Source organism: Coturnix japonica, chromosome 9, assembly GCF_001577835.2.
Source record: "Coturnix japonica isolate 7356 chromosome 9, Coturnix japonica 2.1, whole genome shotgun sequence".
NCBI classification, from domain to species: domain Eukaryota; kingdom Metazoa; phylum Chordata; class Aves; order Galliformes; family Phasianidae; genus Coturnix; species Coturnix japonica.
Window position 1 is genome coordinate 9,539,926 of NC_029524.1, and position 144,179 is coordinate 9,684,104.

The window sequence follows — 144,179 nt, forward strand, 5'->3', positions numbered from 1 at the left end:
TGCTGCAGATCCATCTCTCTTCTACACTTTGTGATGAGGAGAGAGATGGCTGCACCAGGAGGAGGCTTTCTCAATACAGTTGCAGTCTTGCCTATTCTTTGTTGCACACTATAGGGATCCAAAGCTTCAGGACTACTTGTGGCCCACTAACCCTGGCTGAGGTTATCTCCTTCCCATAGCTTGGCAGGAGAAACATAGCTCTGATCTCATGCTTTAACCTATAGTGATAAAAGAACCTTGAGCTGACTATTGATTGTGCTCTGTACATTTGTGGGGGGTAAAGAGGGATGTTGGTTGTGGTATAACCAAGCATCCCTTAGTGCTGGGAGAGCAGGCAGTTGGGCTTTTCCCCAGGTCTGCTGATGGGCATGGTGAAACTTAGAAGTACTGACCATGAGGGGAATATGGATCCTGCTGGACCTTTATGCAACTCTTCAAGCTGTACCACAGAGATAAAATTGAGACATATATGTAAATATTATTTTATAACAAATCAAACATAAAGCAGGCAGTTTTTACATAAGTGTTTTAAATATAATGAGCTCATGTTGAAGAGAATGTAGCAGAGATATGCCTTTCTGTTTCATTTCAGACAGGAGTTTATCTTAGAATTGAATTTCAGCATGCTTCCACAAAAACAAATTATTTATGTAGCACTTCTGTCACTTTCATGCCACACAGGCACGCAAAGGTGGATGTATACAGAGGTGGAGATGCAACTGTGAGAGTGCCAGATTAAATCTTGGTCTACAGGAGAGGGCGATGGACACAAAGCTTTAGATTCCTAAACACAATCAGTGGCACTGGATCGGGCCAGTGAGCTCTCTGTGAGAACTGTACTACTGTCATGTGATGCTGAGTGGGCATCTTTCCAGAGGTAACCAAATAAAATAACATCAACTGTTTGGAGGAATATATAGAGTTTGGCTTTCAAAGGTCAAATCCACTATACCAACTGCGTTGTTTAATTCTGCTTGTTATTCACAGAACAAAATCAGTCATAGTTGATTGCTGTATAATGCAGCAAACTCTGTATAATTAAGTTTTATTTGAGCTAAAAAAGAAGGGTCGTAACTTAACATTTAAAAAGTAATCTACTCTGTGACTTGTCCCTTTATTGTCTGGTATATCCATGCAAAACTTGTAGGTATGTACTTCTGTTTAGAGGTCATGAAATTGTCTATTTACTGTGTGTATGTAGTGTTAAAGGCCAACAGGGAATTTAATCACCTTCCTACTGAAATACACTCTGACTTTTTCATGGAAGTCATCAAGCTCAGTTCTCTGTGAGCTATGTAATTCACCTAGAAAAAATACTTCAATGAACTGATGAGTCCATGTGATAGAAGAGGAACCTTTTCATAATGAGGCATGTTTGAAAAAATAGTATTTTGTGCTCCATTCCTGGTTATACTTTAGTAAACTCAAAGTAATACTTACTTAATAGAGTTTTTCTTTTTTACGCGATAACTCCTCCAGTCTTTGTCAGTGGTTTCCAGTCAAGCTGATGGAAAAGTGCAAACTGTCATGAGTTGTGCATGTCTATATTTACTCTTGATTTCCTGTTTTGATTCTTGTTATTAAATGCAGTTGCCTTTTTAAATTATCTTGGAGGAAATCCTGACTTTCGTGAGGCCAAGACTGTACTCCTAAATACAGGATGATGTACAAGGAGAAAATCTGTTGACCTTTTATTTCAAATGTTTAAATTCTAAAAGCTCTGGCTTTTTATTGCTCAAATATCAGTCCATCTCTGTCACTATGGATGAGGAAGTCCATACAGCGGAGCACACTAGCCAGTCAGGCTTTATCTATCCTGGGATCAGAAAAATGCTTTTCAGTTTTAATAGATTCTGAGATACCATCATCTTAGTGGTTTTGAGAAAGTAAGTGTTAAAACTGAATAGATTAATATTAGGAACTGAATGTGAAATTCTGTTTTTAGTGTCCTGGAGGATGCTGCGCATCCTCTTGATTCCTCAGTTCCTACAATGTTAGTATAGCATGCTGTGACACATGTTTCATTGAACAAAGAAAGATAGTTGTGGTGGTTTATTTTGATATATTTTTAAAGTATTTTAGAGAATTATTTTGTCCTACATGAGCATCTGTGAACAATTTATGATGGATAATAGAATTGTGAAACATTTAAAGTATAGGAAAAGATTTCAAGAAGGGTCATGTGGGTCTATTTGTATTTCCGTCGGAAGGGAAGCACTCTTACAGGCACATTTTCTGGTGCATTATCACTTCAAATTTGTCTTTGTATAGTCTGCTAAGAAAGTTTGGGGAAACTTAGTAGATCTATATTCAGTTTAAATGTGCAAGTTTCTGAGACAGTGCTGCTAGTGTCTGTTTCCTTTAACACTGTCAGATGCTGTTTCTATAACACACAAGGAAAGTGTCCTTTTCCCCTTAGAAATCTAAAGTTCAGCATCAGGAAAATCTACCAAATCTAGAAAAATGCTAAAATCCCTGAAATTAATTTATAATAACGTACCTTCTTTCATTGTAATGCTTTCCCCGGTGGAAGTGACTTTTAAAGCATTACAGATGGTATCAGCAGAAAAACAGTAATTATAAGGATATGTCTGAGACCCGGGAGATCTGGATTTTAATTCTGTTCATCATCTGTTTGCCCATAGGCAAGTTACTTCACTCCCAGTGTTGTCACCTGAGACCTCTGGTTCTGACTGTGATACAGATAGGGTGGTAATAACTTTTGTAACGATTTAATAGCAATAAAGAAATGTAGTCTGTCCTTCAGTTCTTTCATGGAGTGCACGTTTCTGCTCCTTTTACAATTGTATTCTTACATCCCAAAGTTTCTCTCCTAGTATGAAACACTGTTATACTTTTAAATCATAAGATGGTCTATACACTTAGCTCATGTTTCCTTGTTTGTTTGTATTCTACCTTCTCTTTGTACTTGATAGTGCAGCATCTGGCAAAACTACCTTACTTTTCCCCCTTCTTGTGATTTGAAGAAAGGTTATGTGTTGCTAATAGCAAAGATTCATTAAGTAAGTTAAGCAAGGTGTTCTCTACTGGTAACATTGGGATAATTCTCCAAGAATGCTCCACCAGTTGACTGGTCATGAATAGGTTATATTTTCACAGGTATTATATATTCATGGCATTCCCAAATTCATTATCCTAATAACAGGCACAGCCTTATTTGACAATCTTCAGTGTCATCTAGCATCCACTGTGGTCCATTGTGGGGGGGTCGTTTACTTCCTCCCAACACTCCTTTTGTCCCAAAGATTGCTGTGGAATGCAAGGACAATCGGAGAAGTCTCTGCACACACAGATAAGAAGACAAAGGTGAATGTCTAGATGCTGTCTGTCGTATTTTAGGTGAATTCTGCCTGGTATGTGTGGATCCTGCTTTATAAGGGCTCCACTAAACAGACACAGTTCTTTCTGTTGTTGTTTCCATTGTCTATCAAGAAGATAGAAGCAGAAGTCTTAAAACATGTCTCCCCTTCAACAATACTACTTCCCGATTATCACCCACAACATCTAAAAGTTACTGTGGTGTTGCGAGCAATCATTAACAGAATATTTTGTATATTACTTTTTCAGATCACTTGCTAGAAGAGCTCTAAAATTTCCCTGTAGGTCAATGCAATTTTTTGGGTACTCATACCCATTCAGTATGTTCCTCAGAGTGTGAGAGTTGGGATGACTGTCAAGGGAAGCAGCCGTCCTTCTATCAAAGAGAACCTCTCTTGTATACAGTAGGAAGTAAAGCTTCATTTCGTCAATAAAGAGTCCTTAATTTTAAATGTTGCATTTCATAAGATTTGAGGGAGTGTTTCTCTTCCAGTGCAGCCACTTTTCAGAGCCTGCCTCCCAATTTGCACAAATAATTGACAGCTCATTAACAGCTCGGTAGGAGCTCTGAAAGCCAACTGAGAAAAACAACTTCAGTACAACAGGGGGAACAAAGTATCTGCTCGTCAATTATGCTGAAAGTCTCCAACCAGATTTAAAATGAGGTTAGGAAAACAACCTGGGTAATAAATTATATAGGCAGAGAAAATTACGCCTGCATAGGCAACTCCTGCAAGCTTTCACCAGGCTGTGCTGGATGACTCCTCTGCAGCGTGTGGCTGTGCAGTGTGTCCTGGTTGCACTTGCTTGCAGGCTCTGCAGAGAACTGGGAGGGTCTGTGATTGTTCTGCCCGTTCTCTGGCAATGCTGACGGTAAGGGAAAGGCTGTTCCTTGCGCTAAGTATCTTCCATGCTTTCTGTTGGATTTTATTCCACGTCTTGTCAAGTTAGTTAACAATTCTGCTTCTATCAGGATACTGGAGCATCAGGATAATTTATCAATGTTGTTACTATCGAAGTGCTGCACTCGAGGAAGACCTCTTGTACATGTGGTGTCCCATATGTTAGAGATGGTATCAGTAGAGCCTGCGTCGGGCTCTGCCCCCAAACCCACTGGTTTCTCTTGGTATTTGACAGTTCTACTGTGTGAGTAATGTAATTTGATCCCTTATTCCCCTGGAAAATGGACCAGCTCTGACCCCAGCCCAGCACACGCTGCAGGTCCTGGAAATTCCAGAACCTTCTGCCACCAGGAACTTGCACTGGTTTTTCATGGGAGAAAGATAATCCTGTCTTGCTTTTGCATTCCTCTTGTGTAGTTGTATTGACGTTGTTACACGTGTATTGAAGATTTAGTCTGGATGATACTAAAAGGAGAATGCATTTTGCTCAGGAAGAAAAGGGTTTTTTGGGTAGCCTTCTGAAGAAGAAATCATGACCCTTATAACTATAGCATCAAATTCATAATTCACATGCAGTTTCATGGCAACATCCCCCCTGGTTGGTAGTCTGATGTGATGAATAGGAAGACATTTGAGATCATCAAGAAAGAAATTCAACACAGCACTTTCTAATCTTGTAAAGAGCCTAATTACTGGCAGGCCTGAGGAGCTGCAGCCCCAGTTGCTGCCTGTGTTATTTCAGGAATACAGCACGCCCACAGACCTCGAGCTTCAGGTCTGGGACATTCATTTCAGATCATCAGAGGATACTGGTGAGGAAAATACACGAGCAGAAAGTTGAATTTGGGGAATAGGTACTCTTCCTTCATTCATTTTTTGAAGTGTTCTAGCAATTAAATGCTGTTCTTGAAATAACTTATTTCCCAGGGAATCAAATGGAGATCGCAGCAGCATGTGTTTTTAGCCATGGTAAATGAAGAAAACTGTAGCTAATGATTTTATCAATATTTTATGACCTTGTTCTTTAATGTGTAATTGGTGATCCATGAGGCACTGAGTAAAACCATTCCCATAAGCAAATATTTTGATAAATTCAGAAGGCAATGGGCTATGCAGAATGAAAAGAAATATTACTTGGAAACATAACCATTGGCAGCGCTTCTCTTCCTGGAGTATTAGTATTGATTGGTTTTGTGCAGTGCTTTTAATAATACAAAGAAATTCAAAGGAAACTGAACTACTGAGTCCAGGAAAAGGCTACTGTACATGTTATGGTGGTTTTTTAAGAAGAATGTAGAAGCTCAGCTCAGAGCAGAGGAGCTGAGTGGCAACTGCGGCTCCTCACATGGAGCGGTTGGGGGCAGCGCTGAGCTCTGCTTGCCGAGGAGAAGTGATTGATGGGGTCTGTAGGAACGGCATGGAGCTATGACAGGGGAGGGGTGGAGGAGGTTCGGGAAGGGTTCTGCACAACAGGGCAGAGGAGATGGAACAGACTGGTAGGGCAGAACACACGACTGCAGGAGTTCACGGAGCGCTGGGCTGCAGCTCTACCAGGTCTGATTTTTGGGTGGAATTGAATTCCTTCAGAAGGGGGAAAAATTGCCCCCACTAACATTCTTTAATGCTTTCTGAATGTTAATGGAGCCCAAACAGTAGATGAGAGCTCAGTGAGGTTGTGGGTGATTGTGCCTTTCAGCAGTGGCAGCGCCAACAGCGAGTCACCTCTGGCGCAGGTTGTTGCAAGTGTATTTTCCACAGAAAGAAATAGGAGGCATTACTTTTGGAGTGACCTATATTATTGTTGAAAACTAGTTATGAGGCCAATTCAGCTAATTAACACATGCTTAGACTCAAATATGCTACCAAAAGTGAAATTACTGCATGCCATGCTTAACTCAAGAAAATATAGTTTCCAGACTGACTTCTTTCCTCAGCAGTGGAGATGCTGCCTCCTGACCAGAGCTCTGCAGAGGATTCTTCCTGTATTGTCTTTCACTTTTATGATAAGGGAGTAGTCAAGGAACTTGCTGTTTCTGATGCTGTCAGTGAAGTGGTTTTGAATTTCTTTATTGCAGATACACTATAAATTAAAAGTCAACAAAGCTTTACACAGTTATGTATTGCATGGAGAAGTCTGGGCCTGTTTTAGTTACTTTACTTTGTATGCTATGTTTTTGTCTCTGTTCTTCATGAGGCAAATAGTGGCTTCTTCATTATCTTTCGTTTTCGGTCTTGAATTATTCACAGACTTCTGTGTTGAATCCCAAAGCACAGGAAAAACTTCATCTTGCATTCAAATCCACGCATATTATAAAAACATCAACAGGTGATGAGCATCAATGGCAGCTTTCACAAGCTAACATTAATTACGCACATAACTAAAAAGCTCAGTGACTGAGAATCATCATTTCTAATAAAAATGCTGACTTCAAGTCATGGATCATATTATCCCTCCTTGGGGCTATAAATCACTCATGTCAGTAAGATATATGCTTCTGCGCATTTTACTTTTTTCATTATAGAAAGCTGTTGCTGGATATGTGCTGGTGTGGTGACGGGAAGAGGAGGAAACAGTCTCATTTTGGGTTGTTGTTTTTTGTGGGTGTTCATTTGAACATCTTGGTCTACAGTGAATTTCCAGGTAGGCTATATGCCTATGGGCTATCACAGTATAGTAAATGCTGAGACTGAGTGCAGTGAAACAAGACGAAGACAACATATCATAAATATTCAGCAGTTCATTTTCTTCTCTCAGATGCTGCAGTGACTTTTTCTTTCTGATCTTTTAAGGCCTTTTGCTACTTCCCAATGCTTTTGCTTTCCAATCCTATATTACTTTCCTTCATACAGTTTGAGAAAGGTACAGTAATAAAGTGCAAGGTAGAATCTGTGCAGTTTCTACACTTTGCCTTTTCAAGAGAGTTACATTTTAGTATTTAGAGCTGTGACTCACCCTTTCTCTGCTCTTATACTTGTGGGGCAGAAAGAGTCTTGCTTTTTGGTATAGAACCTTTTCTAAAGGAAGAAATTATTTTGGTGTTCTTTAAAGTTGAACAGGTGTTGGATTAATTAACTGTTCACTGAGGTCCTGTTCTTGTGAGACATTTTAGTTCAGCAGAACTTTTCCGTAGGTACTTGGGCTCATGAACTTTGTAACGTAATATTATTTCATGATGTGACCTCATTGCATTAACCAGTTGAAATTCTGGATTTCCTTCAGTATATCAGTCAAGTCCTTTCTGTGTATTTCTTATCTATTATTCATTCTCTTACTTTTCTTGGAATTTTTAGATGAGGTGTATAGACAAGTTGTTCAAATTTCAGTATGGAAAAATAAAGTAAAACATCTTTATTTTCTAAGAATCAGAGTTAACAAGTCACATTTCTTACTCCTTTTCATCTTAAACTTTTTACTGTAACAGTTTTATAAGATTTCCAAGTCCTCTTTGCAGTATTTACTGGTATGATCTATGTTTAGAGAATCTGTCTGCTTTAACTTGGCGTTTGCTAAGTGCAAAGACCTCATCTGGTCCATGGTTCTGTTCTAGATTCCAGAAAATTTACAGTTATTTTAAAACATGTATGCTTTGTATTACAGCACTATTCAAGCTGTGAGCACACCTAAGTTGATTTTGATCCAAGCAGTTGAAAGTGGAGAGCAATGACCAGTTAATTCCACAAATATTTGATATTCCATGTTACAAGCAGAGGTGATGGCTTAAGAAAATGTTTCTTGTTTAAACATCAGGCCCTTGAAACAAATTTAAGTGATTTTAATTGTTAATAAGGGGAAAAAAATTATATGAAACTTTGTAAGCCTGAGGGTGGCTTAATTAAAACTGGATGTAATTTCATATTATCATAAATTAGGACAAGAGAAAAAGAAAGAATAGGTAGGAAATTTCAGGCAATACTAAGGCAAGAAATAGCTATAAGTCTCTTGGTAATTGTAGAGTAAAACTTATCTGGTGTGTTGGCTCAGGTTATTACATGACCCAGATCTCTCTGAAGTATCAAGGTCTTAACCTAAAATTAAACATTTAATGTATGGTTGGCTCTATAATACAGTAACTTTATATTTCCATTAACAAAAATAGTTAAAGGAATGGATTGTGACTGTAGCTCTTAAAGGAGTTTTGGATTACGAACAAGTGGTTTCTGTTAGTCTGCTGTGCTGAAAGAATGCTGTTTCTTTTAAAGGTAATAGTTTGTGTTTTGCATAAGCCTTTGAAAGTTCCAGGTTGCTTAATCATCTGAAAGTGAGACTCAGCTGCTGAGCTTTTATTTTCTGCCCATAGCTGTTGCCTTACAGATTTAATTGCTGTGAACATCTTCAGTCTGATAACAATATATGTGATGAGGCATCTGGCCATCTTTGTGTCTGCATACACAGCAGCCTCAGGAACATCTACATCTTAATACAGTTATATAATTAGACAACTTTTGTATGCATATCTTGGTGCTTTCCAAGTCCTTCTTTTAGTGGACTGTCCTTGTTTTATGTTTCAACAGGGTGATAACAGAAAATTCATTTGCTTTGCATAGGGTATGTTGTATTTTACTGCATTGTGTAAACTGAGATGCATGGGAATGTCACAGTATCAAATGTGACAGCTTCCAAACTGTCTTCCTGTCCTATTAGAGGCCTGCCTGTGCAGACCAAAGAGAGGATGTCCTCACAGCAGGTATCTGTTACCTCACTGTAATTTCCAGCGGACTGAAGTAAATCAGGATTCTGTGACACATAAAATAGTTGTCTTGGAATGCCTCTTTTGCTCTTAAAAATGCAATATGCACGTATTTTGCTGCCTGGTAAGAAATTACACTGTTAACAGTGAATTAATATTTTCTTAAAGTTTCCCACTCTAATTTTTTTTATAGCTTTTCTGCCTAGATATGGCTGAATATTACTGCAAGTAGTAGTAATGACTACCTTAATGAAGTTAATGTTTTCTTTAGTGTTTAGCATGTGTGCCTTTATTCTTTGTAAAAGAAAACAAGTAGACTTTTTTCAATCTATTGCCAAATAATATAAATCACTGTTAGAGTACTTTTTTTTCATTCATTGGAGGATCAAAAATTATCTTTTTAAAGACAATTTCAAAGTATTGCTCACTTTTATATCCGTCCCTTTTTGCCACCTAAAGTCTGTCAGTTTTATGTTCCAGGAATAATTTGTCCTTTATCTTTCCTTTTTTAGCATTTGGTCCTTGTGAAGAATTAAAGTATCTTGCATAATTAAAAGCCATATGCAATATGAACTGAAGTTGATTAGCTTACAGCTCTTTCTTCTGGGTTGGGTTACTGCAGCTGCTGTAATTGTTAAAGGCAAAATTATAAAAAGGAAAGAAAACAGAACACCATAATCAGTCTTCAAGCTACCAGAATAGTAAAAAGGCTTAATTGCTTTGGTTGGCTGCATCACTAATGAGTACAGTTTCGTTAGAAGTTCCATGGGCTATTTAATTACAACTGGTAACTTGTATCTCTGTTCCTTTCAAAAGATTACATTTCCTTGGTGCACCTCCCTGGTGAAAACCATATGGCAGACCCAGGGCTGTGTTATATTTGGAAACCTCAGGAGGTTAGGGCCCATTTCTGCCACTCTGATTCAGTGAATGTATCAAGTTTGGAAAGCAATTTTAGATTAAGGGTGATAATTAATGCCTACCTTAAAAGTTGTTTTCATCCTGCCTTGTGCTTATCCTCTTTGGAATGCCTGTATTTGGCAGGTCTGTATGCATAAAACAGTTCTTGGGTTTTGTCTTGTAACCTTTTTTGGTTAAAGGGAATAACAGGTCTTTTTAAAAAAGATATATGAAAGTATATCCCCCCAAATAGTACTGAAAATAAAAGTGAATGCATTAGGACTGAGATCTGAGCATACAAGGAATAGGAGAGCAGAACCATTCAATCATTCACAAACCAGTTCAGCATTAGATAAAATGAAAGAGGCTAATTACACGAACCCTTTTTGATCCTCTCTTAAAGAATTAATTATTAATCCCCAACCCTAGTCTTCACCCTCCCTCCACTAAAAAGTAAATTCTGACTTATTTTGCTTTTATGTAAGTAAACTTTTTCATTCTCCCCCAGTGTCTAGCCAGACTTTTAAAATGGGTAGGTGACTTTTTTCCAAATGATGTTATTTACAAAGTGCCTGGCATGGCTGCAGTTACCAGAAAGACAGTGGTATCTACGTGGTCTCAACAACCTGACTGTTAACCTCTGAGCAAATGCAGCTTGTCAAACTCTGTTGGTGATTTGTTGCGGTTTTATTTGGACTTTTCCCGCCTCTAGTTGCTCATTCTCTGGTCTACAGTGTGTTGTTACTTCTTGTGTATCTCAGGGTGAATCATGTGATGGTGGTGACCATAGGCGTTGGCTCTGCCTTGCAATACCGGTATCTTTGATTAAATTAAGTGTTACTCAAGGGCTTGCAGTAGTCTCCAGGGCTGCTGCAATTGTATCCACTGTAAGAGACGGATGTGTAAGCTTTCACAGTTGATACATCACTTTCTTGTTTCATAAACAGAGCTCTAAGGAATGTTCATTATCACAGTGATAATACATTGGAAAAACAGTTAATAATTAATGACAGTGATATACTGTGCTGTGACCCCATCTGGTAAAATAACTGCTACTTTTTGAGATACATAGGATGTGTGTGTGTATATATATGTGTGCATATATATATACACATTAATTCTTTGCAATAGGTTTAAATGCAAAACTGTTGCTGTTTTGTGGTCTTAGAGTTGTCCTTCAGTCTCTGTTGTGATGTTCAGGTTTTGCCGTTTTGAAATCTTTTTTGCATGAGTCACTCCAACAGTAATGCCTCCTATTTGTTTCCATGTAAAATACAACAGATTCAAAGAACAAAATAACACTGTTTCATAAAGCAAATTCTCAGCTACAAAACACTGCTTTTCAGTATAGTCACCACCATCGCTTGTGAAGATATACAGCTAATGAACTAAAGCTGGCACGTCTCACTTGTAATTATCTGCATCAGCAGAGGTGACCCTCTGTCACCACTGCTGAAATGCATCACCTACTGCCTCACTGTGCTCACAGCCACTCTTTGGTCTCCATAAACGCTCAGCAAACATCAATGAGTATCAGTGGGGACAGTATTTTCCTCTTGGAGGAATCTGAATTCCACCTCTTTGCTGTGCATGCACTCCCATGTCAGACACTGCCCCTCTGCTGCCCTCTGTTGTACAGCAATGAAAGTGTAATGAGATTGGTAGGAAGGTTTAGCCTCTACTGCTCTACTCCTCTGACGTGGTGCCTCTGGGCCAACATGAATTCCTCATTCACAGATTCCCCAATGCTCTCAGCTGTGCTCTAGGTGCTGTACAAAATGGGGAACTCACTCCACCATTGCAGTGCTTTGGAGTGAATTTGTGAAGCCCTCTGTATTTCCTCTTCCTTCAGTGTGTCATAAGAATAACAACTGAAGTTGCAACAGTGTTTAAGCCTACTTCTGCAGCTATTTCAACATCTGAAAGCTGAATTCTTGTGTTTGTCGCCTGAGTAGCTTAAATCTGTCTTTGCTTTGGTGGTTAAGAATGGTGTCAGTGTTCAGTAGAACTAGTGCTCAGGAAGAGTTCTCTGTCACCCCCAAACAGATGTTCTTTGTAATAATTTCAATTGTCTAATTAACTCACATAGCCTTTCTTCAAAATGCAAACAGTGCTCTTAGGCTCTGAGTGTTTTGCTGAATTTGCTTTTGTTGTATGAGAGCTTTAAATTATACTCGCGAAATAATATGATTAGTATCTGCTTTCTTGGTATGATGTGGTTTGTGCTCCTTTCTGGTGAGGGAAGACGTCTAGAAGCAAAGATGCCTTGCATCTTTGATGTACTAAGATATTACCCTTTTCTCTCACTAATAAATAAATTCAAGAAGTAAATTTTCCAAGCAAAGATGCCTTTAAGTTGTTACTTTTTTTTTTTTTATGGCATATGTATTAAATTCCTCAAAATGTGTCTTTTTGTTTAAAGAATGAAACTCACATTTTCATTTTTTGAGTGTATCTTTGAATTGTTTGACATTAACAGCGACATGTTTAGTAGACACGAGGTACGTAATTGCTGACAGTTTTGTTGCAACTGAACTTTGGAAGAATTCATTTCTCGTTCCTTACATTGAACCTCTCAAGCATATGGTCTGTGTTGCTCAAGATGTTTTGCATTAAATTGCCTGACTGCATGCACTAAAACATGAGTTTTCTCAGATATAGAAGGCTGTAGCACAAAGCTACATTTATTCCCAAAGTAGTCCTGTCCCCTGGTGGTACCATGCAATAGAGTATCTGTCCCTTATCTCACAATTTAGATGCACTTACTAAAGTATTATCCTGGCAGTAAATTATCGTATTGAAAGCTATCTCTCTATGGTCTATGAAGCATTTATTTTCTGTTATCTTCTGTAAGCAGAGGACGCTGATCCTTGCGTAGTGTTGGGTTGATGATAAACTTGAAAAATCATAGTAATTTTCTTCCTCGTGACACATATTGAATTAAGTTGCAGCACTCAGTTGTGAATTGTATTTTCTTTTGAGCACAAACCTGTCTGTAATATGTTTGAGTTTTTTACTTCAGTGCACAGAGCACTGATGTTTAGGATGTGTGCTTTAACTGTACAAATTCCCAAGTTGTGTAATTTAGATTGATATTCAGATTTTAGGTTTAGTTCTCTGTATTTAGAGATCTTGAGCTTTTCTTTCTGAGTATGGTATTTCTGCTCTTTAAAAGGCTCTGTTTGAGGTCCTACCCTTCTTGCTCACAAAGATGTTATTGCTTTACTGTATCATCATCTTCATTAACATGGTAGAATGTTTCTGTGAATTTTATATTGTGAGCATGAAGAAGATGAATTTATAATTTCTAATGTGATCTGTACAGCGTGGGCTTTGTATTTGGAATTGTGCATTTCCCCATCTTTTCTGTGGATGTGTGTATGCAAATGCACACAGTTCTTCACCTCATGAGACTGTTCTGCAGTTTTTTGGGATTCCATGGTTCTGCTGCAAAAATTTACATTACTGTGACTATCTCCAACAAACGACTATTTATATTGCATTCTCCAAGGCCAAGTTGTTGAGCTCCTCATTTTTCCACATCACGCGTTCCTTGTTCCTTACTGATTGTTTCCTTTTCTCTCTCTGTTCACTGAGGCAGTTGATATGTTGATACTCTTTCTCTCATTACTTGATTATCAACTTTTGTGTGCTCTTTCAACCTGTCAACACAGGTGAGCTGAATGAAGTTTTCCCCCAGTGGCTGGGCATGTATTTTAAGTTCTTTCTGGAGTGAAGGGTGTGTGTGTGTGTGTGTGTGGGGGGGGGGGGGTGGAAGTCTCCTTGTTATTTATTTGAGTGTATTCTTCACATGTGTATTTTTCTCAGTATACATATTGTGCACTCATAAATGCTGTATACGTTACCTGTCATTCTTGCTTCTTGGCTTAAGACAGAAAGACAAAGTCTGTGCTTTTGAATAACAGTAATCTCAGTTGTGTAAATTCTCCTCTAATATCTTCCTTATGAGAGTGTGAAGGGTGTTGTTTTTTTTTTTACTTTCAGTCTAGGAGATTCCCAGCCTGTTATCAAATAACTATGCCTGTAGCTATTATGTTATGAAGCTTAATCTGATTTGATTGACATTTTTGAAATCATAGCAGAGTGATAAAAATGTACCATTTTTAGAGGAAGAAATGTTTATTTTTCCTCAAGAAAGGTCTTGTTAAAGTTTTACAGAAAACTTTGAGTACATTTTTTTTCATTTTCTTTAATGTAGGAATTCTGTATCACAAAAGCAGAGATGCAGTACAGGCACTCTGGGATGTGTTACATCACTTGTCTTGCTGGCAGTGCTTATGACTGATGTGCAGGGTTTACGGGGCTCTCCAGGCTGCTCATGTAGAATGCAGCCTGGCTAGAAAAGACCAGGGGCTGCTAGCCAACCTGAGTGTGCTCTCCAAGGAGGCAGTGTGGTATCAGTGCCCACTTGTGAGTGTGGAGAGAGAGGAAGAAGAGGTGCTGAAGAGGTTTCACTTTTACAGGAAGGATGAAATGTGCAGGCTGTGCCAGAATCCAGTGAAATAGGCATAACCATCAGTTTTTAAGTTTATGATTTTGATTTCTTTTAGGGTTAGAATCAAGATGAGGTAGCCCTCAGAATGTTTATAGTGGGAATGAGAGATGCAGATTTCAGGCAAAGATGGCAGAAGACAGCAAACTACCCAAGGATCTTGCTACCTAAGTTGCTGCGTAGGAGAAAGCAGTGAATGTGCTTCTCTAACAATAGAAGACAATACCCTCAGGTGGTATAAACTGTTTTCCCGTCAAAAAAGCTCCTGAGGATGAGTCAAGCGCTGTTTAAAGGCCATTCTGTGCAGTAGCAGATGGTTCACTGCACTCCTAAATTTTGCCTAGTACAAGTGAGAAGGCCTAAATATGTCTTAAACTGCTGTGACTATTAAGCTTTGCAGGCAATCCTGCCTACCTTCTGCAAATGCTCCTTTCCAAGTCACACTGACATCTTTCCTTCAGTGTGGATGAAGGCACTGCTGAACTGCACTGCCAGGCTGAGCGTTTTACATAACCTCAAAACGCAGCAGTTTCGTGTTTGTTTTGCTATCAAAGTGACTCAATATGACAATGTGCAAAGTACGTACAGATGGCAAGAACAGTTATGTTATCAAGTTTGTTTCCTCTGCAGATGCTTGCAGGAAAATATTTCTAGCTCCCCATCTAAAAGTATAAATAAACAACGAAAGAAAATAGCTTTTCCTTCCACCAGTAAAAGCACTTCAAAGTTTTTGTTCCCCAGAAACAAATGTGTGATTAAATGGGACAAGTTTACTTCTGAAGATCACTGTATCCTTAGTCATATGCCTTTTAAATTACATCATCTGTTTAGCCCTTGTTTTATATGAATTAAGTGTCCTGTTATATTAATTGTTGGAACATTATTCACTGAGCTTGCAATGAAGGACTTAACACAAAAGGTTGATGGAGGGAAGACTCATTTTCTTGCACATCTGTGTCTAACTGTGGCTCCTTAGGACTCTTGGTCTTGGCAGAATTTGCTAGGAAACCTCGTTTGTTTGCAATTTTCCAGGAAACATTTTGGGGTGTGCACAGCTGCAAATGCTTGGTTTGTAACAAAGGAAGCTGAAAAGCCCAAATGCAAGAACCCTCCCAAATTAATTCCAAGAAGCCCTTAATCCCTGCCCTTCAAATGGAACAGGTTCAACAAGGATCTAAGTTTTCTTTCTAATGAAAACTTTATTTTTATACCCCTTTTAAATAGGGATATCAAATAAAGAGATTGTGTTTTCATGCTACTGTAAATAGAACCATATTAGAAAGCTTTCAAAACAGAGCAAGAAAATAGGAATCTGGAATGCAGTTAAAGCTACCAAGCTACCAAGGCAAAAACTGAAAATGAGAATATAAAAATATCTGTGGATTCTTTATTCTGAATCCTTTCTTTTCAAGAAAAAAATATTACTCCTTGTGATTGAGAATGTTGCAGGAGCCAATACTGTGTGTAGGTTTTTTTCTGATGGACTTGCTTTATGTTGAAACTTTCACATTTACAGCATCATAGCTGGAAAATAAATTGTGCAAAAAATGAAGGTGCAGAATAAGAATAAAGCACTATGGAATATCTACAGGAAACCAAAGCCTTTTGCCATCTCTGTGGTGCTGCAATAAGTAATACACGCAGTATTTTTAAATTTCCTCATCTGTAAATCTTTGTTGCATTTATCTCCCTGAACATATAGAACTGTTCATTGTCTTTATATTTAAGATACTTTTTTCACAGGTAGTGAAACATCTATTATAAATTCTACCCAGACAAGCACTGAAAAATTAATGGTTAATTTTTCTTTCTTGTATTGTGTAGCACAAAAGGAAAAATACTCATTTTTGTGGTGTGATTCAAGAAGGATTCTGAAGACATCTGCAGTCTTTTTATCCCAAGTAATTCGTGAGACAAAAATACTTCATTTACTTCAAACATAATGAAAGCGAAATCCTTGTTTGATGTAGATATTTTGAAAATATTAAATGAACTGGGAGTAAAGCAGGGAATAGTTTGCACAGAAATAATATTAATGTGATTATTATTATTTTTTTTAAATAAGTCAGTTAACTGGTGAGCTTAATTCTTGACAGTAACATTCCATGCTTTTTTTTTTTAATCTTCTGGAATTTTTAACCATTACAAAATTTAAATTCTGATTTTTGCACTTGTTCTGATGGTAAAACATATCTGAAAGATGTTAGATAGTGTAAGTTGAGTGAATCTCACTGGAGAAAATCTCTCCCTGAAATATTAATCCTACAAGTTGAAAGCCAGAAGAGAGAGAATCCAAGATGATCAACGCAAAGCAGGGATTTCCTCTTCTCGTGTACTGATATGTTTCAGACACAGGTGTTTCGTACTAGTTTAAAACACCACTGGTAATAATTTGCAAAGCTGTTCATGGTAATGTGTTTCTTGGCAGTTGCACGTTGTGTTCTGTGCGTAGTCAGGCTGTGTTAATTTTAACATCTAGAGGGTGAAAATCATGGATCATACAACCATAGGGGACTATACATAGGAACATCAGTGTTTGGTCTTAAATATGAATTATATCAAGACATGTAAGTTTGGAGCAAACTGAAGTTGAGGAACAGGCTCCTGGGATTATGTTTTCAATATTACTTGCATGTTATAAATGAATTTAGCCCAAGGAGGGCCATTTTCACAAAGTACGGAAATAGGCATGTGGGGCCCATATCACTCTGCTGCAGTAAGGACCAATGTATATTTTCTATTACTTGTCATTAAACTGTAAACAAACAGCTTCCTCTTTAGGCACTTTTGATCTAGTGAATAACCCTGCACTGCATAACACTTGATTGGGATTTTAGCAGTTGCTTTGAATTTAACTACTTTAGGTTCAGCCAGTGAGAATTAGAAGAGGGATTTTTGAGAAAGCAATGCTATATCAGAGAGAACTTAAGATATTTCCAAACAAATCACCCTGTAAAGTTTGGTGTGCATTTTTTGTCATGTGGATTTTGCTTTCTGAAGGAAATGTAGCTATATGTGTAAAAACAAACAAAGAAAAAAACAAGTCAGTACTGTTTTCCTATCTTCTTTATAACCAGCACTAATGGACAGAGACAAGGAGCTTCGGGGGGAGATTTCAGAAGTGTACCTGTGCTTTTCCATTGTGATTTACTGGAATTTGGAGTCTAGATAAAAGCTAAAGCATTTTTTTTTCCTTCAGTTTTAGTAAAGGTTGTTTGTTGTGAAGGAAAACGGCATTTTTTTTCCAAAATTAACTAAAAATTCCATTATAATGTAAAACAATTCTTCTTTAAATTAGAAAATTAATCTCAATGAGGAACCAAAATTCCAAAGGGTTCTTTTTTGTAAATTGGTAAAAATAAGGAATATAGAGAAGGAATGGCTGAAGAACTGCCTGTTTTAGGAACTTGTATTTTGCATGCAATCATGTTCTATGCACTGTAATGCAGTAGGATAAGCAGACTTCTAAAATAGTCTCATTCTGTTGGTTCATCAAAGTGGTTATATTTGCCTTAGGGGAGAAAAAATAAAGCTTGGCATATGTCTGCATGGGTTTATTGTGGTGCAGGCACCAGGTGCATAGGGCAACAAGTCTCCAAGCAGAATGTAACAAGGCATTGTTCTGGAGATGTAGAATCATGCGGTAGCATCACCTACCTGTGCAGTTTCATAAATAGATGGAAACAAGGTCAGGTGAGGGCTTTGAAATGGGCACAAGTGGGATGGGGTGGGAGGCAGCCTCAGATACTGGCTAGAGTGGCTGTACCTGTTTTACAGTAACTGTTTTTAGTGTATTTCAGTTCTTAGCTCTAGTTGCTTGAAAATGTTCTGGTGTCACGTGGTGACTATTGCACTATATTTCATCACTGCTCTGCTTCGCTTTTCTCTTGAAGATGTATCTTTGTTTATAATAATTTGCAAGTTGTTACTTAGCAGGGCTGGGGTCACACTCAAGTTATGAAGGTGTTATTTATGCATAAACTATTTAATAGTGTGACATCTTGATATGATGCACATTAAAGTTAATGTTTAATGCATTTTAAATGGCTTTCATAAGTCTAAATAAAATACAGGTACTATGAAAGTCAGTTTTACTTAAAAACAAAAATCAAAGTCTCCTGTCTGAATTATGAGTATTTGAATTGCTGATTCCCTGAATGTTGTCCTGTTCACTGTTGTGTCTTCTCAGCTATAGGAGAGACGCAGGGAATGCTGTAAAGAAATGATAGTTGCTTGAGATTAAAAACTACCACTTGGGAATTTAAACAAAGACTCACTCACCAGATCAAACCCACCAGCCTTTGTTGTAGAAAACAGTGCAGTCCTCTGTCTTTGTCTCAGCTTACTTTTCTTTCAAGCAGATTAGACAATTCCTTTTCATTGCCTTTGAAGTCTAATCACACCCTTTTTCCATTTCTCTCCTTTTGTGTGCCGTTTCTGAGAAAACTGATTACAAAAGATCTGGTTTACCCCAGCCCTTGGCTCACCTTCCCTTACCCTCACAATTCTGCCTTTTTATCTCTTGGCAATGATTGTTGAAATTGATTGCCCACACAGTGCCTGAGCCTATATTCCCCAGCACCCCACTGACCTGCACTTAACTCTTCACATCTCTCCCATGGCCCGGCCTTCTCTCCCATATCATTCCTCTGAATCTCTGCACGTTTTTGCTGCCCACAGCATGATGCAGCATCTCTGCAGTAAAATTCTGTGGCCTATGTGAGTACCCAAAATCCATCTTCTACCACTGAGCTCAGCTGACATGAACGTAACCATCCTTTTCCTCCAAGGTGGATTAACCTGTACAGTATACTGCTTAGGCATTGGAGGTCTGATCTATTAGAAATAAGAATATCCCCATACATTCCTGCCTAGAACAGTCTGTTTTCTAATGAATTCAAGAAAAAGATGAATGTTACATGTGCACAAAATACATTTTCATATTTTAAAATATACCTTGTTTTTTAGACTGCTAGGATGTACTGGCTCTGTCTCTTCTGTCTTAGTTGGTACCAATTAATCAGGAATGCTTCCTCTGTGCTCTTGTACTTGGAAGATACATACTTTGTAGGAGAGGGTTGGTTGTTTTTTCAGTCTTCTCATGTGGTCACCATCTACTCCCCCCCCCCGATCTTCCTACATATTCAAGAGCTTACCTTTCATGTGTGGGTTTCTTTCTGAGTCTTGAAGTTTCAGAATGGTTTTTTTTTGTTGTTGTTGTTTTTATTGCAGTAGTATAAGTATCTACAAAATCCATACTTTAAGAGTGAAAAAGAACACTCTAGTGAAATAATAATTGAAAAAAATCCATTATTGCATGGTTCTGAAACTTGGGCAGTCAGAAAACATGATCAGCTGCTCACTGAGTCTGGAATCCCTCAGTTCTGATGCTTCATCAAAGGGATTTGTTAAGTACAGCCAGGACTGCATGCATCTAACTGTGCTGAATGCTGTGCAGAAGAGCATGGGGCCCATGTCTCTATTCTTACAGGCATATGCTTTAGGCTGTAGGAAAAAAAGAGGGAGAATAATAATGTCTGTACGTTAAGCTTAAATATAGGTCCTTCCTTTAGAAGGTTGCCGTATTTTGTACTTGGGCCAGAAATCAATGTAAAGATCAGTGTTTCCTTCTGATGCTGTAGTTATCTCACATTCTACGCAATACACTGATTTGCTGGACATCTAGGGTGTGTCACTCAGCTGACATCTCAGTGTTCCGAGATTACTCCTGGTAGCATTCTTCCTTTAGTCCATATGCATCTACTGGCACTGAGAAACTACTAGTATATGTGTATTATACAACACATAGAACATCACTGGATAGTTGTAATGATTAACATATATATATATATATATATATTGACCTCATGTAAAAATCTGCCTCTTTTTACCTTTTCCTTGAGGTATGACATTGACTCATTTTGTTAGATCAGTTTCATTTTAAATATGGTGTATATAAATAAGTGGGGGGGGAGGGGGAATGGCACTTTGCCTTCTAAAAGCAGGCAAAACCGAAAATAATGCTGCTTTTGCATAAGGGTGTGGTGTTTGGGGGCAGTTTGTCTGTACTACTTATATTTTGCTTTCTTCTGGATGAACCCTTAGTTTCCCCAGTTATACTGCATACTTCATGTATGGCTTTTTACCAGTGATTCTATCAGTAAGGGATTTTTGAGATTAATTTTTTCATAAACCTACTGGTGAAACATTCTTACCTGACCTCCAAAGCAAAGATAAAATCTCAACTAAAATATGCATACCAAACAAGCTGCCATATGCACTTGCCTGTCCATATGATAAAGCTCATGTTTTTTTCAATTTATTGCATCTCTAACAGTTTCTTCTGACTTGCTAATAGATGGAAAAGATTCCCGCAGGGTGAGATTAACACTGCCGTAGTGCAACTCATGCTTGATAGCAGTATGAGTCAGGAAGTACCATTTAAAAGACCCAGTAAAGGAAGCTATCTATTAAAATTAAGAGAACTTTCTTGTTATTATTTGTGTATCTCTACAGCTAAGATTCTAGAGCTTGCTTCTTTCAGGAAATCGTCAAATTGATGTTAGGACCACTGCTTCTGCTTCCTTTTGAGACAGAACATCCTACCTGAGATCTCGCCATTAAATGAATGAATGTCTAAAAGGAAGTGAAAACTAAACAGCTTCATTATTCAGACATTTTATTTCCAGAACCATTAAATAAATAAATAGCTAAATAAATAAAAAGACTTGACAATGGAAGAGGGCAGAGTCTGGCACTTCTCCGTCCCTGATGCTGTAGCATGGCCTGGCAGGGTTGGAGCAGCTCCAGTTTAGGTGATGACTTTATTTGGATGATTGAGTGGCAGAGGCCCTGTGGATGCCATTCTCTGCCTTCTTCCACTGCCATCAGGCTTCTCTCTGGCCCAGCAGCTGCTCCATGCACAGCCTGTGTGCTTGGGCTGCCTCACAGGCGTTTCCAGTTTAGATGTCCCTGCAGGGCAGGGGCAGCCAGGGCTCTTGTGAGGGCAACCCTTCTCTTGTAGTGTTCAAAATAATCAGTTTCAATTTTATTATTATTATCTTCATTTTCATGTTTAATTAAAGAAGCTTCTCTTTTTAATTCAAATTCTGGAATTAATAGACCATACACATGAGTACATGGCACATCAGACATCTCAATTAAAATTCACTACTTAATGCCACATTAAAGTGCATCAGCACTGTTTATAATAAAAAAGTAAACACCATCTCATATGTACCTGGCCACCATGAAAAATATAATAAATAATTTTAAAAATCTTGAAAACATAATTCCCATTGGGATTTGCTTGAATAGAAGAAAATCATTTGGCATTAATAATATTTGGGACAGGATAACAAATGTACCAGGAATTTAATTTTTATCTGTGCATGTGAACACTTTTACAATGATGTTTTCTTTAAAATCAGTATAAATGTGAACAGATGTTGTTGATTTAACTTGGATTCAGTAACTGATTTGTTTAGCCAATACACTGTTGAATGGTAGTTTAATTGGCCTGTCCTTCACTGTTGTAGGAAAGTTGTTTTGAAACCAGTTCCATAATGTGGTGGTGGATAAGAACATAAAAGGAATATTCAGAAATAAAATCACACTGTATTTTCATTTTGAAGGGACCTTTACATCAGAGAATCTGTCCAGGGATTTAGATTTGACACGTGCGCATTGGCCAGTATTTCATTCCTTGAAGAAAACCACACCAGAAACCAAAACTTCTGACCACTTGCTTTTTCAGAACCTGGTAAACCATTACTAGGATCAATTACACAGGAAGAGAAACAACCCATCAGACACACATAGCTGTGTAAGAAAGAATTAGTTGAAGGAATTGCCCTCATTTGAAAGGGCCTTTTATTCTAATTATTATTCAAAAGTAAGCACCTCTTGTTGTTTTGCCACAAATTCTGAATGAAGAAAAATTTAAATGAAGTTTCAGATATTCTTTCATTGTTATGTAGGCAAGTATAAAAGTTTCTGACTTTTAGTAACCGAAAGGCTTGTCCAGTTGGAGCATTAGTTTTCAAGCTCATATTTTTCACCTGAGCGCCAACCATTAGAGAAGGACTCGTTTACAATCTGCTCTGTCACGTGGTTAGTAAATTCAGTGGCCTTATTGAGACATGGGGAATTATTAAGAAGCAGTTTTAAACAGAAGTGATTATCTCTTGATCTCCTACAGACCTGTAAGCAGAAGGATTTCTTTGCAGCATTGATTTTTTATTTATTTATTTATTTATTTTTCCCTGTGGTGTGGTTAGTCAAACTGTCTTGGTTGCCTGGAATAAATATGCCAAAGCTTTTATCTCGCACCTGAACTGATGTGAGACTCACCAAGTTGTTCGGTCTGCTTCTTTGGCCCCTAATGGTGAAAGGAGTTAGGGATCATGGAAAATGGCACTTAATCCTGTTTGCTTTTGGTTGGATTTCATCTGGACTTTCAAGGTACCTAAACTGGAACTGATAAAAAAAAAAAAATTCCATTCTTATTAAATAGGCATTTTGTCAGGAAAATGTTAATGGAGAGCAGGATTATCAACTTCAAGACTTTTTGGTTTAATCTTAGCACAGTAACGGAGTTGTGGTCTAATTCAAGATTACCTCTTCTAAATGTGTGTTGAGAAGTGGTGTTTATGCCGTCTTCTATTATAAGACTTAAATTAACCTGCTGGCCAACAGACTTGTGACAGTTGTGCCCTCACACAGATTTTCATTCAGAGCATAAGGTGACTCTATAGCTGCTGTTTGTAGGAGACATGGGGGGACGCTGATTTGGAATGGCAAAAGTATGGCAGTACTCTTTTTCAGGTATCAGGCAGTACAGTGATTTCATTTCAGATACCATAATTTGAGTGCTATTAGCACAGAGTAGATTTTTTGTTTTCATGGGTGGAATTTGGGCATCTCTTGTTTTCATGCTTATATAAAGCAAGGATTATTGTAAATATTATCATTTTTCAACATGTGACTGTAGTTTTCTGTTCAGCATTATTTTCAACCTGTTTTAGGACTGTATGTGTTTGGGATTCTCTAATAAGTTTTTATTGCATTATGTGACCAGATTCTGGGATGTATAAAATAATGTATAAATTGCAGTGTGGTTTGATTCATCCATTTGTATGTGCATCATTTGCATGGGTGTGTGTTGTGGATGTTGACACTGACACTTTAAGACAGTGGATTAATGCTATAAAGGAGAAGTAATTTGGGCAGAAATAATATGTTGCATTGCCAAATTCTTTTTAGGATTTGTTACATTTTTGATTAAGCACAAATTGTTACACCTTCCAAGTTATGAGCTTCTCTCCAGAGACTTAATTAAACCTTTGATTGGTATACTCAATTACATAAGTGTGAGAATAAATAAGAACTGAACCAATACCTGTCTAGCACTCATCTTACCATATAGTTTTCTTCAGCAATAAACCAGCTTTAATAAAAATATACATTTCAGATACCAGTAAAACTGGGCATTAGCTGGAATTTGAAAACAATTAAAAATGTGGCTAGCAGTGGCTAGTAAACCTTTAATACATAAGTCTTAATTTCACATCTGATATCTACATCCTTGTCTTATAATGAAACTCACATTATTTGCAGCTGAATACTGAAAGCTGACAATATTAACTTGGTGTTATTAGCTAATTTGATTCTTTTGTCATAATCTTTCAAGCAAGTAAAGATATCTGAATTCACTGTATCTGAATGCACTATTCTTGCAGCGTAGAGAAACAGGTTGTCTCTCTAAAGAATACCTTCCGTCATTAACAATGAACATGTTTTATTAGCAGATGGTTCTGAATAGGAATAATGTGAATAACGTCAGAAAGCTCATTAAAAGGGTCGGATGGGCAGCAGTTTAATGGAGAATGCTTCACTGTATCTCTTGTTCTTACAGAAACTTTCCAGTGGCAGGGAAAAGCAGGCAGATTGTTTGGGTCTATGAAAACACTTTAAATGTTACCTGGCAATTCAAGCACAGTCTGAGGCAGCTGCAGGAACAGCTGAGGAAAGTAGAATGAAGCTGTGTACTTCAGCATTGTCAAGGATTCACTTAACAGCCATTCAAATTTCTCTTTAACATACCTCTTCTGCTTAATCTCTTACTGCATTTCCACTGTGTTTTAAGCACATCTGCTTGTCCAATCCTAAAAACCAGAGTGCTGGTTTTAATATCTTGGTGAAGAATTTTATTTATCAGATTTCTGTGGTTACTGCTTTTGAGTTCTGGAGTTGTTTTTGAAGACTTTCAGTTGAAATATTGCCTCAGCCTGATTGTTTATCTCATGAGACTTGTTGAAATAACACTCAAAACAGATATGTCTGGATGCCACAAGAAAATGTCAATAGTCTTTCAAGTTTTCTGTTCTGTTGCTGCAATGCTCCTAGTACATAAATGTCACTACTAGTCTTTAAAGTGAGAATAGAGCTTAGGGAACAGAGGCATGCAAATATGGGCATCCTTTCAAAGTACCTTGTTGGGGAAGTGAATTCAATCTTTGAAATTAAGCCTGTAAATTTTTCATAAATTCTACTGAAGGAAATACGTGTGTAAAGGTAGTCAATTTTACAAGGCATCTGTGCTTGTATGAACTAACCATAGAATTACATGTCATCAATGAGATTAATAGACTGAAAACTATTAGGAATGCCAAGCGTAATTAAAAGAAACAAGAAAAAGAGAAATTTTCCTATGTGATTGCATTGTTAAATCATAAAAGAAGAAATAATCTTAAAGTATTTGAATTGTCATGTCGAGCCCAGAGCTTTCAGCAAGGCCTATTGTTCACTGTCAGTGCAGGATCTGGACATCATTAAAGCTAAAATTAGTATTCTGCCTATTAGGGAAAAATAAGATACCTAATTTAAATGTGACAGATCCAGTGCTGAAATTGATATTGCTTTGTATAAAATTAACATTTAAAAGAGAATAGGAAAACAGGCTCTGAAATAAATTCTGCCAAATGAGTTACTTTGTATATTAGATAAGTGTATTTTAAGAGGTATTATTTTAGATAAACTAATAAGACAAATGTCAACGAAGCCCTTTAATTATGATATATGTATATTTATTTAATAACAACGCCAACAAAACTAATCAAAATAAAGATCAGGGAAATGACAACAGAAATCTGTAATTTGCTAGTGTGAAATCCAAACACAGCATCTACTTTTGTGCTTCACAACAGCCAAAAGTAAGGCCGTATTTTCAGCATGGCACAGAAATAATTCATATTAAGGATGCAGCACCATTCTCCCTTCTCACCTCTGTATTTTGCTAGATTAGCAGTTCAAATGGAAAAATGCTTTTAGTGGATTAAGAACCCCTGGAGGCAGTACAGGAATCCAGAATTTCTGCTACAAGCTTTTCATCCACTACATATTTTTCTCTGTATATATAATAAACCATGGAATGACCCTTTAACCTGGAAAACATCAAAACATTTTGGTCTCCGCTCTCTGCAGTTTGACTTAATTTAGTAGCTTTTCTGTCCTTTTTAAATGGTTGTATTTTCTTTCTCATCCCCTGTTAAAACTGGATTTTTTTGTATCTCTAAGAGGATTTGCAGCAGATTTTATCTGTTTCGTGGCACATTATAACAAATGGTACTTTATCCTGATTGAGAAATTATACATTCAAATACTATATTAAAAAAAAAAATTAATAGTCTCTAACATTTACATTTACCTGCATTTATTCCATTATTAAAACAATACAAAATAATTATCAGTAAAACAGGAGTGTAGTCATTGCCTTTAAATATTTCATTACACTGTCCAGGATAGTAAATTCGTTAAACTTTATTAATACGGCATATTATAAAACTAGAACTCCATTTCATAATCCTTAAAAACTTATTGGACACCATTTTAAATGCTGCATATCATCAGTTAGATCAACACAATGAAAATTTAGACTTTGAATGTTGTTAGAATCAGAATAACCAGGGCTGGAAAAGACTTCCAAGATCATCCGGTACAACAGTTCACTTACCAACAATACAACCCCACTAAACCACTTCCTGTAGTATCAAATCTGAACATCTCTTGAACATCTGCAGGGTTCTCTTCTGGTGGGCAATGGTGCAACTTCTGCCAGCTGCTCCTATTGGGCAGATAGACAATAATAGACAATAACTAGACAGGTTAGTTTTACCTTACTGATGATGTGTCGTTGCGCTAGTAACGCCTTGTCTATCTCATTATTCTCGTTTGTCTTCAGTAATGTATTACTTCAGCTGTTATATTGAAGATAAAAGGTTAGCAGGGGATTTCTGATTGCAGTTACAAAGTACTGAGGACAGTTTCAGTAGGTTTATTCACTACCTGATTACTAAGCAAATAATATTTTGTCTCTTCTTACACCTTCAGAGTGCCAGGAACCTCTTTTAATTTGGATTTCTCAAATTCATTTTGGCAGCCTGCTTTCTGTTCTGGAGCATTTATTTGAATCCTAAAGCAAGTATCTGTCATGTTCTTGATCTCTTTGCACTTGCTTTTGAGTCTTAGAGCATTTGAACTTCTTGTGCAAGAATATTATTAGAGGAAGCGTTTAAATGAAATGCTTGTGTAAGCAAATTCTGAGTTGAAAATCTGTGGTTGTGCTGAGCAGTTACACGTGCCACTTATTTGGAACAGTACAGTGTAGTTTGCACATATTAGAAAGGGCTAAGGAGTTCTTGCTAAGCAGTCAGGTAGAGACGCGTTATCTCCTGTGTGGATACAGATTGTATCTTATGAACTCGTATCTCACATCTAAGCTATCAGGCCTACTTTATAGGTAATTTTTATATGAACAATCAGGAAATAGGAGGGTAGAAAATCTGAATCCTGTCTTAAACCATTTCCTTAGTTATTACTGATCTCCTTTAAAGAGAGGAAAATATTGCCATCTGTTGTTAGGAAGGAGCTTAGAGTCTTTGAGGGCTTGTGAAAGCCTCACTTTGTAATGAGTCTGTCAGTGAGAAGCAACTGACATTCCTGGAGAGAAGTCTGTCATGATGCTGAAAATCTCATCTTTTCAAGGTGTTCTATGCTTTTATGCTGTATCTCTTTGTAATTTTACTAGTGAAATATGTTGTCTGCTGACTTCATAGTAAGAAATCAGTTGTTTTCCTTCGGAATAGAAAAAGAGCAGAAGGTAGGGGTATTCTTTATAAAAACAGCAGTAAGAACAAATTAATTCTGTTCTCATATTTTCTGATGCCACTAGAAATCAAAGAATAAACTTAATTAGATGCATGTAACTCAGTTTGCTAAGTAAATTTAGTTGCTTGAATTGTTTTTACAATGTACTGCTTTACTAAAGCATTGTGTTCTTTTCCTTCCGTTTTCTGAATGTTCCACCTGTGGTTATAGATCCTTTCTACTTCTCACCATGGTGGAGGTAGATGTCCATTATATTATTTGAAGATACTATTAGTTCTCACTAACTATTATGGTGTAAGTACTGTGGGAACAATGCAAAAAATGTTATCCTGTAAAAGATTCTCTCATGCTTGCAAATTCTATAACTGTTGTTATTGCAAACTGTTGTTGCAAAGCTGTCAGAAGAGAAGGACAGAGGAGTTGGATGACCTAGAATTAATTTCTGTTAAGGCCAGGCTGGGCCAGATGGTGGTCAGGATGCCAGCGTTGTTTGAGCAGTGCTGCACTCTATGCCTGTGAGATGTTCTTGAATTACCCTTTGGATGGGAGATGTTATTGTTGAGGTTCACAGTACAAATACATCTCTTTCATTTGGCTGTAGCAGGGTGCTAAAAAGTGAACTTATAAGAAATGAATATTAATACATGTTGTTTTTACTTGGAAGTTAATTATTCTCAGGCTAGTGTTCCTGCTTTTTTTGATAAACATTTTGATTAAATAGAGAATTAGTTTTGCATGGAATATTTTCTAGCTCCTATCAAAGTTGTTTTTCAAGCACTATCATCTGAAACTTCAGGAAAGTAATGCTTAGTTTTCCCATAGTAATTACAATGCCACATTCAAGAGCTTAGATAAAATATAGTCTTCAGATGAGATGCTTTCTGAGAGTTGTTACATTACCTTTAATTGTGTGTGGAATAGAAAGGAACATTTGAAGCCTTTCATTTTCCTCAGTATTGGCTAAAAATAATACTTTTGAGCTATAGGAGAATAAGAATAGGTTTGTGTTATAAGTGAACAAGACTGGGAGGTGGTCATAAAAAGGAACAGAATGTATTCTGTAGTCGTATTACTAACAAGCATATCCCTCCCTTCAGAATGGGACAGATTTTTTTCATGTTGTCTAATTTTTGTCTAAATCAGCAAAACTGACAATGCATAAAGTGCAATTCAGGGTAATCAAATAGATAAATAAGTAAATATATAAATGTTTCACCTGTATTGGGACAGGTTACATCCTCATATGAAACTTCACTAGCCAACATACTATGTTTTATATTTATTTGAGCACTAACAATGATTGAAAGAAATTAAGTAGGGGCGCAGATAGTTGATGATGCCTTTTACTGACTCTATGAAAATTCAATAGGTCAAAGGTCTTCAGGTTCTCTCTATTTCAGTTCTACAGTTAATCCCTGAAAATTTACTGCAAAGTAAATAATGCAGATTGAGAGACACATGGAGCTAGAGAATTGAATTCAGAGTTGTGGAGTGTGTCGCGCTGGCAAAGAATCTGAGTAAATCTGAAAGCCGCTCCTCAATATAACTAGAGATGACCACTGGCCCCAAGGGTTGAGGTATGTGCAGTTTAAAACACTATTTCATTATTGGATATGTGGTTAAATATCCTTACTGTTGTGTGTGTTCATATTTGATAAGGTGTGTAACCCTGCTCTGCTTTCTTAGCTGGGATTATGGCCTTTCACTCTCTGCTTGAGTGAGTTCCCTGTGGTAACAAAGGGGCAGCTTCTGCTTTGTGCTTCTGGATACTAAAAATGTAATACTTGTATTCAGCCACTGAGTAAAGTTGCCACTGGTGCTGTTAATAAATAGAAGAAATAGGAGTCATTTTAAAAGCAAACAGTTTACAAAAGCTGCCTGCAGTTTGGAAATCTTCCACAAAAGATCTTGACTACTAAACCAGAATGATGTAATGGTCTATTGCTTACAAGAGCTCTCACAATAGAAAAACCTAAAAAAATCAATACCTGTTTTCAGTACAGTCAAAACTTGATATATTTCATTTCAGTGAACAGTGGTAGATTTTCTTATATAAAGAAAGCAAGCAATTTCTCATGCCAAGATTAAGTATCTTTTGTTATCCTTTGTTGTAGTACAACAGATTAAAAGCCCTGAAGTAGATAGTTTAATGTAGGCGCGAGTGGCAGAAAGGGGCCACAAATCTGAGTTAATGAGTGAGTCCAGAGAAGGCTTCCCAGCTTCCAAGGGTCTGAGAAAGAGCTAGATTCATGTGAATAATAATAATGATAAAAATAGAAAAAACTGTAATAACAGAAAGCTGTGCCTTACAGAGTGGTGCAGTGCATGACAGAACATTTCTACAACTTCAGTATGTATCAGCCAGGAAAGCGTGTTGCAGCCAGGCAGATGATCAATATTTGGTTTAGCATTTATTTAACATATTAATTCATTATAGTTTTATTCCTACTTCTGATTTCATTCTTATTGAAAAGAATCTGTAAGCTTTTATACAAAGCACTTCTCTCACACTACTGAGAGGTGGGGTATGGACTAGTTAAGTGATAAAAATAGCCAAAATGCGTGTTTCTGGGTGTTGTTTTATTTTGTAGTAGTTCTCTGTAATTCTGTACAGCAGTCCTTAGATTTTGTCCAGCTAAAGTAGGAAGTCCATCACATGTTCTGTGCACAGATACTTTGTGAGAGCCTGTCCCACCTAGGTGAGGAGAATGACCACTATGGTTAAAGAGGCTGAGGAGTTCTCTGCCACTTCTGAAGTTTCTCAAAGCAATTTGTTAGGGCTGGCTACTAGGAATTTTGTTTTGGTGTCCATTGAAATAAACAGGAGTAGGATTTAATGAAACCTTTAATAAAATGGATTTCCTTCTATTTTATGAGTGAAATTTCTCCCCAGTACTAACCTACCACAGATTTGAACCTTCAGCATTTATAGTTTATTGCTCACTCTGCTCTCTAAATGCTCACTTTGTCTGTCCAAATTCTCTAAATTTGGTATGGTTGTTTAATCCCTCAGGGGTCATAAAGATGAATTAACTAACTCTACTTAAGTAGGTTGAGATATCAGCATAAAAGACATTGTAAAATCAGAGTTATATATATTACAGTAAAATTACATAGTCTGTAAGGTGAAACTTTTATTGGACAGTATATTGCTCAATGAACTGTTCATTTGAGTTGTCACTAAAGAGCTGTTTTTAGTAGGTTATTATACACCAACAAACGTCAGCTCTGAGGAAAGCATAAGAGCATTTTTGCAATTCAAATGTAGAGTGCTGTGTTTATAATTTCATTATTAATTTATTGCTGTATGACTTCTGCTATTTGTAAATGCCAAATATAGAGAAGAGTACTTTGATTTAACCCTCCCTATTATGAAATAAATGCTTTATTTCCACAGTCCCTTAGGAAGTATCTCGTGTCTCAGGGACAAATAGAATAGTCTTAGCTCAGAAAAGAGTAATCTTGATGTGAGTGCAAATGGAGAAGGATAGTGGTTTTTTGTTTTGTTTTTCTTTTAAAGCTGATTTCATACACACAAGACATACAAGCACGCAGTGTTCCTAACTGAGCTTAATCAGGAGATGCTTCAAACATGCAATGATCTTACTCTCCTTGTGTTCATTTTTTTCCTGCTCTCTTTGGGAAGTAGGCAATTCATGCAACAGGCTTTATGCAACATACTGCTCTAAAGAAAGAAAACTTATTTATGTATCTCAATGTGTTACATGCATCCTGTCAGCAGTGTACTTTTTTTGTTGTTACTTTTCATCAAAACCAATTGCAAAACCCAAGTTCTCACAATAGACCCATCATGAACGCCAGGAAAAGAAGTCTGTCTTTCAGCTGTGAGTACACCCAGCTAGAACAGGTTGCATCCATCTCTGTTGTCTAGTTTTTCCTTTTTTAAGTAACGATTTCTTCATTTTGCACCTACACTTAAACATTCTACAGGGAAGAATGGTCACGTTAAGGGTATATTTGGCCCTAGATACATTAACCAAGAGTTCAGGTGAAGGTATTTGTTAGTGGCGAAAAGAACTTCTAACTGTTCCAGCTGGTTCTGGTTATTTCTGACTATACTTGACAAAAAATGTTCCCTGAGGAGCTTTTCATGCTAGAAAAAAGTGTTGTCTATGGGAGTGTGTTAACTGGATGAGAGTGAACTGTTTTGAGGAGCGATGTTTATTTCTGTACTATTTTATTTCCCCATGAAGCAATGCTGAAACCTATTATATGACTACTTGTCATTGTTAGTTTGACCATTCCATTATATAACTGGAGGGGAAAAGAAGGATGTGCTTTCAGCTTGTCAAAATAAAAAATATCAACATCATTTTTGTGTTCTCTCAACAAATATTTCTTGGAATTGTCTTTCTTTGTTGCTACTGAAAGTTTCAACCCGCTCTTCCAAAGCAAAGTCAAAATATGGAAATTTAGCATTGAAAGGTATTATTAAGATGTTACCAGCATGTTTGCTGTGTTTATCCAAACAGGCATTTTGGCATTTCCATTACAAGATGACTAGCATCCACTTCACTGAGCAATCCTAAATTTATCACGTGTATCTCACTGCAGGTCAGGTGATCTGAGCAGCTGATAAACTCAGGCTTTTCCTGATAGAATCCTAAATGTATAGCAAGTCTAAACTTACATCTGTGAAAGAGTAAAACTATTGGTGTTTTTTCCATAGGAATTATTCACATGGTAATGAATCTGTTGAAGAAATATACTGCAGTTGTTAATGAGATCTTAAGATGACTCACCTGGACATTTTACAGTTCTCTCTTAGGAGAGAATGTCTAAAACCTTTTATCTTCTTGAACAAATGCTGTAATCAATAAAATAAAAAATGCAGAGGAAACCAGCTGTTAGAGAAGGGCTGAATTTTTTAATATTACAAGTTAATGTTTTTCTCCTAGTATACAGTGCTCATCTCCATATAATTTAAAATGCATTCAGCATTTTCTACTTTTTATGTACTTGAGTATGTTATAGGGTTGGCATGATAATTATGTTAACTCAGTTGCAAACTGCTTAGTATTCATCAGGATTGCCCTATCTGGCACCTCAGCTCCTAACTGAAAAATGAAAGCCCTGTATGATCAATTACATTTTCAAGATTTATTTTTAGTTGGGAGTTACTCTGCACAAGGAGCTGAAGGCAGAGGAGCTTATACTAACCTGACTTCAATCATCTTAAAAAGGGAGGAAACAAAATTAATTATCTTAAAGTCAGCAGTAAGTTGGAATAATAGCAGCAGTACTTTTCTTGGTACTGAAGCCCTGACATCCTTCTGATTTTAATTTTTTTTGTTGTCTGGCTAGAGCTGGCTTATCAATTTGGACAGCCAGGCTCCAGCTGGTACTAAATAATGATTGTCTCGGTCATTTTCTTTGGGCTGATCTGACAGCCCTGGAGGAAGACATTTCTGTTTCACTACAAGGCTGTTAATTGCTTGCTTTCTTAACTGGTTCTGAATGCTACATGTGAATTTCCAGCAAGCTTCTAGGATACTGACATAAACCAGCAACACATGTTGTATATAAGTCATATGAACTTCCTATGTTATGAAGTTAATTTTCTAAAACATTATGGAGCATATCTGACCCCCTTGGAACCAGAGAACTGTGAGGGGTTCAGTGGGCAAGAGGCACAGAGACAGAAGCTTTTCCCTTGTCAGGTTAAGGAGTGTCCTCACATCTCTGTACAGCTTGTGTCTAGGGAGAGAAGGAAGCCTGAGAAGAAGGGAGGGATACATAGGAATAAAGACAGCAGAGACATAGAATCATAGAATGAATCATAAAATGGCTTGGATTGGATGTGACCTCGAGGATCATGAAGTTCCAATCCTCTGCCAATGCCAGCCACTAAATCAAGCACCAGCTTGTCTGCCCAGGGCCCCATCCTCCAGGGATGGGGCAGCCGCAGTCTCTCTGGGCAGCAGTGCCAGAACCTCACCACCCTCATAATATATGGTTAACATGTTAATGTTACTTATGATTAGATAACAGAAAAACTTCTGCTACTTGTTTGTGCTGATGCTGCAGTGTCATTGTTGTTTGTTTTGCTTTGCTTATTGCTTTGCTATGTTCAGTTTTAATCATAGTTGCCCATTTCTCTAACTGTAGTAGTACACACAGGGAGGAGGAAAGAAGGAAATATGAAATTAATTCTCTGATAAACTGCTTTAAATTCATATCTGTGTTATTAGAAAAGTTGATTTGTAAGTGAAGGGGTCTATGTGAAAAACCCCATGTGCAGTCACATTTCTCTGCTGAATTTTAGAGTAAAGAAATGAAGCACAATTGGATTTTTTTAATAAAAGATCAGGTTTGTTTTTCCTGAAATGCTGGATCACTCAGTGATCATCATCATCAGTTGCATCACTCAGTGGCTGTAGTTGGTTATAGTGCATAATGGAGCAGATAACGATTAGCAGACTGTCATGTGAAAATACAGGACAAATCAGCATGTGACAGCATAGTGAATAGCTAAGTTCCCTTTCAGGTTAAATATTTATAATGATGAGATGGGAATCTCTTTTACTTAATACAAAAGAGGTAGAAATGCGTCTACTATGAATAGCAGGATTAAGGAAAGTGAAAAATTAACACTGTGTACCTACAGAATAGAGCAGCACGTAGAGCATCCTATTTGCTGCAGGTAATTAAATCTTGCAAGGAAACTTGCGCAATTCATTAACTGTAAAAACTATTTAGTGGTGAGAGAAAAATGACTTTGCTAAGATGAAGGGCCAGAGTGGGAGATAATGTAACTTTCTGTCCTGTAACATTGGATGTAACTGTTATTAGTTTATTTTTGAAACAATTTGCATAACTAATTTTCTTCAAGTGGCTTTGATATGTTAATGACAGCTCTGAAGACAGCCCTGTAGAAATCAAATAATGGAGCTGGGTATGTTTGGACAGAGCCCTGGGATTGCCTTTAGAGAAAAGGCATGCAAAGCAATTTCACTTGAGCTAATAACGTGTTTATAATGAGAAATAACTTGTGCTCCTCATATCTGATTTTCGGAATCGTTCAAACTTGTAATGTCTTAAGTAAAATTATTTATTCAATTACTTTCCCTGTCTCTAGGACAGGAAAGTAAAAACCACATAATTAAGAATAGCTACATACTTGTACAGAAGTAATCAGCAGTCTTTTTTCACCATATAGTAGTGAAGGTGTTATACTGTGAGACGAGAGGTAGAGATGCTTACTGCAGGAGCGTAGAGTTATCTGTACAAAAATGTAAAGAGCCCTTCAGTATTATATGAAAGCTGTTTCTGGGTATCAGGTCTTTAAATGTTTTTGTTGGGGGGAAGAATTTGTAGTTGGTGGAAGGGAATAGCAATACTAGTATTATCAAAATGTACTTTTTTCAGCATCTGTATTCTAGTCTGTACTCTGCTAAACAGGAATCTTGCTCCTTGAGGCTTCATTTCTGTACTAAGAATTTGTGTAGTTTTTCAGTAGCTTAGAGAACTCTAGACATAGTTGATGTCAATTCTTTTCAGGTTGTGTGTGTTTTTCTTTGAATATATTTGAGGTCATTTGCATTAAAGAATAATTTCAGAAAAGAGAAATTGTTTTTCTTATATACCTGAAAAAGTCCGGTTTTCTTTGTAATTTTTAGTATACAGTGCTTCTGTATGTTGATATTCTAAGACTAAAATTCCATTAATAACAGGCCAATACAATGGGAATGGCTTGTGGAATGGCTTTTTAATGGCATATAGAAGTTCTACATCTTTAAATCTCTGCAGCTTAAAGAAGAAATCACTGCTTATGATGTGCTATCTGAGCTGTTGAGAACAGAGCTGCTTTCTACTTGGAAGAGTCTGTAGGATAAATCTGAGAATTTTTCACAAACAATCTTTTTCTTAAAGTCTCAGTTTGTGACCATCAGATCGTTTCTGTCTTCAGGGACTTTTCCCAGAACACTGAGTTGTTATTGGTTCACACACTCACATGTTTATTTATGTTAATTGCCCCTTCTGTGAAAGAGGAATGCCATGGAAGTGAATGTAGGGCAACTTGTGCTTTCATGGTGGCTGATCTCTGGGGATCTCGTTCTAATCACGTGGTTTTTGTTTTTAACTTAGTGGGATAAGGAATCCCCTTTTAAAATGCCAAGAGTAAATGAGTGCAGAATAAAATGCATACTGGCAGGCAAGTACAGTTACAGGACAAAGGGAAAAAATATTGATGGAAACAGAAGAGGTAAAGAATTGATAGTAATCCAGAAGTGAGGGTTAGCAATGTGTAGAGCTCTCCAGGAGTCACTGGATTTAGGCAGAGGGGCATTTGCATTTTACAAAGAAACTGATATCATTCCTGAATGAATGATTTTTGTTTTTCTTCAGTTTTGGAGTTATATGGAGAAATACTTGTAAGCATCAAGCAGCTGAGAAGTGCAGCAACTCTGTGATTGTGTGGTTTTGTTTTTATTTTTCTTGAATAGAACTTCAGTTTCCGTTTAAGTAATGAGTATCTATAGATAGACGTACTGTGGCAGAATATAAGTGTGAGGGCAGCTGGTGGGAACTGTGGTCTATTAATCTTCTGATTAGTGGGAAAATACGGCATGTTCTCAGCACTGTCTTACTTACTGATTATTGTGAAGGAAGGCAACTGAAGTCTGCACCTGAGGATGCTGGAAAAAGATCTTTCTCCTTCCAACCACTGTTGAGTTCCTAATGCGTTTTGCTATAGGTCATGCAGCTTCCCATGCTGTATTTCTGTTGCAGTGAATCCTTCATTATTATCTTCAAAGTGAAATAAATGCAACAGGAAGAAAAGGGGGTGCCTAGTCATCACAGGCTGCAAACAAGCATAATTTTCATATTTCTGCAATGCTGGGTTTTAATGAGCCATGACATGAATTTGAGTTTGCCTTTTCCAAAGTTGTTGTTTGCTTACTTCTGAGAATGTGGTAAAGATAGGAAAAGGTCTTCATTTTAAGAATCTTCTTCAAAGCAAATTAGAGTAGAAAAGGCTCCTCTTGCCCATTTGTTTGATTTCTCTTAGTATGATCCATTTTGTAGTTTATTTTTCTATTGTCTGAAGAAAGCAATTATGTCACTGTATTTCTTAACAGCTTGCTGGTTATGGGCAGAGGTTTATTGATTAATCATTTGCCACCCTTTTTATTGTCGTCTTCTAAACTGAAATTAAGTTAATAACTCATGAGAATGTATATATTAAGACACATTTTATCAACTTAAACTACATATGCATCTGTCTCATTTAATATTTATATTATGTTCTAATTTATTGCACGTAGTAACACTGTTAGGTTTGTTCCTTGTTCTTGTCTCAAGATTAGCACTGGCACTTCTACTTTAGAAAGTATTTTTGAAACTGCTCTTAATAAATAACAAAAGTTCTAAAGAAGAACTCCTGTGACTTTAACATGCTGACATAGCTGTTTATCTGCATATCTGGTGGAAATGATGAGGTGTTCTTTAGATTGTCTGATAAATCAGTGAAGCATTGATTTGGAAGGTCCATTTGTCTCATGAAGCTGAAAGATAATTCAATATCTATTGGAGGGCACCTGCTGCCCTCTACCATGCCAGAATATTTCTGTCTGCTGATATGCCTTGACTATAAATGCATTCTCAAATCACAGAATCATAGGGGTTGGAAGGGACCTCCGTAGTCCAACCCTCCTGCCAAAGCAGGTTCCCTACACCAGGTTGCACAGGTCGGTGTCCAGGTAGGTCTTGAATATCTCTAGAGAAGGAGATTCCGCAACCCCCTGGGCAGCCTGTTCCAGTGCTCCATCACCCTCACCATAAAGAAGTTCTTGTGCACATTCGTGCAGAACTTCCTATGCTCCAGTTTCTGGCCATTCCCAGAGACCTGAACTGCCACATTTCTGGGTGGGACTGGAAACTATTGAGCAGTTTGTGTAAAGTAATTATTTCACCTAATATTGGCAAATTCCTAAATTCTTTCTGCTTATGCTGAAAAAGCATAATTCTTTCTTCTTTATGCTTCTGAAATATGTTTTGATCATGCTTTGGAAAACATTGCATTAATCATTCTGACTAGTAAAGCAAATGTAGTATTTCCTCTGTAGGTCTCAAGTGTTTTAAGTTTGTTATGTATTTGATATGCTATTCACATGATAACCAGTTAGTTTTGGAAAGGACACAAAAGCATCACCTCTGCCCACATAGGCTTGCATTCTGATTCCTTTTGGTGACAGCTGAATCAGTTCACTTGAAAGGCAAAAGTCAGTCAACCTTTTATTGTCGAAAGGAAAAGAAAAAAGGGACAAATGCTGTGCATGATATTTTCAATGATATTTGATGGTATTTGACAGGAGGTGAATAACCCCAAGTGGTAATTCTGAGCTCACCTGATGAGAGCACATGGATGACGAATGTCAGCGAAGAGTCTTTTCCCTGACATGTGAAAATGGCTGCATTTAACAAAGTTTTGCATTTTGCTTTTCTTTGTAAGCTTGAATAAAAGTTCAAATTATGACATTTACAAAACTGATGATGCATTTTTCAAAATAGCAGTCCCTCCACAACTTAATGAACATTTCCATTTTCTCTTTAAATAGACAAAACAAATTCTTTGTTTCTAGTTTCTAGTGCATTTGCATTTTTTTCTCTGAGGATCTTTGCAGTTTTACTTGTTCCAGAATAGCTCAATCAGAAGCTCACAGCAAATACTTAGAGATTTGCTTGACATTCATATGATGTAAATGTCTAATCAAATATTACGTTGAATAACCAGTACAGGGGTCATGAATGTTAATTTTCCACTTTCAGTTTTCTATTTTGAAAGGGTTTGAGTGAAAAAAAACTCTATCTGATTGCAAATTAGCACCAGTTTTAGATTGTCATTTTAATGTTCTGTTGGTGATCCGGTGCCCTGCTTGCACTCCCAGCTGCTAATGCAGATAAGCTGTATCACTATAAGGTGATTTGGTTTGGGTTTCTGTTGTTTTTACTAGTAGGAAAAAAGAAGCATAGCAAAACTAAAATTATTTTCTACTATGAAGAATGATAGAAACAACTAAGGGGAATCTCTGTATTTTCTTTGCACTATGACAAGTGTACAATATGTCCTCTTGACATAAGGGCTTCTTCTGTTCATCTTGCGTTCTTGCTCTCACAGTGTGATATTTCCTTGGACAGTAAAACCTGCTACTTTTTTGTTTGTACATTTGATTTTGTTGGGTTTTTTTGGTTTTTTTTTTTTTGTGGGTTTTTTTTTTGTTGTTTTTGTTTTTTGAGGGGAAAAGAAAGAGAAGCAAACCAAGCAGAACTTCAAAACCAAGTTCTGCCAAAAAAGCCCAGTAGCAATAGCTTCTCTCCTCATACGATGTGACATCTTCAGAGAAAGGAGTTGAGGTGAATAAAATCTTGCTCCATAGTAAATTTCATGCATGACATTGAGCCAAGAGGGGATTTTTATTATTATTTTTTTGATCTTCAATACATTTGGTAATGTCTGTACTTGATTTTTCACTTCCCTGTTTCTTGTTCGTGTCTTTAGTTGCATCTGCCTTGCACCAGCAGGAGGCTGATAACCTTGATAACCAACCTGCAAACTCAAACTGAGGCTTAATTTGTGATCACCAGTAAGCAACGCTATTGATGATAAATCAAGCAATCATGTGCCAGCTTTGACTGTGTTATGCTACCATAATGGCAAATTCATTGTCTTGTATAAATGGTTACTTAAAAGACAAGCAGCGTCTGGGTGCTAGCAATTTTCTCATGCATATTGTTCTACATTTTGGTGGTAACAGCATAATTTGCACTGTTTATACTTGTGTGCATTTTAAGACAGCCCATAAGATTCTTCAGAGCTGAAGAACAAGTGACCATAGAGGGGAACTTAGGGGGGGAAAAAAAAAAAGTGGTCCATGTTATACCTAACATTACACAAATGGTTATGTCATTCTTAGTTTTATACGAGATGTGGAGGAGATTCACATTTCTTTGAACTGAAGAGAAGCCCATGTGCAGTGAACAGCTCAGGCAATGTTCTGGCACGTTATAATGCAGCATCATGCTTGTTCATCTGCCCTGCTGTGTCCTGCTGATGTAGTATCACATTTTTATTTAGTCCAAGTTGCCATAGCAGCCACAGTACTCATGAGATCGTATTTTAATTTAGGAATTTCCTAGCAATCTTGATTCTTATGTACGTAGTATGCTAATAAGCCTATTAAATGCAGAAGACATTGATAAATGTGCTGCTCTCTAGGATTTCAGTTTGCTTGCAGGAAGGTAAATCTAGCCTCAATGTGTTATGGAAATCTCTTTCAATCTTGAGTACTACTGGAATATAGCAGGAAGAATAATAAACAGTATTTACCAGACAGTAGTGTAGAAAAAGAAGTATTTAGTGAGAAATATTGCTATGTCTTCACAAATTTTGGAGTCTGCATGTAGTATGATGGTAACAGTATGTGCTACATTTGACTGCAGGGCTTACCCCTCTTAATTTTATTTATTTTTTAATCAAGATTTTTTACCAATCCTAAAATGAAGCTAAACATTTTCAACAAAGAAATCTCAATATACCTATAAATCAGTTCAACATGAATGCTTATTGAGAAGAATGGATATTTAGACATCAAATGTTTAAGTAACTTTCCAGTGTGCTTATTATAACATTCACTTGAAAAGAATATTTTGGGGAAGAAGAAGCTTATGTTTGAGGACCTGATCCACTACTACTACTCATGCAATCTCAGACATGACAGAATTCAATTTCCCAACACAGCATAAACTGCAAAAGGTTAAAATGTCATTGTGAATTTCTATTTAGAAACATTTCTATTTAGAAATTTCTACCTACCTGATTACAACCTACAGTTCTGCTTTATAACCTGCTCTTGTTTTTATCCTCTGTGATCAAGAGGGGGGGTTCTGAGTTACTACTTGTAGTGATTTCTGGATAGGACATTGTGTAAGCATTTTAAGGATAATACATTTTCTTCGTGTAGTTCAGCAGTAATTTCCTGTCCTTAACTAATGTTGATGAACACAAGTCTAACCTGTTTAAACCAGTATGAGGTACTGGCTAAAGCTTTGTACTATCAAATTTCCTAGTTCAGTATAGCAGTGCTTTCTGGATAAAAATAGTGTTGAAGTGCAGCCAAATGTTTTCAGTAGGAACACTGTACCACATCTGCTTTTAAGTGCTCATGTAGGACTCATATTCTAAGAGGAAATCAAGATGTAGGATTTGTTTATAGTTCAAAACTAGGCATAAATAGAAAATTAATGGCTGGATTGCCACGGGATGATTTAGTTAATCCTCTCTCTGATGTACTGAATAGTGTTTTAATGATGGATACAAGTATTTCATACTGACCTGGTTATGGCACTTCATACTATGCAGTTCCAAAGTGTTATAATTCAATATCCTCTGCACAATCCATTAGCTGCTCAATTAATTGCACTAATGACATTGTCCAGTGTTTGACACTAAGTGATAGAAGATTAGGTTGAAGTAACATTCAGCCTAAAACCAATTCATATAAAAATTCACTAATATTATCCCAAGATACCATCTGCAATATGAGCAGCTATGAATATCTACGGCAGACTATAATGAAAGCATTCCAGTGAAAATGACAATTCTAAGAATTTTTATAGTTACATAGTTGTGTGCTTCCTTACTATCCTATTTTATACCATATTTTCCCTGTCATTTCCGCTTTAAAGGAAGAATGAGAACAATATACAAACCAGAAGGAGTTCTGAAACAGAACTTGATACTGTTGCTTTCACCGTATAAACTTCTTTTCTGCTGCTTGCATGGAACAGTCCTTTAGCATTTCTTTGTATCATACTTAGCATGGAGGGGAAAAAAAAAAAAGGTGGAACTATACACTGATCTTCGTGTTCTTTATTATTCTCTTCCTGTTGTGAAATAAGATCTTAAATACAGGCTATTCTTTTCCAGGAAAAAAAAAAAAAAAAGAAAGAAAGATTGAGAGAAGAATTTGGAAAAGTGCTAAAAGGATGTTAAGAATGTTTCCTGTTTTGATGTTAAATGATAACAAAACCTGAACAAGAATAAACAAGAAATGTAGTATGGAGCTAGTGAATGGGTTACAGATACAAGATAGTATAGAGGAGCAGGAAAGTGCATACTAAGGAGAATTATTTGGCTATTCTGCTGGTGGCTGCAGAAAGCAATGTGTAATGGTAACTTAACTAATTATGTGATGAATAACTAAGAAGGTGGTTAGGAACTGCATCAAGAATGTAGACATGTGTGCATGAATATGAGTGTCTACAGAAATAATTTCTAAATTTTAGGGAGCTTTAATCAGCATCTAGAAATGATTTTCTGATGCAAAAGAAAACTATTTTTTGTATGATGTTTTCTCTGTGACACAAAACATTGGCTTTCATGTACACTAAGTTTTCATATCTGTGCTATCTTCATGCCACTAGGATAAAAGTAGCATTATCATTAGTTATCTTCAGTAAGTAACTGAACATTAGGGAAGCTGTTATTAGCGTCTTATAGTTGTGTGTTTATGTACTGTTAAGACAGATATTTTCCCTTTATTGTAGCTGAGGGGAAACAAAAACCAAAAAAACCTTTGTGGGAGTCAGTGCTGAGAGATCTCCACATGTGCAATGCATGTGTGATTGTAAAAATTTGAACTTTTTTTGTTCTGTTGAGTGTTTGAAAATATGACTTATGTAGCTGTGTAGATAACGATAGAAGAATTTGGTGTTGAAATAATTCCTTGTGTTTTAGAGAATTCAGAGTTTCAAGGTGTGTTCCTTGGAAATGGATTTTCAGTCCCTTGAATAAGCACTCTTTCTCTCTCTCTTTTTTGTTTTCCCATCGGAGAGTTACTTTTTCGTTTTTCTTCACGTTTAATTGTATTGCTGTAGTTTATGGCCATTGCACACAGTAATAATCTGATTTATATATAAATTGTTGATTTGTTGGCATCAAAAGGTTTTCAATGTGTGTGAAGATTTTTCATGCGACAGAAATTAACATGATGAAAGATCTCCCTTATTTCCTATTGGAAAATTTTGGAAAATGTTGGAACATGTGTAACTAATTACAGCTGTAATGATTTGTTTAAACATGGAATTTCTTATGACTTTAGTGTTGTAGAAATGCCTGTAGTTGATAACTGGGATTACGGGAGCTTAATTTTGTAATTTCTGCTGTTTAATAATTAACTTTTTTATTTATCTTTCTTCCAATATTCTATTTAGGAATAGAAGAGAAAGAGATGGGATGTATTTAGCAAGACAGACTGGAAGGAAACCAATAACAGTGTGAGTAGAAATCTATTCAAGTTTGTTGTTTGATTTTGCTTTTTAATATTCATCTATGACGAGGACATGCAATAGGTATTTTAAAAAATTGGATTTTTAAAATGCTTAATATAGAATCACAGAGTCTGAGTTGGAAGGGACCTCAAAGATCACTTGTCCAACTTGCCTGCAATGAACAGGGGAAAAAGATATTTCCATTACTATTTGAAAAACATATTTTCTGTTCCATAAATCTCATTGGACTAGATTTCAGATCTGGAATGAATTCTTTATATACGTTGAAGGTATCTGAGGATTAGTTGCAAAAAGTATGGGACTGCAAATCCCTGAACTCCCAACACCCTGAGTTCTGTCTGCAATCTAAATCTGAATGTTCTAGAAGTAATGCATAAGAGATGGTTAAGGAAGTGAGGACCTTCCTATAGTAACACATAAAAAATGGTGAATGATGAGAGTTCATATGTAGCTACAGGACTTTTCTGTGCTATAAAGAGAGAAAACCTGATCTATAAGTAATGTATTTTGCTTGTTGCTCCTTTATAATTTTATTCCCAATGTATGTCTGACTGTATTTTCCTGTCAGGGTCTACAAAATATAGAAAAGAACAGTTTTACTAGAAACACAGCCATATAATTCATTGTTAACATACTGTGGTCTCACTTAAGGTATGGTACATAAATTTTCTATGATGCTGGCTTGCTGTGCAGATGGAGTTCTCAGCCTACCAGCTGTAGTAAACTAGAGACTTTCCACAACAATTATTTTTTTTTCTCTAGATTCAATGGCATAAATATATTGGGAACAAAGTTATTAAAGTTCAATACTTCTTTAAATGTTTGAAATTTTACTGCAGTGTGTGTTCAGTCTTGTTACTGTAGTAATAATGGCCTTTTAGAACAACAACAGCAAAAGTTAACCTAGTTTTTCTATTAAGCTTTGTAATATATTCTACGATAGTTCAGTTTTTCCTTGGTTCACTCACATTTATCAGTGATCAAAACTGTCTGTCCCATGATGAGGATACATTTTAAAATATCTGTGCAGTACTTTTTTGCATCTGCTGAGTGTGCCATGATGATAAAGAACACAGGTTTCAAATTCTGTTTGTTGGTTTTATTTTCCACTTGATGGATCAGTAATTCTAATATGAAATAGAAGATTCCTGTTTTGTATTTCCTATTACTTTGCTTAAGCAAATATTGCTGAGGCATACCTTCTATCTGTTCGTATTGGGAGACTGTTCCCTGGGCATCTCATGATTTTGCTTATGTACCAATATTAGTTAAGATGGTCTTTTTCTAGGTTCTTTACAGCATGAAGAAGAATTTGTACCCCTGAGTTTGTTGTAAAAGGTGAGAGGCAGCTGAGTTGGAATATTAAGGAGCTATAGATAGGTATTAGTGTGCTGATAGAATAATCATTGTAAACAGGGCCTTTGCAGTGTTGTCCTTACAGCTACACTTCTTTTTTGTATCGCTTCTAGTGATGACATAGTGAAGGAAAATTTTCCAAACCACTTTTCATATTTTTTTAAATGAGAAATTACATAAAAGAAAATGTGATATGCACTGACTTTGCCTTCAAGAGAATTCTAGAATCCAAATTGAACTTTTCAGATCTTAATAAATAAAATATGTATGGCAGGAAAAGTGTCCAAAGACAAAGATGGAGATGTGGAGGGAAGCAAAGAAATAAGTGACATGATTCCATCACTTTGCAGCATAATTTTCTAGAATTTGCTGTCATGTACCGTAAGAAGGAGCTGTAATATTACATGTATATACTGAGAATAAAGGATATTATAAGAATAAAATATGGGATCATATTGTGAGCAAATATTTCAATTGTGAGGGATTGAATTAGAATAAGAGTGATATCCACAGTGTGACTTTATGTAATTTGGATAAAGACGAGTACCCAGCATAAATCCTGCCAAGATGGAGAGAAGAGGAGGAAGTTGAGCCTTTTAGATAGCTGCAAGATAGTCACTGTAAGACAATATCCACAGTATTCGCTACCTTACAGAGGTTTTTCTCATTTCACTACAATTCATATTTGAAGGATAAAATGTATATGGTGAGTTAAAGATTGTGTAGGGAGCAGGGAGCTGTATTCTTCGTGTAGCATTAATGAATTTCCATGTACATGTGCAATGCCTTACAATATAAGATTCTTCTGAAAGGGTAGTATTATGCAGCAGCGCAGACTTTCTGCGCTCTTCTGATCATTAATTCTAATTTACTACACTTAGTTTATGACTGCATTGTTTCCCTTTTAGTACTTTACAAAGGAAATTGAAAGTGATATTGAAATACCATAAGATGCATTTTCATACTGTAAAATTACAGAGGTAATAACTTTTAAGTTGAAATTACTTACAATAAATGATGGCTTATTGTTGTTTCTTGTCAGATAGTTTAATGTATAACTTATGATACTTCTTTTTCATGTTAGTTTTACTGCACTATCTTGATTTTTCAACTGCAGTATGAAACTTGTCTTAATTCTGCTTCTGTGTTCCGTTTTCCGCATGTAACTGTAGAACTAATATACTTTAAAAACCCACATTTTTCACCAGTTTCTATCTGTGTGGTGTAATGAAGTAATTCTGGTGCTCCCACTTCCAGCCACTCCATTGAGACCAAAGGGACAATTCTTAAAGAGAACGGATGATTATAAATTACACCATCTCTCATCTAGCAATAAATGTTGTTGCAAATGATGGATTAATTGTCTGTGAGACTGTCGTGGTGACAACTTAGTTACATCATAACCAACATCTGCAGTAGTATCCAAGCTAAGCAAACTACCACTTACATCAACATGATCTATCATCTGATTGGAATGATCTTTACAGTTGTAATGCAAAGTGCCAAATCATCCTAGTTTTGTTACACTTGAATCAGAAAGGTTCTCTTTTTCCTGGTGGTGCAATGATGGTTACTTTCTAGAAGTAGAAGATAGCTTCTTTATGGCTTTTGTCCCTATGAGAACTAACTCTTTTCTCTGCTTTGTTCCATTATTGATTAACAAGTTTCTCAGAAGTCAGTTGCATCAGTTTGGCAGAGTTGTGCTGGGTTGCAGCACAGAGGCTAAACTAAGGAAACCATTAATGCAAGTCATGGTGTGGTGGGATTCCAGATTGAAAGTTACCTCAGATTTCTAATCACATGGATGCTACGTGCAGAAGGTCTGCTTCCTGGGGCAAGCAGTAACTCCAAGGACTGTGAATAACAAGAATGTGTTTGATCTGACTGAGAATTGAATTTTTGCCTTCCTAATGCAGCATGCAAAGCATATTAATACACTAAAGATGGTGATTGCAATTCCCTTATCATGTATATTTGCTGCTGCTGCTTAACACAGGGCTATGCCAGGATGACTGGTTGGAGACTACTTGCCTGGCAAGATACCTTGCCTGTGAAATGTCTTAATCTAGCAATTTTGTCCATAAAGTGAAAAGAAAATTTACTTTGAGGAGCTAAAAATAAAATCCACATCTTTTCTGTTCTTTGATTCTAATATAATCATTACACTTTGCATTCACGAGGCCTTCTTTGGAAGTTCTCAATAATTCTTTTTGTGTTTCAGACCTATCAAATTCAGAATATGATTTATGTAATCTACTAAAGTTCTTTCTGGTTGTTTTAAAATCCTCATCCTATCCCAGTTGACCTGATTAAAATATGTAATAACTCACATCTTGTGGTTAACCAGGACAGAATTATAATAATGTCAGAGTCTATTAAAGTAAAAGGCTATGCTTTTTTGTTATTTAAAGGTCACTGAAGTTTTCCCAGTGACATCTGTGTTACTGTAATGTGTTTTCAATCTGTAGATTTTCATGTGAACAGATACTGGCACACATTGAAATTTATTATGAATATTGAGGAAAGAGTATTAGAAAATAATTCAGGTTTACCATCTTTATAGTACAGTAACTCACTATCATAGCTTTCCTCAACTTGGCTGCTTTTTCCCTCAGCTGTAATTATACCGTTCTTCTTTTTAAGCCAAAATGGCGGTAACCTTAGGCAATTATGCTAAAATATCTTGTCAGATTCTCATTATTTTATTTTTAATGTCTTAACGAATTAAATGCTTGAAAAAGGCATCAGTCAAAAGAGCTGAATCCCTCTGTTTATTTGTAGGATATTTTCAGAAGAAATAGCAGCTGAGTGGAGTTCCTGTATAGCCCAGAAGCTCAGTATGGGCCTGTCTAAGCCTATGGGCTGTAATGGGGGCGCCATGCAGCCCCCTCAGGACCTACCCGTGGCTGCCTTCCTAATGGAAGTTAAACTTCTTTGTGAGAGAAGGAAGAGAGAAGAGATGAAAAGCTGCTAGGGGTGAAGCTATGGTAGCTGATAAACCCACTCTGAAGGGTTTAGAAGGAATAGTAGTTCCTTCTTGGCTTACGCTTCACCTTACCATATATTGCCAGAACAGGTGAAATGCTGGAAGCTTCAGGGTGGCTCTCCCAGTCCAGCTAAAGACACCATATCCAAGATCTTTGCAACATAGAGTGCTGTGGCTGTCCAGACAACAACTGGCCATCCAGCTTAGCATTTTGATTCCCCAAGCGAGTGTTACCCTGTGTCAAGGGCTTGATAATTTATTTGTTTTAACAGTCTCTCCACGGACATTTATTCAGTTACATGATAAAGACGTCAGTTACTTATAAAGACGTCAAACCACTATGAATATGCAATTCCAGTTAAGACATACTGGTGGGAAGAAGCCTAGGGCTTTCATCTGCATGTATGGTAGTACTCTGGAGAAGCTGTCTAATATTATAGTCTCCATTTCCCAACTGAAGGAAAATAGGCCCAGACATGTTTTCAGTGAGAAGTTCTTGTGAAGTGTGCTGCATCTCCTCCCTACTGCCGGGTGTGACTGGAAAATTTGTTTTATGACAGAAAGCAAAGGATGCCTCCACTGAGGTATACTTTTCAACCCTAAAAACATAGATGGTAATCATACCAATTCTAAGAGAGTAAATATTCTGATGCTTGAAATTCTCTTTATATAATAAGAAGCAATTGATCTGTGGTTTTAAACAAATGTATGTTCCATCCCATGCTGTCTCTTGACAGATAACCAACCATTATCCCTCCTTGTTCTCTTTCACTGTTATTAACATCTTGGACATGCTTCTTGTAATATCTCTCTATAAATAATTCTAGGCTCAGAAGTATGTTTCTTTTATAAATTAAGCTATCCAAAAGTGATAGCTCATTTCTCCATAACTAGGATCTGTCCCTTCCAGGGGCAATTTATCTTTGCAGCTGCTAACCTTTAGGGATTATTTCTTTCTGAAAGTTATATTAATCATTTTTGTCAATTTCCCTTTCAGTCTTCCCACAATCTTCTGTATTCAGAACACCCACCAAGCTTTCCAAATATTTGTTTTAAAGGAGGAAGGGTTATCTTTCAAATTGTCTTGTATTAAAGCCTGATTGTGTAGACATCAGTAGGCAATGATCACATACTGAAAACTCAAATTTGACTTTATTTGTAGAGAAGGGGATGGTTGTTTTATGAATTCAAATTATATGGAAAAAGAATAAACATACATAATTAGTTTGAACTGCACTCTGGGAGAGACAGGCACAATAAATGAAAGTGAATGCAAGATGGCAAATAGTAGACTAAATAGTAATTCCAGAAACTGCTCTCCTAAAATGACATCGTACAACTCATAGCCTGGGATTTGATATTTTAGTTATGTCATTGCTAAAACTGCGTAATACTGACAAGCTCCTTCCTTCAACCAGGAGATGTTCGATATATGAATGCTGCTCTTCAGCTCTTCAGTTTTCTTTTGTCATGCTAATTCTCCCTAGAAAGTGAAATGTAGAAAATGCCACTACATTGAAATGAATCCACTTTGAATTACTGTATTACAGCATCTGTTTAACCAGACAGAACATTATTTCTGTACTGATTTTGGAGAAAGTGAAAGCACTGATTTTGTCTGATTATGGTTTTTTTTTTCCCCACCCCTGACAGAATAGTAATTTCAGAAGAGATATTGGCATCCTTTAGCCAGGTTATAGATCCAGACATGACCTCCTGTCTTGAGTCTTTGAATGGTTAATGACAAAGTGTTTTTAATTCTTGTATTAGTTTATGTTTACTTATCTGCCTCTTAGATCTGTATGTATTTTGACACTTGAATTACTTGTTCACTCTAGACTTGCAAGTTTTCTGTATAGAGGCTTTAAACTAAATAATGCTTATACTGAAACTTGGTTAGCTGGTATATTTTTGTAGTACATATATTCTGAATTTATGTTTTATGCATCACATATATCATTTTGCTTATGATGCAAAACACACGGATGTGTTTCCAGGGTTTCATGTACCGTAAATGAATGTAAAACAAGCTCCACACAAAGGTGATACAAAGTAATCAGCTCCAGGAAGGCTAAGAAGCTAAATGATACTTGGAAGACTGTAATTAATATTAATTGTTTGCTTGCTAGAACAAGTGATTAAGCAACTCCACCTCTTTTGCTTGATATGCAAATCCAGCTGAATGGCAACACTGTTTGATAAACACACAGTTATAAAATCCACTGGCTGAATTTTAAGTGTTCTGTGTAGCAGGAGAGGCAGGGCTTGACAGAAGATGCAAGTTAAAGAATTTCAGGAGCTTTTTTAAAACCTACTGGTTGTCTGTTTCTAATGATAGTAAAAAAGAAGATATTGTTTTGTGTTGATGTTACTTTGTTTGTTTGTGAACTGGCTCAGAAAAGTGGAAAAGAATCCTTTCCTATTCTCTTAGCCAACAGGTTTTCCCCTCAAACTTGGAAAATTGATTCACAAAGCTCCTGGCAAATACAACTTTTAAACTGGGAACTGTATGTCACTTTCTATGAAGGTCAAAGTAGTTATCTTCTCTAAAATACTATTCCTTAATTTTTTATACTAAAATCTGATTCCCTCAAGTGACTGTAGTTGAGTTTTCTCCTTTCTATGTTCTCACAAACTTTATAACAAACACCAGAGACACAAGAAAAAGATTTTTGCTTTTTTTTTTTTTTTTCCCACTAAGAAGTTCCTTTGAATTTTTCTGAATATTTTCTATTTAAAAATATTTTTTCTTATTTGGGGGTTCTCATGAATGAAAGCTTGATGCAAATCAGCAGTGTGTTCTTGCAGCCCAGAAGGCCAGCTGCATCCTGGGCTGTATCAACAGGGTGGTGGCAGCGGGGTGAGGAATGGGAATGTCCTCTGCTACTCTCCCCTCTTGAGGCCCTCACTGGAGTACTGCATCCAAGCCTGGGACCCCCAGCACATGCATGGAACTGTTGATTTTTAAGGTACCTTCCAACCCAAACCATTCTATGGTTCTATAATTTGCAGTCTAACATTGATATCTTCAGGCATCTTTGTACTAGACACAAGGAGTAAACAACTGAAATCTGCCTCAAACTGTCTCATTAAAGAATCCATCATAAGTCACCTTACATATTGAATTGTACAACCATTCAAGTTATTCCAGGCAAGTGCACTGTCTGATCGTAAATTTCTATTTCTGGGTTATAGGCTTGTATTTTTTTTAAAAATACATATGAAGTGTGAGTATATGAAAATGAACAACAGTTTGTATATCAACTTAAAGGCACGTGAAATATTTCTTGTGTGGTGTTTGGACACCTTAGTTGAGCTTGTGCCAAGAGTTTTTGTTTTGAGGGTTGTGGAAAGGGCTGAACATTGTGGTATGGCCATGCTAGAGGAATAACTAATTTTCCTGCTTCAGTACAAAATAAAATCAATAGAAATGAAACAAGCAGAGGGATTCTGACTGTTGAGATTAAAGCGAGAGCTGTGATGCCAGCTTTGTCCTTTGAACAATGTTTTCAGGCCAACCTATGAGAAAAGAAAAAATTGATTTCTAACATTGAAGCCTCAAGCTGTCCTAGTGATATGATGACCCTTTCCACTTTGAAATAGGAAAAAAAAAAAAGCTTATAATAACCTGACAATCACTGTTGAGTTGTTTCCTGGTTTTTATTTCATTCCTACCAGTTGTGTATCACAGGGCTGATCAGTGTGTACTTCTGTGTAGTTTCTGGAGAACAGAAATACACATCTGTATGTGCTTATCCCTTCACCTTTTTCATATTTTCAATTCATTTTTCTATATACTAATTCCAAAAATAGGTGTGAACCTCAGCTCAGCTGCCTGTGAAAGCACTGAGTTGAATTTGTTTGCCTTCATAATTAGTCTTTATTTAAACTTTTCATCTTGGCTGAAAGTGTTGGAACAGCTGTGCCACATGCTGTTGTTCCTAAAAAGAGATGTCCAGACTGTCTGCAGTGAGGTGGGAAGATTTGCTAGCACTTGCTTAGTTTTTCTAGTCACAGTAATAAAAATGAAAAGAAGTAGCTTTTTTGCTTAACATGGTATATTTTTAGATACATTTTAATAGCCTGCTCTGTTTGTAATATCAGAGTCCAATGTGGTTCCCAAACATAGGAGGTTTTTCAAAGGCAGTTACATGTTTCATCCTCTACTGAAAAGATGGTTGGTAGCGAATATGGGCACTGAATAGTCTGGCGACATCACCAGGGAATACAAAGAGTATTCAAGTTTTGCATGCATTTTATAATCTCAGTAATTTCAATTTTTATATTTCCTTCATATAACATATAACTTTGTCCCTTAATTTGTTCCTTCTTTACTTATTCCATTTGTGTCGGTATTCATACTTTTGTATTGTTTTTAATTATGGCTATTGAAAGTATTGAAACTGTAGTTTTGTCATCTTATTATTGGCTTTGAACGTGAGCATTGGAGATATGTATTGCTGGTAGAAGTGTTAAGAACGTCAGAGAGACAGGAGAATGACCATTGCAGTACAGAATTTGAAAGGATAGAAAGATCCCGATCTTTCTACTCGGAAAGCATGTAATCAGTTTTTATGAGCTTTAATGAGCTTTGGTTAATGAATAAAATGTATCTGTTGGATATAGTTTAACTTCAGGAATGGATGGAGTAGAAGAAAAAATACTGGACTCAGTTTTTGTATTCTTTTATTATTATTTTTTTGTTGCTATATATGCATTTGTAACCCCTACAATTACGGGCCTAACTATGGGTGGACAACCCTCCTTAAAAAAAATAAAATTTTATATATATGTATGTGTGTGTGTGTGTGTATATATATATATCTATATATCTATATATATATATATATCCTTATTGTTGGCCTATAAAAGAAGGAATTACTTATAAGAACAAAGACATCTGCATTGTATGGTACACCTCCACTGGTAAGAAGAGTTTTTATTCTGTTGACACTGAATAAGAGAAACAAAAGACCAATAGAATTGTTACTTCTTCCAAGGAGAGGCTGATGAAAACCTTCTACAAAGTAGCTTTTTGCATGCTTACCTAATTCTCTGCAAGTGCAAAGTAAAGACAAGAGATAAGAACAGTTTGGAAGGTAATGCACTTATTACAGAGTATTTCCAATATTTCTTTTTATTTCTATATCATTTGAATATTTTTAGCTACATTTACCCAAATTCAGTTCGTTTATAAAATAACTGCTTAGATTTGAGTTGTCACAAATATTGCATGTCTGATTAATCATAGGTCCTTTTGCTCTCAAAATTTGTTGGGAATGAAAGTGAATCTAGTTTTATAGCTTGTCAGTAAATTTTTAGAGAACACTTAAACTTTAAGAGGACCCCTTTTAAAGAATATCAGTCTTTTCAATATTGTTATCAATTTTACTTGACAACTGCTGGAGCAACATGAGCAGATAATTCTGGCTCAAAGACCATTCTTCATTGGGGATTTTTATTTGTTCAATATACTTACTGCTTTTGGACGAAAATAACATGAATAGAGTTTAATTTATCTATCCAGACTAAGACAGACTGGATTTGAAGTGTTCATTTATTTTATTATTTATAATGCTTTCTTTTGTTTTCTTGCCAAGGCCTAAGATTAACTGTCCATCTGTCTATTTTACTATAAAGCAGTATCTGCTTCTCATTATTGGCAGTTAATTTTGTGGCATAAATACAGAGAATATGTTCTCTTGTTCCAATGTATTCAGTGACATTCACAGAAATCTAACAAATCCAATCAGAGCATTAAAGAATACCTAGCAGAAGAAAAGCATCATGAAAAAAAAATTTCAACTATTAAAAAATTCTCAGTTGTGTCCTTTTATGTCATACACCTTAGCCATATTTATTCTGAGTAGCTCAAAATATATTAGATAATTCCAGCAAAAGATGTAGAATCACTGGGTGCAAGACTAGACTGTATATGTCTGTGAGTGATTTTGTGTCTGTGCAGTACACTAATAATATGAAAAGAGTCTACTCCCATGTGTTAAACACTGTAGACTCACATCCATTTTATATTAAGTCATAAATATGCCATGAAATGTCAAAAATGTGTGCTCAGAAGCAAAAGGATAACTGGAGAGATAATCAACTTTTCTCTATTTAATTTCACCAAACTGACAAGTTATTCAAATTCTTTTTCTCAGCAAGGTTTTGGAGTTATTTATCAGAGGGAAAACGCATCCATTCTAATAGAACACCCCCTTTGCATTTTTCTGCTGTTGTATGTTGTTACATTTTTTTATTTTTTTATTTTTTCTTACATCTTCCTTCTGATGTTTCTAGTTTCAGGTTTGTTGGCTGCACCTGTCAATTTTTTGTACAAATTCTTATTCTATTGAAATTATGATTAATAATGTTCTTCACAAAGCTACTACCAATAACTGATCTTTGATCCTTCTTTTACCCTTTGTATGTTGGCACTCCCACTTCCTAGTCACCAGTTTGGCATTTACAATGAACTCAGAGTTGGTGTATAATGACTCCTTTTCATCTTACCTGACACTGCAATCTGCAGTTCTCCTTCAGGGACAGGTAAGTGTTGCCTCTCCGGTTCCTTTGTGTTAAGATCACCACTTAACCAGATTTTGAACTATAGTGATTGATCGATGGCACTTATTTTTATTATGCAGCATCTTCAGAGCATCTGAAAATATGCTGTGCTGCAGATGAGGGTGTACCTTTAAAAACATCTGAGCTAACTTTAAATGTAGTAACACAAGACTAGAACGAATGTAGCTCCACTTAATGTAATTTTCCCTGGAGAAGATGCTTACTTTCTGAACAAGATAGGATGATTTCTGCTTTGAATTGAGTTGTTCATTCTGCTAATGTACAGGGGTATTCTTTCAGGTTGCTTGTGTTTGGTGTATGGTAGCATGCTTCTCTAGGGTGTAAACCAGTTAGTACTAATACCCAAAGCTCTCATGGTTAGAGTAATTTCTGCAAACTCATACTAGACCATACAGAGCTTGGATGGATGCTTTGAATTTACAGAGCAGCAGATGGATCATAATATAGCAAGTCTGGAGAAAAGTTTTCTCCTTGAGACAGCAGGGTAAGTACTGTGCATTGATGGAGAGTCATTATGTGATATACTTGTGCTTTCCTTATTTTCATATTAGGATTTTATTGTTTTCCTGTGGGTAAATGAGAAACACTTAGAGTACCTTTTTCTACGCAGTTTGAACAATTCCCTGAGCCTTTCTAAACATAGTGCAGAAAAATGCCATATGAGATATACAAAACCATTCAAAAGTAGTTGTGCTACTTTTGGATTTTGGATGCATCTCTATGTATGCAGTATAGGCATAAGGACTTTGTTCAAGGTTTTCTGCTGTGTTTCTCTGTTGTGCTGTACGTGCAGACCAGTGTCTTGATTGAGGATTATTCTTTCCTATTGTACACAAAAGCTCAGTTTATACATCTGATTGACATCATAAAAGATAGGTTGCTAAATTAAAGTTGAGTCCTGGCTTGATTATTTAATTAAGAGTACAAATAAGAAATCAAAGCATATAATCAGAAAAGCAAATATAGTCCAGAAATTAAATAAAAAGATTTATAAGCCCCGACAGAAAAACAGCTGCTCTGCTTCTATTTAGGAAGCTGCTTTAAATGTAAGATAAGATAATTTTATTATCAGGAAATATTACCGTAGACAGGAAATGATGTTTTAATATATATCCTAGTTCAGATTTTCTTTTCCTCAGCTGCCATCTTGCCTCACTGAAAGAGAATAATGTTGTATGTCTACAGAACAATAATTATCTTGTTTTATATCCTTTTCCTGTTAAAAAATTGTAGAACTATATTGTGAAGGAGAGAGAGGGAGAGAGGATGTGAAGGAAGAGATGTTGGAAAGTCATAAATTAGTGAACAAGTTTATTTTTGCTTTTGCCAAGTTTTTAATCCAAAATATACAGTATCAACTTTATACTGATCAATAGATATTTAAATCTGGAGATATTTATTTCCAAAGTGTGTGAATATATAAATAAGTCTGTAATCAAAATAAACTTTCTAGTGATAATCATAATAAAAAAGGATCTAGGTGTGAAAACTTCTAGTTTTGTTCCAGTAGAAGGATAAACTCCTCTCTGCTCTCTGAAGTAAACATTTGTCTTTTTAATATCCCGGCTGACATCTTTATATTGATATATATTACTCTGTACAAAAGAATATTTCTACAAGAAAATTGTACCCAAATGTAAATGCTGAAAAGTAGAGTTGGCAGAAAATATACCTTGAAAGCATTTTGTGTGATAGACAGTTTATTGGTTATCTTGTTGAAGACTGACTTTAATTTGGATTCAAATTATTTTGAGTGGAAATTTGCAATGTTTACATTTTAGACTTAAACTTTTATATATATTCATTGTAGCATATGGTCGTGTTGCCCCTCTCCCTTCACTGTAAGGTTGAGCTTTCCACAGGTACTTCAAAAGAAGTAGGGGATTTTTTTTCTTTTTTCATTGCCTTTATAATAAGATTTTCTGGTATCCTTAGACTCTAAGCTTCCAGCAGTTCACATGTGCTATGCACTGCAAACAGTACCTTGAAAGTTAATTGAGTTTCACGAATTTACTCTAGCTAACAGTGAAACCCTGTTTACTGTATTTTAAATTCATTATGAACATGTTAAAATATAAAACTGCATTTTAACTCCTAGTAGTTCTGTTATGTATGTTGTAGGCTTCCCTAATTAAGACACATCCAATTATATGTATTTAAAGATAAAAATCACCCTCAAAGGCACTGGGTGTGGAAACAGATTAAAAACTAATTAAATGAAGGTCTCTGGAGATCTAAATTGCTTTCCTCTCCCCCTTAAATTAGATGTATGTCTAAATAAGAAGGAGATGTGAAGGTTAGTGATAACCTGAGAGGAGTTGCTTTTATTTACTCTCAAATTACCCAGCATTCCCTAGCCTTTTTCATCTTAAAAAATGTTAACTTCTTTTTGGCCTTTTGGTGACTGAAATATGGCTACACGTACTCCCTACACTTTTATTCTTGTTTATGTTAAACAGCATACATACCTAACAACTATTACAACTTCATGTGTTCCCAACATTTCATTGTTCCTAAAGTTAAATGACATTCACTTCTAACAACTCTTTCTAGAGAAACTGTAAGCCAAATCATGGTGTAGCCACTGTAAGACCATCAGTGAGCAAAAGGTAAACAGCAGAACTGTCAGAAAAACTAATTTCATTTTCCCAGATGCAGTTATGAATATCTGCTTGGTAGAGAGTAGAATCTGAGTTGATTGAATGACTTTGCAGAGCAGCCTTCATTAGTGGAGCAACTAGTTTACAATTAAATTGGACTAAAATTAAATTTATAATATGTAATGGGCCTGGTCGCATGAAATTTTAAGTCAGCAGGAACTGGGTGCTCAGTATTACCAAGAGCCTGAACTCAGTCTGTGTAGCTATCTAAGTGGAAGATGGCATTCATTTACTAAGGATCACCATTGTTGTCTATAATCCAAGGATATTAATCTGTATAGATAGAATTTAAAAGACTGAAATATTTTAAAGTGATGTTAAAAAGTGAATCTCTTGCAGTGAAGCATGGTGAATGGCATCAAAGAAAGACCTTGTTCAGCTCAAAGTTGCCAAAGCTAGTATGATTGAGATACTGTGTTCCCATGTTTTGGATACAGGCTGCAAGAGAGGTTGGAGAGGGATGCAGGCAGAGGGGATTCTCCCAAACTAAGCAGGAAGTAGCTTGGTCAAAGCTTGCATTGAGTTCAGAGTCATTTGGCTGCTGTCATGTCTGTGTCCATGAAAAACAAGTAGTGATTCAAGGAATCACAATCAGTATGTGTACAGAGAGTGCAAGTTGTTATTTTCAGAGTCAGTATATTTATTAGTTTAAAATAATGTTTGTGCACCTGAATTCTACTTGGAAACATTTTTGTTTTTGTTTTTAAAGATGGTATAAGCAGTTTCCTTCCATTATAGACAGTATCTGAAGCTTGACTTGGATCCTCCTATGTCTGATCAAATTTTACTTACTTGTACCATAAGAATGTCAGTACTTCCATAACCCTGTAGTTCAGTCCCTAATTTTAAAGGCACAGACTGAAAATTACAGGAAATCCTTGAAGGAGCAGTGTCTTCAGAAAGGTTGGCATTTGACTGAAATTCTAGAGGGATAAAAATTGTTGAAGGATATATTTATCCCCAAATTACTATCACCTTTCGTGATAGCGATGGGGTCCTGCTTGGCAATGGATTTCCAGATTCCTGATAGCCATTTAAATTTATCTTGGGTTTAACATATAGGTAGGACATCTTAATCTCATTTCTGTACAAGATCTCTCATAAACCATTAATTGTTTTGTTACCGTGTGTATTCCTATGTCAGTACCTTCATTTAAATTCTTTGTAGCTCAAACACTTCTTACTGTTCAGCTGCTACTGAGACACTTGAAGTTATCCTGCTTACAGTTTGCAAGCATCCTGGAATGCAGGGAACATTGATAGATCCGCACCCTGATACTGATGGTGAGGAAAGTGGTGGATATCCAAACTAATGTAGCTTTGGAGATGGAAACATAGCAGGGGATCTGCTTTGGAAGGAATAGACTGGTGAGAAGTGTCTGACACATTACAGTACGCAGCAAGGTAATGGCAGACTGGCAGTGTCTGCCTGAGAGGGTTGGAATAGAGAAGTACAGACATTTCCATGGAGATAGCCTGAATGTTGCAGAGGTCAGTTCTTGTTGTCTTCTCCTTTCAATTACTACAGAAGCTTTGCAAGTTCTAGTAGCATGCATGATCTATGAATACCAAAAGCAGAGGAAATTAAATGAATACGAAAGTCTTCTTCCCCCATACATAGTGGGGAGTCCTGTATGAAGATTTCATGAATAATCCTAAAGTGCAAATCCCTGTTCTTCATGTGATTAGTTATGATTCCTATTGTTTCTATAAGTGTAGTTTTCAATCTTTCATATAATATTTTAACAGGAACTTTAATACCCTAAACTTAGAATAAAAGCCTCAGGAGTAAATACTAAATGATGATTAGTAATGGATTTTATAATAAATATATTGAGCTCTTTATGTGTGCCTTTACTCTCTTTCAGTGCTAATGTTATAATTAATTTAAGGCATTCAAAGCCAGGCTGGATGTAGCTCTGGGCAGCCTGGTTTGGTGTTTGGTGACCCTGCACATAGCAGGGGGGTTGAAACTAGATGATGGCTATGGTCCTTTTCAACCCAGGCCATTCTATGATTCATTCTGTGATTAGGACTCAGAAATTCTTCCTCATGATGCATTAGCTAGCCGACTGCTTACATAGATTCTGAGTAAGTTAATCTAATACTTGTTGAAGACAGTAGAAAGATTTTGTGGATATATGATTTTTTTTTTTGTATAAGGAGCATGAGATGAGGTATTTCAAATGTTTTTTTAAAAGTTTGTATCCCAGATAGTAATATATTCCATAGGAGAGGAGGAGAGTGGTGTAATACAAAGCCTAAGCAATGCTATTGAAAGCAAAAAGTCAGAAGTCTCTGACTCACTTTCTTTTCTGATTTCCTTGTGGTTGAATAAAATGTATTTCTGACTCCATAAGATAAGCATGTGTACCTACAGAAATGATTGAGCACGTGGGTGTTCAAGCTTTCACTCTGTAAAGGGTTCTGGAATACCTTTGTGCACAATGTTCTTTATGAATCTGAGGGATATCAGGAAGAACTCATTAAGAAGTCTGACAGTTGTTGAGAATGAAAATATCTACAGCTTTTCTTCATAATGTACAACCATCACTTAGGATCAGGAAAAAGAAAAAAGATACCACTTGAAGATAATATTTCATTTTAAAGACCATGCCCAGAAAGTCTAGTAAGAGAGAGTTCGCCATTGCAAGTCCAGTCAGTGGATTATTTATAATTGAACTGGTTTAAAACTCGGTAATGCAGTAATGGGAACTCATCTGCATCAGATAACGTAGCAGGCCTTCCTTATGAAATTTCTATGATGTGTTACAGACTGCTTTGGTTTGGATGGCTTTGAGACTTCTCTGTAGTGACAAATTTGACAGTATATTCTTCTGGCATCAAATAAGACTTCTCTAAAGTAGCATTTTATATTAACTTTTAATTTCTCCTGCCTTAATTTATTTGTACTGTCTTTTCCTGTATTGATTTGTTTCTGCGGAAACTTAAGTATAAGCCTGTTAGATTATTTTTTTTAGTGCCTGTGACAAGGAATATGAGGTGCAACAAGACTTATGCTCGAATTTTATTTACCTTTTAATGGAAGTGTCCTTGTACTATCCTTTAGAGAGAGGATATTCTCTACAATCGGTGCCAAATGCTCATCTAAAGTAGCTGTGATTTCTCTGTCTATTTTATGTCTAAATCATCCACTTCACTGGTCTAGTGTCTTAACAGAGGTGAGTTTCTTAACCAGTAAATATCCATTCTGTAAAGAAATTTTCATTTTCCGGAATGAACTACATCAATTGTGATATAAATATGCAAACATTTATTAAATATTATTTGTATTTCATAGTATCATAGTCTATCATAGTCTCGTGTGGGTTAGAAGGGACCTTAGAGATCATCGAGTCCAACCCCCCGGGATTCGAGCCTCCTGTGTAGCAGAGCGGCACTTCTACCACTTGCGCCACAGGGGGGATTCGAAAATAGGGCCTCCGGTGTTGCAGCGCGGCATTCCTACCACTTCCACCACCGGGGCACACAATTTGCTTCCTGAAGCAAGTTTTTGTCTGTCCAGAACAGAGAGAGAAAAGGTGCACCTCTTAAATGTATTTATCACAGTAATCCTCTTTCATGAGTGAGCTATATAGCCCTTAAGTGCTGTTTCTGACTCCTTTTTTCTTGTTGTGGCTATCACCAGATTTATAGACTGAAAGGAAGGTTGTTGCTCCATCCTGCCCATCATCCCTGACACTTCACATTTGTTTTCTGAAAAATAGTTTCTACTGTTGCATTTTGTTTAGCACTAAAAGGTCTCTAATGGGCTGATCTATTTCTTCCTCTGCTTGTTGCCTCAAGTAATGTGAGTAACAACCTCCTTAGACCTCAAAATCTCTCTCCTAAATTCATGGCAGTGCTTGTGGCACCTTCAAACAGATTTTTCAGCTTTAATGTAGTAAATTAGAGTGCTTTTTGTTAGTAATGGAAACAAATAGTAAAGAAAGTAAATTAAAACTTAAAGCACAGTTATTATTGCCCAGAGGAAAAGCTAGGATGGGTAGCAGATGCCACTCCTTCTTTCTGATTGTTTTATCAATTTCTGTAAATGTCACTGCTTGAAAACTGAGATACAGCCATAGCCATGAGCAAGGACCATTTAGCAGGGTTGTGCAGATATTTGAATATGAATTATTTTCAGCGTCGTTGTTCAGAGTAAGAGGAGTCAGAGACAGTTTAATATAAAATGTAAGTGACTTGGCTAAGTGACAGAGCTCTAGATTTTGCTAACTCAGGTTCAGCTGCCAGTGTGCAGAGAACCATGCTCTCCCTTTCCCCACACAAACAAATCTGGAGTATCTTTCTATTTAGCTGTTACAGTGTGAAGATTTAAGAATGCCTCAATTGAAAATATAACTTACATCTGTGTGTCCTGTTGCCAGCCAGGATGCCGGATCCAACCTTGAGAGCCTTCCAGCTGGACTGTTGCCTTTTCCTTAAAAAAGAGAGGCAAGGGCCAATTGGCTGTGAATGGTGAGAGTTGTAGGTTCACCTCCTTAGGGATGGATGAGGTTCAGCTGGAGGCTCATCATGCCTATTCATGCACATGGTTTGGTTTTTAAGGTCACTGATCCATAAGTGAAGTCTGTAAAGGAGACTCAGCCCATGTAGTTGAAGATGTGCATTACCCTGTAATAGTCGGTAGGACAATCTGCTGTTGGGGGAGAATGGAAAACTGGAACCTTGGTAGAAAGAGTGATGATTCAGGAGTGCAGGGGCAAAGTGTAAGCAACCGAATGTATGAATCTTCCCGAGTTTAACTGCAACTATGAAACATTGTTGAAAATGCATTTTCCTTTTCTCCTTCTAGAGCAAGATTAATTGAAAAACTTAAAGTGTTTCTAAATCACGTTGCTTGCCTTGGGAATCTGAAATAGTAGTGGTGTGTCTTTTCATAGTTATTTCAAATTGCTCGTGCATGTGGTAGCTGACATTGGCATAAGTAAATTGTTTCTCCGTGGTGTTTCATCTTCTTGTTTGTTTGGTATTCAGCTTAATTCTCAATATGTCTGCTTTATGCAGGCATCTATGTCAGCATGAAGCTATTCACAAACACTTTCCTCCCTCTGTGTGACACACTTCCATATTTGGATTCACATTGAACTAATATACTCGAATAATTTCTTGTACCCTGTAGCTGTATTGACTATACTATTGATCTGGTGCTGTCATTTAGAGTTAGGGTTTTTATCTGTTCTTATATCCTTCTGTCAGAGATAATACAATATGATAAGGATGCGCTGTCTGATTTAGCAGAGAGATTTAACAGAGCAAAGCTGTTAAGATATTTGCATGACCTGATTATTTTACTACTATTTCTAATTCTTTTTTTCTGCTAACCATTCCATCTTGTTTTTATCTTTTCTAGCTGCTTTAATAAAGCATTCATTATTATATTGCCACTGAACTTCATATTCACATATGAAGTTCTCTCTAACAGAAGGAAAGATACTCTCTTCCTCTTTCACCAGTGCTGAGACCTTTTGTGGAAGCAGCAACTTCTTTTTTTGCATACACCTACAGTGGATATGAGTAAATGAAACTGTATTATTGATTTTGGAGTATGTCTTTAACTGTGTTATATTTTCTTGGGATTGGAGTCAGGTTGTGGATGTAAACACAGGTCCATTTATCCAAAGGGCTTAACGCTATCTGATTTCTTAATTTGCTTTTTTTCCATAGGCATTACTGTCAACATTTATTTCCAGAACAGTTGTTTCTCCATCTTCCTTATTTATTTTCATGTTTCTCTTGAACTACTGACAGTTCCATAACACGCCAAATCTCATTTTCAATTTCATACTGCTTCTTTATTCTGTGTTAGATCTTGGTTTTCTGTTTCAGATATGAGATGAATCTTCACAGTTAGTATATCATCCACATGCTGGATTAACAGTGAAAATCAACTAGAACAAAATGTTGACTGCAGAGTAGTATGTAGTGACAACAACTCAGAACTGTCATAGCAAGATTTGAAGCTTTAAAGTATGGTGGAAGGATAGAGAGGGTCAATAACTGGAAAAGCTTTAGTGATGTATGTCAGAAACAGAAAATTCAAAAGTCTACTCTGAGGCAAGTCATAGGCTGGCGTAGTAGTTTAACCTGACAAGCAGCTGAACACTGTGCAGCCTTTCTCTCACTCTCCCTTCACCTTCAGTGAGACAGGGGAGAGAAACAGAAAAAGAAGCAGAACTCATAGATTGAGATGAAAACTATTCACTAAAGCAGAACAAGAGGAGGTCACTACCTGCTGACCGATGCCCAGCCAGTCTCTGAGTGGTGGCAGCCTGCCCGGCTAAGCTCCCTTCACTTTTACAGTTTCTTCACTTTATTTCATATGGTATGAAATCACCTTTGGCTTTTTTAGGTCAGTCGTTCTGTCCCCTTCTAATTCCTTGTGCCCCCTTTGCTGGCAGGACACCACAAGAATCTGAGAAACTAAAACCACTTTGGCTCTATACATCTCTGCTCAACAACAACTGAAACATTGGTATGTTATTAATGTTGTTTATCTCCTAAAGCCAAAACATAACATCATACCATACACTGTGAATGGCCATTTTTGTTGTTTAACCAAACATCAAGAGACAGCTTACAGTATCTGGGGAAGACACTGAGAGGTTACTCAGCAAAAAAGCAAATCGGCGGCAGATATTGAAACAAGGTTTGAGATTAAGGAGAATCTGGGTATGTTCCAAACATTACGTGAATACTTGAGTAGGTTTCTGATAAGGAGGTTAATCATGTATTTTAAGGCTCAGAGAAGGAACCACCAAGGAATGCTAATAAAAATTTTGCTATCCAAAGTAGGATCAAAATTTAAATTATATTCTGTACTGGAATCAGGAGGCTTGGAATAATTTCTGATTCAAAATAATAGCAGACAAAATCATAAATCTACAACACATCATTTTTAATCAATCTTAATATAAGGTCCTTTTAGGTGGTGCTGCACAACTCTACTTCTACTTCAGAGTTTTTCATCCATTCCTTACTTGTCCATCTGAAAGAGCGGCAGGGCTCCGTCATGTAATGAAATCGAATGATTTTGACATTGTAATGCTCAGAATCAACACAAAATGGGTTTTATCACAATGTTTAGATATCTCAGTATACATTAACAAACATTTTGTAGCTTTGATTTAACAAGAAATATACTAAATACATCTTTTTCATACAAAACTACTCATTAAATCTCTTGTTTATTTTCATTATCATATTAATAGATAGGAAGCTATTGTACAGCCATAAATATTTTGAACTAAATATATATAATTATGTAATTTCTGCAGCTGCTGATAGCAAAGAAAAGCTGCCTGCATTTTTCCCCTTTATTATTACCTATGAATAGACTTTTTTTTTTATATGTTAGGTTGCCTGATAACTAATGACAATATTGAAGGATGGTCATCTGATAACAAGAAGTCATTTGCATAACCATAAGCTGCCTGCTGGAATTAAAGAGCCTCTTTCCTTGAAAATCCATTATGAATGGATATAAACTAAAAGATTGGGTTTAGCTTTTCAAAGCGACCTGAGGGATTCCTGGCTTTGAAAATCTCAGCCAAAATGTGTACTGCTGTAAATGAGAACAAAACAATTTACTGTGTATCAGCTTGGGGAGAGAAAAAAATAGTGTGTAAATAATTTAGAAGTGAGGCTGTTCTTTGGAGGACTAGCTATATTAGCTTCATGATAATAGCTATTCTCTTGAACGCTGTTGGAAATGCCACATTGTAATAACAGTTCATCTGGACCCAAGAAATGCTCATATACTCTGATGTGCAGCCATGTCCTTTCTTAACAAGAGAACCAGGGAATTGGAAAGATGCGGTGCCTGTTGTGAGATAAATGTTTGTGTCTTTATTTCAGACCCTACAGTGAGAATGTGGGATCAGAAATGATAAATAGGAATCTTTTGCCAGAGTGGTGGTTTGCAGTATACCCAGAAATAGCAGTTCTTACTGAAGGTCTTAAAAACTTTTTTGTATGCCTTTGTACCATTCTTACATAAATACAAATGGGATTTTAGTCACATGCTTAAACATATTTTGTCTTTAATACAGCAGAAAAACTGTCAGAGCTGTGCAACAGTGAAAGAAATCTGTGCATCTTTGCTGTGCAATGCAGTGACCAGAATGCTGCAAAACTAATTGCCTTGAGTCAACCAGTTTCTGTATTTTAGCGTATGGCAGTATTTGCCTTCTTCCTCCTGTCTTCCAAGAGTAATGCATGAAGTGCAAGTAGTATACAAATACTCATATGCCCGCAGTTAGAATTGACTGATGTATCCTCAGCAAATTCTCACTTAATTTAATCTGCTGCAATTCATTCACTCCTTTTAAAAATTCTCATAAACTAAGCTGTTGCAACCCAGTCTCTCAGAAAATCTGTTTATTAGAAAGCTGCTAATTAATCTTTTCCCACTTTTTAATCTATTACTTTTATTTCATAAAGAGTTGTTATGGCTTTTAGTTCTAAATGAAATTTTTCAGGATGACTGTCTTACATTATTTAGTATGCATTAGCAAACAGGGTACCAGTTCACAGCCCAGCTTAGATTGTTGGGAATGCTAAGATCATTATTTTTTATTGCTTCCTAAATGGTGCTTGCAGCTGCTTACATATAAGATGAAATCTATTTGTATCTGTTCATAACTACTACTGTGTTACAGATGAAAGTGTAACTTGAAGAAAGCTGCTTGCTTTCACTTTTTTATGTTTCACATTTTGTCGTTCTTTTTCTTGACTTTTTTTCAAGTTATAGGTGGAAGCAAAGTGGGACAAAATGTCAGCTAGTGCGGGAAAAATATGTAGAAGCATGATATGGTGTTGCCTTCATGTCCATTATTCCCTGGACCTGTCAAATATGATGCAAAACAGATGGCAGAGGCAACACAGTGCCATGGGAGAGCTTTTGATGTTTGGTGCCAATTTTCATGGCAAAACTGTCCAATCACCTTGTGAGCAGGCACAATGCTATAGCAACAGATGAGGAGGAGTGTAAGTAGCAATATATCATATCTGTTTGTCGAGCTGAGAACGTCCAAAAGGCTTTAGGTTCATATAAACAGCTTGCCTGCACTTGGTACAGCAAAGGGAGAAGAGAAGGTGATTCAGAGCCATGTGTGTCCTCCTCAGTTCTTTTGTTACATGTTGTCTTTGGAAAACTGCTCTTTGATATTACCTAGAGTAGTATAAAAATAAATCTCCTTTGAGCAAGTGGTTTGCTTCCCAAAAGATAGATATGTTCTACTATCTTTTCTCATTACCTCTGATTTTAGCTTTGATGGCAAATTAAACTGTAAGTGGGATGCTTAGGAAACCACAGTGTGAACATTCAGTTAGAAAGCTGATGTTTGTCAAGCTTTTGGATTAGCCTGTCAAGTCTTATTATTCTTTCTACACCAGCCGGCAAAATAAGGTTTGATTTAATAATCCAGATTCTTTACATCTATTTCAGTGCATCTTAGCCAGTAAGACACAGTGGTATTCAAGATTTGTTGGATAACTTACTTTTATACATATGTTTTGTATTTCTGGCTTTGTTGATAAGCAGTGATGTTCATCTTTGGATAGTCATATCCAAACAAGATTGGAAATAAAGATGTCTGCCTTACATGCCATTTAAATTTGGCTAATCAGACTTTATTTTGGATGAAAATGGAAAATTTAGTAAGCGTCTTTCTAACTGGAGGCCTTTCAATCTCACATTAATTGTTGCAACATAATATTAAATACTTAATGTTGTTCAGGAGCAAGGAACAACTAAATCCACACTATCTCACTGTTTCACTGAAGTATCTTATAGCATCCTGTTGTAATATTTTTGTCAAGTTTGTTGTTCTAAGTGTAACGTTGTTGAAGAAGCTTAAAAATTTTAGAGATTAAGTCTGCTGTTTTTCAGCAGAAATGTAATTTGCCTCAACAGAAATTGCTATGAATTCAGAGAATTAAGCAGAACGTGGAAGTTTTGCAGTTGGCTTTCAAAGCATTTTGTGCAAGGATGTAATTTTTCATAAAATTATGAAAATTTTCAAGAAGGATAAATCAGGAATCAAAAGTAATCACATAAAAATCTTATTCATCCAAGCAACTATATTTGCTCAATTCAAAACTTCTTTCACCTTAGTACATCTAAACTGGTTCAGAGCTGCAGTTTTACTATTGAGTTTTGCTATTTTAATATGGAATTTAGCATCATCTTAACATCGTAATTACCATCTTGTAGAAGCATCTAATTATTGTCATTGCTTCAGTTTTTGTTGAAAAGGAATTGCTTTCATCTTTCATAGAAAAAAGTGATGCTAAAACATAAAAGAAAAAAGCAGACAAAGAAAGCAAAAGCTCAAATTTAGTGTTTATAAACTTTGGATGTCATGAAGTACATTACATGAGCAGCAGGACTGGTAAATATAGTATCCACAAAAATTGGTATTGGAACTTAACTAGAGAAAATTCTTTCCTGTTTTCCATTAAAAGAATAAAGAAGTTTACAAAGTCACCTGAGAATCCCTGCATCCAATGACACAGGAATGTAGATCAGTACAAATTTTTGCTTACGCTTTTGTACAGAGAGAAAATCTGCTTATTCTGCAATTAATACTTAAATTATCCACCTTTTTCTGCACTACTTTGGGGAAGGATGTAAATTGCAGACAGTGATTCAGCATCCTGTTCTGAGGTTACTTTCTCCAGTCAGGTCACTTACTGCTGTTCCTTTTGCAGACACAGACAGGAAGATGTTTTATGAGAAAGTTTAATGCTGTGAAAGCAATAAGCATAGTTTTTGTATTTCTCTTCCTGTCCTCTTTTTCAGTGCTTACATTTCTACCTAGCTCTAATTTCTCTATAAAGTTAAGTTTCTTAAAGTAATCTGGGCAAGTTAGGAATAGTTCTCCAACAAGTATGCTAAGTATTGATTTAAAGAAAAACAAAGCCCAGGATGTTGGCAGTGAAGGTTTGGATGAAAAATGTTTTATTTTCTCAAAGGAGAGTTCTCCAACATAAAGCTTTCTTTTTGCTCCTAAATTGGTGGGAATGCTTAGCAGTATTAACTCCCTCCCACTGCTTCCAGAATGTTTTCTAAGCTCGCTCCAAAAATCTTCAATATCATTGTAGATGTTTACGTGCTTTGTTTTTCTTCTCTATTTATTAATCATAAGAAGTTGAAGAATTTATCCCTTTTGCTGGCAGTAGCCTTCTCTGGTTTTAATACTGTATTTTTATTTTGTATGTATGCAATTTCCCTAGATGTTACAAACAAATGAAACCGAAACAAATAAAACATGATGAAGTGTTTTTCTGTTTTATTTTCAGAAGTTGGAAACCAGTGCTTATTATGAACTATTCATGGTCAGCAAAGCAATATACTCAGTGCCTGGTGTCCTGCTGCTGTATGAATGATTTCTAGAATCTGTGGCCAGGTTTCATTCAGCTACTAAGAAGAAACTGGAACTGAAAATGGAAATGGAAAAGGGAAAAATAAATCATTCAGTAACTAGCTGAACAGTTATTCTTTTTATTCACTTTATTTTCCTTTCTGTTCTGTTGTTGCAAGGCATGAAAAGTTGTGCCAGGCATTTTTTCAACCCTAGCTAGCCGCATAAGGGCAGGTAAAATCCAGAGTTTTCAACCTTCTCTATAGCTGCCCGTCAAGCCCATTCTCTTATCTGGCTAATCTGAACCACAGAGGAGGTTTGTCTGCCTCTTCATTTTCAGAAGCAAATTGAGAATTCTGATATTTTTTTTGCTTGCTTATCATTCTTCTCTTTCTTGGGAAACCACAGTTGCCAGGAAGAAGTTTGTCTGCTGCTGCTCTGATCCTGTTGTCTTAGCAGAAAAAATCAGTGTTAAAAGAAGGTCTTCCAGCCTCCTCTTTAGACTTCTCATTCGTGTTTCAGCTGTTGCTCAACAGCCTGCAGACCTCTGGTTGTGACTGTAAGCACTTAACTTATCAGACTTTTTAACAGAGCATTTTATTGATGACATTGTCCTACAAATGATTATTCTGAATTTAATTTTGATGTATACTGAAAAGATTCTGGCTGTTGCATGTGGTCCCTTAGAATAAAAGAGGGAAAAAAAAGTAGCTTATGTACCCTCCTAAAGATTCTGGTGCATGCACCAGCTACAAAGATTCATTTCTAAGGTGTAATGCTATAGATTTGGGATGAGGGAACTTTGTGTCAACACTTGATGGCTCATTTTCAGGTTCAGTACCAGCACATGTGCATTTCTGTCATGGTTGTTGTGGTTTCACCCAAAACAGTATTGATGGCACACTGATGTTTGGTCATTGCTGGGTGATGGGAGCACACGGGGGGGCTGAAGGGTGCTGAGTTAGGTAAAGGAATAAAAGTCTGACAGGCAAACTGTAGAAAAATAGAGTAATACCTGATAAGGTACTGTAACTCAAGATTTTAAGTAATTCACAGCAAGTGAGAGCTGTAAACCTCAATTTAAAAGGGAGCAGCAATCTGAAACCTCTCTGAGTTGTGGTTGTGTTAAAGTGTTGTTTTTGTAAGAGATTATGAAGTAATAGAAAATAAAAAATGGAAAATATGTTGATATTATTTGCCATGTTAGTACATACTCTATGTATAATCTAAACACACTTTCTAATGTAAGCATTAGGTGGTGTTTATCATGAATGTGCAGATGCAATGTTTCCAGTAGGTGTCCTGCCAAAAATCTATGCAGCACGGTCTGTATTAGTGGTATGTAATATTTTCCAGGTACATCAGTGCTGCAGATGTTGATGCTTTCTTCCCATCCTTCTACAGACCTGCTTTCCTGGGCTTTCCCTTTCCTTTGTCACTTCTGCTTTCATTTTACCTTTCCCTTGGTCAGGGCTCTAACCCTTGGAACAGCAAAATTAAATTGTTCAGAAAACTTAAATCATCTTAGATTGTATCAAAATGGCCAAACCTAACTCTCTATAGAGGAAGGCTGACCTATCTATGCTTATAGTATTTCTATATATTAAAGTTATTTGTCTTCTGCAGATGTTGAAAGTTACTGGTTAAAGCTGAATGATTCTCAAGCCAATCTTGGGACTGTCTAATCTTATTTTTGCTCTTAGACATATTTCAAATCTCCGTCATTTTGTCTAGCCATATTGAAAATGTGAAATCTCTTCTTAGGTTTCTAGGTTTTATTTCTTGCTCAGAAAAATTTCATTGTTCCTTCATCATTTTCAGAATGTATTGCTGATTAAGAAGCATTTCTTTTCACAATTTTTCTGTGTAAATCTGTTTTCTCTTTTGATGCATTAACTTATAGTGTATGTACAGCAATATTAATATTATTTGAAATATATATACATCAGACCGGCTGTCCAGATAAAAGTAAAATAGTATGCTTTGATTTTGTTTGTCACTTTTCATAAATATGTGTAGTGACTGAGGGAAGAACTTTTTTGAAGCAAATGAAAATGTCATATACATATTAGTGATTTCTGAACGTGTTAAGGTATGCAAAACAGAAACCTTATTTAAAAGCTATATTCTATTTTTCAGTGAAAAAAGGGTGTCATTCGTTAGTTGTAAATAATATATGATGGATCAACATTTTTATAACAGCTTTGAACTTCATGAACTATGAATGCTGTTCAGCTCTAGCACTTGTGACAGAGAAATATGCTGATATAATGCTAAATAATTTAGTACAGTTTGAAAAATAAGGGTATTGTCATGCATGACTTGTGAGTCGAACAAGAAGCTGCATTCAATGAATGACTTGCTAGAAATTATTTCAGTTATTTTTAGTGCTGGTCCATGTTTAATTTGCTCATATATGTGACTTAATGGAATAGCTCAGGTGCTTAATCTTAAGTGCTTCACTGGGTCAAGACCCTGTTTGATAATGCCTTGCCCTCAGGCTATACTAATTCATTTTCCAGCTGATTACAGTGGTGTATAAGAAGTGTGAAATTGCTTTCCATTGGAATTTTCTCTCTGTGATAGTGATGTGTGCATCTTTTGAAGGTTATCTGCTTGGGATTCATCATCTGTGCTGCAGTGAAATTCTCCTCCCCATATTACTTTCGTGAACCATGATTTATACAATTTGACTCTGTTCAGAGCTGAATAGAAGTGATAGTTTTCTATCTCATTTTCTTGAGTTCTTGAAATCACTTTTCAAGCTGGGACATGTTATGGGGGATTTCTGCCAAATCAATTCTTCATAGAGGTTGTGTGAATTCTGTTCCTAGTGGCATAGTTAGAATGGCTTTATCTTTGAAACCTGTTAGCTGAGGGGATGTAATGAGTTAATTTCCTTATCTTGCTGGATCCCAGAAAATAAATGATTGTCAAAACCAATGTCTTGGACCCAGGCTGAGCCAGGATGTTTAACAGACTGAGGAGAGGAAGGGTGAAGTCTTTTGCTGTTGAATAAAAGGCAGACATGGGTACTGTTTGGTTCAGCCATTTCCTGGTCTTTTCGGATAATCTGCATAGCATCAGTTGGCCTTGCAATGTGAGAGCTGGGACCCAGAGACTTGTTGGTCCACACTTTGCATCTGTAGATAAGGATGTTTGTCCCCAGGTGTCTTGAAGAAATTACGATCTGGTCAGATGAGGAATTATTTTGAGCTTTGTTTCTAAATGAAATGAAAGGAGCTACATTTCCAAATATCTTTGCAGGAATTTCATCTGTCTGTGGCAGCTTTTATGTTCTGTGAATGATGATTGATAGAGTCCTTGTTCAACATTAACCTCTAGCCATATTACCAGGCCAAAGTAAAGAAGCCTGTGAGGAAAGATGAATAGTCAATCCAGCTGCTTGCTGTTGAATACTGTAATGACTGTCAGTTGATGGCCTGTCTCTGTAATTAGGAAAAATTGGGTGCATGCTATTCAACAGTATTCTTATGGTTTAACTTGTTTATTTTTGCTTAGAGAGGGGAATTCTCTCACAAGGAGAATAAGTAGTCTGTGGAGGAATGAGAATGCAGCTGGAGAGGTTGGTTGGTTTTTGTTTTGTTTTCTTCCAGCTGGTCTGTTGTGTGGAGAACAGGAATGAGACTGTCTAACCTGACCAGGTCTTTGAAATAAGCAGTTTGGTATGTGAGTTCGGTACATGCTGCAGGGAACCTGCTGGATGCTTGAAAACCTTTATTTCCTGGAGATTGTATTGAATAGTTGAACTCTAGTTTCTGAGAATGTAGCTGAATCCTAAATGGCACCACATTTCAGATCCACAGTGTCAAATGATCTAAATCTTTTGCAATTACTACCTTTCCAGCATTTGTATTGAAATGCAAACTGTTGTGTATTGTCAAGAAAGTGACCTTGTTTCTTGGCAGGAAAAAATTGTACATGCTTGGATTTCCATCCTATCTACTAGACATTCCTTGATTTCAAATAATACACTTTTGAACAGATTATTCTTAAGTCTCCCTTCTTGTGTAGCTTTGAAATCTTCAGTGTTTTCTTATAAGAGAACATGCATCTTTACTTTTGAATACTTATTTTGCCTTTTATCTGTTTCATTTTCTGCTCACAAAATCAGTGAAGTATGCTAGACAGCACCTGCTGTCCTTTAGGAATCCAAAACTTTTTCACAATGCTCAGCAGGAAATCAGCTGCTGACCAAGAATAACAGGAAATACATAATTTAAGTGCTGCATTCCTTTTGAGCTGGCATCTCTAGAATTCTAGGAGGTGGAAACTATTGATTTTTCTATACCTCTGTGTAAATGGTAACACACTGTTATTAAACTTTCTGTAACTCCTGAAAAAAAAAGGGATCATCCCTTTCTTTTCCTCCTTTCTCTGTCTTGTTCTCTTCCCTTCAGCCATTTCTTCCCTTTCCTATTCACTCATCCAAATAGTTTATTTATGCTACTGGATACATTTAGCTATGACTAAATGTATGTGTCTAAATCCACTACTCATGGTCATGAGATAAGAAGCACAGTGCAGACATTTTGTTTAGAGACTCATGTACAGAACCATTCTGACTTATATATGTCCACATATGCTATAAAAGCAGGAAACCTCCATGCAGTAATGATTTCACTAGTTCAGTTCAACCTAAATTGCTTGGTCTTTTAAAATAAACAGACCACACAATTCCCTGAAAGGCCAGTGGAGAGCCTGTATACAACTTCAGGCATATTCAAGCCTTCTTTTGCTTTTATAAATAGTAATAAAACAGAGTTTCTAGTTGTTGAATATTCAGAATTAATAGACTGCCCCGTAAACTTGTAATTATTTCTCCTCTAAACTGCTGGATAAGGTGATTTGTTCAAATGTTGGCAAGGGCTCAATTATTTTGTGAGAGATGAGTTGAAAAAATCTGATTTAACTCCAATATGATATATGAAATATATTTTGAGTTGAACGTTTTCTGTCAACCATTGGAGCAATTTTTCAGATTTTAGTTAGCATTCAAGGGCCTATTATGCAGTTTAACTTTGCCTCTCACAGATGACAAGTCTGTAAAACTTGCCAATGCTTTTTCAGTGCTGTGCAAGAAGAGAAGCAGCTTTATCTGTCACACACACAGTAGGCTGCATCTTGCACTCTTCAAAAAGTTCTTTTTAAAGTTTGGCAAAGAGTAGAGATGATACACAGGTCACATCTCCAGCCACTCTGTTTTTGAGTTATGTTCTCTGAGTTTTAGAATGTCCTTAGAATGATGATGAGACTAACCCAACCTTCTAAATGTGAAAGCATATTTCTAGTTCTCTGGTCTGCAAAGGTAGTCCTCAAAATATAAATTTTATTTGGTGTTTTTTCTCTTTTTTCCATTTCTACTTTGCTCTTCTTCAAGGTTCACGTTCTCCTTGTCTATCTCCTTTCCATCTACTGCATTACAGCTCTCTCTCTGGCTTTCAAGCATTGCAGAAATGTTAAGACTTCTTTGGTAATATTCTGTTGAAAGCAAAATCCATGTTTACCGGTCTTAGAATTTGTGTAGCGTTGAGTACTGATACTATGTTGTATGCTATATTTTAATAATAGTCTTAAGTGAAGTAAAATGGCTAAAAGCTTCTTCCTTCCCATTGCATCAATGGTATTTTCTACCTTAAGTACGTTATCATATGCCTTTTATTTATGTATTATATCAGCTTAGTTCACTATAGCAGTAAGGAAAGGGACTTTTTTCTTTCATTTAATAATAAACACATGTAGACATCAAGGATGACTTTGTTCAGTTCCTAGGATGAGACATGAGTCTAAAAAGTAGCACAGCAATGTAATGAACTAAACTGGACTGTTTCGAGCATTTCCCTTTTGTCCTTAAATGAAGCGAGTCTCTACTGAAAAGTGACAGAGAAAATTTGGATAAAAGACTAAGTACGTCACCTTTTTCAATAAGGAAAATTTCCAGTGAATCTTACAAAGGAAAAAGTGATAAATAAATAGACACTATAGCAATAGGATGTGTACACGTACATTTGTTGAGGGAATCTTCCAGTGGCAGATCACTGGGCTGTTCACAGCTGCAAACATTGGTTTATGGAAACGTATTTCATCGGTTACAGACTCTTAGATAAACAAGTTGAGCAAACAAGCTGGAGCCATGTAAACCCATAATTACTCTCTCTAAATCTCTGCACTGTCATTCTTCTTGGTGCTGCTGAAGTTATTTACAGTCCAACAGTACATGAGGTATCATCAAGGACTCTCATCTAATGCCTGTCTTGCTCAATTTCCCAGTGAAGTACTAAATAATCCTGCACAAGAATCCTTGGTTCCTAAACTATTCTCACTCACCTCAGTGTAGAATAAAACTACAAATCACACTCAGAAATAACAATGTAAGCCTTGCAGACAGTATTTATTTGTACGTATCTAATTGTTTTTATCACATTTCGCTTGGGACACATGAGAGAGGACCAAGAAGTATATAGTGTGGAAGGCAGAGGGGATATTACACTTGTTCAGCAGGCAACTAAAGTAAACATTTGCACCCTGCTTCAAAGTCTTCTGCAGTAACCTTAGTAAGCTGTAGCACTATAGTATGCTTCATTTACTGGCAGGCATCCAAGCTACATATTTAGGTATTCTGCAAAAATAGAGCTTAAAATGTCCTGAAGTACAACCTAGCACAACAAAATAATAACAATTGAAAGACTGAAATGAAAATAGTCCTCAGCCATATGAAATTTAAACTATTAAATACTTTAGTGGTAATTTCACATGATTCTGTCATGTGCATCAAGCATTCTGATAGACAGTATTAGTGGAAATATGTTTGTCATCAAAACCACATTCAGCATTGCAGTAACAAGAAAAGAAAGCTTTGTATGACATTGACTTAGCAGCTGCAGATTTAGGAATGGAAAGCAGAATGACCAAATAAAAATAGTTGATCTGCCTGAAACAAAAAAGGTCTTCAGATTATTGTGAGTTTAGATAATAATTGCCTTGGATTTGGTGCTAAAATGAGACATAAGGGCTTACGGACAGAACTTATCCCAGTCACCATGATCTGTAAAGAATATGTAGGCTGAATAAAAGCGCAGCAAGGGAGAGAAGCATTCACTTCATTTGCTTTCAAAAACCTCCTATGCCAAGTTAATTGAAGTGATTAAAGCTAGTTTTAAATCCAGGAATTTCATTGTTTCAGCATATTAAGTAAGCTAACTTCAGCATTACATCTTCTTTACGGTCCCTATTTCACATTTCCGTTATGGTTTCTCTGCCTGTTCTTGGTGCAAGAAACCTAAAGGCACCACCATACACCAATGGAACACAGAGAAATAGAGAAATAATTATCAACAGTAAGGAGTTTTTCCCATGATGGTGGGTGAAAAAAAATCTGAGCATCTCTGATGCATTATTGGTACGTTTGGGACTCTTAGTGTTTTCATAGCGCCTGACAAAAAGTGTCGGATAGGACTCTCAGTGGGACGCAGTGTTACAGCGTATGCTGTGAATGTGATTGTTTCTTGCTTTGGAAAATAGAAATGTTAGAAAATATTGAAGAGACTTTAAATACAGTTCCGATAATAGAAGAGAGTGATGTCAGTCTGTGTTGGAGTTTTCTCTTTCCTGACAGAGAAGTCATTATTTTCTGGGTATGTTTCACACTTCCAAACCCACTATGGGGATGGCTTGGATCAGGGTGAAGTTACTTACTTTTTTTTTTTTTTTTTTAAAGAGGTCTTATGGTGTATTACAGTTTGTTGTGACAGAATCATTTTATGGAAGTGAAAGCAAATGTAGATACAGGATTAGTCTGTCATTGTGAAGTATATAAATTAATTTGCTCATATTGACATATACTATTTACATCCTAAATATGTTACATCTATTTATTTCCAAATCTAGCACTACTGCATTACGTACAATGTCTTGTAAATCGAGTGATAATCTACACGGTAGGCCATATTTTAGTGTTATTTAAATGATTCATCCAAGGTATTCTATAGAAAAGGCAAAATATTCCCCTGTCCCGGCAGTTGCCTTCATACTTGAAAGAGCAGATGTTCACTTTATCTGCTGAACTGAGAAATGTCGCTGATTGCATTCACAGAGAAGTAATCTTGAAAAAAAGGAATCTAAATGTGATGATATATATTAGGTGGTGTTTCAATTTTTCATTTACCTGCTCTTGATTTTTATTGTAAATTTTGTAATGCATGATAAGCAGTGCCAGGATAACAGGCAATCATGCCATGGGAATGGATTATTGTGTTATTGGGAGCTGTGATTCATTTCCCTTCATTTGATGTGCTTTCTCAAAATAAAAATGACTAAATAAAAGAGAAAGGAAAAGAGATAAGAAACTTCTGTGTCTAGCATGAATGATAAAATGGTGTAGTTCTTGCACGTTTTGCTGTGTCTTTAGACAGAGCACTGAGCAAGCAGAGGGCTTGCCCCAGCAGTGCTTCCAGCATCCTGTGTTACTCTGTTGAGTTACCCAAGGAGGCCTAATTCCAATTCTATGCTTGGATGAGAGACAGAGAATTTCTAACAGTAGAAGATGAAGCTGAGTAATGGTTTCTGTTAGTTATCTGCTCTCCCTCCCATTTGCTCCTAGGACTGATGAGTGTTTTCTTCTCAAAAGCCAAGAGTCAAGGTTGGGATGTTTTTTGAATTGATTCCAAAACCTCTATGGCCTGGGTTTCTCTTTTTGTAATGAGACATTGAATTTTAATGGACAATTTTAATTTTATCAGGCAGTTTTAACTATGATAATAGTTTGTGCTGTATGAGGCACTTCAATTTGAACTTTTTCTGCCTTGTTTACATGGAGAAATTGAAATCCAATGTTACGTGATTACAAATGGTTAGATAACTAAATTAAAAGACAGGTTCCTGATGGAAATTGAATTAGGGTGATGAATTCATGTAAAAATCTCCATCATATTAATTCTCATTAAATCCCCATGGTTTAAGCCTAGAGCAATATAGGGAAATCTGCTTCAAGCTACATTTTGGGATGCAAAATTGAATTGAGGTCTTTAGAGAGAAGCAGGAACCGGAAGCCAGGAGTGTATTTTGACGCACTTTAAGGGGTGATCTCTAGTTGGCTGATTTTTTTGTGGAGAAAGTTGGCAAAATTTCAAATTTAGAAACCATTACTTGTCTGGCTTATTGAAATTCATCTTCTTAGCAATTTTTAATGGCAATAAAAGGAGGAGATATCGAATAAATTAACAGAAGTAAGAAATAAGAAAATCTTGTGGGGGTATTTGGTGACAGATCCAAGCAAAGAAGGTGGTGAATAGTACCTCACTGTGTTATTTTCTATGCAGTGACAGGAGGGCTTTAGTACAATTTGACCTTTTTTCTGTCTTTATATTATTAATCTTGTAATCTCCACCTTTAGAAAAGTTATGAGGCAAGTAAGAATCCACTGTAGTCTGCCTGGGATTGTTTCAGATTTACATTTTTAATTTTATCAAGCCTATTGCTTCCAGAAGCAAAATACACCAAGATTATAAAAAATTTCATTGTTCCTGCTGAAACCAGCAAATTCAAATTCTGACATTTTAAAAGCATTTCCAAACTTGCTTGATTCTCACCCTTTTCTGTAAATGATCTCTATATTTTCTTAGGTTATTTTCTTCTGCAAAATGGGATCTGAGTCCTCTTGGTGTTTAAATCTCTAGTGAGCAGTGTGACGTATCTGCAGATTTTCTTTTTTTTTTTTTTCTTCTGCTTATGGAGATGCTCTTTTGTTGAGTAAAACTTGAAAACACACACTTCTATGCACTACCTTCAGCATTCAGATTCTTGTCATTCTGAACGCAGTAATAGCTCAAAAATACGTCTGCCAAATGCAAAACAAGATTAAAAGAAATAGAATAATAAAAGTAATCTTTCATTTCATTGCTGCTTTCACATGAACTATTTCAATCTCCATATATGTGCTTCATCAGATAATTTCCAGATTGTTAAGCAGAATGTCTTTCTTGTATCTGCTCTTTAGGGCAGCTTGTTCTTTTGAATATTTTCTCTTAATTACATTATTCTTTCACCATGAAGTCCCTGCTTCTGGTTTTCTTTGTATGTACACATTTCATCCTGTAGCTATACCTTGGCAGTGTACTGTGCTTCATTTTCTGTGAATGGTTTTTAACTGGCTTTCATTTTAGTTCCTCTTCACCATCCAGTTTTTCTGTATCTGTTGTCCTGACATATCTCCATTTCTGCCCCCATGTGCAACCCTCTACTTGCATTGTTTCATCCTGTTTAGAGTATAACTGCTTCAGTCAATGACCTACCTGTGCTGTATCAGGCACTGTGATAATGGTGAAGAAGTAACCATTGTGTTCTGTGTGATATCAAGTGGTTAGGATTTATTGGTACTATGGTGGTGAAGGGTAGCCATTTCTTTATTTTTTGGCATTACGGCAGCTGTCAATATATGCAAGGAGTCATTTCATGAGTTTCAGCATAGACCTATAATCCGTAACTACATTGATAGCTGAGAAAATGTGAAAACTCAGTAGTGATGCATCTTCAATTGAAGCAATCCTAAATCAAACAAAAGTTGTCAGACTTCATCTAGGTAAGATGATTTATTTTAAGTTGTATCATCTTGATCCGGTTCTTCACTGAAGAGAGATGGGGCAAAAACCATAAGGGAGAATCATAAAAACCAACAGCAGGAACAATTTTTATGATGAAACTTTTAATATGCTTCCTACTATTAATTTACTTTGTAATTAAAATTTAGGAATGCTAGTGTGGTAATCACTTTACTGTGATATGAGAACAGGGAACACATTGCTATTTACAAAAAAAAAAAAACCTGTAGAATACGAGTACTGTTCTGCTTCATGTTACAGAATGCCCTTGACAGTGGACTTTGCTCCAATGGCCGGAAAAGAGCAATTGTGTAATTTCGTTATTTCACGTATAAATAAGTGTGACGTTCTCATTGCTGCAGGATCATTCACACCTGTTTTTCCTAGGATGAGATGTATTTTCTTTAGAAATTACATCACTATGCCTTTCAGATTCTGAAGCTGAAGCCAGTGCAAAATACTTCCATATGTTCATTATTATCTACAGTGAGAAATATTAGACCGGTGCTGTTTGACCTTCATTGTTGTTTAATAGGTTTCTGGATGGAAGAAGGTATTGATTGTAACATAATTTGCTTTGTTTTGGAGTCAGCATACTGCATGTATTTCCTTTCTGATTGCTGCATATTAACCACAGCTGAACTTTGCAAAAGGAAGTATTTGGAACTTCCATGCTGTAAGTGAAAGAAAGAACCTGTTTCTGCATGATATTTCTCAGGGAGAATAAGGGGTTTGGAACTTGTCTTTCAACCCTGGGTCCAAGTGAAGTAATTAAAAAGAATAACAGGGAACAGTAATGCGATTTAGCGATTTTTTGGCCTTCTTTGAAGCAGGGCCACCCTGTTTCTTTTGCTAATACTGCTGTCTATGGCATGTGCTAAGGTTATGTTAGGCTGTGACTTAAACATACAGGCAGAATTGCAAAAAACATTATCTGTATTCGTATCCTCCTAATTTTTACTGTCCTTTCTCTCTGCAAAAATGTGTTAGCAATTAATTGCATACTAGTTTCAATAAACTTGTAGATGGTATTAGCAGTGTTCCATTCATATACTGTCTTTTCATTAATCTAGTAATATTTCTGCTATATCTCTGTTCAGATACACTTATTTGGTGCTTTGCATTTATATTTGTTCTAAAGCATCTTTTAAAGCAGTTACCTTTTTATAATCAGAGAATGTAGCAGTTAAAACATCTGGTATACGTATTTAGTGCTTATTAATTTTAAAGGCTTTTTGTTGTGTATTTGCAATACTGCTATTCTTATAAGCCATTAATATACTACAACTGGGAATATTGATTTGTATATAGGTTAGGAGGCAAATATACTGGGATATGGGTCTCTGGGGATTCTATTCTTCATTCATGCACACACTGCACTATATTGGTTAAGCCAAGAATGTACCTCCATGGAACAATGACACCTTTGGTCAAATTCTGGTGATTTAGCTGAATAACTGTATCCATAGTAATTCTATCTCTAATATTATTTGAAGTAGTATCATAAGTAAAGAGCTGTCTCCGTTCTGATGAAATTAAACAGAGGTCAAATTTTCCCATCTGGTATTTGAATTTCTTTTATTAGTTCCTTCTCTTTGAAATATATGTTCATACGGTTCAGTGTGATATAATGATATTACTAGAGAGCTAATTTATCCAGCAAGCTACCAGTTAGTCTACATGTAGTTCTTTCTATTTGGAAAATATCCTGAAGTATTTTTTAAATTTCAGGTTAATGTTCTTCTATTCTTCTTGGAATTACGTAATATCCTTTACAGCCCCAAACGTATCATTTTAATTGTCTGGAAAGAAAGAGGTGCTTTTCTAGTAGGTGAATGGATATCAAGTGTGTTTTCCATCTTTTTTCTTTAGTTTAGTTGTAATGATTTGTTTTTCAGAAAGATTGCACATAATTATTTTTTTCTAATGTTCTGTGGATATTATGGTATACTTATACAAAATTGGAAACACTAAGGATAATACATTGGCCAGAGGAAAATAAGGTACTAAAGTAAATGAGGATTTGGTAATGAACTGGAAAATTAAGAATTCAGATGATAAATCATTCCTTTTGCAATGACCCTGAACATATACACCTTTTGGGAAATCATAAAGGCTGAAACAAGAGCCAAAAAATAAATCTGCATCACATCTATTCAAAATAAATTTTTTTTAAAATGTTACTTTATTTTATTGAACTTCTCCCCAGGTATACTAGAAATATATCATGATTTTAATATTAAGTTAGATTATATTAATATATTTCTTAGATTAAGGCCTGACTTTTTCCTGTAGTTAATCATACCTGTGGGTAGTTATTTCCTTCACCAGTATTCATTAATGCTTTAAATAGCTGCAGCTGTCTTAGAGGTAGGAATTGACAGTTTAACATAGTTTTCTTACAGGGCGCATATTTTCTCCTTTGGGGATGTATTTTGTATTTCTTGCTTACCTCCAGATCCTACTGGTGTTTTCTGAAAGTTTGGGAAACCTTATGGATTTCCTTATGCTGAGAGCCAGAATTTAGGTTGCAATTACAGAGCTGTCATTTGTGCAATAGTATTGGAAGTGTACTATGCAGCCAGTGTTGTTCACATTAAGTTCTGTTCAATAATTCAAAGCCATAGCATTTAAAAGTAATTCATTTCTCTCAGTATTTACTCACTAATGGTATAGTCTCTTCCAAGACTGTCCTCACAGTTTTTGTGTTTCAAAAGTAGATTTGCTAACAGATAATTGGATTTACAAAAGTGATCAATACAGCTAAGACTGAAGTACATGAACATCATATAATTTGCTCCACTTTTCTAGTGGTTCTCTTTCAGGTGAGTCTATATATGGAATAAGTACACTAAAACATCCAGCCAGAAGAAGAAAATGTGAATGTTTTGGGTACAAGATGGTGCTTGAAAAGAATTGTCCATGATGGCATTTCAGTGTCATTAAGTTCTAGAATGGTTAATACTTTGTAGATATTCCTTTAGAGGTGATCTTTCTTTTTAGAGTACAAAGGCATTGTTCAGAAAATGGGGAGTTACATTGTATTTCTGGGTGTGTTATATGTAAGAGAAGTGAGAACTTTGAGAGCTTGAGAGTTCAAATACATATTTTTTTTCCTGACTAGTTCAATGTGAATCTTGCATTCTCTTCCTCCCAGCTCGGTGCCAGATGACCAGTCTGTTACTCTCACATATCATATTTGAATATCCACGTCTGAATATTTTTTCTTTCTGTCCAAATAATGAAATATTTGCTATGATAACAGGAGTGTCATCTTCCCCAGATAACTACCTGTGAAATCAGGAAGCCTTGTTTTGGAAATAATGGAGTTTTACTTCGTATGTCTTGGGCTCTTATAACAGTAAAAATAGGTATTTAATACTTTCTATACTTGGGAAAAAATGCAGTTCATTCTACCATCATGAAGTTAAAAATAAACAATAACTCCTTTAGGAAGGTATTACCTGAAGACAGGAAGCGAGATGCTATTTTTAGGGAAAGTATCATTATTTGTTTCTGGTGACAATGTCTGCCTTAAATACCAAAAAAATGAAAATTCAAGTGATGGATAAACTGCTCTATGTGGTGTACCAGGAATGAAGGACAGCATTTACAAGCAGCTTGGTAAAGAGGCTAATTGCAATTGAGCAGTGTACGCAGGTTATCAGATTTTGCTTTAATGTAAGTGGGCTCAGCTTCATCCCTCCAGGCTTGTTCCTTTTTTTGAACCAGGACTGGGCAGCTGAGCATTGCACATTGCTCTTTGTGTGTTGCAGCATAATGTGTGTAGGAGCAGGGTAGCATACATATATAGTGTGCTATATATGTTCTGTAGCATGAAGCATATGCCATTGTGATGCTACAGCGTATAGTTTCATTGGCTCGTGAATTTGTGTTGACCATGTCAATTTTAGGGATGTCAGAGCAGTTGACAAATACCATTTAACTGAACCTCATGAGCTACTCTGAAATAAGCATTATTTTCTCTATTTTCTCCAAAATGACAAGTTTGTCTGTGGCTTCGCACTTGGTGGCACAGAACTGATCAGGCTGAAAGATTTTTATTTTTCTTGTTGCTTTACAAGAGACCAGTTCTCTATTTTAACTCAGCACAGTAAGTGCTCTGGCAGCTGTGTCAGCATTGCAGCAGGTGGTGGCAAAGGAATGCAGATGCCTCCCGTAGCTGGGGGGCAGCAGGGTGCTTAAGCACCAAAGAAATTGTGTGAAACAGCTTTTGACATATGATAGGGTTACTGGTTTGCTCAAAATCACATAGAAATTGGTAGCAGGAAATGGTAGGAGAGCTTAGATGTCCAGACTCTTTGCATTAGTGACAAGATGAATCTGCAATGAGATGCAATGTTGCATATGGTGTGAAGGAACATCTTGCCTAGAATTTCTATTTCCTCCTTTGTTTCCATCTGTTTATGAAATAGCAAGTGTTTGATTTATGGTTTTTTTGTTCTTTTTTCTTTATATTTTTTTTCTTGCTAAATAGTGTTTCTTTTGAGAAAATCAGCAGGGGTATCTTTGCAGCTCACCCATTAATTATCCCAATTATTTCTGAAAGGCAAAGAGACAAAAGAAATTTAGGAATAGGGGAGTAAATTAAAAAAGAACAACATGCAAAAGCAGTTGTTATTGCTTTCTAATGCTCAGGCTTGGAAAGGAAGCCCTAGTAAGGCAGTAGGGTGAGATTGAGAGTGATTGAGAGTGAGATTGAATAGAAGTAGTATTTATCAGTGTGTTTGTTCATTGCTGTATTGTTTTTCATTTTTGCGTGAGCAAAGCATGTCTGTTTCTTCTTTAGGAAAGGAAAAAATTAACATTAAATCATTGAAGGATAATTCTGTGTCTGAGGAGATCAAATGTAGATTGGAAAAAAAAAAAAGAAAAAAAAAAAAGAAAAAAAAAAGCAAAAACAAAAAACCAGTAAAAAACCCAACCAACAAAATAAAACCCCTTTTTTGCAGCTGGATGAAGAAACAGAATTCTAGTCCTGTAGTTGTCACTCAGTGAGGTACACAGCTGTGGGGCAGGGAAGGGCTGCCACAGAAGAGGAACCAGCTCTGCCTGCAGCTCTGGCAGAAGATCTGGTGAAGAACTGGATCACGAACAGTCTGTATGAGGTCCTTCTGGAAACTGCACTGTGGATAGCAAAAATGAAGCTAGGGCTGAGAGAAGATCACACTACATATGAAATCTCCCGTTGCTTATTTTTTAAGGGAAGTCTGGAAGAAAACGGAAAGAAGGGTTGGGAAAATGTGGTCTGTTTGAGTAATTGGGAGACAGAAAGCTTTGTGGGTTGTTTTTTTTTTTTTGTCTGTGATGTTTACACCAAAAGGAGTGCATTTGAAGTGTGGCAAGGAAAGGTATTAGCATAAACTTTCTAAAGTTTAAGCGGTAGCCTAGGTTTCATATGGAGCTTTTGAAATCCGCAGTGTTTGAGGTCTTTCAGAGTAGGTCTGAGCAGGAATTTGTAAAATATGGTTGGTATTGCCCTGATGGTGTATGACTGCATCCTGAGAGATGCTGGTCCAAGCTGCTGGAGGATTCCTCCAGGCAAGGAGGGATAGGAGCTGTATGGAGATGTGTCCTTTTGCATGGAGGTAGGTGATGGGTTGCATATCTGCCTGTGAGTACATCTAAAAAACCGAGAAAGCAGCAAGCCAGGATCATGGAATCATTATGGTTGGAAAAGATTATCAAATCCAGCTGCGATAGGTAGCTGGGCTAGAGAGATAACCATCACAAACAATTACTATTGCTGATCTTTCCCTGTGATAAAGAGATAGATTAGATCAACTGCTGAGGTGCCTTTTAGTTCTGCTTTCATCAGAATTCTGAGAGTATTATTTGTAAACATAATAAAATAACTACTGATCTAGTGTACTCATCTAGTACAGAACAGTGCTGAACTAGTGTGGTCCCTTGGGCACTAAGGTGATAACTGTCCAACAATTTAAAAAAAAAAAAAAGCCCAACAAACAGAATAGGAAATGAACAGAAGGAAATGGACATAGTATGGTTCCAGATAAGATTATTACTGTGACTTTTTGTTTAGAAAGACTTCCATCTCCAGCTAAATTGCCCCATGGCAATGTTTGTACTCACATTATCACTTGTACAAACAGTTCTGCATTATTCTTTTGCAAAGTTATTGCAGCAGTGCAGATAGCTTTTGTGTGGGAGAAGTCTCACTCACAGAATTGAGTCTAATTATTTACTTACCTTTCAGTCAGAAAGATTCTCCAAGAGTTCGTGTTTGTTTGCCAAAATAGCAATTTCAGTTGTCACCTTGCTTCTTACACGCTAGGTTATATCGCATATTTAGATTCATATTCCATGTGTGAGTTCCAACCAGAAATAACTCTGTCAGTACAAATATTCTTTAGCCTTAGACATCTTACTGTGGAAAACAGAACGTCACAGACCTCTTAAGACCTGAAAATCTCCGGAAGGTTCAGATTTCTTTTCTTACCTTTTTCTAGGACACATTAATCTTGCTGGAGAGAAATACCAATACAAGTCCACACCTTAGCGGGCAATACTGTCACATGAAGAGGGCAGGGAAGTATAGCAGAAGGTAATCCCCCTTGCATTCCAGAGGGGCTGGATGTGGCTGAGCTGAGATTCTGAGTGATCCCAATTCAGTGTTGTAAGTCTGGTTGCATGAGCACTTATAATTACAGAGTCACAAATAGCGTGCTGTCACACGCACGCAGTCACAACTCTCACATATAGGTGGGCTATGTGTGGCAGCTTGACTATGTGTTTCAGGCTGCAGCACTGACTGGGAACTTTTGGTATGAAAAGCTAACTCCAGTTTATTGGAAATAAATGTGAGTTACTGATATGATGTACACAGGAATGCAGATCTGTTGTTTGCTTCAAACCCAAAAGTGCTCAGGAATGACTGACATGTTTAGGGCAGACTTGCTTTGGTATAGCTTTTATGTAAATGAAGGAGAATAGAGGAGTGACTTCTACCTTTGTAGCCACTAACTGAAAATTGGATAATGAAATACCATATCCTAATGCTTTTCCATTTTATCTCTTACTGGCATTCATTGTTTTAGAAAAATCTGGACTAAAAGCTTTTCAAGAAATTTGTTCTGAAGCGTATTTACTGATGTCTCCAATTACACTGCATTCTCAGCTTTGACTGGGAAGGAAGGGGGGGTAAGGGAAAGGGTGGGTGGCAAGTAACTAAATGAAATGTGCATTCTAATTACATAATGCCAGGGATGAAAATGATTTGTTATGTTGTGACTTTAAGTCTTCATTTCAGTTCCAATAAGCCTTGCATAAAAATCTCATTATTCTGAAAGAGATTTGTTATAGCAGTGTAGCAGAACAGTTTATTTTAAATGAATAAGGTACAAAAATCTATCAGGAGTCTGAGAGTGCAGGACACGATTCAACAAATTCCTAATTTCTTAAAGGAATCTTTCTGTGTTGAGAACAAGCTCATAAGGATTCACAACTATTCAAACAGTAGTTGCTTCTCCCTCACCCATGTAGGAGTGCAGACTTTTTGTCTTCAGTGCTTGTGGCTTTGAGAACTTTCTCTGTAACATCTCTGTCCTTTATGGCCTTTTGATCTTGGTGTGTGAGGAGACTGTCATCATGGTTCTGCAGAGCACCCTTTTTGCATTTAAAACAAGCTGGTCTTCAGGGATGGATTCCAGGTGTCCAAAAAGAATTACTCTGGAAGTTCTCTGTACTCTGAAAACCTAACTTTACTGAGGGAAAATAATGTTTGTAGAAATTTGATGTCCTGAGGAGTTTACACTCCACAGAACATAGTAACTGGGGAGTCTTAGTGGGCTTAAGCCTTATAATGGAACTGAGGATAATATGAGCAGAAGAGAGAAGCTGTTATATATTAAGCATGCTTAGTAGTCTCCTGGTTCTCAATCCATATATATATACATATATATGGATTATATATTTTTTTTTCCATTAATTTCTAAACCTTTTGAAACATAAAAAGATGCATTAATCCCATCTGCTCTACTTTCTTCTGCTACAGATGAGTCTTATACCTGAAACTTTACAGTCTCTTATCACTGAGGACCCTACTGACGTTTTCCAAGCTGCACACTCTTATTCGATGCAAGGAACTGTAGGGAAAATCTAAGGAAACTTAAGAGCTGATTCTTTAACCTTTACTGGCTTTAACAAGTAATAGCCAATTTCCAGTATATCACTAAAATGTCTCCCACTGACTCTTGGTCTGTTCCAGTTTCTCTGCTACATTTCAAGTCACTTAATGAGAATTTTCTGCTGGGGAATACCCTTCTGCAAGACTTGGGGCATCTCACAGCACTTAAAAGACTAGGCATTATCTTGCTTGAATAAAAGATAAAATCTGATTCTAAGACTAGTATCAGATCTGTTGCTTTTTCATCCATGTAACTGCAGGGCAAGCAGAACACAGCACTGACTTGTGCAATGTATATGTGTTTACGTATGTGGTGCCCAAAGACATGATTGAGCGGTGGGTTGTTTGAGCTACAGTAGTATGGTTAGTTTGTGGTTGGACTTGATGATCTTGAAGGTCTTTTCCAGTCTAAGCAATTCTGTGGTTCTATGAAGTGTCACTTCAAGAGTGTGCCGTGCCTTCTGGAAAAGGGTCTGGAGTTTGGGCTTGGGTTGTGCTCTGAAATGTGGATGTTTTTGAATGATGAGTCCAGAATGTTTATCATCATGTAAATTAATAATAACAGGGCGTTTTGCTTCGAAGAACCTGTTTGGATCCATACTATCAAAGTAAATAAATAAACAAGAAAGAAAAAAACAGCAACAGTGACAACCAAAAGAATACCACCAAAACAACCTTTAAAACAAAACAAAACCAATGGAACAAAAGAAGGAAAATGATGGAGGTCAGGATCTGAAAGGAAGGAATGTGCAAAGTCAGAATTTTTATTTTGTTTCTATCATTCTAGATTGTGGATTCCCTACTGCTTATTTGCAAGCAGTGTATGTTTTGCATTGTCATTTTTCACTGTAATAGGAAGAACCATCTTAAGCAACTTCTTATTAGCCTTACTGAATTTGGCTGCTCTTTTAGTGGATAACATCTGAAACATTTCAATTATTCTTTTTTTTTTTAAAAATTAGACACTGAAAAAAGAGTGTTTTTATTTTTTGGATACTGATCTACATGAAAGGAAATTAATATTTGGTAGCATTGAAAAAGTTTGCCTTAGGGGCAGTATTCTTCTAAAATTGTGCTTTTCTCAGTAACTAAACACCACTCCTAACATCTCTTCAACTTTCTTCTGGAAAACTTTCTATCACCCGGATTTGTAGTGCTAAATGATACGTGAATCTCACTCAGAGAGCAATATTTAAAACAGCAAGAAAAAACATTTTTTACAAGTAGCTTGTTTTTGCCTTTCTGTACAACTCTCACTGGTAGTTCTGATGCAAAAATGACCAACACCCCCCCCCCCCAAAGAAAAAAACAACTAAAAAGAACCAGTTATACTGATAGCCATCACATTTTTACCATGGGCAATTTGCACAAAAGCAGTGGAGTTTTAATCCACTGTTTCAGGAGCTAAATTTTCAATGCTGTGTGAATGATTTTGTAGCTTAGTAAGGAAGATCTTTTGAATATGAGCTTTATTCTGTATGTGCTATAGTTTGAACAACTGTCAGTGTTTAAAAATGAATCAATTTCAATGAGTTCCTTCCTTTTCCTCATTAAAAGCTTTAAGACTTGCTTCAAAACCACACAGATATCTTGAGAGGTTTTTAAAAAAGTCAGTGCATGATAGAATATTTTTATTCTTGTTAAAACTGTCTTGCTAAGTAAATATTGATCAGATGCTGCAAAACCCTGTGGTGGAATTCATTGCATTTGAGAAGGAAGGAAGGAAAAAGCTGCCTCAGGCTACTGTAATGTATAGAAATGTGATGAACAAAACAGCCACACACACTGCTTCCAGCTGGGTTGCTGTTACAATAGGAGTACTTTTGAGCAAAGTCCTTTGAACCCATTAAATTCTCTCTTCCTCCTTTAGGATTATTGATTGCAGTTGGCAGGGGCAGCCGGTCTGTGTGTGACGTTACAGCCCTGCAGCGCTACCAGCCCCACTGAGTGCTGTCGTGGTGTTTCTGCTGGGAGAGCTAGGCTAAGTCTGAGTGCTTTGCCTTGTCTTTTTGGCTCTAATCTTCGGCTTCTTGTAAGTATTGAACATCTTATGAAATCTTTTGCCATGTCACATGGAGATGTGTTACATCATATGGATGGTTTCCAATACAAGCCTTGAGCAACATCTCTTTGAAGTTACTTTTCAGGGGCTTATGGAAACGGGGAGTTAAATGATCGTTCTCCCCAGAACGGGGCTGGGCTTTGCCTGTTTCCACAAGGCCCAGTGAAGGGTATTGCACCGTGTGACATCCCTATGAGAGAGGATAGGTAGCTACCTATCCCATCTTGTGATCCCCAGCTCAGGGAGATCCATGCCCTGCAGTGAGTTTAGCTGGGTGTGGGCACACCAAGGTCTGAGCTGATCAGAACTATGCAGCTGGAGGGTGTGCACCTAACATTTCATATGTGATTTATTGTGTTGCCATATCAGGCAGGAGAAGCATGATAATTAGTCTCTAAAATAATTGTTTACAGGCTCAGTTATTCACTCCCAAATCATCCTTCTAAGCACTTTAATCACTGTCCTCTGCATGCCATGAAATTTAGCCCAAAATACTCGATTGTTTCTGTGCCCATTTAATTCTCTGCTTTCATGCCACTTTTCCATGCTTCATGTTTAGTTTTTGATCCTTACATCTTTTGTAAAGAACAAAATATTCAGTCATTGAGGATAGTAATGACTGTTAAGGTAGCCTCTTTAAGATTTTTCCACTGGAGTCTGAGCGTAGATTCTCTGTTATTGATTGCTAAATATTTTGGAAATTCTTCAGGTTCACCAGCAAAGCCTGCGGTTCATATTTGTAAGACAGGCATATATGGGCATTCACGTGGGGTTTGGAGAAATTTGGAACCATTGAGTTCTAGAAGGAAAAATTTCTTCATCTTTTCTGAATAGATGTAGCTATGTTCAGAACTTAATTGTATAAATTGTAGTGAAAAAGTAATTAGAGTTTAATATTGAATTATGGACCAGCAGATCATCTTTTCTAAAATGGAACAGCATGAATTTCTAACATCTTTAATGTCTACCACGTTCACATTTTCCTTTTTTTTTTTTCTAGTCTGTATTTTTCTATTCTTCTAGCTTTTATCATCATTGAATAAGTATGTAACACTCAGAATCTTATTTTCTTTCCCCCCCCCTGTATTTTCATTGAACGCGCCAAGGAAATAATGCAAAGAATTCCTACTGGGCTTAAAGGCTGGATTTCTTTCTGGTTTCTTTATCTGTTTGTTGTTTTTTCATTTGTTGATGTTCACTGAGCTGATGTATCATTTGCTATTTAGCTGTTTTTCTTTAATACAAATTATATTAAAAATAGTTCAAGATTTCATTAGTAAGATCCTGCTTGTTTTCTTGCTGCAAAAGAAGATTTTGCAACAATCCAAATGGTAATAGAAAAGCACTTTGTACAGTTCTATATCACAACACTCTTATGACATCTAATGCGTTAATGTGTTTATACTGACATCTAGGCAGTTAGTTGAAAACTGTTCTTTATTGTCTGTGGCTGTCCCTGTGTGAACGTAGGTATATTTTAACTTTAACTTATCATTTTCCTGAAATGTTTTTTGACTTCAGGTTTCTCCTGAAACTGGCAGGTCTTATGGTAGTTGGGAATAAGACAGAGCTCTCTGGATTTTTTGAAGTGCTATGTTGCTGTTTGAGTTTTTAAGGTTTTAAAATTCCAATCTTATCCTGTGATTAATCATTGTATATTTGTAATGATTTCCTAATTTCTAATAATGTATAGTCCTGTAATTTAGAATCGTTGGGATTGGAAAGGACCCTTAAAGTTCACGTGGTCCAACTCCCCAATGAACAGGACACCTTCAGCTCATCAGGTGCACAGAGCCCTGTCCAGCCTCACCTTGAATGTCTCCAGGGACAGGGCTTCCACCACCTCTCTGGGCAACCTGTACCAGTACCTCACCACCTTTATCATGAAGAACTTTTTCCTGTTATTGAATCTGAATCTCCTCTCTTCTAGAATGAAACCATTTCCCCCTTCTAAAAAAACTGTCCCTTTCCTTTCTTATAGCCTCCCTTGAGGAGGCTATAAGATAGGCCACTATCAGGTCACCCCAGAGCCTTCTCGAGGTGGAAGAGCTCCAGAACTCTGTCCTTGTAGGAGAGGTGTTCCATCCCTTGGATCATTTTGTGGGCTTGTTGGAGAACATCTAGAGGGCCATGTCTCTCCTCTACTGAGGACTCCACATCTGGACTCAGTACTCCAGGTAAGATTTCACTAGTGCAGAATAGAAAGGCAGGACAACTTTGATTGACCTGCTGGCCATGCTTCTTTTGTTGTGGAAGATGTCTATTGAAGAAATTTGGTTGGGGACCTTGTTCAGGAAAGCAGCATATTAGATGGTGACAGTGATGTGAGGCTACTATTTCCTTATTCATAATTGTCAGATAGGAATATATCCTTAAATACAAAATCTGTGCTTTCCTGAGAGGAGTTGAGAAAAAAGGTATTTTTAGCTACTCTGTTCTGTTTTTGTATGGTCGCTGGCTGAACTCCTGGAAGTGAGCATTTTTTATCTCATTAACTTGCTTCTCTTGGGGGAGCATTCTGTGGGTGCCCTTGAACTAAGTCACTAGCATCACTCTTACTGACTGCAAGGCACTAGTATATCTTCTTATGTTCTCTATTTTAATTACCATTTATACAGCACAAAATACAACTCATTTTCAGTTATTATCTGATATGGAGCATATACCCTAATCCCCAAGGCTGAGATCCTTGTACATTTTTTATCACTTCAAGACACAGCATGTCAGTATTTTCTGATTGCCTTATTTTTAAGCTAAATTCAGCAAGAAATGTTCCCTGAAGATCCAAATTGTTCAGAAAGATATTGCTTTGTTATGACAGCCAGGCATCCCTTCTCACCCACATGGTCCTGTCTCATTTCATATTATTGCTTTTTTTTTGCCTATGCTTCTTATTTCTGAAATATACGATAAAGCTTAATCTCTGGTATAAAAAGATCTTTATTTCTCTACTCTTCTTTCTTTCATCAAATGCTTTGCACGTGCCAGCACTTTCCTCTCATCCACAACAAAATAAAAGGTTGTCTCAGAAATGTAAAAAATATCGACTCCTGTAGAATAGCTGGGCTCAGTAACTGAGTCAAAGCGTGACTTTCCTGGGAATGTCACTTAGAGCCATCTGTCCACAGAAGATGCTTTTGCTGGCCCAAAGCCCAGAGCTGTGCACAGTCACTGGGTCTGCTGACTCCAGTGGACGTTGGGCTGGATTAGCTGGAGCACAGGCACATTCCCCAGAATGTTGCTTGCTCGCCTTCGTGATCTGAGTCTCAATTTACTTCTGTCTAAACAGTGAGGAAATGTTTTGTGGTTATGCCTGCCCTTTCCATCCATCATTTGGGTTTTTCATAAAATTAGAAGGAATCTAGTTGTTTCGGGCATGTTACCTAGAAAATGGGTTAGTAAATGGGTTAGTAGCCCCAGGATTCAGTGTTAGTTCTAAGCTTCAGGGAAGTTTAACGCGTGTTAATCATACCTGTGCTGACTTTCAAAGCAACCATAGGTGTTCAGGAGATGGACGGTGCAATGCCATTGTTGCAGATCTGCAGAGGTTCACAGATTTAAATCACCATAACTGAAAGAGAAATCTAGGGATTAATATTTTCCTTTCTTTAGAAAAGGATCTCCTTAAGGCTATGCAGTGAACAGAATAAACTTATTGTTACTATGTACTAAGCCATGATATAGCAAGAATATCCTTAAGCTTTGAGAAATAGTTCTAGAAATGCATCACCAGATATTATATTAGAAATCACACATTATAATATTCATTACAGTAGTAGAATGTGAACTGCATGTTATTGTAAAAGAAAATCCAATTTGCTGCCTACTGCCTTCAATTTGGTTTTGACAAGCACTCAATCTTTTGCTGTATTTTGCTTTCTACGTTTATCTTCTTGGGCATGTTCTGTAATGTCTGCTTAGGGCAAAAACAATAATCTGTTCATTTAATTTACTGAAAAAGCTCATGTACTCTCTGTGCTTACTAGGTACAACAATATGAAAACAAATCCCAGTTGCTAAAGATCCATTTGACAGTATGAAATAGATTCTGACTTTTTAATTTAGGAAAAAAAATGGAGAGGGTATAGAAGAGATGCAAATGTACTGAGTTGTGCCATTTATTTATGAATGGTTGCAAGGGAGTGATCTGCAAAAGCCTATATTATTTTAACAGTGATGGATGAACCTAACTGGGTATAAAAAGAAGTGGTGTTTGACCCTTGCAGAAATGCTCAGGGAACCATCAAGATGTTTTGACATGATTTAAAATCTGAGAACCTGAGTTCATCACAATTTCTGCAGACAGTTTTTCCTCAAAGTGGAACATGTTTTTAATCAAATTACAGTTTGCTACTTGGTAATTTTTCTTGCTGCTAATCATGGGGGAGGGGGTGGGAAGGAGAGTGGCAATAGGAACTCAACAAAATCTTAACACTTCTTTTCACTTGTGCTTGAAGCGATACTGTGTGATGAAAAAGAAACTCATCTTGCCAAAATTTGAGTTGTTTTAGCTCCGAGGTGTGATTTGCTTTATATTCTTTCTAAATAATCACCTAAATTTCATTAATAGTCTTTGGAAATCTCAAAAGACAATGGTCTGTCTTACTCTTGGTAATTTGAAGGGTGGTAAAAACGCATCTCTAATTTTCATTCTAGTTTTACCATAGATACAAGTGTGATATTTTGAATAAGATTTTCAAATTCTCTAATTCATGAGCACCTGCCATGGCCTGCTCCTCAGGACGTATATCAGATTTCAGAACATGAAGAGGTTTTTGTTATGAAGCCTACAGGATCAGGTAGTCTGGACTCTCTGACCTAGAAAACCTTTTCTTACACTGATATACTCCCTGTTCCCTCAATTTTGACAGGGAATAGCTGAGGGGTCCCTAAGTTTGGTTCATTATCTTCTTATGGTATAAGCACACTAACAGCTATGCCATGGCCTTATCAGCTTGTCAAGCTGTTTTTGTAGAATCAAATACTGCCAGAGCCTATTTGATACTTCTTAGACACCTTAAATTAACATTCTTGGTAGGAAAAGTAAGTCTGCTTGAAGACATATTTTTTTGAAGAGTTTTGTTCCATAGCCAGAAATGTTTTTATCCTTAAGAAACAAATACTACAATCCCTGTCGCAGGAAAATTCCCTTTGACTTCAAATATAATTTGCTTGAGCTGGCCTGCAGGATTTGGCCATCTGCAAGCTAGTCTCTAAGATATCAGTGTTTTGATTTACTTGATATAAATGTCCAATCTGTTTTAAGCTCTTGGAAGCATTTTAATTTTTCTCACTATGGCATTCATTCATTATGGAGATAGGTGTGATTTTACAAATTGCGGTGTCACATTCTGCAGCTCTGCTCTCAATCAGTACATTTGCAACCAATTGCATCTATTTTTACATGACCTGAGTGTGTTCCTATGGCTGACATATAGCTGGCAAGCCCACCACTGTGATTCTGATCCCCACATCTGCCTGCTGCATTATCCCACTTTCCCAGGATGTTTTTTTAGCATAAAAGTTTCTTCCGAGTTTCCACTTTTCATTTATTGGTGTGTTCAAAGCTGCTTCTGTTATGAAAGAGCTTAACATCTTGTGTCTGAAACCTGATTTGGATTATCCAAAAGAAAACTATCTAACTTTTCTGTCACATTTGCAGAATTAGGTACTGTAACATCACTAAAAGTAATGACTGATGTTATCAATCATTAATCTGGGAACAAAAACCCCCAGGCGCTTGGTGCCATGTCTGCAACATCTTCCCTTTATACATGTCCTTACAGGAAAGCTGCTTTGGATGTGCTGTGTGAAAAGATGTCAGGGACAAGGGTGCCAGACCGAAGGAATGCACACCAGTGCCTCTGCAGTAGTGAAGGATGGGGTAGGCATTTTTTTAATCCACTGGTCCAAGAGCATTAAACTTTAGACACTGACATCTTCTGAAATTGCTTTAATATTAACGGACTCTAAAAGAACATGATTTCTCCTGCTGCTTGATTTTTATTTTTATTTTTATTTTTCCCAAGAATGTCTCTCTGCTTTGAAGTCTAAGTTATTTCCATTTCCTGGAAATTATTCTATCTATTCCTTTCATGAATGACGTTCTTAATCCTCAACCAATATAGAAATGCATAAGAACTTCAAAACACAATCATTGGTGCTTTAGTCTTGTGTGTCTTCATTCTCTATGAGCAATTTAATGGTTCTTATTTCATCTGTTGATTTCCATCTCTGTTTGCTGTAAGCTTTTTGCCACAGAGAGCCTCTCAGTGTAATCAATGTTTCATATACAGTAGTTGTGCAGGATAATTAAATAAAAACTCTATTTTAAACCATTTTAAATCAGTCAGACGTTCAGAAATGACAGTCGTTGCATTGTAAAACCAGTGAACAAACCCTTTCAAATACTTAAATCAATTTCAACTTCATTTCATCTTAATCTTCAGAAAGCAATTCCTGCAAATGTCAATACTGCCCTAATAGATTAGGTGACAATATCTTCGGATGTGTTAGCTTCAGAGATACACTGGTATTAGGCCAATTAAATGAATATAATTGTAACTTTTCTATGCATCATAGAAACATATTTCTGTCATGGTGCTTGAGATAAGTCAGGTGTTTGGCATGTGTTTTCTGCTGTAGTTAATGATTAGTACTAGCATAACTGGATTGCTCCTATTTATTATGTATTAGAGATGCATTGTAGCTACTACAGTTTTTTTATCAGCTAACAGCCAGTGATGTCATATGGCCATACAGCATAAATATTTGTATGATTGGGGATATGATTTTTTGTTCATCTGCTTGGGCTTCTTTTGTTACTATTTGGCTTGCTGTTTTGGATATTTTTTTTACTTGTTGCTATTGGTTTTTGTTCTTCAATTGGAGCCTAGTTTGGACCTGTGTTGTCCAAATGCATGGGCAGATGTAATCTTTTTACTACAATAAAAGAGAGATTAAAAGGAAATGATGTAACAAGAAGTTAGAGATGGACCAAATCACCAGCATGACAAAAACCATGCTGCTGAATCTCATTTAGAAGTCATATGCAATTTGCAAAATTGTTTATTTTTCTTGCTTGAGTCTGCTGTTACCAGTCTATGAACATCAAATACATATTTCAGCACACATATTCCCAAAGAGGCTTGCAATAAAGCAACTGCTAATGTATGTTCCCAAATGATATTTGCTTAGATGCCGCTAGTCATCTACAATCCTGAGTATAGAAGTAAATATCAGTCTTGGTGGTTGTCTGGTAATATCAGTCGTCTTATTCACGTATATAAGTTTTCTGTTGGTAACAAATGCCACCATAAATAAAGATCAATGGTTGCCATTGCTGTAAGCAGGTAGCTACTTACTTGTCTAGGTCTGAGAACTCTCATGATTTGAAATCATTGAAAAATCAAAATCTGAATCACTAAAATCAGGCAAAAATAAATAGTATTTGTATCTTGTTTAAAAAAAAAAAAAAAAAAAAACTGCAGCTGACAGAGATGGTTAATTGACTTGTAGGTTGTTCCACAAAATACTAGTGATGCCTTCCACTGAAACACGGCTGAAGCTGTAATGTGCTTTTAATAAGACTCAGAGTTCTTACATCTAAAATTTCATATCCAGATCATATGTTATAATTTGCCTTTCTCAGGTAAAATTACAGCTGTGGTAGGGGATGGAACATCTGTTTCAGGGCCTATTCAGAATGTCTGGTAGGGTGAGCAGCTCTTAGCTCAGATTGCTGCCTCTGCATCTGCAGACAGTGTTGCGGAAAGACAATATTAGAAATAACTGAGAAACCAAGATTCACTTATGGCACAAAATTGTCCATATAAACAGATCTGAGAATGACTAACCCAGCTGGTAACTGGTACAAAGGCCAACTGTCTGTATATAAGCAGATGAGAGCAAGAAGGTAATGGTAATTTAACTGTGTCTTGGTATCTTTAAAACAAAAGGGAACACACAAAAATAGGGAAAAAGACAGATACCTCTCAGTTTGTATCAATTAAATCAGTGCTGAGTGCATTGAAATTTAGTAAGGGTAAAGAAAAAGAGTTTCCATAAATACATTTGATGAAAAAAAGAACAGGCTCTCAATTAATGGGAGAGAGAAAATAGGAAGAAGCCAGAGAGGAAGCATTCAGTGTCTTCTTTCTGTTTATAAAAAAGGTTAGTAGTGACCAGATACTTACGAGTCTAATGAGGTTTTAAGAAAGATCCAAAACAGATATATCAAGAAGTAATACTATCAAACTGATTTGATTTTCTTCTTTGACAGAAAGCTTGCTAGCTCTGCGAGTATACTGCACTGGAAATTTAGATAAAGCTTACTGTCCTGTCCATTGATGTGTTCATAAGCAGTAAGGTGGAGAGAGTGCCTCTAAGGTATAGTGATACAGTCAATTTGGAAACTGTTATTGAACAGCAATAATGGACAGTATGTCTTTCCAGTTTCTGGAAGGGTCTTGTGGCATTTTCCATTTTGAGATATTTTCCCTTTTCCTTTCTTCCCTTTATCTTTTACCAGCAGTAAAAATAAATAAATACTTGTGGTTTAGAAGTACACTTTTTTAAATCTAATTTGCTCGCTAGTGAGTTAAATTCCCCTTGGGTTGGAGACACACAGTACAGTGCTTGAGATGTACAGAAAAATGTTCAAGGTTTTCTTCCATTAACTTGCGCAGTTAGTGGAGGAAAAAAAAGTCTATATATTAAACTCGTGCTTAATAAATATAGCATGAATAGCTTTGTTTTTCTTTATGTAGTTCAAGTAAGCAGATTAGAGGAGGCCAGATCAGTAGGAAAAGTGGGTTGCTGTTTGTACTTTCAACAGAATGGTTTGAAGGGAAGGTGAAGCAAATCTGAAAGAGGCTTGAGGTCTCCTACTAACCTACACATCGCTCAGTAAATGAATTCTCATGCAGAAACATTCTTGTTGCATGATTTGTATTAGTATTCTTGTCCGAATCCGTAACTGCTGATTAATGAAGATTAACGTGCGTATGGCCATGAGTAAGCTTTTCATTTTGTTATTTTTGAGCTTCTCATCTTTGTGATTAATAATTTGTCAAAAGGCTTGAATTCTAGACTCAGAATACTAAATACATTAGTAATTAGAGCTCTGCAAAATAGCACTGTAAACAGAATACCCAATTACCTTTCATATATGCTATAAAATATAAAGACCTTCAGTAGGAGGAGGACCAAAGTGATGCAAAACAGAGGGAAACAGAAATGCTTGTGCCTAGAGGCTGACACCTGACAGTAGAATGGGGTCTGTCTCTGGCCCCTACCTCACCAGAGACATGGCCTATGGATAAGCATGTGGGAAAGGCATGCTGTTTGGGGAACGTAAGCCATGTGTTTTCAGGTGCAGAGCCTCCAGTACAGAATGGAAAGAGTGAGAATGGAGACTGGGAGCTAGGAAACGAGTGAGAAAGACAAGGGGAATTATACTAAAGTCTGTAGGTGAGTGGGCAAAGATATTTACTACTTCCAGACCCAAACTGTGCATTGAATTTCCATATTCTCTCACATTAAAGGAATGACCTATAAGAGAAACAAGTATTTAAATAATGTACAGCATGGTACATATTGGAGAACAGTTTTATTTTTTTTACTGTAATTGGCAAGGGTGGTTTAAGCCTTTCAGTCAATGCCAAGGATAAAGTTTGGGTTTAGGGAGGAATAGTCTCTCTCCGATAAAATGACAGAGTATCTACTCTGTACTCATGATTCACAAGCAGGATCTGCTCCACAAAGATGATAAACCTTACATAAGCAGTTTGTGACTCAAACTTGCTTTCTCTCCCATTGTCAGGGGAATAGCACTGTGTGGCGTTTGAGAGAAATCCAATTGACTCAGAAGTTTTGAATGTTCTGATAATCATAATAATTCATTTAGGCATAGAATAGCCATTAGCAATATCAAATTTTTTTCTTTGATGTTGTGAAGTGACAATTCTTAGAATCTAAACTTGTGTGGTGCATAGGCCTGTGATCATAAATAACCATGAGACCATCATCATAAACCGCCTTGGCTGCTGAGATGGAAACAGGAGATTTAAATGTAAACAGTTGATTAGTTCTAAATCGGTGCTGTTGAGCTGTTCTTTACATTTTGGAACATACTTTTTTATTCAAGAAAATACAGAAGTTGTGCCCTTACAGTTGCATCATGAATTCAGAAAAATCTGTGGAAAGAAAATAGAAATGCTTTTTCCTGAGGCTGATGTATGAATATCTCACTCAATGGAAATTCTGAGAGGAAATACACTCATATTGTCAGTAATTTTATTTTTGAGAAATTTGTTACAAATTCTCTCACTAAAATGTGATTTATGCTGTTCCTGTCATCCATTAGAATCATGCGTTTTGAATGAAAATGAATTCACTAAATAAATGGTAATTTCTTTGTAAAAAGGCATCTTGGGAGCAATCACATTCTATCAAGATTTCTAAACCAATGTTAGCATCCACTGCTACTTACGGGAGCTTTTTCTTTTCTTTTAAGTATTTATTAAGCAAACAGTTGTGAAACTATTACAAAAAAGATCATGGAGGCAGTGTAAATGGAATGGTCTTCATTTGTAGCTGTAACAGTTAAGGTAAGCATTGGAGAATTGTTCCTGCTCTTATTTTCATTTATTCTGGTTGATTGTGTAGGAAGATATAGGAAGATATGTTTTGTTCTTTTAAAGTGGCAGTTGTTTTCATAGTCAACCCAAACAATTTTATGGCCTGCGGAAATGGCCAAGATAAACAAACACTGCTCATATGTCAACTGCTTCTTCTTGTGGGCTGCTATTTCAGAGGTGAGCTCTCAGCTAGGATGTATGCAAACTAAGGAAAATCATTAGTTGTTATTTTAAGATGCAGTGGACAGCTGACACTGGGAGAACCTCTTTTGGACTTCAGCTAAATAAGTAGTTCAGCCTGTATGCCATTTTCTATTTCTTTTTTATTATTATTATTTTTAACTTGTTTTATTTTTCAGTGAAAGAAATCACAGCTGATGTTTGGTATCTTGATTAGTACTTTTCTTGTCAGAATAATTGTCACATTCAGGGTAGACTGGACATTTTACTGAACTACCCTTGCTGCAGAAAAAAATAAAACAGATGCTGATTTGGTTCCGTGCAGTGAATATCTTTTGCTTAGACTTCTCCAGAGTGCTAACAAATGTCTTTTCCCTGATTTTTGCAGAAGATCCTGCAGTGCTGATCATTTTCCCAGTCTCTAGGGAAGCAACTGCAATGTGCCAACACACTGTGAGTATCAAAGCTGGCATGGAGTGCCTGCCCTCCTGCTGAGAGACCCTCATAAAAATAAGGTGAGTTCAGTAAAATTACCCAGCAGGCCTTGGTGAAAATGAGCAGAGGAGACCAACTGTTAATATGATGATGTCAAGCTCATTGTTCTACAAAAATGTAGTTGCTGGTACTGCAATCAAGGAAAAACAGCAAGGAAATCTGGGAGAAAAGCTGTTTTTCCATTTACTTCAACCGTTCTGCCTAGACTAGAAAAATAAAAGCAAACAAAAGCAGTTAGTTTAACCCTTGCAAATGCCTGCATGTAACTGAAAAACCTGATGTTTCTTTCAGGGTTTTAATCTTTGCACTTCGTTCTGGTGATGCAGCCACTGTAGGCTTTGGACACTGCAATCAAATGTGATTTCATGCAGTTCTGGTTGTGAGTAGCCCGGATTTCATGGCAAAAAGATGAGATCTTATGGACAGGAGCAAGATACCTAAGCCACTCCAAAAGTAATGCCTCCTACTTATTTATCTGGAAGCTGCAACAGATACAAGGAGTGTAATAATGCTGGTTTATAGAGTAAATTCTCAACACATTGCTTTGAGGCACAGTCAGTCGATGTTGCTTTTTGCTCCAGAGGAGCTACTTTAATTAGAATGTTATCCATAATCAGCAAGTCCTTTCAAAGCTTGGATCAATGGAGGTTCTCCATTCCTATCTTTTTGAGCCAAAGGAAGGAATGACAAGAGATAATAAAAAATCACAGTAGATGTTCTTATCGGCTGGTTCAATCAGGTATCTACTTATCATTCTACTTCATTAGAAAAGAAAAACCACACTTTTTTAATCTTCTGACCTTGAAAGGCAGAGAACCTGGCCTGTTGTGTGACAGGCTCAAAAGATAACCTTCTTTTCCCTTCTTTTCCTTTTCTGAATGAAAGGATACATGTTTCTGCAGTGGTAAAATAAGTGTTGGGTTTTTTTTGTTGTTGTTTTTTGTGAGGGTTTGTTTGTTTGTTTTTAAGTTAAACAATATGGAAGAGCTTTGGTAATATCCATTAGAGGATGTAGGGCTTTTTTAAACTGACATAGTAGTGAACCAAGAATATGCCCTCTTTTATTCCCTAAGTACCAACAAAATTGCATGAATCTACTGGTCCTTCTTTCAGTCTTCAGCGCTCTAAGAGATTTAACCTGTTGTGTAACAAAAGGGTGCATAAAAAAAAACACTTAAAATAAGCTTTATAAACTTAATGTGCAGGATGGGTATACATAATATATCAATAAGAATGCTGTAGGTTTCAAGGATAAAATTACTGTGAAATTTAGAAACTATGACAGATATTTGCCCTGGAGGCAGTGGAGGGGTACTGCTGGTAGCAGGGAAGCTATTGCACTCTGCAAAAAACTTGAAGTACGTAAATCTATTGTTTGGTTATGTGGAAAGAATAGTTTATAGAAAATTGGAAGGAAAAGATTTCAAATAAATCCTTTTCTTTGTCCCTTGAGCTATACCAAAATTCCAGATTACATTTTGACCTTATCTACTTGCGTTCATTTTGTTTTACTTTTCTGTGTAATTGAGGTGATAACCTCAACTCTAAATACCCCATGCATTTCCATCTTTTCAATTTCCTCTCTCTCTTTCCATACCTTGGTTACAGAAGGGTTGTGTGGCAGTGTAATTCTAATTCTACTGTGCTCCAACTGACCTCAGATCTGGGATAGCTGTGCGACTTTATAGTATTTTCTTTGCTGCAAATAAATGCTGCTTGGAAAGCTCCCTTCATGATTCAGTATTATAGAAGTAACCATCTTTAATTCGCAGAGTATTTTGCAAGGACTTAGTGATCTATTTGCCAGTTTGACTCTTGGGAATCATAAGTGAAGGGAACAAGAAAGTAGAACTGTACCTGGGGAGAGGTTGGAAGAAACACTGGAAAGAAAAAGACAAGGAATGTTGCCATTGTTGGTACAACAGGGGGATGAAAAAAAAAAAAAAAAGAAAAAAAAAAAAAGATGGTCTAAATACTACATTAGCTACTACAAGATTTGCTTTAAATATTATCTGGAGAAGCAAATTATTTTTTAATAGCCACAGCTGACTCAAAATGATGTTCTGTGCCCAAAGTAATTTCTTTTAATGTTTATAGCATGTAAACCCTTAGAGTCTGTTGTAATCGTTAATTCTGTATTTCTGTCTGTTAAAGGATGAGTAGTTTGGGGATCAATTTTACAGCACCTAGCTAGAAATTAAGTACAAATTTCCATTTGTGAAAAATCTATCTCATTTGTTAAAATATTCTATGAAATCATGAACCCTCTCAGTTAAAAATACATTAAAAAACATTCCATAGATGGAACTTTTGCTTCCAGACTTTCTCTAAGAAATAAACCAAAAAATCATGGAAGTAGATGCTGATAATTCCCTATGTTTACATTCCCTACGTATAAATATATATAAATATATTTTGGGAAATGAAATTAAGCTAGATGAACTTGATTCCTCCTTCTTTCAAAATACCTTCACATAAAGGAAGGCTGAAATAGACATATAATAGCAGAAGAAATTTTAAACTATGAACACAAATCAAATTGCTTGGAAAAGGCTTTTCTCTTTTGTGTATTACTTTTTAAAATGACAAGCAGACCAGGAAAATGAGTTGATCTTTTCAGCTTCACACAAATTTTAAGATTCTTCTTTTCATTCTATAGTAATTCATTGATGTTTCTCCAGTTAATGTTTAGGACATGAAGGCTTTATTTGGTGTCGTGCTTGTTTAGTTGAGAAGAAGTATCACTGATCATCCAAGAATAGCTTTAAATGGAATCCAGCTTGCAGCTGGAAAATGGGTCTTGAAACAATTAAGTTAGAGTTATAGTTGCAGAATTTAAAGAAAGAGAAGCAAAGTGGGAAAAAACAAATAATGATTATTGGATGGAATTTTATTGACTTCCAGCTATAGTCTTCACATTGTTTGAAAATCTTTTAAGTTGTTCAGAAAACACCATTCCTGTAACTTAGTGTGAAGGAACAATGCACATGTATTAATTCTGTCTCACAGAATAAGACTTAGAAACTGACTTGTGAAAACCTATAGCCTTTTCTGTGTTTTAAATGCTATTTCTTCCAGACTAAGTCAATTTGTGTTTTTTAGCCTGAAAAGTTCTTTCCATGGCTGAATGAAAAAACAGTCGTGGAGAAATTAGATAAGTCATTGTTCCACACCAGAGTAATTTTCTTTCTCTCTTTGTCCTTGCTGGTGCTGAGTTTTGGGTTGTTTTTCTATTTTTCTTTCTTTTTTTTTTTTCTTTTCTTTTTTTTTTTTTTTTTTTTTTTCCCTTTGCAAGTCTCTCAAGGTTTTTCAATTACTTTGAGGTCAAAACTTTGGATCATGAAATGAAAAGCATTGTAATGTATTGCTGCAAATGTCACTGCTGGGTAAACATGTGGTCTTTCTGTTGCTACTAACTGACAGCTGGTGTGACAGTATTTTTCTATTTATATCTCTTAGAAAACTTGCTTCACAAAATATGTTTTCTTTTCCATGAAAAACATTTCAGGCTTAATGTGAACACTTGCACGTTTTCTGGCCTCTGTTCTTGGAGCACCTCCTACTTCAGGCTTTGTTTAGAAGCCAGAAATGTTGTCAGTGCAACTGCTTCAGCTGCTAATTTTCAATGACAAAGTCTTCAATTTTCCTTTTGGATTCTTTTCAAATTTACTCAAACTTTTATGAGTTGGTCTACTAGTCACTACTGAGGAGGTGATAGAAAATCAGTGCTTTGTACTTTTCTAGGAGTAGGGAGATAAGGTGGAGATATTCCCAGGTCTAAAACATCTCAATGACAGACGTACCCCTGGCTCAGTCTTTCTGGGGTAAATACCTTCTGCAGAATCCTGCTTCTGTTTGCTCAAGTTACATAAACTCGCAGATAAGTTTGGGTACCTAATTGCTTTCTGCTTATGGGATCAATGCTAGTTTAAGAAGTATCCTGTGTCCCACACGAAAGTACTGTTTTGAATTACTCATTTGAAACATTTTCAGGGAACATTTTATTTGATCACTGAATGTCTAGTCACCAGAAGGTTTATAAATCTCTGAGAGGCTCTCAGTCTTTTCAGAGGTATAATTGCAGATGAGTCCATCTGTTCTCTTTTCATCTCTGTCTTCCATGTTTATCTACCTTTCTGATGTTTGTTCTGATATATCTGGTGTTTAGGTGTATGGAAGGCAAAGGAACTTAGCAGCTGCTGAAAAGATGCTAGTGCTTGATATTGTCAGATCTGAAGAAAACAGTAGATTTTGAAACCTGACAAATACATTGTAATAAATAAGTGAATGACTTCAAATTCAGAGTTTGTGAACAGAAAATGATGACACACTGTAAATGCAATTTAATATACAGAGCTGAATTCCTATGCCATTTCCTGGAAGGGTAATGTATGTATTTCAAAACATCTTAATATTGTGTATGATTCTTCGATCTCAGCAGTAGTGCTATGTTTTGTTTTTTTTCACTTGAAAACCAGCAGAAAGAGGATAGAATTTTCTTGTTACTTAGGTTTTTCATAATATTTTATGTGGGATGTTGGCAGCTGCCTTCCTGAGGTGACAGTTTGTTAGCTATTAAATATGTGCAATTTGTTTATCATTCATATTAGTTGTAACTATTCATGACGCAGTTTGGAAATCTTCAATCCCTGTTACAGGAAGGATGTTCTGTGAAAAGTAGGACTGAATTACAAGACTAAAGATACCTCTTGTATGACCCAAAACTGTTCTCCTGGTACCTGGAGGACCTTGTTATTGGGAGTCTGTTTCCACTCTGTGTGGTTCTGCAACTCAGTACGTATATAAAATATAAAATCAGATTAATTAAAACACTAATAAGAAACCTTTACAAGGTGTCTGTCTCCTCAAGGAGTGACTGAAATAGAGTTGCAAACCAAATTTCACATGGATTTTGTTTTTTTTATGAACAGTTTCCTGTTTCGACACAATATTACTGTACCATACCGCATGTTCACTAATTGCTTCTAATGGCATGTAACTGCACCAATAGGTTTTTGTTTGTCTATTTTTAATAATAGGTTGAGTGATGGTTGTATTCCCAAACATAATTCTCTCCCACTTCTTTATCAAGGAATGATGATAAAATGTATGTGATGTTTTTAATTGATGATCTTTTTTGTTTTTAGGGTTGGCTTATTAGCTGAAGACAGTGTTGATGAGTGTAATATGTTAGAGTGATTTCTTCTTTATAAAGATATTTGACATACTTTATAGAGTGTTTGCCCCATTCATAGCCTAGCATTCTCTAACAATGACTTTATTAAATCTGTGCTTGTTAGGAGCCAGATTGAGGCTTTCACATGTGTTTTATGTTGTTGGGACACAAAATAAGGAATATGAATTAATTTGACAAGGCCTCCTGTTTTTCTGTCATGTGGTGGAGTAAAAATTAAATAATAGTCTCTTTCTAATGGAATGAGAGATTATTATCAACATGCAAAGGGGATATCTAAAATAATAGGACCTGAATTGCTTCTATAATGCATCACTGATTACAGTTAAAATCTAAATGTTTATCTTTCTCTCTGAGAATGTTAAATGGACTTAGAAAGTGATCGGAACTAGACTGAAATGTAGTGGATATATATTTCTAACAAAAGACTTTTAAGACACACTTACAAAAAAAAGACTTTTTTTTCCATTAAAATGATTCATTCTACATTAACAGATAATAGAGGTGTCATTTCATTGACATCTTCTACATTTGTGCATAATGAAAATCTGACTGTGCAGTTTCAACCTCCTGAAAACGGGCCTAATGGACACCATTTGATTAAATGGGCCTTGAAACTCTGTCAGTTGCAGACCCTTGGAAATCTGCAGAGGAATAAAAAGCACTTTTTTTGTTGTTCTTTTTTTTTTTCTCTATAAAAGCTTGGAGTTTGTCAATCAGTCAAAGTCAAGATGTTACCTTGCAGAATTTGTGGCTGTCAGTTCTAGTGCTCTCCACTGGAGGACAGCCTGTCATAACACTGTGCTCCCTGAGCTGGAAGCAGAGCTGGAAGGAATCTGTTCTAATATTCCCCCCAGGGAGGAGAAGACAAGGTTACCGTTCCTGAAAGAATGCTCTGAAATATGGGCCAGAAACATTATAGGCCTATCTGGGGTTTTCCGTGAAGTCAAAACAAATGCCTTATCCAGCTTTATTTCTTTTCCATGATACTGGGAGATGGAAAATATCAGTAAAAAGAAAGAAAAAAAAAGAATCACCGCACCAAGTCCAGGAGAGTAAAACATCTGTGCAGGTTTTGGATTTATTCAGAGGCTGTTGAGTTGGCTGATCAATACAGTTCTGAGGTAGAAAAGTTCTTTTTTGCTGGGACTACAAGGAGGCCAGAGGTAATTGAGAAAGAATTGAACAGAGGTGTGGCTAAATACATTGCATGAAATCTGTTGTGCCCTTCCTCAGGGTCCAGGTTCAGCCCTGATCTGTAGGAAACACATTCACTCAGCTTTACGAATTCAGGTAGATTCCAAGGATATCACTGTTTACTGCCTTGCAGTGCTTGCTTTTGTCATCAGTTGAACCATGATTCCCTGTACAGAATTCAGTCAGTCACTGTCCCAGTCCTGCAGTACTGGACAGAATCTTCTTTCCAGCCTGTTGAGAGATGGTGTCTTCTAATTCATTTGTGATTTTTGTTTATTTGAGGGGGTTCTTTGTAAAGAATAACTTTCAGCATGCCTGGCTATACCTTCAAGCAGTTATATTCATCAAACAACTTGCCTTAGCCATCTCTTTACTCAGCTTCTGCTTTTGTTTTCCTGCAGACTGATAACTCATGTTCCAATTTAGAACGTGTCTTAGGGGTGTGTTCAGCATTGCATCCTCAATAGATTAAAGATGGTATAGTGGTTGGATTTTAGAGATCAGAATACTTGAGTTCAAATCTTAATGCAGATTTCCTCTCTGACCTTAAATAGATCACACATAATCTTAGGTTCCATTTCCTTGCCTGCAAGATGGAGGTGACTAGTGCTTTCCGCTTGACAAGCTAGAAATGTAAAGATTGTGAGGTATTTCTGTAATGAAACCCATGAGTATACATGTACTCACACCTATTCACAGCCTAATGAACAGGGAAATGCAGATGGACTGTGCTTTCTCAGTCAGCTCTGCAAATATAGCTTTAAAAGCAACGTAATAGATTTGTCTTTCTAAACACCCTTCCAAGTACCTCAGAATATATTCATTCTCTTTTTACTCTGTGACAGCTAAAGATAAAATCTTAGTGCTCCTTGTGCAGACAAAGCAAGTTTTCGTATATTTTATGAAAGAAGCATTTGTCAAATCTGGCCTAAAATTTAAATTATTAAGCAAATGCCTGACAGGTAAGGGGGAGAGGTCCAGCAAATGAATCTTGAGGAGCTAAAGTTCACATTTTGTAATATAAGGTAAATGCTTGAGTGGTTTCATTTTATCCTACTTCTATAAACAGGGATTTATTGTTCTTTCCTTGCTTCTCCTTGTCAATGACAAGTAAAGAGTTGAAAGATTAAAATGTATCTTAAGAGCCTCAGTTCAGTAGAAAATTACACTTCAAGGCAATGGGAGACCACTAAATTCTTTTCAATCATGTTTTTTTATTCTACGATTATTCAGTATCACACACACAGTAATTGTATGTTTGGGGTGAGGGAAAACAGTCCTAAAATTAAAATTAATAATTTAAAGTGGGAAAGAAAAAAAAAAAAAAAAAGGTCAAATTTCATAATCCATACTGTCTTGACAGTATGTTCTTTAGGTTCTCAAAAATTTCTGTGGTTACCAACACCATTTTTTATCAGTACATCCCAGCTTCATGAAATGCATTTGGCTGAGTATGGAATGACATGGGCACTAGCTGTAAAATACTGATTTTTCTCACATCTTAGAGTAACTAGGCTCTGTACTCTGACATGCTGGATGTTCCCTAGCCCTATGTCAGGGAAGAATTTTGGGGGTGCTGCAAATATTCTATTTATCAAATTTAGAGATTTCTAAGACTACATTTTCTTCATTTTACCATTATTATGAAAGCTTATACAGTTAAAGAGACTTGAAAAGCATCAATGGTCTCCATTGTTCCACGGATGCATTAGCATTCAGTACAGTTCATCATCCCCCAAAATGTTCAAGTAATGTGTTAGATGTTTCTCAAAAGAAAGTACATTATTGTATTTTATTATTTTCATGTGCTGCTAGGAGTGCTTCTGAACTACTGAACTAAATCACAAAAAATTTCATTGCTCCTCTCAAAATATGATGGAAATGACATGGAATTTCTTTTTCAGGTTGATCCTTCCAGTGAATTATGATCTTTTTTTAATTGGCTTGGATTTCAGCTGCTTTATAATATACAGAGGAGATTGTTATTAGGAATGTTTAAGGGAGGCGTTTGTATTTTTGACAGTCAGTGGTGTTAAAAGCCTTTGTTAGTCATAAGAGTAATTCTATCAGTTGACATCAAAAGCCAAAATCTTTTTGCCTTATTTGCATGAGCAGTCCATTTTTGAAGCTAGCATGAATATTGTTATGAAAACGCAAGCATAGTCTTTCCAGTCTTTTTTCTTTGCAGGTCAAGCAAGTGAAAAAATAATACCACAATAGACACAATGTATACAAAATGTCCTTCTTCAGTAAAGTTGCTATGTAGAAATGTTAATCTTTCACACTATTACTGCAGCAATTATCCTACAGTATGACCAGTGAAAAAAGGCCACAGTGGAGGTCACCAATTTGGAGTCAGAGGTAATCAGCATCTGTAGCTGTGCCAAAAACCAGTCCGAGGTAGGTTCAGTCTCAAGAGACAAGATAATCTACAGGGTTTCTTTTTGTCTCTGTCAATTTAAGCACTTCTGTTTGTGTCTATATATTGCTATGTGATTCAGTCTTACTGTATATATATATGTCCCTGTACATAGGTTTCATAATGAAACACTTTAAATGGTACCCAGAAATATGCAGTAAAATCCTGTTGTCAATGAATACAATAAAAAAAAATTGTATTTATTTCAGGAGAAGAACTAGTTTAAAAAACTAATTACTAGTTCTGAAAATTAGTGGATGTCTTTCTAGCTTCCAGTTTCTCTTCTTCATTCTACTAAGCCTACTTTGTATGATATTATTTTAAGAAAATCTGTAATATCAAACTGATATATAATCTCGTTTATGTTGTTATCTTAAACTATACTTTGTATTAAAATCTGCTAGCTGCTTTGTTGCTCTACTTGGTTACACAGGCAGTCTTTACAATTTGCCATTTTCAGTTTGTTTTGCATGCAGTGATGTCTGAGTACACTCAGTGTTCAAATCTGCCTTTAAATAAATAAATAAGTAAAAATAAAGCTCAATGGGTACTGTTAGAATGCTCAGCATCACAGAATTACTTGCTAGTATGTTCCCAAAGCACTGAAAATCCATTGTTTGAATGTGGGATATTTTATATTTTGGTGCTCTTGAAAAAAAGAACAAAACTGCCGCAAGAAAATGACAGGGGTAATCCTAATGAGTTGTGAGGATATTCTGTAAGGTCCTCATAGGTACTAGAAACTCAGAATGAAAGGAAATATAGTCTTCTGAGCATTTTTGTTTTATTCTGCCCCATTAGGGTTGCTATCTTCTAGAATAATAAGAAAACTTCCCTGGAAAGCCATGGTTTTTTACAGTAAGAGGTGTTTTTCTACTTCTTTTAAAAAGCCAGGCTTTTCTACTGCCCTGGATAAACTGATGGCTTGGTCTTTTGAGCATGAACCTGGAGCTGTGATTTGTTTCTGATGAGTGCTTCTCTTAAACTTCAGGACTTACATTTTTCTTTTGCTTTTTGGCAGCTTCTCCCATTTACTGCTTTTTTTTTAAATACTTTAATGCACGAAGTCAGTGGAAAACAAAGAAATGCTGGAAATGTTACCAGTGTTGTCGGTCTCTCTTTGGAGAACTATATAAGCATAGCTTTTAAATTTAATGCTGTATTTCTGCCGAATGTCATATTGTCTGACTTTCTCCAGTTAACTCTGCCCAAGTATGGAAGATTGAGACAAATATTCTTCTCATCCAGACCAGGTGGCTGAGAGTGATGCAAGTAGCACTGATAGATCTAAAATCCCCGGGAACGTTACCTGTGCAAATGAAAGTAATAGACATGTGCAGCTACCTAGTAGCACCTGTTGGAATACAAACAACGTATGTCAGACTACAAATCAGAGGAGGCAGATCTCACTTTAAGGTCTGTGCAAGATAAACTGATATGCGATCTAAGACATATATTGTGCTTCATAGTATGTGGTGGTCTGTCATAGAGTTGATGAAGGGTTTTGCATTGAATGGGGGCCATCTTACAATGGTGCACAACTATAAAAAACAGAAAGTAATTTTATTTGCCTTCCTAATCATTGCACAATGATTGTGGAACCTTGCCATTTGAAACATTCCTATACAGTGTTTAATTTTAATGTTCTCAGACTAAATTTAAGTAAATCTCCCAAACTAGTACAAGATGCTTCTTTTCGGAGTGAGTTTCTTCCAGAAAAATATAAATGCTTAAGACTGTGGGCACAGATTACATGTGGACCAAGCAACAGAGTTGCCTGAGAGCAAAGCTTGTTATTGCACTCTATGGGAACATCTAAACTAGATGAATCTATCTCAACCTGTGATGTAACTGATTGTGGGCATAAAAAGAAACCATGCAGCTAAATAATCATCATAGCTGTAAAAAAAGCCAAAAGGGATTCTCAAATGCATGTAATATATGTTAAAGACTATATTTGAGATTTTTTAAATCTCTTTTTATAAAAGTCCACCTCTTTTTTTTTCTGTTTTAGTCAGCAAAATATCACCAGTGTTCTAAAGGTCACTATCTCCTCATACGGTGATGGTATTGACTGATTCCTCTGCAACATTAGACTTGAAGAATCTGGCTTATTCTCAGCATTTCCAACTCTCAGATATTTGTAAGTTTTGAAAATCTCACGTCTTGAAAGCTGTAGCCAAAAATGCACTAAACTTCTGTGAATCTTTCTATATCCCACAGCGAAAAACCACTGTGGATGAAGTCCTTTGTGCATGTAGACACTGTGCTGTTAAATTCTGACCACAGGCCAGTGCAAATACTGGCTCTTTCTTTGTATTTGGCTTAGGCCCTTAACATTACTTTCCATTTCTAGCAAGAAAGGGCTGGATTGCCTGAAAGTTGTGGAATCTTGCCAATTGCAGGCTAATGAATGTTGCAGCTATGCTCTGTAATTAGGAAACAGAAGATTGAGATTCCATTTTCTAAAGACTCTGCCAAGGTTATTTTCCTATTATTATAACAGAAGGAAGGAATGGGTTGGCAGGCTTTCTAGAAAGTGTATTCACACTGTTTTTGAATAATGTAAATTTGTAATAGGTTTTGTGCAATAGAAAAATAACCATCAAAAGATGCCAATGTAGGTTGAAACTAAATAAATTGTCATGTTATCAGAAAGGAAAAAACATAACCTATCTTGGATCTGGCAGTAATTGTAATTTCTATTCAGTAACACTTTTTGTGCAACTTCCATAAAAAACAAAACTCCTTGAAAAGGAATAAATAGATATCCTGAACTGTTCAGTCAGTTTCACCTTCTGCACTGTTGCCATGTTGTATCTATTGCCTTGTCAAAAAGCCCTGTGTTCTGCATGTGACAAAGACTGTGTATATTAATAACTTAATTATACCTCTTCCGACCCAAATTATTTTAATTACTGCAATCACAGTAGTATAACACCTGGAATTCAAAGTAATCAGCCTCTCTTGGGTTACAAAAATAAGTGTTCATATGAAATATTAAATAGGGTGAAACCTTTGGTAGTGGTCTGTCAAGAAGTCATCTGTAAGATGACCAACTCTACTGCAGGCTCTTCTGCATTTCTTGAAAGAAATGGTTTGGAAAGGATCACCATTAGGCGGCGCTGTATTTTGTTACATAGAGATTCGAATAAACCATGTACATTTGTGTGTTAACTGAAAATGCTCTATGTTGCTCTAGCTTGCCAGAGGGACCAAAAAGAAAATGAATGTAGAATCAATTTATAAGTTGAATGGCAGTGTAAGCTTGAATTTTAGCAATTTTCCAACCTATAATAAATCCAAGAATGAAAATGAAAAGTCATTCTTCATGGGAGAAATGCCAAAATAATTAGATTAACAGTGTCTGTTAAAAAGCTAGGCAGCTCCTGCCTCAAAGACATTTCAGAACATATGCTTGTCAGCTCACCGTTGAACTTGGTGCTGAGAGATCTGGCTGTTTATATGAAACTGCGTGAACCTCTGTGACTTTTGGTGCACCAGAAGAATGCTGAAAAAGACTAAGCAAGCCTAAAATTGAACTATGGCTCCTTGACTGACTTAAATGAACTCTAAGTGCCAATGCAATTGCTGAAGAATTTAAAGAATGTTTAAAAATGATAATTTGATATAGATTAAGGGCTTTCCTGCATGGGCGGTATAAAATAGATTTTTCTAGAAGAATGGAGATTAGTATTGACTGGAATTACCTATCTCCATAAAGGAGAAATTTCTACAAAGAAATCAGAATACTGAGGGCAGACTGAACCCTGGCCTTTATAATGGTTAAGTTTTAAAAGTGTCCAAATATATTATGAAGGAATTTTTCAGCTTAAATATCTTCTTTTGTGACAGAGAACTGGAACAGCAAAGCAGCTGTCAGCCTGAAAAGCAATCAGTTTCCTACAGCATATGCTTCATGACATGTAGAGAGTGGTACAGAAAATAAACATCATGTAGATCTTCCAAACTAAGAGAACATGCAATACAGAAATACATACTGGGTAAGTAGGTTTGTCTAAACTGTTACTGATGCTAAAGTTTTTCATAAAGCTTCATTTCAGGCTCCTTACTCAAAACACATTGAAGGCTGCTACTGAAAACTGCCTTTGGAGAATGCTTCTAAACAAAGTGAGAATCGAGTTCAGTATCAGAAAATAAGTGTTTTGACAATTCATATACAAGATTTTTCAAGCTTTCATTTTGTTGTGACATTTTGGAAAATAATCCACAACATTTAACTAAAATCAGTGTTAAAGGGGCCGGAGACTTTGGAAAAAATATTTAATTTTGACAGAATGAAATGTTTTTTCAACTTGAAATGGGTTTTGTTTCTCATGTTTGCATTTGAGTAGGAAACAAAACTAACATCTTTCTATGGGCATATTCAAAACAGATTTTCTCTGTTCAGTAACTGCACAAAATCAGAAAGCCCAAATTAAAGATGTTTATACAGACTGCTGCTGAGGGCTATGCAGGGTTCTCAGAATTTAAACTAAAATTTCTTCCTAGTATAAATAATACAAAGTCGCATAAGACTATGATTATAAGTAAATATAAGTCTATTTTACTATTAAATATTAATATTTGTTTCAGTACAGTCATCTTAATTTTTAAGAAAATTGACATAAGTAAAAAGCAAAACTTATTTCCAACTGGTTTATAAATATCTGTGAGCTGTAGTAAAATAATTTCTAATTCTTTCAAAAAGTGCTTCTATTTTTTTATACATTTGCTGCTGTTGCTAATTGTGAGTTAGGAAACTGTAAAATTATGCAGTAAATAAATGTATATGTTTGGTAGAAATTTTAAGCTGCTTGTAACTATGTTACAGTTTTCTTTAGTGTAATAATAGTAATGTTGATCAATAACTTGCATTGCATGTATTTAGGCACATTGCCAAAAGCAAAGTCTCATGGGCATTAAGAGCAGTAGGCTGAACAAGTCCAATCTCAACTTTGCTTTCAGAAAAGGCCTTTTTATTTTTCCAAGTAAAATGCCTCTAGTTGGTTCTTAAGCCTCTAGTTGGTTTCCAAGGAACCACTTCTACGTAAATTCTTTAAGAAGTTCTTGTCCAGAAATTAAATCAGAGCCAAGTATAACAACCTTTACAGAAGTCTGGTAGTAACACCAATGGCAGGTCAGTGCATTGGTGTAATTTTGGAGTAGGATCACAGCTGGTAGTTAATTCTTCAGTACTTTCGATTTCTCTTAAGCAATGTATGATATTAGAGTAAATACAGATAGCAGTGAGGAGCAGGTGAAGTACAGGGATAAATTGCTTTTTCTGAAATGTGGCATGCTAGTGAACTGAAACATAGGATACAAAGAGCTTTCCAGATGTGATGTTGCCTCACCTCCACAGGCATTAGCAGAATAACATGGAGAGTGATGTGCTTTTTGCTGTGTATCGAAATGGTTCTATTACAGCAGTCTGCAGCCTGCTTATGCTCTCTCTCAAGCACAAAACACTCAATAGCACAGTTTGGTTGGAACTTTTGGTTGTTATGTATTAATCAGCTGCTTAAAAATTGTTTTTGCATTGCAACCTCTATTTTAAAAAAGCAGACAAGAGGAATTTGTTCTTAAGGATTTTGGAAAAAAATTATATTTAACAAGGAAGGGTGTAAGGCAACAGATGTTGTTAAGGTGTGCTGTGAGCATTACATTGCTTTCAGGCTCCTCAGACTAACTCCATTTTTCAATATTCGGGGGCTTGACTGTTGATAGATGTTAAAAACAAATAAATAAATAAATAAAAGCTTAAAAATAGATACTGTGTTTCTAGTTTATAATTTTCTGCTCTCCCTTTCATTCAGGCAAGTTGCAGCTGACTGATTGCTCATCAGTGCTCCATAAGGGAACTTATGACATGCTCAGCAGGCCTTGGTCACATATTGGTAGCCAAGATCCAGGTAAGAACTCTTGATACAGCTTCTCCTTCCTTTTACTGCATGATCACAAAAGAATCTCTTAAGCTTTCTGCCTCCAATTTTTAACTGTAAAATGAGCAGGGAAAAAAGAAGTTTACACAGTGAAAAACGCACCAGAGTACTAAGATTAAAGTATCCTGTTTAGAATATTCTGGCCCTGTTGACTTCAGCCTGAGTTATATAGTCACTGTGACATCGATGTGCTATAAATTTACCCTTTAAAGGGTAAATTTTGACAGAACTGTAATGAAAATGGATATCTAAGAAAAATCCTCAACTTGCCTGCAGCATAGTAAACTCCAATACTAATTAATAAATGTAGTATTAGTAGAAGCAGCTTCTGAGTATCTCTAATATACTGACTTTCAAATTACAGATTGTTTACTTAGCATATTTCATTGCCAGTAAAACTTTCTTTTAAATAGAAGTTTATAAAGCAAATTATCCAACTGTGAAATTGGAAGCACAACTATTTCAGCCCATCCGAATTTTTTTTTTAACTATCCCCCCCACAGTAATCTGCACTTGCCTTTATAGTGCCTGCAACTGAAAAGGATTATCTAGTCAGAATACATCAGTATATAATAAATGTGCTTCATTTCTTCCTCAGTCCTTAAAGCTGACAGCCAAAATGAATGTTTGTCTCTGTGTTGGCACCACTGGTACTTTTGCAGAGACTATTTCATGGTCCATCGGACCCTAAAGGACATTGTTTTTAAAGGTGTATTATCAAAAGGAATGAAGCATACCATCAGAGTGCATATCAGCATGTATTATTAAACTTAAGGGCAATAGTATTGCTTGGTTGATATTGTAAGGCACTCAAGTCAAAATGTATTAAAACTAATCTTTATGGTTCTCAACATTTATAATGTTTTATGTCTAACTAGTAAATACAGGTCAGGAAAGGTACTTGGAGTTATCCTCTAGCTTTGAAAGAAGAAAAAATGCTTTATAAACAAAGTAATTTATCATCCTTTCTGTATCTATACAAAAGCTAGTATTACAGCTGCAGATATACTAATGGGTTTCCTATACAGTGCCACGTTAATTAGCTGCCAGAGTAGCACAACTCTGAATCTCATTTTGCTGATTTATGAGAAAAATGCCGCAGTCCTTTAAAAATATGTAGATTCACCATCTGGAATAATATCTTGACGTAATCAGCTTTTTCAGAAACCTCTACTGAGAAACATCAAAATCATTCTCTGAATCTCAGAGATCAGGGGATCATCAGAATATTCACTGATCAAATCACAGCTATGGTAGGATTGTGTGGGCAGTGCCTAATTTGATACAGATTACAGCAACATTCATTGGGTTAGATGCTGCATAATCCTGACAACTGTCAGATAAATTGCTGCAGTTATAGCATATGAGCAGGCCCATAAGCTGATGATATTAATGCTATGAAAATATGACACCAAAAACTAATAACGTTCTTTGAGGCATCTGGACAGAAGCAAAATCTAATCTTGTCTAAAAGATCTCCATTAGCAGTAATCATTCTGTAATACGATCAACACATTCTTGTCAAAGCAAATAGTACTGTGCAATGTTAGTAAAACTGATTAAACATGGCATGCTGTTCTAAAATAAACCTTCAGCTTCAAGGATCGGGGTCTGCTGATTACACTGGGTTTGTTGGTTAAAACACATCCAGGCCATTTTCAAAACAGCTTCTTCTTCTAGTGATTTATTCTTAGTAAGGGAGAAACAGTAGTAGAAAGGAAATCAAGCGAACAAGTCAGGCAATATAAAATTTGAACAGCTTAAAGAAGATGAAAAAAGCTTCTGAGAAACGTTGAGCCCTTGGTACAATAATCTTTCACTTCCTCACAGAAAAAAAAAATAAAATAAAAATTAAGATTTACTCATCTTTTCCTTGTGGTGCCCTATGATGCCATTTCGCGATCAACCAAAATTCTTTCAAGGGTGTTCATTCTTACAGCTGAAGGATAAATACATCATGAGCCCATCAGGCTGTCTACCTCTTTGTTAAAAAGACCTTGTCCTCTGGGCTAAACCTTTACAAGTGATGGCTGATTTGCTGCTAGTTAGTTCTGTAAGATATGGTTTGTGTTCCTTGCAAGCACAGAATTTAATGAATGTAAAAGGAGAATAAAGCCTGACATCAAGCACCATACGTTTTTTCTCCACGTTTGCTGTGAGTCAGGAAAGTTCTATGCATGATGATCAATATCAATACAAAAGAACTGGAATTAAATACTGAGAGCACACGTGAATGTTTTGGGTTTGTTTGTTTTGTTTTATTGGTTAGTTTCCTAAATATTTGTATTTAAATAAGACTTCCATAACATCTCCATCTACTCTGCCACAGACGTGCATTCACCTGCCCAAGGGGCCCACAGACTCTTAATTGAAATTATATCTGGGGGAAAAAAAAAAATAAATCTACAACTGTGAACTCTCTTTTAGCATTGTAAACAGACCCAGATAGATCCCAGGAGATTTAGACTGCAACGTCCCCTTTCTTTAAGGTTGAGCAGAGTGTTGACAGGCTGTAATTACAGCATGTGAGTGTTTGCAATGGCTGGAAAATTACTAAGTACCTTAACTGGCTGCAGCTAAATTTCTGTAGGGAAGGAAAATGTACAAAAAGAGTTGCAACAGATAAGGATAGTGATTCCTGTTTTGCTGACTGAGGAAGCTGAGCTGCAGATCCTCCTTATATGCAGATCTAGAACAGGAAAGGAAAGCTGTGCATAGTAGGAGAGACTTTGCAGGGAAATAGATTTTTTTCCTTGGAGCTGCAAACTGTTGTGTTGCATTTCAGAGGTGAAACAAGGTGGACACATCAGTGCAGCTGTAGGTGGGTGAGTGAAAATGCTTTCCTCTTCTTGATGAAGGAACTGAGTTAGCGAACAACTTTGTTATCTCAGAACTGAAAAAGCTTCTAAGATGATTTGAAGGCTTTATGTTGTCAAAGTTTCAAGACAAAGTGGAAAGAGCAATTGAGGAGTACTTCTGTTAGAGAACTTGACAATAATTTTAGGGTGAGGACATGGAGGAGCAGACAGAAGCTCAAGGAGAGAACAAATTGGTGCACTCAATAGCAAATGATTTGATTAAGATCAAAAACACAGTTTTGAATAAAATACCCACCCCTAATGAAGGGTCTTATTCCAAAGTACATGTGAAATAATTTTGTTATATTCTATGATGTAGAGACGAAGGTAGCAATCATTAGATAGACAAATAATGTGTTTTCAACATGCTTTTTATATTTTCCTTAACCTCACCATTTTGACATGAACAATTTTTTTATTCTATTGGTGAAAGGACAGTTATTTCACTGGTATAAAGTATTTCCCAATGTTTATCCTTGTAGGGTGAAAAATAGAACTAAGCATTGGAAGGTCTCAGGAAATTAAGTTTAGTTTCTGCTGGCATGACCTTGTCTAACGGGATGGGCATCTGTATCATGATATTATAGCTTCCTCATGAGAGTGATGCCTCACTTTTACAGCAGGAGAGCTGCTTTCAAGGTGAAGGATGTTCAATGTTAAATCATAAATTCAACAAGCCTACTCTGTCAAAACAAACAAATCCAATTTTACAGTAAAAATTGTACACTGAGTATCTGGGCTTCTGAAATGGAGATGGGTTGGTGATAAATGGGATCAGGGCAATGGATGTCAGATCCTCTGAATTATATGTGCTACACTGAAAGTAGTACTAGAAACACAATGAGGTAAAAGGAAATGTGAGTGCACTCACTTATAGGGATAACTTTTAAATACCTTTCACTTTGTGTGGATGGCAGTGCCTTCATTTTTCCTCAGTCAGTGCCCTTACAGTGTCTCATGGAAAGTTACGGGGTTTGCTGATCAACCTCAAATTATTCCTGGGCCTGTTCTTCCACTTTGCAAGGAATATGAAGGCGTCCACTGCTCAGGCTCCCCTGTGCCATCTGTCTGATAGACTAGCAGACAAGTCCTTGCTCAGGCTTCAAGAGGAGCCAATGTTAATGTCTGAATCCATTACAATACTTTTTAAACATTTTTTCCCTGATGATATAACTCTTAAAAAGTTATCTTCATGGGGTGCATCATTTAAACATGATTTCAAAGCAGAAATAATACTACTGTAGTGTGTTATTAGAACCAGTAGCTCACTCAGTAATGAAATCTTATTTCCATTGACATGAATGAATACAAAGGAACAAAGCTGCTCAAATGCTGAAGATCAAATACTTTGCTTTCTTTTCTGTCTGTGCCACGCAATATTTTCCCCCTTATTGAAGCAGTAAATTTCAGAGGAATTTCAATTTATATACAATGAACAATGTCTTAAGATATTTTTTCTTTGAAGGTTTTCACTGAGAGAAGTAATGGACAGATGTTTCACTGAAAGAAGTTGAAGCAGAAGTGAAAGTGCTGCATGTCAAATATCATCCTTTCTTGTATGAAAAATAATACCACTGGATTTGACAGGTATGCAATATAAATACATGGGAGCAGAGTTATGTATTTCCTCTGAAAATTTTAGCATAGGTATAAATTTGGTAAAATATGTGTTCTCAGCGATACTACATCGCACCATACTCCGTAAATTCGCTAATGATTACACTTCATGTGGTCTCCTGATTTATAGCTATCCAGAGATGCATGAGCTTGATGGAAAGATGGAAAGCATGTGCTCACTGGTGCCAATGATGGGTAGTTCTGGAGATAAAGCTTTCTCAGAGGTAAACTGTTTGCTGCAAACTGTATTATTGAGGGAAAAAAAAAACTTTTTAGTTAATTATCAACATAAATTGCAATCCACAGTCTATTTGCAGTTGTTCTTGGTAAATTTATATTAGGTGTTGTGTTTTTTTTCATTATTTATTTTAGGTCTTCTAAAAAAAAAAGTAACACAGAAATCTGTTACACATTTTCACAGGATAGGCAGGTGATCAAAAAATACAATGTACTTAACAAGCTGACTCCAAAAATGCAGTTATTATTTAATGCATGTTGTGGCATTTAGAATCATAGAATCATTAGAGTTGGAAGGAACCTCTGATGGCCATCTGATCCAACTCCCCTGCAATGAACAGGGACACCACAGATCAGTTTGCCCAGGGCCTTATCCAGCCTCATCTTGTGTATAGGAAATCACAGCTTGAACAACTGAGGCAAGTGTTGGGTCAGCTGAGGGAGCACTGGTGAGAGTGATCTAGCTGTGCTCCCAGAAGGGGTGGACTTCAACTCCACCCCCTCTGAGACCTCATTTAAGGGCTGACCACCACTGAGGCAGCATCTCTTGGAGACTGCTCCCCAGTGGAGACTGCCTCAGCTATCTGGTCCAGGCATCAACATTGGTGAGTTTTCTTTACTAATAACCTTTGACTATTTATCACCATCTTGGTCAATATCTTTATATTAGCCACCTTTAAACCATCCTCTGTTATCACCTTTACACCTTGAAAGTCTTTAGGGAAGGGGCTTCAACCACAGCACTAGGTAACCTGTTCCAGTGCCTCATCACCCTCATTGTAAAAGACTTTTCCCTTATATCTAGCCTAAATCTTGAGCTTGAAGCCATTTCTCCTTGTTCTGTTTGCATACTTCTAAAATTCAGTTATGTGGTTAAGTTTCATGTTTAGCTTTAGACCTTTTATAGGACTGAGGTCTTAACAAGTTTACCAAGCTTCATATTGGGTTTTATACGAGGTACTGTTATGTTGTCATCCAAGGGACCATCTCCAATAAAAATACTCCAAGTCATGTTATGTTTGAATGGAAAGGAATTAGAATTTGCATATATCCCTCTCTGTAAAAACATATTTTCATGTGAAAACATCTATTCGCGTGCATGATTTTTTTAATGTAGCTTTCTCTGAACTCACTTAAGAGACAGTCATCGACTCCTAAAGGAATCAGAATCAACTCCACAGTATGTAACTGGATGCCTCACATCTAGCTAAGTATGTGGAATGACCACTTTTCCAATGGAAACCCACATAAGGTAAGGGTTGCACACCCAAGGAATAGGGGATCACCAGGACTGGAGGAAGAAACAGACCATGGCGTGCACTGAGAGGAGCTGCAGAGTCAGGTTAGGTTGTGTTGGGCTGCAGCAACTGGCGTGCAAACAGGAGGAAACATGGAGGTTTGGGAGAAGTGGCTGTGGGCTGGCCCTAAGTGCACCAGCTTTTGAGCTTTTTTAATATTCATTTAACAATGTTTATTTCTGTCTATCAAAAGAAATAGGGTGCACTTCACATTCAAGGGATGCCTGCTGCCGGAATTTGAAGACTTTTTTTCTTACTTTGACATTTGAATCTACTGCAGTTAGAAAAAAAGTAACAAGCTTGATTGTAATGAAAATAATTTTAATGAATATATCAACTGAGTGCAATTAAAATCTAAATACATAAATAATATGCCATCCTAATTAGAAGTATAGTGTGTTCTTCTAGAGTATGCTTACTAATTTTTTTTTATTTATTTATTTNGGGGGGGGGGGGGGCTGTTGCTTGGTTGGCTCTTTTGTTGTTATTTTTTAAAGATTAAATGAAAATGCAGGCTGCTCCTTGCTGAGAAAAGAGTGTTAAAGGTTTCTTTGATTTTGTTGCTGGCTGGTTTTTTTGCTTAGGAATCAGTAGATATGCTATATTCTTGGTAATCTTTCATCTTTTGATTTTTCTTAAATAGTTTGTCTACCTTATCTCATTAATGTTCTAACTATTTGAATTTGTATGTATATGTACATATGTATATGTATAGCAGTAAGTCTGTTTCTTAACTGGTAAGCAATTGAACTGATTCAGTATATTATATTTCAGGCAGTGTTCCATTTTTAGGCCTAATCCTGCACTAACTTGTATAAGGATGTATATGTTGGGGAGGGGGAGAATAAGGGAGAAGAGAGAAAGATCAGCCCTTGCAGAGCTGTAGGGGGGTGGCTGTCCTATGTCAAGATTGTCAGCTGCTACAGAATTTACATCAATGCATTGGAGATTACCATTGCAGGAACACTCTCTGGTTCAGTTACAGTACTGCAGGGCACAGACTGTTAGGAATCACATTGTTTACATACCTTCAATCTGTGGAATTTAGTGAGAGCATAAATGTTATAAGCAATTATGGCTTTTGCCTGTGTATCGCTATCTGCTTTCTAAAAGCACTGCACAAATGTGCTATTAGATCTAGATACCAAAAATCAGAATCTTAGAAGACTGTAAAACAAATTAGCATCTGACTGGAATATATTTCACTCAGAAGATGGTGAGGCCCTAGCACTACTGCCCAGAGAGCTGTGGGTACCCCATTCGTGGATGTCCTCAAGGCTAGGTTGGATGGGGACATGGGCAGCCTGAGCTGATGGGGGGCAGCCAGCTTTAGACAGTGGGAGTGGAATTGGAACCTTTAAGGTCCCATCTGTCCCAACTCATTCCGTGATCCTGTGGATAATGTATAAGTACAGAGTCTGCTAAGTTGCAGAAGGAAGAGTTGAATTACATTGGCTGTCTATATGTACTTTCGTTTCTGTTCTTGAAATTGTAAAGCAGAAGGGAAATGAAGGGATATCCTGAAATCAAAATTAACAGTAGTAATACTGAATAGTAGGTGCTGCAAGAATTTGCACTTCACAGAGTAAATAACTGTTTGCTTTTTGTGACGAGCCCTCTAAATGAAGTCTTGGTCTTCCATTGAAGCAAAAAATCGCACCCACTATTCTGAAACTCATCTCTTGATTTTCTCCTTGAATATTCAAATCAATTCACACAGAAGGATGTTAAAGATTATCAAAAGTGATTATCTTATGTTAAAGACCTTATTGATACTGCAGGAAAACTCATGGCTTTTCCTGTTCACACTTAGAGACAGTAAGTGCCTGAGGACAGCACCCTGCTAGGAATGGGGTCAGTGCACTGTACTCATACTGTAGTACTCTCTAGCAGCGCTGCCTATGCAAAGCAGCTTAGCTGGAAATCAATTCATGTAAATAACAATTTGTCATTAAAACTGAAATAGAGAAAGCTAAGGTTAAATGAAAAGCATTTAAGCTCTTATCGGCATAACCATACATATTTTTCATGTTGGAAAAGCAAGTTTAGACATAGAGTAACTTATGTATTTAGTTTCCATTGTGTACTGTAAATGCAGATAGATTTGATTAAAAAAAAAAAAGACATCTGTTGACTAGGAATGTGGTTCATCATTTTTCTCCTGAACAAATGATTACATATTCACCCTCTCCTGCATCACCAGCAATCTGCACGGCTTCTCCTGCATTGTTACGCAAAGTGACAGTGCAAGTTGTTCTACTTATTATTCTTGTATCACCAACACTGCGCCTGTCTTTTTTAATGATGTATGGCCTTATCTTAGTGGTGGCTAATCTCATGATGGACTAGCTCCTTGCGGGTTACAGGCACCATTTCTGTATCTCTAGCCAGCAGCACTTGGTGATGAATGTCTTGGGCATCCTCCTCTCGCCCGTGCTGACTACACACACGTTTACTGCAGTTTGAAATTACAGCTATAGCTTCAGAAAGAGCAATTTTCTGGCAAGACAGTCTTTGGCGTCCTCTGCGCTTCACTTAACAATTAGACCATACTGAAAAGAGAATAATTCATGACAGCAACGAAATTGAAGGGTGGCTCCTGGATGAATACAGTGATGTTCCTCAAGTGAAAAGTGAACCCAAGCTCTAACACTTACGTATCACAACATACTCAGTTAAAAGCCCAGGCTGCTTTATTATGATTCAACTACTAACTTCGACATGATGAAACAATGTTTTATTGGTACGTGGCCTGTTAGTTTGAAAAGAAGCTCCATATAACTGGGATACTGATGAATGTATGTACTGAGAGCTAACTACAATGTAAGTGTTATAACAGGGTGGATGTAGTAATTCTGGCTTAGATTTCACAGGAAAATAATGAACTTTTCCAGTAATGTAGCGCACTTTGATATGTTCAGCCTGGCATCTTAGTTAGTTTCTAAATAACAGTATTGCTAAAAGTGATTAAACATAATTTACAAATCTGAAATATACTGCTTAAAGAAACAGTGTGTGGTCATAGACCATGCTGGAAAATAATCTTCAGCGTTCACCATCACAATATGCACAATGTTTTATTTTTAATAAAAATATACTACTGCATACTAATCTCCTGCTGGCCTGCTACTCACCCTGGCCAGCGTACCACCTGTTTCATTATGGTGTTACTGCTTCCAGCCAAGCACCGTGATGTACTTCTGTTATCCTTTTTTGCTGAGTGTTTTCAGTTTTATGGCCAGTCTATGCCCTGATGACTTTTGAGTTTTCATTTTAAACACTTGCTTTTGGGAGTACAAAATAACATTTTTCTTGTGCATTTACCAGCTTAGAAATCAGGGCTCCACTACTGCAGGTATTAAATGAAGGTATCCTGAACCTCCCCTCTTCCAGACCAGCAATCATACTGTGTTTCAGTGCCCATTTTTCCATGGAGCTTGCAGCTGCTGCTGTAGTTCTTTTCACATCACTTGCACTCTGAAGGGGGAACCTCTGTGCTTAAACTTCCAAGGGGGAAGAAGAGTTTATAACTGATTAGAAGATTTGAGATGCAGTAGAAAAAATAATCGATATCTTCCATCTTGGCTCTGTCCTCTTTCAGGACTGCATTGGTTAATCTCGTTATTAACTCTCACTCTCCATTCCTGAGTTTGTTATAGTGGTATGTGTTGCTTACAAAGATATATTTGGTGGCTGTATCTAAAGCAGAATTTTAACATTCCCTGCTGCTAGTTGTTATATTTGGAATCTGCTAATCACAGAATGAAAGGTTTGGCCCAAACTGAGCACAAATAAGTGCTGTCTGCAAAGTGTAGCAGAACAGAATTGACTTGGCTGAAATGAATTTCTGTCTTGCTGTGTATTTACTTATTATTTATTTCTTTTATTTCCTATTTTGTTGTTAGATAGAAGCTGGGCTTATAATGTTTGAAGAACTCATAAATTCGTTCTCCTGAATTTAGACTGTTTGACTAAAGGCACTCGCTTCATTTTAATTGCATTATCCTTTTGGCTGAATTTTGTAGGTATGAATATAAGTTTAATACTTTCTTTTATGAAAATTAATTTTAAACACTCCAAACAGTATTGAATATGCAGGTATTCTTAAATGGGATTTTTAAAATTATTGTGTTTGACATTTTTTATTCTATTTATTCTATTTTTATACTACTCTCTGTAGTTTTACTGAAGCAGTTCACTGATCCAACTGCCTCACTTAAAGGTTTGTGCTAAAAATTCCCTTGCAATCTATAATGTATAGGGGCTTTGAAGAAGTTTGCTCATATGCATTTTAAATAAGAATTACATCTGAGACTTTCCCGGTCATTCATGTATAGCTTATAAATAGTGAAAATAATTATTCTTAATTCTTAGATTTAGCTATCAGTTCTTTCCTCTGGCAGTTTCTACATCTGGCCTTTTTTGTACCTCATTTCTTTTTCATTGGATACTCTTCTTGTGCTGTACTGTTTCCCCTGTGATCATCCCAACTCAAAACTTGAAACATTCAATGTGAAACTTTAATGTAAATTATTCTTTTTTGTTAGGAGAGAACAGGGCTTGATTTAAATTAAGATTTGTGGAATCGATTTTCCTATTTTAACTGCATCTTATGCTGAGGGTTTTTTGTTTTCATAGGGTAAATAAGGACTGCAACAATGGAATTTAAATCTTTCGAAAATCTGCTGAAGACAGCAGTATGGAGCGCAGTTCACTTCTGATTTAATGACTTAGGAAACCACTTTCAATTCTCATTCTGTAATGGCTTGATGGAGGAGCTCAGGAAGAGACAAGACAGTCTGAATGGAGGACATGTACAGAGCTAAGCCAACAGGGACTGAGCGTTTTCAATTCACAGTGTTACAGAACTGCTGCTTCTTATGTTCCCATGACAAGTTCAGGCAAGGAAGGTTGTAAAATCACATTCCTTTCAGGTTTATTATGGTTCATACTTCCCAAAGACCGTTGGGATATTAGATTCAGTCAGACATGGCAGAAGTCCTGAAATAAATCATTCATTTCTCTGTGAGATATAAAAAGAGTTTCTCTAGAGGCTGAGGAAGAAAGGCCTCTATACTGTGATGGGGATACAATGCAGAAGTCCCTATGTATCTCTAAGGTGTAACCCAGCATGTGGAGAATGCTTTACCCTTTATCAGGCAGATACTGAATGACAGATCCTGTATCTTTTTTCTTCTCTGTTACAATCCCTTGGACCTCCAAAACCAGAAAAGTCAATTATTTCTTCTTTTCTGAAGTAAACATCCAGAAATCAATACTGTTTCTTTCAACTCTTCATAGCAGAGATGTTCTCTCCCAAGTCCCCTTAAAGAAAGTAATGCCAATAGCACGACTACTTACCTGCTTTTAACATTAGTATTACCTCTGTGTTGTGGACTACATGGAAGAAACCTCCTGAGCCCTGTTTGTGTTGAATATACTTGAAAGAAACAGATGCAATCTGACTGCAGCCAATCAATCCTCAAAACTGCATATAAATAACACAATACTTCTCTGTGAAGTAGTAACCAGTATAAACTTTACAGATTAATGTATTCATGTCTTTGCAAACAACCCTATTTATGGCTGACCCAATTACTTTAAGAGCTCATTAATCTGAAATCTATATTGTTAGATGGGGAGGTTTAGAGTTGTCTTTAAAATCAGCTACTCATCTCCATTATTTTGGACAAAGACAATCAGAGCTCCCAAGGATCAATATGTATCTGATACAGATTTACAATTAGATCAGTGCCTCTATCAATAGTGGAGATGGTGAATGTTAAGAGAGCATATGAATTGAAAGCTCCAGAGCATTTTCAGTGCCTACTGGTGGAGCCATCTCATTTTCTGAATTTCCCAGGCACAGACAAAAAGCTGTTGAAGTCACATTGCCAGATTTTCCCCTTTGCTCGAAACTTTTGTAAATATTTCAGGTTTCAAAACAAAACAAACAACAACACAAGCACTTGTCACACACACAAACACAAAATAAATGAAGAACTGCTGTGACAGCAGTCAGGCTTGAAAGCTTTCCACTATGGTTGCTTCCTATTCCACTCTGGAGAAATGGCCACCTCAGCCAAGAGATGATTATCTGCTGTTTTCTGTGCAGAACAGTTATATTTTAGATTTTTTTAAAAAAAAATAATAGTCTGAAAAGTGGTTGGGTTTATAAATAATCTTAACTACTTTAAAATGTGTATAGAGGAAATGAGCTTAAAAAAAGCTGTAATCTAGATCATCCCTGGATATAATTTAACTGAATATATTGGAATCAATATAATTTTTATTATATTTTGTATCTCTCTAAATTCATTTCTGTATTTATATAGTATATATAGAATTTATATATAGAATACTGTATAAATTCAGTATTCATTTCTGATGTGATAACTGGAATAACCCATGATTTGGGTTCATATTAAATGTAGTGTTTCTGATGGCAGTTTTTATTGGGGAAACCGAGTCTTGACCCAAAGGGGCAACGCAGTCAGGGTATATGTGCAAATAAACTGAAAAGCACTCTAGTAGCACATGCACACTCACACTGCAAACCCTAGCTCACTGAGCTCTTGCAGTGAGTCAGATCACACACAGAGGGCTTTGGAGGTTTTTTTTTGGTAAAGCCATAATGTGTCCTGTCAGACACCAGTAGCTTCATTTGACAGCCATAATGTTCCTACTTTGTTATGATTTGAGACAGTATTGCTCCAGTGGCTACTAAATATGACAATGAATTCTAACATAGCAATTGAAAAGAACTGGATGTAGAGATGATTAAAATAGCAAGCTAAAAATATGAGAGAAATCAGTGTACATTTAACAATACCTTGTAAAAGCCAGCCTCACATAATGCTGAGCTGTCACAAGCTTCTTACAAGCCGTGACATTTTCAGAAAAGCTCTGTCCACCCCTATTTCCTAATTACTCTGGAGAATGCTTGCTTTTCCCCTTGCCCTTTTCTATCAGACTGGCATTAATAAAATGGGGGATAACAATGAAAAATGTACAGTAGGAGAAGGAAGAAAGTTTGCAAACCCAGTTTGTCATGATTTCTCGATACAAAAAAGTCTCTACAATATGAATTCTATATTATCTTTTATGATACTTAGATTTTTCATTGGCCACATTAACAGTTCATTGTCCTCCCATAGGGATATCATGATCAATAGGTTTCTGGAGACAGTCAGTAAATGTGTCTTATTGAACAGGATGACTTTCAGAGGCCCCTTCCAATCTCAACTGTTCAGTGTTTCTGTGATACGTGCACTGTTGAAAAAGAGAATTTAATTAAACATATCCCACATTATTGACAAATAGATAATTGTGATTTTAGAATAAAATGTTCCCTTTCCATTTAAATTTCACAAATGCTAAAAACTTTGTAGTTTAGGTAACCTCCATATATGATGTGCTTGCAAAGTGTAGGGTTCTTTGAAAAGATCGTAATATCCTGAAATGTTCCACTTTGAAGGAAAATTTGCCCTAGAATAAATCATGTCATTTGATGTAATTATACAGAACCAGTGCTTACTGTTATTATCTGATTATTAACCTCCACATGAGCTATTTACATCTCAGTCTTGAGTAATCAGCATAATGATTACCTGCCTGTTGTGGTAATAATTAAGTAGAAAAGCCAGCAACAAAATAATGAGATTTTTAATATTCTTTTTAGCTCAAATGTAATGAGCATGGCGTGTAATAGTGGGTCTTGAATATAATGCAATTGAGATTAATTTTTAAAACATCTGATTTTCTTCGCTAAGGTATTTTTTTTATGAAGGGGGATCTAAAAATTTTTAGGAGCAAAGTAAACTAAATGGTCTCATTATAATGTGTAGGACTCGCATGCTTCACTTCATGGCATGCAAGAAGATTTGGAGATTACCAACACTTGAGCTCTGCTCAAGTAACATGACAGAGTTTTGCTGGCTGTGGGCATTGGAAACTAAATTCAGTAATGCTCTAAGAAATTTACTGTGAGTTACTAATACTGTAAATGTGCTAGTACAGCGTATGAAGCTGATCTGAAAATACTGAAGCATGAGGTCATTTTCACATGAGTCGACCTGTGGGACTACCATCTCAAATTCATCTGGAATCCTGCAGCTGGTTTGGGTTTTGGAGGATTACCTGTGAGTGTTGGTTTTGCCAGCTTACTAAACCATTGCTGTATTGCATTAGGGTTTTGAAATTAATCCCAAATTATAGATTTTTCACTATGTCATACTATATTTTGCTTTTTTGCTTGAATTGACATTTTGATGAGCATGTAATACACCGTAAATGACCAAGTAACTATGTAAAAGTGTTGCTTTTATAATACTAGCATTGCTTGTTTTCTCTGAGCTTGCTGCATTTTGTTTGTTAGTAGTTAACTACTATAAATTACTTTTCATCTGAAGGCAAATCAAAGGAACACCTTCAAGCCACATTAATGACATGTACAGAAAGACTTTTATCTTTGTTTTGATAATTAGATACCTTGATCATGCAAATAGTTGGCACTGTTTACTTTTCTTAAGAAGTAATCTGTATATACGCCTTCCCTCCCTCCCTTCCTCCCTTTCTGCCTTTCTTTCCTGGGAGAACTAGCTTCATCTAAATCAGTTTTTAACTCATACTTCATGTTTTCCTTTAATGCTTCAAACATATTTACATTGCTTAATTGTAGTTCTGTATAAAACCGTATTTCTGTTTAAAATTTGTTATTTACAAATATTTTCTCTGTGCAGACAAGGAAGAATATACTAAATATTAATAAATTATGACATAATCTTCAAATATCAAAATCTTCTTTGTTCCATTGGAACATCTTTCTGAAGGAGAAGGTCAGAAAAACTAAGCTATCTATGGATTAATAACATGAAGGCTTTAGAATTCTTACTTGATTTTGATTGTGACCCCTTTGAAACATTGATTGCTTCTGATCGTTTGCCAGCTCTGCTCTGAACCATCTCTTTCATCAGCTCTCTGAATGCTGGATGGAACACTCAGCAAGTCCAATACAAGTTCTCCCCTGAGGGTTTTCTCATCTGGTTTTGTTCTGTCTGTGTAAATTCATTTGAGTATTAAATGTTCACGTGTTTTATTTCTATGCTGATGGGCATTTGGGGATATTTTGGTTTTCTAGTGGAGAACTGTATTGAAAGCCTCAGTTCTGCAGCAGCATAAGCAGTTTCTGATGATTGCAGCATGGCTAGTGAGGCTTATCCAGAGGTTATTGCATGACTGAGGCCAAAGGGAGGAACAGAAGTTATTTAATGTATACATTAAGGAATATGCACCACCAACTCTATTATAAAATCCTCTGATGTTGCAAATACTTGTGTATATCTAACTTTACAAGTATGGGTAATTCAGTGACAATAATGGACCCACTTGTATCCACTCCAGACTAAATGTTTGCTTTTTCTGGAATGAAAGTTTACATCTATCTCATCAGTCACACTGTGGTTCCTTGGGAGAACTTTGTAACGTGCCATTCATCTGTTAGAACAGCAATCCGTGTATAAGTCCCTTATTAGAAGAGCTATGTCTTTGAACAGAAGGGAATTGCATCTCCTCTTTTTGATGGATGCATGTTTTACAACCATGATTAAATCCTCTGTTTGTGTTTTTTAAGCAAAGCAAACAGAGATAATTTTCCTCAATGAAGAAAAAATACAGGGCTCTAAGAGTGAGTTTAAAGGATATCATTGTCTATGGTGTGTGAAATCTTGGAGAAGAGAGAGTAGGCAAAGATGGGAGTGATAGTTTTTATTTCTTAACCCTATTTTTTTTTTAAATGTGTAGTTAAAGTTGAAAATGTTTAAAGACAAGATTATACTCCACCAAAGCTTCAGCAGATTGAAATAAAGATGTGCTAATATCTAAGGTTATTTTTGAATACATTTTTAATATTACTCCATCAGCTAAATACAGCTCAGATTTTTACATTTTTATAGACCATGCGAGTTCCCTGCAGGCACACTGTCTCTGCAGTGATTTATATAGTTAGAATTATAGGGGATGATAAGCATTTGCTGTTCAATAGTGTAGTTAATGCTCAGCCCCTCGGGTAACAGAGCAGTGAAGCATTTACTACTCAGTGGTAGTTCTGCAACAATCAGCAGCAGTGTGACTCTATCACAGTAAATTTACATCGATACACTTCATCCTCAGGGAATTGAGCATTCACTCAGCATAGCCTAGGGAAAACAACTAGAATGGACCTTTTCCAGTTCTTATGGGTGGCACAATAGGAAAAGTTTATTAGTGTAGCTGAATCAGAAACTGAAATCACAGATGGTATGAAATGAAAATTATCTAATTTATTTTTTCTCCTTTTTTTTTTTTTCCCCCAACAGTACAAACCTAAATAAACATTTGGACTGGAATGAGAAAGCTGAAAGTTGAAGAAGATGCAGCAGTGGCAAACCCACTACAGTTCTGATGGAGATGCTAAAGGCTCTGTGCCCTTCAATCCCATTATTAGAAGCAAACTCCTCTCTCAGGAACCTGTGTATTTTCTCAAAGTATAGGTGAGCTTACACGTGCTGTAGCTAATAACGCTACTGTTGATTGTGAATAGAAATTAGCAAGAGCTGTGTGAGTCAAGCAATAATAGTTTTCTTATAGTATATTTTTCTTCAGTAGACATGTAAGCATTTTATAAATGAATACAGTACCATCTACATATAAAAAAAATGGGAAACACAAGACAGAAGGAGGCTTCAGGAGTTGGCCACAGTCCTTCATCAAGACAGAGTAAAAATACAGCGGAGGTTCTCAGGGTGTCTGCTTGATGCTTTAACCACTGCAGTCAGCACTGCCCTCTCTCTCTGTAACACACCTGGAAGCCTCCAGCTGCAGTACAGCCTGCAGCATAAATAAGGACTGTCAAAGTATATTTTTTCTCTTGTAAGACATGAAAGATGAGGCAGAGGAACCTGCAGCAGGCAAGGCAAGCTTCAGCCTAGAAAATGCAGCGGGAAAGTGAGAAGCAAGATTTCTTTAAGTACTCTGTCCCCATGGATGTCTCTATGATTGAAAGACTTCAGTGAACTGAGAGTGACAAAATCTGTAGGTAATGAATGTTAAACCTATGCTGTGTTTTTAAGACTGACTGATCATACAGTAGAGAGCCAGCAAGTGTAGCTGTAGGCACAGCTCAGTACCATCTCAGGAAGGCAGATCTCTGTATCTGTACATTTGGTAGTATATGTATATATGACAGCATAAGAGTGCCTGACAGGCTGTCTGTGAGGCTTCAAGCTGAGGGCAAGGCAGGTTTCCCAAAGATGCCTGTGGGATGACCATGTGCTCTCCTGCATGCTGCTGTGTTGAAATAGCATAGGGATATGTGAAGAGCATTGGTAAGGCCAGTGACTGAGGAAGAGGTGGAGGAGGGGGGGGGAAGGAGATGATTTGTGTTAGAGTTGTGGAGACAGAGCTGATGACATGTTCTGACAGTGGTGAGAATATAACACTATCCTGTGGTTGTGAGCAATTAAAAAGTAGCTTGGTGCCATTGGGTTTGTTTAGCATTCAGCACACACACACACAAAAAAAAATAGTAATAGCTGTAAAGCTTTTAAAGCACAGGAATACAGTGAATAATTTAAAAAAAAAAAAAAAAAAAAAAAAAAAGAGGCAGAATGATATTCTCAGCAGCTTTATGGTTTGGGTAACTGATCCATTCCTTCACCTGAAGCTGAAAAATGAGCCTCTTGGAGAGAATGGTTGTAATACCTGAATAAGTTCAGTACTAATATCAGAAGGAAATTGAGATTAATGAAGGATTCATTACGTCAGGATTCAGAATATCATCTCAAAAATAGGAGAGAAGCAGCTGCAGAAAGAAGATACAGTATTAATATTGTAAGTCTCAGTGCAGACGCGTAGTACAAAGAATCTGTATGGCCTGTATGGCTTTATCTCTGATAAAGCATTTACCTCTGCTGTTACCTCAATCCTCTTTCCTGCATCACAGTATGCCTAAGGCAATAGGAGTGCACTGAGGCATAGTGTGGAGTTACACAATGCAAATAAAGGCAAGGATGTCACACAGAATATACATTATAAGCGATAGTATGTGTGATTGAAAGAGTGGATGTCTCCAACTGAAGGGAAAAAATATTTCTTTAAGCTTTATGAAACTAGAGAGAAATCAGTGATTCAATCAGAGTAGCACTGTAGCAGATCGCTTTTATAAGCTCTTTCCAGAGCAGAATCACATATGGAAACCATTGTGGGTAACATGCAGTAAAATACATTCCATGGAATAATCCCATGCTGGCAGAGATTGAACTAGACAGTTTAATAAGCCTTCCATCCTTAATTTCTCTCTGCCTATGATTCTTTCAGATGAAGCCATGTAATTTTATGTCTTCTGTAGCTTTGGAAATATCCAATAACTTCTGATTTACAGCTTGACCTGTGTGTAACAAAGTCCAGGTTGCTTGAGCAAGAGAGACACCCTAATCATAACATCACATTTCAAATGCAATCAACTCCAAACCTTTGCTTTTATTTATTTGTTTGTTTGTTTACTATATATGTGGAATGACATGTTGGAAGGCCTTTGATGGACAATATGTAACTTTTGCAGGTTTGCAGTATTTCACATGTGTGGATTCAGAGAAAACAATCCATTTCTTTGGAGCACCTCTGAATTTCTTGTCTGCATTGGGAATCATTGGCAAGCTAAATCTTTGATAAAAAGTCTGATACCTGAAGCCCCAGACTGGCACTAGCTAGAAAAGAGGTAAGTGTTTGGTCTCATCCCATACCTAATGTCTAGTAGACATATACATTGTAAATAAGAATCACCTTCTGAAAATATTGCTTTCTTAACTATTCTAGTTTTTGAAAATGGAGACACATCGGCTCTTCTGTAGGATATTTATTAAGATATTTTATTGTCTCTCATTAGAGGAATGTCTTCATATGACCAATCTTATCTTTCACATTTCAATAGGTGAAGTCTGATGGGATGAATTTCAGCCAACAACTGAAATACTTCCAAATGTTTCCTGAAAAACAAGAAAAGTCACATAAGAAATGGCTTGGAAGGCTCCTGTATGTGATAAAGTCATGTTAGGCTCCAAGGCTTCAATAGCTATCATTCTTGCCAGTTCAAATATGAGGAAAAATATAAAGCTACAAAAAAGACTTATAAAAAACATTCAAAAATACTCTTATACATACAGGAGTACTGTCTGGGGAAGATCCCTTGACTGCTGAAGAAAGACTATTAAAGAGCAACACAATAAAAACAATTCATGTAAAATATTAATATGGGAACTAATTAGAGATGAGATGGAGTGAGCTGTAATTATAACTATGTCAAACCCAAAACAGTAAGAAAAATGTCCCTTCTGCCCAACCAAGATAAATACCTGTGTACGCTGGCATGCCGAATGCTACTTTCCAAACTGTAGCATTAGTATGCAAAGAAATACTTGAATAGTATCTAATTCAAAATAAATACTTGGAATTTTCAGAAAGGTATAAAGGGGATGGGGAGGAAAGGAGAAGGAAAAAGAAAGCAAAAGATAGGTTGGCTTTGATTCTAAAAATTATGTAATTTTCTATTTTTAGTGGAGTTTAAAACAGTGTAGGGACTAACAATGCATAATTGATTATAAATCAATTTTCATTCCAGATGCGATACCAGGTTTCGGCAAAGCTTGCTTGGGTATCTGAGGAGGTTCTTTTTGAGACATGATTTTATCAATTGTGGATGTACCAGTAAGTTCCACTCTGAATGTCTAAAACCAGGCAAAGTAGTGTTGATTCTTCAAGAAGTAAATATGCAAAAGGTAAATGACTGGGCATATAATACAGTTTGATTTCATCTATCTTTAAATGTTTGCTACATTTATTTAGTAGTCCAGTTGAACCTGGATTGGAATAATGAAATGTATCTACATAGTCCTGTCCAAAAGTAATCCCTCTAATTTATTTCCATTGAAACCACAATAGATACAAAGAGCACCATAAGACTATTTGATAGAGGAAATTCTCAGCTACAGAACAAAATTTTTTCAGTGCCTTTACCATCATTAGCCAATTTTTGTGGAGTAACTGACTGAGAAGCTCTTCATTTTGTGGTGTGACAGTTGTGAATGGCTGACTGGATCATGGCTTGTCTTTCATGCCACCGTCACCGCTACTGAAATGCACCAACCACCACCTTACTGTGCTGACATCAACTGTTTGGTCTCTGTAAATGTTCACCAAGCATTGGTGAATGTCAATAAGTGCTATCTTTTTTTTCACACGGAGGGATTCAGTGAGACACCTTTGTGTCATACATACTTCAGTGTCAAATGCCATTTTGTTAGACTATCCCTCTGCTGCCATCTATCACACAGAAACAACATGTGTTAGAACACTGGGGGAAAAGATCAATTTCTACTGCCATCCCACTAACATCTGCCTCTGATGTCATGGGTCCACACAATAAAGTAGGAGGCATTACTTTTGAGCAGTCCGTGTATTATAGGCATAATTCTATAAGCTACAGAACACCCAAGCTCTGTTCTAAGTAAGCAGCAGTTTAAGACTGGATTTAGATCTTGAATATTCACATGCACCATCCCTGCGGGGGCTGACAGCAGTGACATCCAAAGGTATATCTGCGGTGGTGTGGAAAGTCCTTATTCAGTGTTCTGTGGGTTTGGATCCATTTGAATGAAACTTCAAACAGTGTATAGGCAGGAAGGAAAGCCAGCTTATCCAGCCACTTAGAAGCATTGATTGAAATCTTGGTGTAGACAGTATATGAACTGAGATTTGCCAAATACAGATTGTATGTCAACTACTAATGCCAGAAAAGCGTTTACAATAACACAGCAATACAATCAAAACCAAGGAGTTTGACCTTAAGACTGATTTGAAAAGACTTTTAGAACTATGTTTATTTCTGTGCATATCCTAGGGATACATAACCCTTAACCTCAGTCCTACTAGAGAAGCCACACACTAACAAGCTGGAGGAACTCCACCTGGCATCAGCATTAGGAACTTCCTGGGAAAATAAAAGTGGGATGATGTTACTTTTGTTTGATGATCCAATGTGAAACACTCAAAGGAGGCGTACTCAAGCAGCTGAATTAGCAGTGGAAAAGCTCAGCATGCTTGAATTTACACTCAGCTGTACTAATATGCTAGTACTACAAGGTGTGCAATAAGATCCAGCTGTCCTCAGTGCCTGAATGTGACCCAGACATAAATTATTGTATAAATGGCTTTTATAAGAATCCAATAATATTTATTGAAAGAATACCACATTAGAAGTGTGATGTTCGTGCTACTTATGATGTCATCTTCATGTATGGTACAGGCAGTTGGTAATTTCTATCTCCTTTTTACAGAATAGCAGATTGGAATTTACAGACAGGTCCCAGAATCAACTACAGCTTCAGTGGTAAGGTAGCAAATGAAGAAGACAATGTATTTGTACTTGAAAATTACATCTTTACCTTGATCACAGTACTGTGGTGAACCCATATTGCAGACTTGACTCTCCAAACGTCCCTTCGAACCACTACAAGTATGTGATTCTGTGAAATCATTGCATTCCAGAGAAAGTGAACTGACAAAAACATATTTATCGTGGTTGGTTTTCTCCCTTCTGATGTGTTTGTGTTGTTTTATTTGTGACATCTGAAAATAGCTGAGATAAATGTGGTTTGGATATTCTATAAAGACTGCTTTTTATCTCTCAGTGCTGTTAAATACCCTGTTAAACAAAGAACTCAAAACAGACCTCCTCCCACCCTCCCACCCCCCCACCCCCCAAAAAAACAAACAAACAAACAAAAAAAAAACAGCTGCTCCAAATTGTTTCTTTTGAATTCAGTAATTTACTCCAACTCAACTCAAGTTCAGTAAGTTCTCTAAATCTGATGGAGACTTTTCTTGCTTTAATGTAATCATGTTTGGACCTTGCCAAAATTCATATTCTTAAATGAGACACAATTATCTGGCTTCTCCTAAGACCCTGTGTTATTGTGCTGGAAGCTATCTGTTTCCAGTGCAGCAGTGTGTTTTACCTCTAGCTTACCAACCCTATATACCATCTACAGATGATATATATACTTCTGTGTTTAATGTATAACATCTCCTATGAGAGTAAGATTGATTTAAGGTGTATTTGCATCTAGAAAATGAGTGAGGTCATTGTCCAGACTAATTCTCAATGCATTGCTACAACCAGACACGTACTGAAAGGTGTTTTACATACTGAAAAACTGTGACTCCATTGTTTTGTGACTTTTTTTTTGAAAAGTAAAAAGTGGATTTCTTAATGCAGGAATGGATGTTCCCGGTAGTAGTGCAGTTAAACCTTGAATTGTGATTAATCTTAATATTGAAATGAACTTAGAATTAAAAGCTTGACTGTCATGTTCAGGATGTAAGTAGAAGCAATCACTGTGATTGCTTAAAATAGCTCATTTTCCAATGGGACTAGCATTCAAAATTCATTAATAGTGTGGGCATACTTTTACTCAGCCAAGTAATCACCATAGGCTTTTTAGACAGTTAAAAACATTTCAACGTATTGTATTAAATTCTCACTAACAGAGTCTTGGACAAGCTTCTTATACAAAGAATGTAAAACATGTTAATGAATAAGTACAAATGCAAACTCATTATCTTAAGACGAAATAGCAGAAGCATTAAAGTAGTTTTTTCCCTTAGGATGACAACTTCTCAATTATAAACAGAGCACCAGAAGATGTGCTTAGGGGTCAGTACTTTCAGATGAGCTAATTAAGAATGTTCTAGCTTTTTGTGTGTGTGTGCGCCCAAGTGAACGACACTGTTGAGGCAGAGGGAACTAGGCAATTGTTAAGTACCATTCACAGTTTGTTCAGGTGGTTAAGTTCGGTTCCAAGACAATGTTTCAAACTCAGCATGGAAGCATTTAATTCAGCATAATGTTAGAAGATTAAAAAAAAAAAAAAAAAAAAAAAAGCAAAGAAGGCAAGTAATACCACCTAAAGGAGAAATGCAGATATGCTCTTTAGATGGGAAGTACTCATTTAGAAAAGATTAGATTCAGTTATATGTTTAATGCAAGATTTAGAAACTGGAGTGTTCAGAATGCTTTCATCTACAATTCAAGAAAACTGAATTTAAGTCTTTTTTGTCTATGCTACATTTACACTTCCAGCATTGAGTCTTTCATATTAAATATCCATGTACTCATCAAAACAAATCCCATTGCTTACATTAGTCCATTATTTTCTCTCAGTGTTTTGCTGCCTGACAAGAACTGATTTATATCAGTAGAATGACCTAGAGCAGTAATCTCAGCTGATGTATTCATCTGTTCAGGAGCTGAAAATATACCAATACAAGCATTTTGTCTTGATAATAACTCTTTTTATTCTGTCTTACAAGCAGTAATATTAACAATCATGTAACAGAGCTGCAGATCTATAGCCTTCAGTATACAAACTTTCACAGCAGCTTTTTCCTTTGTAATATTAAAATTCCAACTGCCAGTGTTGTAGGGTAAATGTCTCTTTACTCTCTGTATGTATAGGGTAAGAATGAAATATTTGCCATTAGGTGGAAAACTGGCTGGAATATATTGTAGCTATATGCATGCCATGTGCATTACAGAGATAGAAATAAAAACAATTGATCATTCCAGGGAACATGCCAAAAAGATGGGAAATTATGCCCTAAAAATGTTCTTTTCTTTAATATAGCATAGTTAATTTATTCAGTCTTATTTTATTATCAAGATGCACATCTGTCAGACATGGCATTAAAATTAAGTGGTTTTCAGAATGGAAAGAAGAATGAAATCCCATTATTTACCAGTATTCACAGGTCTACTTCGCTCATAGTATTTCTAAGCATGTACCTTCTATTGGCAAAGAAAGCATTTTGACTGGCTTGAAAGCTTAATATGCTCCCATGAACTTTTTATGACTTAATCATTAGAAATGAACTGTTTCATGATCTCTGTTACTTGATGCAAGTCTATTGTTTTTTCACAGTCCACACTGATTCCAGGAAATTGAAATGTCTCACTGGCAAACCAGCAAAAATACTTCTGCAGTCATTTAGTAGCTGCAGAAAATAGCTTATCTGAATCAGGCTCTTGAAATTTAAGCAATTAAATTTGGCAGTTTCCTGTTCTGAGACAATCAGTTGTTAACTAGTGTTGATGCTAATGAGACTCGTTTCTTGTCTCTCAGAACATGGTTGAGTGTTTGTCAATAGAATATGAATTCTTCTGGTAGCTTTCAAAACCATTGACTTAGCGTAAATCAATGTCTTACATGCATTCATGCAAGTAATTAGTAAACTTTATGAAAATAAGCCCTGAATGAGGGCTCCTTCTCTAAAGTAAGAAAAATAATCATCATCAGACTGCTTTTATTATTAGGTATCTGAGTCTCTTTTGAACATAAGCTATTATGGTGGCAAATAGCATGGATGTATGAGAGGCATTATTTCAGTTCCTGATTTTACATTGCACTCCAGTTTGATGTCAGAAATTAATTCCTACTTTTCCAACTTTAACCCAGTCCTTATTTGGCAAATACGAACAATGTGAAAGTATGGAGAAAAAATGCTGCAGATTTAAGTCTTGACATCACATTTAAAGGAAGTGATTTGCTTATCTGCAGTACCTGTCATATTTTGACTTCATCCTTTCTGATGATGAAAAGCAGCAAAGGAAACACAGTAGTCAGAATGCCAGGTGAGTCCAAAATAAGGGAAATACATTTTTTTTTTTCCTAAACAGAAAGATAACTTTTTCTCAGCTGCAGGTCTGTGGATCTTTGTACTCTGTGGCAGAATCCTGTTAAAAATCTGAGGAAAAAGAACCTGAAAACAGGACAGGTCTTCTGTCAATTATTTACATCCATCATTAACAAAGCTTAGGCTTCTGTTGTTATCCTCTATGGATAAAGCCTAGTGAATGCTAGAATGCCATAAGTTATTCATTTTGATTGTGAAGTATTGTCAATTGCTGAGGGAAAAAAGAAAGACATTTAGGGCTTACTCATAATGATTCTTTTTCTTCTTGAAGGAAAGACAGGAAGGTTGTGTTTAGCAAAACAATTATTGAGTTATTCTGAGTATTTAGAGTTTACTTTAAAAGGTAAGTACTGTGAAATGACCACACTTTTTCAATAAACATGAATCTGTTCTTATGTGTGACATTGACATTAATTCAGTTTGTGCACTCTTGCCATTTAAACTAGTAAACTAGTGTAAAAATGAATTAAATCATCCAGCTAAAAACTTAGACCCTTCAGAAGAATATGGAGTTTTACTATGAATGAAAATGGTTGTGCCTGTCAGTTCTAAGGTACGTTAGTTAGATATGGTTTGTTTCTTGTTCTGACAGTGTATCATTTTTAAGTGCTCAAAATGTGTAAAGCAATGCACAGGGCAGGCACTACCAACAACCCTTGCCCTTTAAAGCACTTAAGTTTTCATTAGTGAAAAAATGTGGTAATTAGTAGATGTGCTACTAAATATTGGTTTGAATCTGCTGTGACATTGAAGAGTAGCAGTTTTGTTGTTCAACTGCAAGTTCCTTGACATGATGACATCCATTAGCTGTTTGATGTTAGGGTTATTTGAATTTCATTTCAGTAGCAGCACATTAATTTTTCCATTGGGTCTCTTGTCATGATTAGGTTTTCCAGGTTGGAGAATTCACAGCAGTAACCGTCTCTACTCTTTGGATTATTTTTCTTCCTAAACAAAAGTGATCTGATAATCTCTCTTTCCTCGAGCCGGGATGATTTGTGCTGCTGTGTAATGAGAGAAATCCTGCATCTTTGGCTATTCAAGGGCCTGAAATACAGCCTACTGCAGCTGATAAGGTATAATGGATTTCAGTGAGCTTTAGCACCCCTGAACTGAACACAGCGGAGACCCAGTATGACTGAAGTTTCCAAGTCCAGCTGTAAGGTAAACCACTGTGTGAGTGATGCATGTGTTGAACATTATGCCACTTTGTGTGTCTGTGTTATGCCGTTAGTTACAATGCCAAAATGTTCCTTTTTACATCTGAGAATACCTTCCCTTCTCTGACATAGGAAAAGAGTCCTACTGGATAATCTAGTCAGGTAGAGTTGGAGTAGAAAAAAAATTCATACAAAAAGCAGTCTGAGATCAACTGAGACAATGTGAGAAATCCACAGAAATGGGAATGAGTGGGATTTGCTTATCAGAATCCTTTACGAGGACCATATAGATTTTTATATGTAAATATATATATATGTATATATAGCAGAAAGAGGACTCACGTTCCGGAAAGAAAGAACTCTAGTCTTTAAAACACTTCTGCAACTTCCAGCTAGAGGGGGAAAAAAAGATTTTTGTTTTTATAGTTATTGTCCTAAATCAAAGGAGAGAAAATTTTATATGGATATAACATCTAGACATCAAACAAAACATTCCTGTTTTAGTAAGGGGTCCTATTATGTAATCCATGCATAGGAAAATGGTTCGTGTCACTTTTCATTGGAAGCTAAGTATGGTTTTGAAGCTAGTAGGTTCAAGAGATGTTCCATGGTCTAGACTATTAAATGTTAGAAGATGTAAACAATTAATTCAGCTACCCGCATGCATGGTAGAATGGGAAATGTTTGTTTAGATCCCAATTTATAGTTGTTTGTTTTATTATCTTACCCTCAGGAGGAAGCTTAAATGCTTAATTCTGCTGCTTTTCTAGTGTTATACAAAGCACACAATAAAGCATAAGGCAACTTTGCCTGGTTTATCGTAGAACTTTTAATTAAAATGTTTTTTCTTAGCAAACTGAATTTAAAAACAAAAATCAGCAGTAGGAGTCTTTAACTGCGCAGTGTCTCTTTTGAGTTAGAGACAACAGCTTCAGTTGGTTTTTATTGCAGGAGGATTCTGTTGTCACCTCAGAGCCAGTATTTGTAACCAGTATTGAAAGGGGTTCTTAGAACCACTCATGACAACTAACTCACAAGCACAGGGGAGTGGAGAAATACACAGAGAACTTCTTGGAAACAATGTGATTAGGTTGATTGTTCTCAGAAATATAATACATATTTATTACTTTAGCATATGTGTATAGCTTCTATCTGAATGCTAGGTATGCACCTTAGGTGGAGCAATGCCTTGTACATCCAGCACCATACTAAAGAATGCTACCTCTTCATGCTACACTGGTCACTGGTGTTAAGAGTTTTCTTTTTTCCTGGATTTTCTGTGACAGTATCTTCATATCATTTATACGTGAGGTCTGACTTAATTTGTTGAGAGTTTCTACTTTATTGTCTTGTCACTTAAACCTTTCGCAGGTACTAACAAATTATCTCTGCAGAATTGTTGTCAGGGAAATAATTTATTTGCACTTTATGGTTTAGAACAAGGCACATCAGAAGCAGTAAATAATTCTGTGAATCTGGTGTTGTGTTCAGTGTTCTGTGAAGTGCCACCTCTGGTACCCAGACAGATGCCTCTGCCAAGCAACTGCTGTTGTTGTGTTAATAGCTTTTGTGCTACCGGGACATCGATTAATAGTTGGACAGAAGGAATACATTTCAGTGAAAATTCAAACTTAATGGACTGAATTGTTCTTGGACTGCCTTACTAAGTGTGTTGCAATGTCTGCAGTCACCCGTTTGATTCTGTGAAAAGCACTAGGCTCAATTTTGAAGCTACCTGTCCATTGTTTGGTCAAACAACAAATAGTATATATATAGACTATAGACGTAGGATGAAAGTCTTTCCCTTTGCTTAACTTGGAAGTCCTAGATATATCTGTGCTTTATTAAAAACGTAGCTGTAAAGATTTCAACTAGGGTGAAATAATACAGGCAAATAAAGGATGAGCCAGGGACAATAATTTAGAAGCGGGATACTCCATGGGTGTTCTAGGAGCTGAACCAGGAAATATTGCCTCATTCCACAGAAACATGAGCCTAATTCTTACCACATTCCTAGCCTAATTGTGCACACTGACCAAGTTCGGCTGTGTTTCAGACAGACAGTTAAATGTCTAGGCATGGCTATGCTTTACTTTGTTTTGTACAATATGATGTGAGCTTAGTGCTTGACAGTGGACGTCTGGATGAGAACCTCATCCTCCAGCTTTTGCAATATCTGGATTTTCAAAAGGTTTCTTCTGGGTCATGAACACCGTATTTCTACCATCCATTAATATAAAATGTTTGCATCTCTATTTCTAGATGAATTATTCACTTGTTAAAGAAAATGATAGCAAGGAAAAAAGAAATTAAAATAAATGCTTTAGAGATTTCAGCACAAAAGCAATAACCTGGATCCCTCTAGAGGCCATTTGTGTAATATTTGGCAGGGAAAAAGAATTAAACTTGTCTCTCAATTCTCTGTCTGCAGATAAAGGAGCCTTATCAATCTTCTGTTACTGCATATTATCTTGCTAGCGAGTTTCTGTTGTGTGGTGAAAGCTGTGTAATTATTGCATTTGTGCTTCCTTAAACCAGCTTGCACCTTGGGCTGGGAAATGCAGCAGTTTCGCAGTGCGTTAATTCACAGTCTTAACTCCTCTGTGCACGTTTCCTCAAAGATTGGTTTGTTTTATGTTAAGCACTAATCAGTGCAGCAGAAGGAGAGGTTTCTATTTGCAGTAGCATTGCCAAAGAACTAATTAAACTGGACAGGCAAAGGGATACTATTGCTTTCTTGTGTGTGCATGTTTAAGCAGAGGCCTTTGTGGGTTTGATTCTGATCTCAGGTATACTGACATTAGTCCTGAGTATGTTTGAAAAGTCAAATGGCTGTAAAAGACACGATGGGTTATCATGGTGAGGAGAACCTGCACACGGTTAGCAGAGGTGTGAGCAGAGAGGAGCAGTCCAGCACAGCAGGGGGAAGAACTGAACTTTCTAAAATCTTTTGGGATAAAAGCAATCAGAGCACAATTTAAGGAGAGCACCTCGCTGATGTTGAAGCCCTCCCCACTGAACACTGTGAAGAGGTTTCTACTTCAGATGCTTTCTGGGCCTGAGAGCCTTGTTACTGCATTGGCTCAATCTTCTTGTGCAGCTCTGCGCACTTAAGCAACAGAGATACCCCCATTTTTCCACAGTTCTGTGAAACAGCGGGCTGTAAATGCAGGGGATGGAGTGCTGGCAGTGTTCCATAATCTGTCTTGGATTGATTGAAAAGCTTTGCCACAAAGCATCAAACCAATTGAGACAGTTAATCAGAAAAATCAGTATGTTTTTATAATGATCTTGGCAAACTTTGCTGCTAGTGATGTTTGCACTTCGTGTGATTTGAGTTGATGGTAGATAGGTAGTTTATAATTAATGTCCTCTAAAATATTTTTAATTCAGCTTTGATACTAGTGCAGTTTTTCCTTTCTCCATCCTAGCAGTGTTATCGCTATTATTCCACCAGATCATGTCAGGTATTAGAAAATCAGTTTTAATTTTTAATGAAATTAATGCCAA

The 144,179-nt window shown here is 36.5% G+C and overlaps 4 long non-coding RNA genes across 28 annotated transcripts in view; all 4 read left to right on the plus strand.

The window, feature by feature from the left end:
• Window positions 1–5,735: 5,735 nt before the first annotated feature.
• LOC107318092 lies at window positions 5,736–53,710 on the plus strand. Its single transcript, XR_004308403.1, has 3 exons — window positions 5,736–5,795; window positions 42,747–42,809; window positions 53,618–53,710. It is a non-coding gene; the product is annotated as an uncharacterized LOC107318092 (long non-coding RNA).
• An 11,449-nt stretch (window positions 53,711–65,159) lies between these two features.
• Window positions 65,160–67,929, plus strand: LOC116653844. Its single transcript, XR_004308402.1, has 2 exons — window positions 65,160–65,423; window positions 67,740–67,929. It is a non-coding gene; the product is annotated as an uncharacterized LOC116653844 (long non-coding RNA).
• A 26,506-nt stretch (window positions 67,930–94,435) lies between these two features.
• Window positions 94,436–103,177, plus strand: LOC107318093. The gene is made up of 3 exons (XR_004308453.1): window positions 94,436–94,530; window positions 99,163–99,256; window positions 99,855–103,177. It is a non-coding gene; the product is annotated as an uncharacterized LOC107318093 (long non-coding RNA).
• Window positions 103,178–103,255: 78 nt separating this feature from the next.
• The window catches only part of LOC107318096, a 93,729-nt gene continuing 52,805 nt past the window's right edge, over window positions 103,256–144,179 (plus strand). For 20 of the 25 annotated variants that reach the window (XR_004308378.1, XR_004308370.1, XR_004308371.1 and 17 more), the window contains exons 1-13: window positions 103,256–108,752; window positions 110,020–110,187; window positions 110,786–110,914; window positions 112,627–112,775; window positions 114,591–114,686; window positions 119,040–119,161; window positions 119,322–119,415; window positions 131,082–131,255; window positions 133,325–133,480; window positions 134,381–134,537; window positions 136,095–136,273; window positions 139,272–139,447; window positions 140,397–140,673. This is a non-coding gene — a long non-coding RNA (uncharacterized LOC107318096). Of the gene's footprint in view, window positions 108,753–109,104; window positions 109,630–110,019; window positions 110,188–110,785; window positions 110,915–112,626; window positions 112,776–114,590; window positions 114,687–119,039; window positions 119,162–119,321; window positions 119,416–121,407; window positions 124,752–127,049; window positions 128,868–131,081; window positions 131,256–133,324; window positions 133,481–134,380; window positions 134,538–136,094; window positions 136,274–139,271; window positions 139,448–140,396; window positions 140,674–144,179 lie in introns of those variants that run through there. The other 5 variants (XR_004308373.1, XR_004308385.1, XR_004308374.1 and 2 more) reach the window with 5 other exon arrangements.